The sequence below is a fragment of the Nelusetta ayraudi genome, unplaced genomic scaffold (assembly GCF_046127955.1).
Source record: "Nelusetta ayraudi isolate G7.1 ecotype Tasmania unplaced genomic scaffold, CSIRO-AGI_Nayr_v1 ptg000169l, whole genome shotgun sequence".
Taxonomy (NCBI): domain Eukaryota; kingdom Metazoa; phylum Chordata; class Actinopteri; order Tetraodontiformes; family Monacanthidae; genus Nelusetta; species Nelusetta ayraudi.
The window spans coordinates 787,501-900,594 of record NW_027466219.1 but is presented as its reverse complement, the minus strand read 5'-3'; the positions used below and the strand labels follow the sequence as shown (position 1 = coordinate 900,594).

The 113,094-nt window shown below is 46.5% G+C and overlaps 5 protein-coding genes across 23 annotated transcripts; 2 read left to right on the top strand and 3 right to left on the bottom strand.

The window, feature by feature from the left end:
* The first annotated feature begins 342 nt into the window (after positions 1 to 342).
* kpna3 (karyopherin alpha 3 (importin alpha 4)) lies at positions 343 to 16,363 on the top strand. The gene is made up of 17 exons (XM_076014615.1): positions 343 to 676; positions 2,832 to 2,876; positions 4,992 to 5,081; positions 5,826 to 5,855; positions 5,940 to 5,992; positions 6,085 to 6,180; positions 8,665 to 8,750; positions 9,475 to 9,561; positions 9,653 to 9,822; positions 9,955 to 9,999; positions 10,497 to 10,628; positions 10,706 to 10,834; positions 10,986 to 11,090; positions 11,265 to 11,336; positions 11,522 to 11,684; positions 12,094 to 12,188; positions 12,273 to 16,363. The coding sequence occupies exons 1-17, from the start codon at positions 608 to 610 to the stop codon at positions 12,369 to 12,371; spliced, it is 1,566 nt and encodes a 521-aa protein (XP_075870730.1). The 5' UTR covers positions 343 to 607; the 3' UTR covers positions 12,372 to 16,363.
* Positions 16,364 to 17,255: 892 nt separating this feature from the next.
* Positions 17,256 to 24,400, top strand: LOC142880645 (RCC1 and BTB domain-containing protein 1-like). Its single transcript, XM_076014614.1, has 12 exons — positions 17,256 to 17,432; positions 18,397 to 18,619; positions 19,183 to 19,333; positions 19,422 to 19,588; positions 20,094 to 20,252; positions 20,329 to 20,436; positions 20,528 to 20,670; positions 20,756 to 20,946; positions 22,357 to 22,483; positions 22,551 to 22,702; positions 22,791 to 22,921; positions 23,397 to 24,400. Exons 2-12 carry the CDS (start codon positions 18,494 to 18,496, stop codon positions 23,535 to 23,537), a joined length of 1,596 nt encoding a protein of 531 aa, XP_075870729.1. The 5' UTR covers positions 17,256 to 17,432; positions 18,397 to 18,493; the 3' UTR covers positions 23,538 to 24,400.
* Positions 24,401 to 24,417: 17 nt separating this feature from the next.
* On the bottom strand, positions 24,418 to 31,022 carry phf11 (PHD finger protein 11). Of its 3 annotated transcripts, XM_076014613.1 has the most exons (18): positions 30,804 to 31,020; positions 28,550 to 28,654; positions 28,323 to 28,456; positions 28,179 to 28,216; positions 28,015 to 28,097; positions 27,699 to 27,769; positions 27,546 to 27,595; positions 27,412 to 27,467; positions 27,292 to 27,314; positions 27,147 to 27,217; positions 27,011 to 27,069; positions 26,802 to 26,872; positions 26,563 to 26,597; positions 26,432 to 26,481; positions 26,106 to 26,250; positions 25,429 to 25,923; positions 25,251 to 25,322; positions 24,418 to 24,818 (listed from the first exon to the last, which is right to left on the bottom strand). In XM_076014613.1, exons 1-18 carry the CDS (start codon positions 30,912 to 30,914, stop codon positions 24,742 to 24,744), a joined length of 1,746 nt encoding a protein of 581 aa, XP_075870728.1. In that variant the 5' UTR covers positions 30,915 to 31,020; the 3' UTR covers positions 24,418 to 24,741. The 3 variants fall into 3 exon arrangements, with proteins under 3 accessions (XP_075870728.1, XP_075870726.1, XP_075870727.1); XM_076014611.1 differs by having other exon boundaries at positions 27,412 to 27,595; positions 30,804 to 31,022; XM_076014612.1 differs by having other exon boundaries at positions 26,856 to 26,872; positions 27,412 to 27,595; positions 30,804 to 31,022.
* A 743-nt stretch (positions 31,023 to 31,765) lies between these two features.
* mcf2lb (mcf.2 cell line derived transforming sequence-like b) lies at positions 31,766 to 63,309 on the bottom strand. 12 transcript variants are annotated; one of them, XM_076014583.1, is made up of 34 exons: positions 62,747 to 63,309; positions 48,876 to 48,959; positions 47,852 to 47,966; positions 45,642 to 45,732; positions 42,736 to 42,855; positions 42,505 to 42,621; positions 42,261 to 42,410; positions 42,054 to 42,178; positions 41,287 to 41,401; positions 41,085 to 41,204; positions 40,770 to 40,961; positions 40,484 to 40,675; positions 40,239 to 40,398; positions 39,872 to 39,933; positions 39,694 to 39,779; positions 39,451 to 39,517; positions 39,247 to 39,362; positions 38,395 to 38,464; positions 38,210 to 38,302; positions 37,849 to 37,941; positions 37,647 to 37,772; positions 36,600 to 36,821; positions 36,411 to 36,503; positions 36,263 to 36,341; positions 36,112 to 36,184; positions 35,903 to 35,994; positions 35,608 to 35,694; positions 35,051 to 35,110; positions 34,640 to 34,705; positions 33,989 to 34,066; positions 33,459 to 33,568; positions 33,025 to 33,137; positions 32,815 to 32,918; positions 31,766 to 32,684 (listed from the first exon to the last, which is right to left on the bottom strand). In XM_076014583.1, the coding sequence occupies exons 1-34, from the start codon at positions 62,823 to 62,825 to the stop codon at positions 32,605 to 32,607; spliced, it is 3,630 nt and encodes a 1,209-aa protein (XP_075870698.1). In that variant the 5' UTR covers positions 62,826 to 63,309; the 3' UTR covers positions 31,766 to 32,604. The 12 variants fall into 12 exon arrangements, with proteins under 12 accessions (XP_075870698.1, XP_075870695.1, XP_075870696.1 ...); XM_076014580.1 differs by lacking the exon at positions 62,747 to 63,309 and adding an exon at positions 58,062 to 58,609; XM_076014581.1 differs by lacking the exon at positions 62,747 to 63,309 and adding an exon at positions 56,166 to 56,425.
* Positions 63,310 to 66,850: 3,541 nt separating this feature from the next.
* On the bottom strand, positions 66,851 to 103,054 carry LOC142880630 (phospholipid-transporting ATPase IH-like). 6 transcript variants are annotated; one of them, XM_076014590.1, is made up of 31 exons: positions 102,441 to 103,054; positions 89,969 to 90,091; positions 89,764 to 89,853; positions 88,545 to 88,625; positions 87,630 to 87,737; positions 84,668 to 84,796; positions 83,835 to 83,938; positions 83,688 to 83,738; positions 83,512 to 83,576; positions 83,343 to 83,424; positions 83,115 to 83,265; positions 82,171 to 82,368; positions 81,922 to 82,095; positions 81,119 to 81,285; positions 80,288 to 80,359; positions 79,678 to 79,751; positions 79,475 to 79,578; positions 78,590 to 78,771; positions 77,957 to 78,190; positions 77,029 to 77,206; positions 76,332 to 76,434; positions 76,058 to 76,203; positions 75,608 to 75,667; positions 75,146 to 75,273; positions 74,310 to 74,445; positions 73,872 to 73,895; positions 71,866 to 71,931; positions 71,540 to 71,643; positions 71,142 to 71,307; positions 68,274 to 68,471; positions 67,001 to 67,135 (listed from the first exon to the last, which is right to left on the bottom strand). In XM_076014590.1, the coding sequence occupies exons 1-30, from the start codon at positions 102,477 to 102,479 to the stop codon at positions 68,304 to 68,306; spliced, it is 3,507 nt and encodes a 1,168-aa protein (XP_075870705.1). In that variant the 5' UTR covers positions 102,480 to 103,054; the 3' UTR covers positions 67,001 to 67,135; positions 68,274 to 68,303. The 6 variants fall into 6 exon arrangements, with proteins under 6 accessions (XP_075870701.1, XP_075870703.1, XP_075870702.1 ...); XM_076014591.1 differs by lacking the exon at positions 68,274 to 68,471 and adding an exon at positions 69,928 to 70,046 and having other exon boundaries at positions 102,441 to 103,052; XM_076014586.1 differs by lacking the exon at positions 68,274 to 68,471 and having other exon boundaries at positions 66,851 to 67,135; positions 102,441 to 103,052.
* Between the last annotated feature and the right edge of the window lie 10,040 nt (positions 103,055 to 113,094).

Genomic DNA, 113,094 nt, shown 5'->3' with positions numbered 1-113,094 from the left:
ATGAATGCACTCCTAGTATAGAATGAGCTCTGTGAACAGTCAGAAGGGCACAAAACAACCAACCAGACATTAAAATTCTCACCATAAAGTGTCACAAAAGTGAATTGGAAAAAAATGATTCACACCCTGGCGCGAACCCCCCACCCCTTAGGGTTCAGTTATAGGTGCTTCTGAAACACTAGTGACTAAGTATTGTGAAAGTCAGTGTGTTCATTTTCCAGTGACTGACAGAGAATTGACCGATACGTATTAAAACGGTGCGCGCTCCCGCGACGTGCACGCCGTTCTCGGCAGGTATGCAGAACTTGGCGTGACACCGACGCAGCTCGGCGCTCCACACAAAGGCAGCGACGGTCAACTTGGTTTAACCTAAACATAAAAAAGCGGTAAAAGTGGGCTAAAGCAGCTCCGTAGTGGCAGCCACCCCGGGCCGTGCGTGAATCCTCCGCTGACTCCGCCCCTCTGCGTCCCGTAACGTCGCCGTGCTCCCCCGCCCCCCTCGCTCCTCCCCTCCCGGAGCCCAGCTGCAGCGCAGGAGCTGCCGTGCTTCGTCTTCACACGGAGGATATCCCCAAAGCCGGAGCTAAAGCAAAACCCCCGTAGAGCCATGGCAGAAAACGCCGGCTTAGAAAACCACCGCATCAAGAGCTTTAAAAACAAGGGACGCGATGTCGAGGTGAGATTACACACGGGCGCGGGCACAGGTGGCCCAATCTGAGGTAGATTAATGCGGGGAAAAGACGGTAGTCTCGGGCCTCGTTGGTGAATCTTGGCCCCGGCAGTAGCGACGAGCTAGGCGGCTAGCGAGCTAGCCACCGCCAGCTGCTGTGACGAGTTTGCCGTCTAAAGTGCTTATTTTCGCCCTGTTTAACCTGTCCTTTTGAGTGGTTTGCTGTTGAGTTGGGGCTTAATAATGATAATTAATTCGGAGTTTGTGTGTGTGAAGAGCGCGAACACCATAATCATCACAGAGGAATTAGGCTCTGGCGATTTAGCTCACAGCGGCTAGCTCGGTGAACATACGCCGGTTGCGAGCGAGGTTGGGCCTGCCCTGGTCGGCACCATAATCTCGACAATAGGTATCTCCCACCGGCAAGCGGTTTGAAGAACCAGCACCTCCGTCTCGCTAACATCACAAAACCACGTCGTTATGTGGAAAAACATCCACTTTGTCGGCATTTGAATCTCACGCTTGGTACAGATCCACCCTAACCAAACACTACCCCTCCTTGTTAGCCTGCTAGCGGTGTGAGGCAGGCAAGTGCTTAGCATAGAACGCCAGGTGAGCCAGCTAAACCGGGCTCCTCGCTCAACCACATAACAGTGCTACTACAAATGATGCCGCTTTCAACCAACATGGGTAATGTATAGTTAGTATTGTATAGCTTTTAAACGTGTGATATTTTGGGTGTATGTGCGCGCGCGCGCGCGTGTGTTTTTTTTTAATGACATTCCAGGCCTGGGAAGTACAGTGATATCAGCTTTTTGTATTTCCTCGCATTTTATATTTAATGAAATGATTCTTACGATTGAACATTTCCAGAGGTGTTCTGCGTGACGTGTTAACTGCCGAGATTTGACAGACGAGTAAACGTCAAGAAGCAACCATCTGTATTCCAAGAGGCCCCTGCTATTGCAGAATCTCTCGGCGAACGAGTCTAATTATAAATCTGCGTGACAGCATTTGCCTATAACGCTTCTTGACCCAGTGGCCAAACAATTTTGAATGAGGTACAGCCAACACCATGGGCTCGAGGGGCTGTGCTCGCTAGAAGGGGACGATCTGCTCCCCCTCCCCCCCAAAAAAAGCACAGATTGGTGCCCCGTAGGTGGTTGTTTTGAATGCAGTACCCGGTATGACAAGCACATGGCTACTATGACAGACAGCCTGCGCCAAGTGCATTCCTCATGCTATTTCAGGCGTCTTGAATGTCCGACTCCTCTTGCGGAGCCTCTGTATGAATCCCAGTTTTGCTACATGGATGACTCAGATGGCTGCAGGAGAAAATATCAGTTTGGGTTTTATGTAGGTCAGGCCCCGGCCTTCCTGATTGTTTTGTGTTTTTTTTTAAACATGTATGTGGCACGCATGGGAGCCACTTGCACACCTAGACACCCCTTTGCTTCTGGATGTGATTTGTATGAACTCAAAAGTTTGGATTGATTGTGATCGTTCATCTTGAAAACATTTGTCTTTCAAGCACACGCCCCGTCTTTATGGAGTCGATTATGGCAATTTAATTTAAGCGTGGTCAAACAATTTAACGCTCCGTCCCTGTCAGTCACACTGGACTACTGTACTTCCCACTGGAGGGACATTATTTTATTTTATTTTTTGTCCCTGTCAGTGCGACATTGTTTGTTTGTTTTTTGCGGCGTTTTTTTGAGACACCTCTCTGCTCTTGCGGTCTCCTGAGTTACGACCGTCCCAGATTACGCAAGAGGCTATTTGGGAAGGCAACATGAACCTCCTGAAACAGTCACAAGATCTTAGTGCATCTCCAACTGTTCAGGATGAGCTTGGAACTATCGGAAACTCCGCTACAGAAAATGAGTTTGAGTTGAATACATGTTTCCCTTGAACTGTTGCTGAGTTACACTGAAATACATAATGTCACCTACATGTCTTAGGGTGTAAAAGTGCTGTTATTATAATTCAATTGTAAGTTGCCAGTTGTAAATCATCATTAAAAAAAGCGTTTGCCAATCCTTAGTAAAGTTTCTGAAGTAAACAGTTCTATTTATTCAAGGGTCTAACATATTAAAAATATTTCAGGAAATAAAAAAAAGACATTGATTTACTGAAAGTGACTTTCATTTCCTTTTTGCAGACTATGAGAAGACATCGAAATGAGGTGACAGTTGAGCTGAGAAAGGTAAGAAAAAACTCAGAGCTAACGTCAACACATTTGTCTGTCAGCACCCGATGACTTTCATTCCATGGATGCCTCGTAAATTCTGATCGGCTCTGTTGTCAGAGTCTGCGTTTTCTTCGTTAAGAATGTTTCTTTTGTTGATGACAAACTCCCTTCTGAGGAAAATATTAAATTTTGTGGAAAACGATGCAGGTCTCTTCAAACAAAGCGGATAGCTTTAATACTAATCAGTGTTGTATGATTGCATTTGCTTTGAATAAGAAACAGCAACACATCTGAAGGTAAGGAGTAGCAGTCTGGTATGGCTGCGACTCCTCTATTAGAAATAGCATCTTCACATATTTTGGTGGATGACACAACGCAATGGATTGTTTCCTGAATGAATCAACTTCTCAGGGTGTTTTCTGACATGGGAGACATTTTTTGATGTGGTGTGTTTTCCGTCTGGCGGTTTGGCCTAATTTTGCTTTTGATGGCCATTTCCACCAAGAGGCTTAAACAAAAACAAAGACTGCAACAGGATTAGGTTGCCGTGTTTCAGGGGTCGACGCCTTCACAACTGCGCGGCAGCTCTGAGTTCACCCTACTTTTCCGAGTGCGTGTGGATGCTATTGTGTCAATAAAAACCGACACCTTCTCTCAGGGCCCTGAAGCGCGCTCGGGTAGATTCCAGTTGAGGCGTTTGCTAAGCGTTTGGCACTGCAGTGCTGCACATGTGGAGAAAATGCCCCTTTTCCAGCGTGAGATCACCCCTGGTTCCTGGTCCACCGAGGGTGTCTTGAGGAAGGATTAGTTGCATCTTCTAGGCCAACAGGTGGCAGCTTGTCAAAGCCTTATTTCGGCAGACACGGGAGGCAGAGGCCTCAGACGAGCAGATGTGACTTAAGCCGTTCTTTCACACCTTGGTTCTGCTGATACGACAGGCAAGGGCAAACCATGTCGGACCTGTAAATAAGTATACTCTGAACACATTTAAATGGATACAGTGCAAGTTAATCACCGCAGGCGTGATAAGCAGCACCGTTGCTGAATACCGTTGACCATGTTCCACCTTTCTTTTAAATAAAGAGTCTGGGGTGGAGAGAGCACGACTTTTCTACCTGGAAATGTCTCTCCTCTGGATTAGTTGAGGCAGAACAAGCATGTTGTTAGCAGAAGGGTGATGTAGAGTGTGGGAACACAGTTTTATACCAGCTAAAATTGTTTGGGAGGTGATCGGCTGCACCTTCTGTCGCACCGAATCCTATTGGTCTGAGCAGAAATGCTATCGCGCCGCAGGATTGCACCTCAGATGAACGTGTAAGCGCGTCGTCAGGTGACAGTTTGGCTTTGCCTTAATGTCAAAGCGACATCCACATGTGATTAAACAGCTGTGGAGCTTCCTGATCCCTCGCCTCCAGGGAAGGAAGGCTGATTGTTTATGGAATCCGTGACGTATCCGCCGGGCCTGAAAGCGTTGCTTTATTGACGCGCGGCCAGACGTGGAGTCTGAGCCGTCCAGCTGCCGCCGCAGGAAAGTTAACCCGCCGTTCAAAACCCAGCGCCGTTGCCAAGGACGGCGCCTCATTAGGGCGGCGCGCCGAGGACGGAGGGGCGAGAACACGCAGCAGGTCGCGGCCGTTCTCTCAGGTTCAGAATGTCTCGGGGCCCAGAGCTGCAGGAACCACAGCGCTGGCTGATTAGTCATCAGTGACGCACATCAGCGTGGCGCGCAGGAATCTAGGGCAGGGGAATCTCCTCCTACCACTGACTCACATGGCCCGCAAGCTGACGGGATGTGTGGGTTCCTCTGCTGTCTCTCGATACACACACACACACACACTTCTGCATCTCTCCATGGTGTAGGTGTGAGTGTGCAGGGGTAGGTAGGCAGGTCACACATTATGTCACACGGTGAAAGTTCACGTTTCTCCGCAGGACGGCTCTTTTTCCTAACAGCCACAATTTGACCCGACTCTAAAAGTGAAAGTTTTTGGGATGGGAGGAATATCTTCTGAGGGAGGCTGCGTGGTGTCCGACTTAAAAAGAATTTCTGAACGCTTTAACAAACACTTTCATCCTCGCCCCTGATTTCTCTTTTTTTCCCCACCCCCTCCCTCCCTGACTCCTTGTCAGAACAAACGAGACGAGCATCTTCTGAAGAAGAGGAACGTCCCACTGGAGGAGGTTCTGGAGGACTCTGATGTCGACTCAGACTTCAAAGGGGTGAGCATGGGTGTCTGCCTGTGTGTCTCAGATAGGCCGGATTGTCTGCATAGCACCAGGGTTCAGTCGAGGAGGACAAAATCAGAAGCGGATCTGTGTGGATCAGCTGAAAACTGCTGGCTAATTTTATACTAAAGTGGGAAAGATGCTCAGTCTGAATGAATTTACCTTCTTATTTTTCACAGCGTGGGTACATGCATTTTAATGTTATTGTTAAAATGTAATAATAATGTTTTATGTCTGTAGGGTGTCGTAATGCTCTCAGCCATTTGTATATTCATTAAACACCGAAGAATAGCAGAGGAGTCTTAATTTGCGCTGACTACAACTATAGTTAATGCGAAAAAAGTACCGGCAAAGTTGTGCAGGACGTCCACCTTGAATTCTCTGCATTCACATGAAATGTTAGGAAAGGATGAGAGAACACTGAATACAAAATCAACGTAGTTTGTTATCAAGCATCATTTTCAGATTTTTAAACCAGTCAACTAACACAGACGGGTCATGCCAAAAGTGTGAGTGTGCAAATATTTTTTGCGAAGTTAAGTGAGGGGTAATTCAGTGACTCTGTAAGTAAACATGCCATTTGTCTCAGTCAGCATTCTGCCATGTGTCATATATGCATTTCATTTAGAGTAAAAAAAAACAAGTTTGTGTAGTTTATTTAAAAAAAAAAAAAACCCTGAGAAAACTTTAACGGACCAAATCATTAGAAAGTGAATGACCTTATTTCTCTCTGTGCAGCAAAATGACACGCTCGAAGCAATCGTTAAGGTGAGAACCAACGTCTCTCGAGCACAGCAGCGGATCTGCGAGCTCGCTGCGCCCCTCTAACTTTACTTCCTGGTTTTCTCGCAGAACGCCAACAGTGATAATCCGGTCGTCCAGCTCAGTGCTGTACAGGCGGCCAGGTGAGAGGACACAGAACGCACTCACTCACTCACACACAAGTTGGATGTACATCGTTGACGATGTCCTCACTCTTGTTTCCCTCCTCTTCCAGAAAACTGCTCTCGAGCGACAGAAACCCCCCCATCGACGACTTGATAAAGTCCGGTATCCTGCCCACTTTAGTCAAATGCCTGGAGAAGAACGACAAGTACGTACGAGCGCTCTGGACTAGCGATGCACATTAGCGATTAATTCATTAATCATTAGTCGATTGACGTTATCGATCAATTAACCATAAATTGATAAGCTGCGATTTTTCCTGAGAACCTAAATTTCACAATGAAACACATTATTTAAGCCTTAAATAATGTTGAGGGTCCAATGTGACCCATTTTTACATTAGAGAACAGTAAAAACATCTTAAATATTTATCCTCTGATTTTAAGTTGACTTCTAATGGGTCACATTTCAACTTTTTTTTTTTAATAAATAAAACGTTTAAAAGTAACTTGTTCTAGGTATATTGTGACCATCACAGTATCTTCAGGTGAATTGCCTTTTCCTGCCACTACACTGTTGTAATGATATTAGCTGCCCGTGTAAAAAGATTCATTGCAACCAATTTAATTTAATCGATTAAATTCTTAGTCAACAATTAATCAATAATCGATGAATTGTTAGCGTCCCTTAGGCCTGGGCGATAAAACGATTACGATAATAATCGCGATTAAAAACTCCACGATAACGATGATAAATGCATGAGCTGTTATTTCGATAACCCAACCAATCCCACAGGAGAGAAACAAGCGCGTGCTAAATGAACAGCCAATCCCAGCAGAGAAACAACGGCGTGCTTCCTTCCCTCCACCTGCCTCCTCTCGCTCACAACAACTCAGATGGGAGACACACACATCCGTCCGCTAAATCTAGTTATAGGAACATGGAAAAATGAGTAGCGAGGAGCAATCAGAAGTCGAGGGAAGTGAAGAAACTGTCCAAAATGTGCCTGAGAACTGTACCCCTGACACCGAGGGTGAGGAGGAATCTGAAAATGTCCAGCAGGATGAAATAGTGGCGAAGGAAGGCAATACCAGTTCAGTGATTTGGAATTGGTTCGGCTACCTCAGGTCCGACAAAGTACAGGCTAACGCTAAGTGCAAATTACGTTGGAGAACAGTCCCAAGCAAAACGGGAAACACCACAAACCTCTTTCAACATCTCAAGAAGTACCATGATAAAGAATGATATGAAAGCCAGAGTTTACGTTTTCATGCTAGCCTCCCCGCAGGTAATGCTAAAAACAACGCACTGCTGGGAGTGTGCCACATGATACTCCCGCTAGTAGTAGTAGCCTAGCTAGCGACAGTGCTAAGCAAACAGTTGCTCGTCAAACAACAATACAGTCAGCCTTTAATGCAGCTACCCCGTACAAGAAAAAAATCGACGCGGTACAGAAACATAACCAGAGCAGTGACGTGCAATATTGTACTGTCTGTCTGTACCTCTTTTTATTTTTGTTTTTATTTTATTTAATCAGTTCAGTACACTACCTCTAAAATGTTTGAGAGATGTTAAAAACAAGGCATATAATCCTCAACATTTAAGTTATTTTATTTCAGTATATCTAAGATGTAAAAAAAATAATACAAACGTCTTGGTTCTGTCGGGTTGTTGTTGAATGTTTTGTATTGTTATACATTCTAACAATAAATATATAAAAATAATCCTTCTGGTTTCTTTGCGGTCCAAGGAGAATACTAATATTAAAACTATTATTGATTTAAAAAAAAAATCATATCGTGATAATTATCGACATCGAGCAACATAAGAAAACATATCGTGATAAAAAAATTTGCCATATAGCCCAGGCCTAGCGTCCCTACTCTGGACGCATCGAGGCGGCGCGGGGTGGCAGAGGCCTTGTCTAAACAAGAGTTTGTGTGTGTGTGCGCGATTACTCCCTCACGTGAATGTTTGTGGGGGTGGGGTGCGATGGGGGGAGGGGGGGGGGGGGCTAGTGGCGGCAGTTGGTTCCTCTTCCACTCCAGACGATGCCAAATATAACAGCATTCCTGTCCCTCCGAGCTCCACCATTCCCAGGACCTTGTGTTCACTCGGGGGAGGTGGGGGAGGGGCCGGTGGAGGGCAGCAGTCTGGAAGCTGTGGAGGGTGGGGGTGGGTGGGTGAAAGTTTAAAGGGATTTCGTCATGGCAACAGATTATCACATGATGATACGGCGGCGCTTTATCCCCCCCCGCGCATGTCTGGCTTTTTTTTTTTTTATGATGAGGCGGCGCAGATCGAACGGAGTTGGGCTGCGGGGAGCGTCGGCCTCTCGGTGCGTTCGAAGGGGTACGCAGGCGCGGCGGAGGCCGCCAGTTGGCTGGTGGGAGGTGTGAGGACCACTCGTACATGTGTGAGCACAGATAGCGATTCTTTTTTGTTGGGTTTCTTCATGTGTCTTATGCGAGCCGGAGGCGCTTGGTTGTAATGGGTTTAAGGTGAATGGATCAGTCTGGGCTAAAACGGGGCCGTGTGGGGAGAAATGCAGACAAGTCACAAATTTGTTTGGATTACTCCTCCCTCCTCTGCCGCTCCAGATTGGAGGCTTAAACAGCTTCATTATGGCTCGCAGTCACTGTTGTTGTTGTTTGCTTTTCCATTCTAAAGTGTGTTTTGTTTTCGCTCGCAGCCCATCGCTCCAGTTCGAGGCGGCCTGGGCCCTGACCAACATCGCCTCCGGGACGTCGGCACAGACTCAGGCCGTGGTCAAGTCCAGTGAGTTGACCCCACTCTGCCCGCCCCATCTCACTCCCTCTCTCACCCCTCACAGTCTGTGTTTGTGTCCCGTCTGCAAAAGCGCCACCCCCCACCCCCTCCCCCTCCAAACACCCAGAGGACACAATGGCGCTGTCCGTCTTTTTCGGGATTATGTTTTTATTAGATAACGCTGCGCTCTTACTTTGAAACAGCCGGGAGTCATGTGACTCACAGAACAGAATCACATCGGAGTGGAACTTTGGGCTGATTCATTCTCAGAAATATGAAATGGAATCGGGACAAAAAACTCACAAATCCGACGATGGTTACACCCTGTTTGAAATGAAATTGATTGATTTTTAGTGTTCAGCTTTCGAACGGTCAAATTGAATTGATTGGCAGATCCCTCAGACGCAGCTGACCGCTGATTCTGGGGGATGTTTTACGTCACTGGTTTGTTTTAATGCACTGTGCTACCAAGTGCAGAGTGTTTGGTAAATTCTAGTCTTTTTCACGCATGAAGGAAAAAGAAAAGATCAAAGCCGACTTCATCCATTCTACATTAAAAATAGAAAAGCTTTTTTTTTTTTACGCAGGTTTGCCAGTTCCAAAGTAGTTTAGAATTACATTTAGGTTTAGCAGTTAGCAGTTAATCATTGCATGAATGATAATGAATAAAAACAGGACCTAGTGCCACGGGGCCCTGCTCATGTTTCTAAGCCAGTATTTCTTCTGTCTTCAGATGCGGTGCCCCTCTTCCTGCAGCTGCTGCACTCTCCCATCCAGAATGTTTGCGAACAGGCCGTCTGGGCCCTAGGAAACATTATCGGTGAGCGACAACCGTCTTCGGTGTCAGATTCGTTTTCACGGCGCAGCCCTGTTGACCCCGCCCCTCTCGCTGCCCCGCCCCCCACCCGCAGGTGACGGCCCGCAGTGCCGGGACTACGTCATCGCCATGGGCGTGGTCCAGCCCCTGCTGACCTTCATCAACCCGACCATCCCCATCACCTTCCTGCGCAACGTCACCTGGGTCATCGTCAACCTGTGCCGCAACAAGGACCCGCCGCCGCCCATGGAGACGGTGCTAGAGGTGCGAGAGTGTCTGCGGCGTCCCCACCACGCCTCTGATCATCCAATGACTCTGTGATCCCAAGTCCTGCCTTTGCCTGACAGCTTCATCCTTCCGCCCACTCGCACTCACCCACTCTGTCTCTCCCCACAGATTTTGCCCGCCCTCTGCGTGTTAATATATCACACTGACACAAATGTGAGTATCTTGCATTTCGGCTGCTGCAGTGACTGCAGCTGCGTTTCCATTACAGTTTTTTCGAAAATTAAAAGACATATTTCTAAAATTTCGACATTTGTAAAAAAATATTCTGTTCCTCCTCCTCCGTCCAATCATAACGCTGCATTTTCACTTGAAGTAAACTGGTCACGTGACCCCGCACATCACGTCCAGTGATGTAAACGCGGAAAAATTTCCATGACACTTTTCAATATACCTCTATATTGATCCGTTTGAAAAACCACCTCATGAGAGCGTCAAAACTTTTGTGATATTTGATAGAATTTGAAGTGTTTCCATGACCAGTTTTGCCAGTGTGAACGCTCGCACCCTCAAATAAACCAACAAAGAAGAAGGTGGACGAGGTATCAAGTTTGGGTGTGCAGGCCACCGTAGTTCACGGTGTAACGGAGGGAGGATGAAAGACGCACTTAACCTTGGTTCGGGTCTCACATGTTTTCTGTGTGCGCGCTCAGATCCTTGTAGACACAGTGTGGGCTCTGTCGTATCTGACCGACGGGGGCAACGAGCAGATCCAGATGGTCATCGACTCCGGAGTCGTCCCCCTCCTCGTGCCACTGCTCAGCCACAAGGAGGTCAAAGTTCAGGTCGGTTGCCACACTCTGGGTCCGCGGCTCGGCTCGGCTCGGCAGAGGGGTGAACTCCATCTCTGTCTCCGTTGCAGACGGCGGCTCTGAGGGCGGTGGGCAACATCGTGACGGGGACGGACGAGCAGACGCAGGTGGTCCTCAACTGCGACGTCCTCTCGCACTTCCCCAACCTGCTGACACACCCGAAGGAGAAGATCAACAAGGTTTGACCGCTGCGTCTCTCAAAGCAAAGTTTTTTTCTAACGTTCGCAAAATAATGTCCAGATGGGATGTTGAAGGGATTTGGTTTCAGTTGTTTAGATGTTTGCTGAATATCTGGGTGTTAAACGTTATTCCTGCCTGGTTTGTGTACAGGAAGCAGTCTGGTTCTTGTCCAACATCACAGCAGGGAATCAGCAGCAGGTCCAGGCTGTGATCGATGCTGGACTCATCCCAATGATCATTCAACAACTAGCCAAGGTGGGTGTGTGTGTGTGTCTGGGTGTTGTGTGCGTTGGATAAATGGGTTACAGGGACGCACACTGACCCCTTTTCTGAATTGAGCCGCGGAGGCAGAAGTGGCTTCCATGTTTCTGCTATTTTGCCACTGTGTTGCTATGTGGAACATCTCAGTGACAGCCTGTTTCCCTCCAGGGCGACTTTGGCACTCAGAAGGAGGCAGCTTGGGCCATCAGCAACCTCACCATCAGTGGGAGGAAAGAGCAGGTGAGCTGGGCTTTGGACAAATCTGCTGCTTCTTCTCATTGATGGACTTTGATATGATGCGTCTCTGTCGTTGTCTCTTATACAAGGATGAATATGTTGACGATGCTGCAGATTACCACACTTGTAACCTTGTTCCTCTGTTGTAATTAAGTATGGATGTGGTGTGTATGTGTGGGTTTGTGTAGGTGGAGTTCCTGGTCACTGAGAATGTCATCCCGCCCTTCTGCGACCTGCTGTCGGTGAAGGACTCCCAGGTGGTGCAGGTGGTGCTGGACGGCCTGAAGAACATCCTCATCATGACGGGAGACGAGGCCAGCACCATCGCCGAGATCATCGAGGAGTGTGGAGGTCTGTCTCGCTGGACGGGAAGCCGCTCTGCTTTTCAAACCACGTCCTGCTGCTTTCGCCTGTGCTTGCTGCTGTTTCTGTGGCACAAGTTCAACTAAAATTTTGCAGAAGATCTCTACAAATTATTTATGAATGGAACACTAATGAACTGTTTTCTAGAAATTCCAAAACTTTTGTTTTCTTCTATTGTGTTTTATGTATTTCTTAGAGAATAAGTAGTACATAGCAGTTCTGCTGGAAACGTAGAAAAGTTAGATGTTCCCAAAAATAATTGTTATAGAAAGTTTTCTCCATTCCCAGGTTTTTATATTTTTGTCTTTTACCTCTCTGCTTTTGATGTTTTGACTTGTTTTGCTCTTAATGATCAGAAGCTGACTTACATTTTTTTTACCCTCTTCTTCTTCTTCAGGCTTGGAAAAGATTGAAAATCTGCAGCAGCACGAGAACGAGGACATCTACAAACTAGCCTTCGAGATCATCGATCAGTACTTTTCAGGAGACGACGTAAGTTCTCCCCTGCCTTTCCTCTCGCGTGGCCTCCTTGCTCTGCCCCGATCTCACGTCTCGTGTCTCGTCCACACCCTCCAGATTGACGAAGATCCCAGCCTGATCCCCGAAACCACTCAAGGAGGAACGTTCAGCTTCGACTCGGCTTCCAACATGCAAACAAAGGAGTTCAATTTCTGAGGAGCCGCGGATTGTACACTTCAACCAGCTGCACGGGTACTGTGATTTCGGCCCCTCTGCCCCCCTAAACAACCCCCCTCCCCCCCCGAGACATTCATCCACCTTCTCCTCCATCCCGGCAACCTGGTACCGAAGGATTTGATCAGCATCACCTTAACACTGAAGGATCTACCCGGCCCTCCGTGTCGCCGCACGCCAGGGGGGCCTTTTCTTTCATTTCTCTTCTTCACTTCTTCAACCTCCAACTTCCAAAACAAGAGTTCTGGTCATTTCAACAGCACCACATCACCCCACGTGGCAACCCGTCGCCACTTTTCCCCTGACAGCGCTTCAAAAACATCACTCAAAAAACGACAACTGGACAGAAGAGAGAGAGGAGCTTCGGTGGCAAGGTTTCGTTGCCAAGCGTCATCGGGGAAAAAGAAAAGACACAAAATACGCACGCACACACACACACACACAAAGACAGGAGCACACTCTCAGACACACAAACACACTTTTGACACTTAGAATTTGTGTGCATACTTCTGTTAGAAGCCATCATATCATATTTTTTCGTGGGGAAGAAAAAATACTGCTGTTCGTTTGTGGGTTTTATTTTTCGTGCTTTTTTTTTTCTCCCTCCCCCGGATTGTTCACTGGTGTTACTTCACCTGCACGCAAATACACTAATGTGCACACACACACACACACAGAGACACACGCACACACAAGAGCATCGGCACACGTAGGCACTCGGATCCGGGATGGCCGGGCACCCCTGTAACCCTCTCACCCAGTTTTGAAGAGTTAATCCAAGTTTAAGCCATGATTAACTACGGACCCCCGCCGCCCCTCCCAGGAGCTTCCCAGAGGGGAGAGTGGGGGAGGTGGTGGGGGAGGAAAAGGGCTCTAAGGCGCCAAACTTCCTGATGGGACTTCAGAGTCAATGACGTCACTTTTTTTTTCTTTCCTCGCACTATTTTGTTTAAAACAAGAAAAACCCAACCTTTTTTTTTTTTTTGAATCATCACGCAGCATTTTTTTCATTTTTTTTTTTTTTGAAAAAGAATCATCGAAAATGTGAATAGATATAGTGATTTTTTTTTTTTCTTGTCAGTACGTTGGAGAGTGAGAAGCGTCGACCCGCCTGCGTCCGTATCCGCAGAGCCGCAGCCTTTTCTTCTTCTTTTTTTTTTCTTTCTTTTTACGTTTTTTGTCGCGGACGTGACTCCCAGACGCAGGAGTGGGAAGCACCTTTTCAGGTGGAATCAGACTCAAGAGACGAGGAATGTGTCAGCTGTAGCGTTTTTACCCAACACCACCAACCCCCAACCCCTCTCCAATCCCACCATCCCAACAGGGCGCCACCTTCTTTCTGCAGCAGGAGCTCGGTCACTTCCTGCGAGCGAGCGAGCGGACTTGTTCGTCCAGGACCCCCCCCTGTAATGTGAACCTTGGATCGAGTGGGTTTTGACAAAAACTACACAAAAAACATGTAAAGAAAAATGACCCTAAAAAACAAAACAAAAAACCTTAGGCTTATTTTAATTCTTTTACGATTTTTTTCTTTCTTTCTTTTTTATAGATATTTTGAGTTGCTTTTTCAGCTTCTGGTCGAGTCGGCGCTTCCATTCATTACCATTTTTTTTTTCTTTTTTGATTTTTTTTTTCCCGTCAGTCTTATGCACACGTCTGAAGGACACGTGGGTGTCTACCTGCGGAAAGGGACCTACACTCACGGGAGATGAGACTTAGAAAACGAGTCCAGGTCCCGACCTTTTAAAATCCTCTCCTGTTCCTGTTTTTTTTTTTTTTCTTCCTGGACAAAGAGGTCACATGTCATTGGTCAAATTTGAATAATTGTAAAAAAGAAAAGAAAAAAAGCAGAAAAAAAACAAATGTGATGTGTATCGCTCCTTGCCGTCTAATGAATATATGAATATATTTACATAAAGCCTGTACAAAGCTGCTGCAGCTGACAGTCATTGGATGGACAATAACCTTACTGTCAGAAGATGGCTGGGGAGGGTCTTTTTTTCTCTTTTTTTTGGAAGCAATATTTCATTTTTTTTTTTTTCCCTTCTTCTTTGACTCGCATACGTATTGTGATGACATGCAGATTGCAAATTTTGGGACTGACTGTTTTTAAGTTTTTTTCCCCTCTCTGCGCCGAGGTGACGGGACGTTGAAACATGTGCCGTCCCACGTCCTGGTTGGTGTTGCAGAGGGTTCAGGTTCAGAGTGTCAAAACGGGAAGCCCGACCCCCAGCCCTGGTCTTGGGAGACTTTATGATCCTCTGGTTGGCTGCTAACTACTGAGAGGGGATCCCAGCATGGGGTGGGTGTTGTAGGGGAGGGTCACACAAGGGTTTTAAATAATGGATGGGCTGCAATGTGCATCCCAGGATTGATTTGTTTTTTTGTTTTTTTTTTTGTTTTTTTTTGTCGTTCTGTTTTTTGGGGAGTGGGGACTAGCTGTTTAATGACTGAACAAAACTATCCAGAGGGTGTACAGTTGAGAACTAGCGGACTAGACCGAGCCACTTTAAAGATTTACAATTTTGTTGCCTTGTATCCAAATCGGATACAAGCTTATGTTTGTTGCAAGATTTTTACTTGCTAAGATGAAAAGTTGTTTTAAATAAAATAATAATAATAATAATAATAATAATAATAGGAGAAAAGCAGACAAACAGACAGCGTTTTGGCCTCTGATTGTTTATATCTTTTTATAAATTTTAGATTGACTTCCTCTCTTTAAGGTGGCTCATTGATGCTTTCAACTCTTGTGCATATTAAAGACAAGAATGAGTTGGAAAATCATTGTGCCTTTTGTTTTTTCATTTCAATCAAAAGTGGGTTTGGTTCAACACAATGCGACTCTTTCAGTGACTGGAGGGTTTGTTATGGGAGCGGTGGTCTCCCGCCGCTTGTCTGCCACTGGTTCTGCTCAGTGCTGCTTGCCAGGACTCTGAGCGAGTCCCGAAGCAAAAGAAAATAATAAAAAATGAGGTGCTCATGTGCAAAATAGCAGGCTGAACCAGGCTGACAGGGCAAACTGCATGAGAAGTTTTTAAACATCTGCACTCTGGGATGGACAGCTGGCTATGGCACTATTGTCGTGAGAAACTTAACGCTGCATCTGCTTTTCTATCTGCTCCACTTCTTTAAGGGACAGGTTGCACGTGATTGGACGCAATTTTTATTTATTGGTCAAACACCTGTTTTCCTGTTTCCTTAATCATTACCGGCTTAAACTGAATCATTTTTATTTTCTATTTAGCCCACAAAGGGCTGATTTTTTTTTAAACCAATTATTTGATGAGCTTTTCTCCATTCCGACAGGCTAAAGACAAACACTGTTTTCACTTTATTTTGAAGTTAATTTTGCCGACTATGCCAACTGTTTTAACACCATTCTGCGCTAGTAAACTGATTCTCCAAATTCTGATATTGGAGCATCAGGAGTTCCTAGTGTGAATTAAATTCAGGGAACGAACTGGGCTGCACCAACATAAACTTTAGACTTTTACTGTCCCGAGAGGGAAATCTGGTTCCGTTGGCTGTGCAAGTACATGCAGGAGAGCCATCGCATACATCACCGAACGCACAGAGTATACAAAAGAGCACATTGCACGTGAGCAGGCCTATTGAAACACAGTGATAGGCGAAAATTCAGTCAAAATCCTGCTGACGCGGCTTGACTTAGTGGTGTTGTAGCCAGCTGGCTGTCCGAGATGGCAGATTTTTTTATTTGTGCGTGTATGCACACCTCATATATCAAGCAGAGACTCACACAGTGTCTTGGCATTTTGGTGGCTTCTGGTCTCATTCACCAAGCATTGTAACGCACCATGACTCCCGCTCATTTGCCCTCCTCTTCAAAATCACAGCATACCATGATTGCCATACTTTCAGTCAGGGGACTTTGATCTCATCTCACCCTCAGGACATGATCTGTGTTTCTGATCCTAACCAAAATAAACTTGCTGTTAAGCCGTTGGATTCTCTGTGCTTGCAATTGTTTTGATTCACACATTCAATAGGACACCGGTGAAAGAGGCTTTAAAAAGGGAAGTGCTCTGGTGTTCTGAAGGACCAGTGTTAGTGGGTCCTCTGATGTATATGTTTTTTTTAAATAAGGGTAATGTAAACAGGAATGACTCTTGTACAATAGCCAATTATAGAAGAAGGTGAAATAGTGTAAAGTCTAAGGATGTCCCAAATTTGACCCCAAAAAGTCATACTTGGGTACTTGGGTTTTGTTTTTTAAATAGGGGTCATGATGATTTGGCTGAACCTCACAGGGATGACTGTTCTATGCCAGCCTATAATGGAGAAAGATAAAAAAAGAGTTTGAAATTAAAGAGTCTAAATTGTGATGAGAAAAATGAATACTGTCCAATTTGGTGTGTTTTCTTTTCTGTTTGAAAGTAGTGGTAACAACTCTGAAATAGAACAGAAATTACTTCTAAAAAAATGTAGGACTCAGATTTTAGCTATTTTTCAATTTTACTTTTTCGCTTTAACCTTTTTCCTTGACTCTTAAAGCAAACGTTGTCAAAGAGGGTCTGAATCATCAACCTGATTATATTGTCAGACTGTAGTAGTTTACTTCGTCTTTTAAGGTTGGCCTCAAAATAGTTTTATGTAGTTACAAACTACTTAAACCATGCAGTAATGTCACTGTTGTTTTTCCTATGAAAGAAAAGAAACAAAAAAAAAAAATGAGCGATTACATATTTGATATTTTAATAGATGGCGCAACTCTTCTGTAGGTGAATTTAGAGCCGTTTCCTATCATTTTCTTCGCCCTTATCGCTGCACCAACGCAGAATAAAAAACAAAAACAAACACTCGCGCCTCTATACACGCCGTTGAAATCATCACAGCAGTCGCCGTCACTGCATGGATCGCTTGTTGTGTACACGGCGACGTCACTAGGCGAGTGTGTGCGCGTACACTGTGCACAGCAGCTGCACAAGAAAGCGAAGGAGAGCCGCGACATACAGAGCTGCCCGGCCGCCAAAACGTCGGACAGAACCGCGGGACGACACCGGAAACGGGTTCGTTCGGCAGGTGGGTCTCAATTTTCTCCCCACTTTTCTCCCGGCCTTGTTTGTCAAAAAGCAGCCACAGCGAGTTGCCGAAGTTAGCATGCTAGCGGAAGTGAGCGGATCAGTCTAGCACACACTCCGTTGACTTCACCGTGTTGTGTTCATTTTGCTGAATAATGCGTTTGGAGCGACAATAGGCGCCGCTTAGCAGCGGGCTCGGCGGCTCACACGGTTTCTGTGGCTTTTTTTTGTTTCCACCGACTGTCGCAGTTGTCCCACCGAAGTGCTTGTATGTTCGTGTTGAGTTGCATGTTTAATGTCGCACGTCGAGGCTGGCTGACGTTTAGCAACACTCGAAAACATGATTACTGAGTCGGACCTGTTAGCGCACCATATCCTCAGGAATTCTTAAGCTGCTAAGCTGATTTTCCACCAAAAATGTCCCCGTGTGACACAAACAATCTGGGGTAATCACTGCTGTTAAACTTCCAGCTATTATGTCTTATGTCTGTAGAACTAATTTAGTCAAATAGATCCATAAGCTGCCTGTTTAAGATGATTTTTAAAAAATTGTTATGAAAAATCATATAAATGTATGTATGTATGTATATATATATATATATATATATATATATATATATATATATACATATGTATGTATATATATATATATATATATATATATATATATATATATATATATATATGTATGTATAATTTTTGTATATATTTTTCAGTTCTTAGTTTTGCAAATAAGCAAAGAGCTGCTAGATTTTACAGTTTTGGAGGGCCAGTTTTTGAAACTCTTGAGGGATGAAATGCAACAGAGGTGAAGCTCACCAGTATTTGTACACAGCTGTCCTGTAAACCATTACTATGTTTGACTTTCCTGTATGATGCGTTTGTGTGTCAACTTCTAGCGCTAAGTCAAGAAATACATCAGCCAGGTTGAACAATATCTTTGACCCTTTTCCCGCCTCCATCAGCATGCCGTCATCAGCCACCATGCCTTCGCACTGAGGGGGGTTTCGCTGCTCCCGGCTCGTCGTCACCGCCGTCGCCAGCGTTGGCAGCAAGGGCACCATGGCGGACGTCACCAAATGGCCCCTCTTCAGTCTGATGAGCCCCCAGGAGCTCTCAAGTATACGGAAAGCGTTTGTGTTTGGCATGTCTGCCAACGAGGCCATCTACATCACCAACGATGACGAGGTCAGAGGTCACTGCTGTCTTCAATTTCAGCCACAGTTTCTAGTTAGTTTTTCTAGTATGAAATAATTTAATTTTACTTGTCTAATCTAAAACTACCTTTTCATTTTTATTTATTTTATTCTGCTACTCAGCTCCACTAACTTCAAACCTACTTAATTTAATGGATAATTTGGCCTGTTCTTCTTCTGACTCAATTCACCCACTTGAGAGAAATATTTCAATAGATTTAGTTGTTGATGTTGGTGCAAAAAACATCCAAAAACATGAAGCTACATTTATTTTTATCTTTTTAAAATGTGTAAGAAAAGTCATTAGTATTTTAGAAGGAGCAAATGGTAAAATCTCCATCCCTAATTAGAATTTTTATTTATTTTTTTATTTTTTTTAATTTGATGAAGCAAAAATGACTGGAAGCATGAGGAGACTGACTAGAGTTTGTCTTTCTGCAATGCAACCTGTTACCTTCTGGCCTTCCCGTGACCAAACCTGCTGAGCTCTGCTTATCACTGATTCCTGCTAGATGTTTCCCTTCCTCACTCCTTCTTCTCCTCCTCCTCGACCAGGTGTTTGCATTTGGACTCAACTGTAGCAACTGTCTGGGAACGGCAGAGAGCCAGAGCACCATCGTGCCCAAAAAGCTGGACTTCTTCAGCGGGAGGAAGGTGGTCAGCCTGAGCTGCGGCAGTGGACCCAATGTCCTGCTGGCCACTGAAGGTTGGTGCGCAAACTCCCTTTTACCCGTCCCTTCGTGCTCTGAGTGAAATGAATCTGGGCTGAGACTAATAGTGTCTTTGTGGCTCAGATGGAGCAGTTTTTGCCTGGGGTCATAACGGTTACAGCCAACTGGGAATCGGGACAACCAATCAGGAGATGGCCCCGGTGCTGGTGTCTGCCAACCTGCTGAATAAGGTCGTCACTGAGGTGGCCTGCGGCTCGCACCACTCCATGGCTCTGACCAACACGGGAGAAGTGAGTGTTGTGGGGAGAGGATTTAATTTTTTTGTTTTTTTTGGTGCTCCACACCTAAAACTTGAAGCAGATTCAATTTTAGGGTCTTGCATTTGTGGTCAGTTAAAACTTCTTAAAGGCCACATAGAAAGTGTTTGGAAAGGGGAGGCAAGAACTTGTTGCCGATGTTTATTGGGCAAATTGCTCAAGCTCATTAATCAGCTCTGTTACTTAGCAACATTAGCCTTATGTTGCTTCTATGCAGCGCTACATTCAATGTAACTCTGTTATGTTATGAGTTCTTTAGTGTCTATATATATATACAGTATATATATATATATATATATGTATATATTAAAGATTTACTGACATAAAAGTGTGTGTATGTCAAATCCAAGTTAATCGTGGCATTACTGTCATGTCTTGAGGAGTGGCCTGTAAAACCTCGACCCGCTTGATTTCCCAAATGTCCCAATGACACTTAATGCATTTGCTTGATTTCTTTCTTTCTTCCCCCTCCGTGAAGGTGTACGCATGGGGCTACAACAACTGTGGTCAGGTGGGCTCGGGCTCCACGGCGAACCAGCCCACACCCCGACGGGTGTCTAGCTGCCTGCAGAACAAAGTGGCCGTGAGCATCGTCTGCGGTCAGACTTCGTCTCTGGCCGTCGCGGACAACGGAGAGGTGAGCCGTGAGGCGCGCATGTTGTTTGTCCGCAGCTGCCGGCAAAACTAACTACCCTCCCCTCGTGGCTGTGCAGGTGTACGGGTGGGGCTATAACGGTAACGGGCAGCTGGGACTGGGAAACAACGGCAACCAGCTCACCCCCTGCCGCCTTGTGGCTCTGCAGGGTTTAATCATTCAACAGGTATGAGGTCACCACAGTCAGTTCTAATAGGAATGTTCTTAAATTTTCCAAAATAAAAGTCCAATGTATTTGGATGCTTTGTCACCTGCAGATTGTGTCGGGCTACGCTCACTCCCTGGCTCTGACGGACGAAGGCTTGGTCTACGCCTGGGGGGCCAACACCTACGGCCAACTGGGCATCGGCAACAAGAGCAACCAGCTGAGCCCGGTGCAGATCATGACGGGCAAAGAGAGGTGGGAGACGTGCCGTGTGATGCTGCCTGCTTTTCTCCTCACTCCATCTGAAAGAAACTGATCCCCCCCCCCCTGGTGTCCACAGGGTCGTGGAGATTGCCTCCTGTCACTCCACGCACACGTCGGCTGCAAAGACCCAGAGCGGCCAGGTGTACGTGTGGGGCCAGTGCAGGGGCCAGTGCATTTTGCTGCCCCACCTCACACACTTCTCCTGCACCGACTACGTCTTCGCCTGCTTCGCCACGCCCTCCGTCATGTGGAGGCTCCTGTCCATGGGTGATTACCAAGCTCTTTGTTTAGGACAGGAGTGATCACTCAGTGCGTTTACATGGCACTAGAGAAATTCGAATTATTGCCTTAGTCCGATTATGATCGGAGAACTCACGTGCATGTAAACACCTTACTCCGATTATGATGAGTTTGAGAACTCCGATTGGAATCGGAGAACTCCGATTGAGACACCCAGATAATGCGATTGGAATTCGAATTTCTCTGCCATGTATACGCCTTAATCGGACTATTAACTGGACAATGCGAGTGCGCACGCGCCACGCCTCGCTCTCGCGACTCATGACCGCACAACGACGTCGTCTAACAAAACAGACGGAGCGAAACAACCTGGCAAACGCGAATAAGAATGTTGACATTTGGAGAGAGGATGAGACCGGGGTGATGCTTTCTCTTCTAAAAGAGATGGACATATTAAAATAACGCGCAACGGAGACCTTTTTAAAAAGGTAGCGCAGCAAATGCAGGGCTCCGGCTTTGCGCACCCCTGAACAAATACGTATTCGTTCGTATTTATATTTCTACCTTTTCGTTCACATTTTTTGTAAGTTAGAAGAATTTTAACTTTGTAAATAAAAGCACACCAAAAGATGTTTTTCTGATTTGTTTTTATTTTGGTAATTTCGCTGTTATTCTGCTGGAAACGGCGTGCAGCAGCACAAGCTTCCTCCACGGTCGGCACTTTAATGAGCGTGTGTATAACTGAAGACACCGTTCCTTCGCAAAACCTGTACACAAACTCTCCCACCAGTCTGCTCCGAACCCAACAAGAATGAGAGTTTCGGGTCCGTAGCGACGGCACAAAGCGTAGCATCGAAGACATTGTGTAGCCCTCCAACAGCAAACGACGTTCTTGTCTGCCTTTTAAAATAACCATGAGCACAAGAAATAGGGTACACCTTATCTGCAAAGCAAGTAACACGTACATTATGAACTATCGTTCCATATCGTAATGATTTAATATGTCAATGTGTTAATGTTAATATGGTCAAAGCAGCTGACCAGCTGAAAAGACTCACTCCACCCCCTAGTGTTGGGAGGATGACACGTTCCCGTCAATAATTTGAATTTCTCAGCTGCATGTATACGGGACCAAGGTGAGAACTCCGATTGGACGAGAAAACCAAATTATTGCTTAGTCCGATTAAGCTCTGCGTGTAAACGCACTGATTCTGTCGAGCACTGAGACTCCTGAAAAGATGCGAAAAAGACTAAAATCATCCTTCCTCTTGTAGTTAAAAAAAGAACAAGAAACAAATGTTTCTAGGGCTGTGTTTTGACTTGTGCATTCACACTTTTCCAGCTCAGTGGTTTAGTGTTCGCCCTGAGACTGGTAAATTGTGATGTGACAATCACTGGGACTGTAACTTTTAACTTTAACTTTCATCCCACCTGCAGAGCACCACGACTTCCTGACCGTGGCCCAGTCCCTGAAGAAAGAGTTTGACAACCCCGAGACGGCCGACCTCAAGTTCTGCGTTGAGGGCAAATACATCTACGTCCACAAGGCCGTTCTGAAGATCAGGTCCGTGGGCTCTTTCCCACTTGGTGGCACGGAGGTCTGGATTTTTTTTTAAAGAGTTTCTGTGCAGGTGCGAGCACTTCAGGTGCATGTTCCAGTCCCACTGGAACGAGGATGACAAGGAGGTGATCGAGATCGACCAGTTCTCCTACCCGGTGTACCGCTCCTTCCTGGAGTTCCTCTACACCGACCACGTGGACCTACCACCGGAGGACGCCATTGGTGAGGACCTCACAAACTCCGCCTTCCCCTCCCACACTGTAGCCAGCTCTCGCTTAGCTGTGTTTGCCCTGTCTCTGTGCTTTGACAGGGCTACTGGATCTGGCCACGTCCTACTGCGAGAACCACCTGAAGCGCCTGTGCCAACACATTATCAAGAGGGGGATCACGGTGGAGAACGCCTTCTCTCTGCTGTCTGCCGCCGTGCGCTACGATGCTGAGGTCAGTCCGGGTGTACAGTTAGCCAGCAGTTGGGTCTGGAGAGGCGAGATTGGTTAAAAGCATTTCACCAATTGCAAGCAAATGAACTCAACCTTCAGGATGCTTCCAGACAATGACCGTGGCCAAGTTCGGCAGCAGTGAGCCATTGTTAGAGGCCTTTGCTTTGATTGGTTGTGCAGATTTTTACTCTCTTAAAACTATGGTCTTAAAATTTTAATTTAAATACAGTTAACAGTTAATCAATAATCTATTGCTCCTAATTCTTGTCATTTTCCTCCGCTTTGTTCAAGAGTGTAGCACTGCATCGGTTCTCTCTACACTTCTTTAGCATTTGCTCCCTTTTCCAGAAAAAGAAGGGCGCGAGATAATTCAAAGAAAAAATGTTGCCAAGTAACAACATGTTTTCTTACCTTGAAGAACATTAGGATACTGTCTTTAACTGTTACCTTCTCTCTCTTCGCCTCTCCTGCCACAGGACCTGGAGCAGTTCTGCTTCAAATTCTGCGTCAATCACCTGACTGGGGTGACACAGACGGCCGCTTTCTGGCAGGTGGACGGGAACCTGCTGAAGGATTTCTTCTGCCGAGCCAGCCGCTGCGGAGCCTTCAAAAACTGACCAGGACCCAGACGCAGAAGCTGACGCAGCTTCCTAAAAGGGCTCGACTGCTCCCAGCCAGTGGGGTTTCCCTTTAGCCGGGAGCTCAGACGACTTCTGTCCAATCAGATTGTCTTGTTTCGAACCAGTGTCCGCTGTATGACAGGAAGCACGGTCCTAACATGGCCAGGACAACTGCATCTTAATGAGGCTGCTTGTTTCCATGTGTATCTGGTTACCATATATTGCTTTATTTTTCTATTGACCAAGTTCTTAAATATTTGCACTCATGAAACATTTTTTTAAACGCGTCCATTCCCTTTTGAGTACACTGCATTTTAGTTTGGTTGTAATATTTAGAGTTTGGATTTTTTTTGTTGTTGATATTTTTGAGGCTTTTTGCACAATGAAAAAATCCTGGAAGATATTGAACAAAATCGACTAAAGAGGAGCTTCCTGTCATGAGTTTGACTTGCACTGCTTAAAACGCAAACAGAGGAACTCAGGTTACAGACGATCTTCACAGGATGTGAAAACAAAAACGATCATCTGCAAGTTGTTGATTCTGCTGGTCCCAAGTATGACCAACAGCATCTGTGGCTGCGCGGATGATAAAAGGCTTCTTGAGTCTCTTGTAAGTGCACTAAGCACTGCTGAAGAGCCAGAGCCAATGGAAAAGTTTACAGTGATAACTCGAGTCTTGCTGCACCTCCGGTATGGATTTAGATATATATCCACACAACCACTACATGTTAATGACAGATGTTGAAGTTGCTGAAGATCAAGTGAGTTGTGAGAAAAAATCTGAAAAACTGCTGTGGGCATTTACATAATCATTTGTTTTGCCGATTTCAATACCAAATTTATTAAATAATACATCTGAATGAGGGGGGAAAAAGTCTTCCAATTCAGCTCTTTTCCAGTTTATTTTGATGTCATTTCATATTTATAATTCATTCATAAGTATAAAAAAATAGGTAGATTTGTGTTTTAAGGTAATTGTACACAATCAGTCCCATAGCTCCCACATATTTTTAAAGTGACAAACTAAGAATAAAAATGTAAAAAAAAGATCCATTCAAATTGTGTGCTACAATCAATAAAAGTAATAAATTTTTTTATGAAATCTTATGAAAGACAACATTAAAAAGGCATTACAACCCATCATACAACATAAAACAAGAGATACACACTAGTTTTCACATACAGTTACTTCTGACTTGTATCATCTCCTCAGTAGTGAGAAAGCCTTCAGCATCGATGCTGCAGCCTCCTGCAGCTGCATTTGTTTCTTTTCCAACTCTGCAAAAACATTAACAATTAAAACTAAAAATCAAAACAATTAAACTATCATCTTAAAAACAAGGTCTTGATTTGAAAAAGCCAATAGGAAGACTTGTTTTATCCGGGCCAATAGGAAGCCTTGATTTAAAAGAGCCAATAGGTAACCACAACTTGTAAAAGCCAATAGGACGCCTCAGTTTATACGAGCCAATAAGAAGCCTCGATTTATACACGCCAATAGGAAGCCTCATTTGAAAGAGCCAATAGGAAGCCTTGTTTTATCCGGGCCATTAAGAAGCCACAATTTAAAAGAGCAAATAGGATGCCTCAATTTATATGAGCCAATAAGAAGCCTTGATTTATACAAGCCAATAGGATGCCTCCTGGGATTCCCGAAAAAATGCCTCTACTCAGCCTCTACTGTAGTGGATGATTAAATCATAGACTCACCTTTCTGCTGCTGCATCACAAACCCTTCCAGTTTCCCCGAAGCCTTCATGACTGCGAGTGCCAGATCATAATCTGTTGGGACAAGAGAGGCTCCTTCAATTTCCCCAGTTTTAAAAAAAGTTGTGAGATACGGTGGAATGTAGGCACCGTGGTGCAAAAAAACACATCCTGCACCCACCCTCCTGACTGGCCTCCTCCGATATGATTCTGCTGGAGACGCTGCTCATCTCCCCGATGAAGTCCCTGAAGATGGCCTGCGTGCATTCCGCAGTGTTGCAGTTCCGCCAGAACTCGGCCGCGTCCACGCTGGGCTCCGGGTCTGACGGTAGAGTGGCGGGGCCAGGGGTGGCAGAGGGAGGAGCAGGAGGAGGAGTAACAGCAGGGGGAGGAGAATGAAAAAGAGAAGAAGGAGTGGGAGAAACAGCAGGAGAAATAGTTGGATGAACAGCGTGAGGAGGATCAGGAGGAATAGTGGAAGGAACAGGAGAGGGAGCAGGAGAAATAGGAAAATGAGGAGGAGGAGAAACTGCAGGAGGAGGAGGAGAAACTGCAGGAGGAGTAATGGCAGACAGTGAGGTGGCGTCACTGCTGGGCAGGTCTGAGGAACGAGGAGGGTTCTGGCTTGGGACGGGGAGCTCAGCGGGAGGTGGACCCAGTCTCAGCTCACTGGAGTCTGAGGGAGGAGATGAGTCAGAGCGTCAGTGCCAGGCACGTCGAAGTGAGGTTGCACTTGAACGTGACGAGAGGGAGGAGCCAAAGCTCAGTGTTCCACCTGGGCATCAGACAGCAAACACCTCACCCAAACGAGACCACACCTGGTAGGTGGATGATGGTGGTGTAAGGGAAAAACATTACCGGAGCAGTCGATGAAGACCAGCTCCGCCTCCTTCTTCAGTTCCAGTATGAGACCTGGCAATTCTGTTTGAACGGACGCTTGATTCGTGCTCACGGGAGACTCGGATGTGGCAGCTGTCTGCAGCAGGCTCTGCGACTCAGCATCCTGGCAGCAACACACACGGCGTGTCAGAGCACGGAGGAGCATCGAGAGAGCAAGCAAACGATACATACGGTGCAGCCTTTTACAATGGAGACTATTTGAAAAAAGAAAATGATGTCGTAAAATGTTGTTTCAAGTGTTCAAATGTTAACGTAAAGTTGCTTGACGTAAAAGAAAAGCCAACCGTTTCCTCGCCACTGTCATCGTCATGTCCCGCAGTCTGGGGCTGATTTTCTACAGGAGACAATTTTGAACATCAGCATCTCTCCATAAACACGCACGCACGTACACACACACTGCCCAATCACAGCCTACCTTTGGGTGCCACTGCTGGGCTCTCGCGGGTTTTTCTGCAACAAAAAACAAAAGACATTACATTACCACAATGCCATAAAAATACTTGATTGACTGACTAGACAGATTATACATGATGTTTTAACCTGTCTATTGTATTCATGGCTTTTATTGACATTTCTTTGCGATGTTCATCAATGTTCTCACAGTGGTCACTGTCTTTCATTATCATCGTTTTCTCTCTCTCTCTCTTAACTCACATCTTTTCCACTATAAAATCCTTCAGTTTATAAATCACAGAGCACTGATCGTACCCGTCATCCACGTCTTCCTGATGTAAAGTGGAGGCAATTGGGAACAAAAAAAAAAAAAAACAAGAAAGAAAGAAAAAAAGAAAAGAAATTAAAGGTTATGTGAATTTCCAGCCTCTGCTAATATCAGTGAGGGGTCCTTTAAACATCGGACTCACTTGAAGCTCCCCCTCTGATTCTATGGGGGGAATGCCTTCCATGTCTGTAACGGACTCATCTGTTGAAGGAGAGAAATCAATCATCAAGTCTGGCGCGAGCGCGAAAGACGACATCATCGCCGTCAGGTCGGCTCACCTGAATCTGAGGAATCACACACTATTCTGTTCCAACGTGTAGGCGTGTGTTTAGCGGGCGGCCCACCTGACCTGTGTGTTAGGGTTAGACGATAAGAGGAGGAAGTGCCTGACATACGGAAACTCAAGATGATATTGGCACTCACTCGCTGTCGTAGGAAAGGAGGTTCTGTGTTTGAGAAAAGAACCAAAACGCAAAATTGCAGAGTAGTTTGAGCAAATATAATTACAGATTAATATTAAGCGTCAACGAATGGTCGGCCTACCCTGGCGGACTTTCTGCTCGGGGGTGAGCTTGAGCCACTGGCTGAGGCCAAGTTACCTGTCGGGACAAATATGGTTGTGAGTGTGTGAGACAGAGAGACACAGTGACACGCAGTGTTTCCTGAGCAGCGCTCACAACTGGCGTTCCGCTTGCGTGACAGCGGGGCGTGTCTGTCGCAGAACGGCCTGAGTGGGGAAAAAATAAACAAAACAGAGCAGAGCAGCTTGTTACGACACGGTCATCTCAAAGTCGCTTTGGAGCGAGTGACTCTGGTTTTTTCCTACTTACAGAGAAACGTTGTCAGAAATGCTGTCCAGGTTAATATTCCCTTCGGTCTTCTCACAGGTGAGGCAGGACTGCTAGTGATAAAAGAATGCTGTCATTTCCCAAATGTTGTCCTGTCTTCATACATCCCCAAATAAGTAGAAAGTTATGTAAAGTATTTTTTTAATTGTATCTTTATTTGGAGCGGACAGGCAAATTGCACAGTGCAGCAGAATTAAAGGTAATACTGATAAAAGTTTTTGTTTGAGTTCTGGTATCCTGCACTCCTAGGAAGGCAACAAACGTAAGCATGTACCAGTTAAATATATTAGATACAAACCTTTAATGGTCCATGTTCCCTGGGATTTATGGAAGAGTGGGCTTGAGAGGTGGAAGGAAATTGATCTGGAGGGAAGCCGTTCTCTGGAAATAAACAATTAAAAAATATATCAGAATAACACACCAACAAACTTGTCAGGAGGCGCTCTGAGATCTCCACCTTACCTGCGGTTCTTGGTTGCCAGTGTTGAGAACAGTACAGGCTGCATGAAGAATGTGACAAATTTGATTCGAAGCGGGTTCAGTGGCAGCGTGGGCGACCGGTTCTTCGACAAATAAATTAAATATAAAGCGTTACGCTGCATTCACCTGTATGTCCCTTCGGCTTCATTCTCAACAGAATGCGCCCCGCCCCTGATGGCACACGGGTAGTGGAAGGACTTCTTGCAGCGTCCCTTTTCACAGCCGGCGGTGGCCCCTCTTCCCTTACATTCGCTGCATTTCTAGCGGAGAATGTGGCCAAAGTGCAAGTTTTTTTATTTTGTGTGTCATTTTGTGTGTCATTTGGTCTGTGTGGAAGTGTCGCTCTGGTTTACCAGTTTGCTTCCCCGCTTCACCTCCGTTAACACATCCGTCACGGAGAAACCAAACAGGTCGTCAAACTCCGGAGAACTTTGGCAAAAAATGCCTGAAGCATATAACTGAGAAACAGAGAGATGAGAAAAAAAAACGTTATTAAAAGTAGGGGTGTAAGAAAATATCGATACAGTAAAATATTTTACTGTATCGATATACAGTTGATATATTGAGCCCTGTGTTGCCGCTCCTACTGGAACTGTTGAAACTGATGCTGCGTGGGACGTTCCACATGTTTGGAAGGATGACAAGGAGGATACAAGGTGGGAGCACTTTGGTCAGGCTGACACAAAGCAACACACCTCCACAGTAACAGAAAAAAAAAATCAGGTTCCGTGTCGAGTGCACTGCCGAAACCAGAGGCATCCGTTTTGAAGACCAGAAACACAACACGGCAATCAGTTGACCAGAGCAGATCTGAGGAGAGGCTTTTGCTGCTGTCGGAAGGGAGCAGCAATTGCGACTGAAGATCATCACGGGGACAGCAACAGAACAATAACTGGCTACAAACAGAATCCAAGCCCAGCTGCTGCATTCGACCCCTCCCTCCCTCCCTCCCTCCCCGTGATTAGCCGAGAACTTTCTCATCATGTTTGAAAGCAAAAGCAGTAAGTTTGAGACTGTATCCTATAGCACCTTCCACACACTGTCAACACAGACAAGTGAGGCAGCTGATGCATCGGTACCAGGTCAAGCAGGATGCTGCTCACCATCAACAGTGTGGTAGCTGGTCCAAATGATCCCAGGAGTCCAGGACGAATGCCAACTCACTTCTCTCTCCACTATCTTCACTGAAATATTTGACAGGCCGCCGAAGGACCTTCATCCCTGTGCTGAAGCACTCTGCAGTCACCTGCGCCAATGATTATAGAACCGTATCACAGATCCAGCCCTGCTGACCTGGACCTATACCAGCTTGCCTATTAAACCAACAGAAACCTAATAAATAAACAAATAAACCAGGTTTCCAGCTGTACATCTGAGGAGGGGTGGGGCCTTCACGGGATGACCATGCAATAGTTGTTTTTTTTTTTTTTAAATTGTGTAATTTACTTGTGTAATTGTGTTTGCGTCTTTGGAGTATTCAATATTGCAAGTCAATTATTTATTTATTTGAGAGATCCCTGCAAAACACAGTATTTCTCTACTGTCCCTCAGAGTAAACCACTGCGATCAAGCCAACCGACAGTTCGAAAAAAACGGTCGAGCAAGCAGGCACTCGCTTTTTGCTTGCTCCGTGTACACCAGGTATTACGGTAGTCATTGTACTGAAGTGGAATGATGGAGCGACAATTAGGAATTCTCGAAAAAATGTCATCTGAAATCAAGAATAATAAACATAAAAAAATGCACATTTTTGGATGAGCTTTATTCTGAAACGCTACATCAGCATTTCCTGAAATTCGGTGAGGGTGTTCCTGGGGTGGTGCACTAGCACCCTGGAGTGGAATACTGGAGTGACAATTAGGAATTCTCCAAATATTTTCATCTGAAATCAAGAATAGTAAACATAAAAAATGTACATTTTTGGATGAGCTTTATTCTGAATCGCTCCATCAGAAATTTGTGAAATTCAGTGAGGGTGTTCCTGGGGTGGTTCCCTAGCACCCTGAAGTGGAATGATGGCGTGACAATTAGGAATTCTCCAATAATGTTAATCTGAAACCAAGTACAGAGAAAAGCGATTCGATATCGTTTCCCCATTAAGTACAATGACTACCGTAATACCTGGTGTACACGGAGCAAGCAAAAAGGGAGTGCCTGCTGGCTCGACCGCTTTTTTTCGAACTGTCGGTTGGCTTGACCGCAGTCATAAACCACAAGAAAAACGTTGTCAACAAGCACCGTGAGCAGCCCGTAAGAATCCACCTTAAATGAAGCAAATGGGCAGTAGGTGCGTTCAAACCGACCATAAAGAACCGAACATTTCTTCCATCTCCTACACATCAGCGACAGTTCTGCACCACTCCACCGCCATCGACTTCCGCGCGATCTTCACGTCCTGCTTCCCTCGCACCACAGGAAGAAGTTCCTGTCCAATAAAAAGCCCTCGAGAGGAAACCGCACTGATGATAGCGTATCGCCACGAAACCTATACGAAACAGTCGATAAAGAGGTTCCACTAACGCCCCCCGGCCAGGGCACGCTCAGGGAAGACTTCACCCCACCCAGGTGACGGAGACACTTGAATGAAAAAGTGTTGCGAGCAGTTACCAGACAGTTCTGGTGGGCCGTCACGTGCTCCTTCGTCGACAGCGCGCCGGTGACTTTGGTCTCGTCCGGAATTTTGCAGAGAACACAGGACACGCGGGTGTCGGTATTCATTGCATTACCGACGGACCGTCCACCGGAAGAAACTGAGTTTGAAGCTCCCAGTGAAACGCTTCTTCGTGGGCGGTTGCCAGGTTCTGGCCAAACCTCCCTCTCTCCCCCCCACCCGTCGATCGTCCTCACATTCGAATTCGAATGCGAAGGATTCGCTCGCAGTCATGACTTTGCGTCTTGCAATCTGAATTGAAAAGTTGCTTGCGATGTTGTCGTAAGAAGTCAGAGTTGCTGCGCTCCACTTTAATAAAACAGCGTAGTGGCAAAGAGCAGCAAAGCTCATTCTTTTCAAACAGCCTCTGCAAATTGAACCATTACAACTCCACCTACTGGTAGGACACGGCACTGCGTCGTTCATGTCTCTAATGGGGATTCATCGTTGTATAAACGAGTGCACAGTTTTTATCTGTTGTAGGCAGCCCTGTACATTGAAACCACAACTTTATCTTTTTTTATTGTTGCTGTGAGCAGTGACTGTGACAGTGTGAACTACTGCAGTGCGACGCCTTGTTTTTTTTCCCAACCAAATCTTTGCAGCTTTTCTACAGACTTCAGATAATTATGTTTGGATTTTTTTTTAAATAGCCGCCATGTGTACTTTACACATTACCGGAATGGAAAACGGCCATAATTAGAATATTTTTTTAGTGATTATTTGAAAGATGTGAAGCTAAAAGTAGAAATCGGAGGTTCTCCACAAACCTGGCAACCGACTTTATATTTTCAGTTTCGTATTCCCAGTTTATAAGCAACCGCCGCCACAGGAAGTCAAATGGTTCAACAAATGCACAGTACACACATTCACAGGTCTGACTTGTTTGATTGAAGAACCACGCCAGGAAAGAAAGGGATGAATGAATAATTATATCTTATTTATGTAAAAAAAAAAAAAAAAAAAATCTGACAAGTCACAAAGTAGTGACATCACCATACTTCATGTACAATATAGCATCTCAGATAGCAAATGCATTATTTCAGGACAGACGATATTAATGATCAATATCTACACTGGATCCCTACATGGGGAATAAATTAGCACTATACAGTCATATCTCATTATTCACATGAAGAAACCTTGAAGTTGTTGTTGTACATTAAATCCACAAAGCTTTAAGTGTGCAGCTTGACACAACTCCCAACCTCATAGCAGCTGATTCACAGAGAGACAAGAACAGACAGGAAGAGAGCGCGGAGGGACGATAACAACTAAATAGGTGTCAGCTTCCGTGTTACACGCAAATAAATAAACACAAGGAGAAGGAAGACAGCAGACAGAGTGGAGAAGATTGTGTTCAGGCGTAAACCATCCCTTCATGTTACACCTGTGGGTTTCCGTCGCGTAAAAGGAAGTGCAGAGAATGATCTTTAAAGAGGTGTTGCGTGATGTTAACTCAAGTAGATGCATCGACTCAGATCAGTCCTGCTGGCCCATTCATACATCTACCGCGTTATATCCCTAAATGATATACAGAGCAGAGAGGTGCGCCAGGAAGTGTTCTATGCATCCAGCGTCTGTACAGCAGCACTACAGTGAAATATGCAAGGTGTGCACAGTTGCGTCACTCTGTGAATGCGTTTTAACAACGGACGAAAAAAAAGAAAGAAAAAAGAACACTGCTATGAAGTGCGACAAAGACGGTACAGCACGGAGAGCCACGTGACGCTAGTTCTCGTGAGAGTGCCGGGGAGCTCAGGGCTTGATGTCGGAGAAGCTGGTGTAGGTGTCGCTGCAGCTGGACGACGTGCTGAGGTTCCCCGAGCCGCTGCCTTCTGTCAGGGGGCAGACACACACACACACACACACACACACACACACACACACAGTGAGACATCTCTGACCAACAGAAATGTTGGTCACAGAGATTTTTGTATCTCCGTGTATATTCTCCTGTCTGGGTACCTGAGCTGGTGAGAGACTGGCAGGACTTGGACTTTCCGATGAGCAGGACGAGGTTGGCGGCCGCGATCACGCCCTCTTTGGACGTGCTCAGATTTCGCACAAACCTGCGGGGGGACACACGCACAAAGCGCAAAACAATGTAAGTTCCGGGAGAGTGCTGCAGCCGCGGTTCTTCTCTCCCCTGAGTGGAGGTCGGCGTTGTTTTCTCACCACTGTCCGTCGTCTCCCTGCTTCACCAGCTGCACCCTGTCGCCGCTTTTCACCGCCAGCTCCTGGCCGCCACCTGTCTCTAAGTCGGCCTTTACTGTGTATTTACCAGCACACTGCAAAACAAAAAAACAAAAATAAATATGCTAGAAATACGATATTATACAAATGCATACTAAAATAAACTGACTCGCTAGATAATAGAGTTGCAAATATAACTGCTATAAATGAAAAAACAAAACAAAACCCAGATATTACTGATTTTGATTTATTATAATTAAATGTTGATGTTTTGATGTTAGAGATCACAAAAGCCCCACATGTTAGAAAATATGTGCGTGACTTTGAAATCTCTTGAAAAGTCAATACTGGCAAGGCCAGCATCTTAATGTTGATCATGTTCACGATTTCCAGTTATCGCGGCGACTGTTCCTCACCAGCGTCTTGCCGTTGTCGTCCTCTGCATCAGAGTTGATTGGATCCTCGGTGCTGGAGTAGCCGTCGTGCTCCTCCGACGCGTCCAGCGACAGTGAGGTCTTGCTCCAGCCTGAACGGAGACAACTGCAGTTTCAATTTACCGTCCTGTTACGCTTTGGGAAAGGGTGAAATGTGTCAGTGAGCCCAAGGGTGAGGAGTGGAAGGGTGAAAGAGGGAGGACCAAACCCCTCGAAAAGCAAGAAGGTAACCCAGAACGTCTGAGGAATCCCAGTGTAACACAATCAGTGGGTCAGGAGGTATTATTGGTGTATTAAAACTAACATGCACTGTCATATTTTAAACAGATGAAAAGTGGCAATAGAACATTTCCAGTGTGTGTTTCAAAGATTTTCTACAGCACTGAAAAAGAAAAAGGAAAACCCATAGATGCGGGACAGCAGGCCAAATATCACGACAAGTGGAAAGTTATTGAGACAGCGGTGCCAAACAAACTGTTAGTTTTTTTTTCCCCCAGCGGGTGCCAGTGTACCTTTCCACTTTGTCTGTAAGAGACTAGTGGTGCTGAACCACCTGGCCCTGCTCAGGTGGAGAGGGGGAGGACCCGGGTCTGGGGGAGGAGGAAGTGACACAAACACAGCTTGTCACCCGCCCTGAGACAAACATCGGAGGCAGCGCCTGTGCTCAGGTATCATCAGGCAGTGACCCAAAAATGTCACATTTCTGTAGAAAATGCAGTTTGAGTGCAGGATTTCTTTATTTTCTTCATGCGGAGATTTTTTTTTAATTCAAAAATTAAGCCTGTAACAAGGGAGACTCAACACAAGCCGTTTTGCTGAAGTAGCAGCAGTTGTGAAATGTTGTTAGCCTGCTAGCAGCTAACAGCTACGATAGCATATCTTATGGTATGCATTTGTTGTGTGTATGATAAGATGTCGCTTTCAATTTCCTTGTCTGTTTGCAAGTTGTAGTTGGAAAATAGTTGGAGGTAAAATAAAAAAAAAAAAAGAAAAAGAAAAGGAGAAGAAGCCTTGTCACTTCAAGCAAGTGCAAAATGGCAGTGTCTGATCTGGGACGGCACCACCCATGCTGAGATGGTGCACATCACAGTGACTTTATTAAGGTGTAATACTACAGAGTGAGATGTCTCTCGTGTATTCATTGCCGAACAGGAAGTTGCTACCTTTGAAGCCAAACGGCGTGGGATCACTCTGCCGCTTGGTCTTGTGATCAGGACTGGTGGGAGAGCCTGCGGTCAAAAAGAGGAGAGATGGTTCGAAGGTGCAGAACAATGAAATAATCAAAATGCTCGCAGTCAAACCCATTCTGACGAGGAAAGGACAAAAAAAAGAACACAAGTACACCAACAAAAAACAAAGAGAGACGAGGAAAGGAGATCTATTACACAGACATAAAACAAAGTCTACTAATTGAAGCATCTGCAGGATGGGGCTTAATTTTGTGGTGTTTTATGAATGGCAACAAGGAAGCAATGTGACACCTTTTTAACAAAAGCCATCAGAAGAGGAGCAAATGGGGAGAAGATTCAGGAAGCCTATGTTGCCAATAAAGCTGCTGGGGTCTAATGTGATACCTGGTGATAGGAGGATGGTCAAGGGTAAAGTGAAACTTTTATCATCAGTGGCTGAGGACTCTGCGAAGGAAAGCGTGCAGTAATGAACAACTAACCAACTTCAGGTACTTATTAATCAGGTTTGTAGTGTTTGGACACCAGCTCGGAGAAATCCATGAAGTCAACATGGACCGACGATTAGATTCTTAAAAGGACCAATCAGTGAGCCGACACCAGAGATGCCATATTATTCAAAATTCACTTCAGCTAGCGTCTCTGTTCAGTTGACAAACCTGATAAAGGTGTGTCCTTTACTACTGTACTACTACATTTGGCCTGAAATGTGCCGTTTGTGACGTCACAAAAAGCACTGATACCCATCTTCGTGGAAACGGGTCCTTTATAAAATCCAAACAAACATTTTTTGCTCATAAAGCATCAGGCTAAATATGCTGTTTTCTAGTGGTCTATCAAGTGTTTATGGACAATTGATCATGTAAGGTTGAACTGGATGTAAAGTGATATCTTTTTTTTTGGGGGGGGGGGGGGGGGGGTAAGAGACTGTGGCCTGCAGTTACCTTTCTGAGCTTTGATGCTACTGAAGCCCTGTAAAGTAAAGCGCTTTTTAGCCACAGCAGCTCTGTCTGAGGTTGGGCTTGTCTCATCTGACTCAGAGGGACAGAGGGTAGACCAGCAAGCACATAAAAAAAAGGGAAGGACAAGATGAGTTATACATTAGGAGAGACAGAGACAGACAAGAAAGAAAGACAAAAGAAAGAGGAGGGGCTGACGTTACGATACGGTGCAAACGGCAGATGTGTCAAACAACAACGGCTGTGCGGCAGAGACGCCCTGGTGTCCGTCCAGTCTCACCTTTCCCTGCTGGTTTGGGTGAGGAGGAGGAGTCGGACTCGGCCTTCTTCTCCTCTCCTTTCTTAAAGCTCTTCTGACTGGATCTGAACGGACTGCAAGCGCCCAAAAAGACACGTGTGAGAACGTTCAAAGGTTCCTGGAAGAATTTCTGCCGTTTGTCCGTATTTTATTGTGAAACGTAAATTGTAAGTTGGCGTTAACACTCCCACCTGAGACTTGCTGCTGCAGAGGACACAGGAGGGAACTGGAACACGGTGTCTGTTGCCCTCTGCTGGCTGGCCTCTGAATAACAGCAATATTTTTCACTGTGATGGCCCCCAAACGACCCCCCCCCCCTTTATAATGCCCAAATATCTTTACCTCTGCAGGCTTGCAGTTGGGTGGTCAAAACCTTTCTGATCTCATTCACCCAGGTGGTTTTCACATCTGCAGTTGGTGCCTGAAAATGAAAAGAAAACACTGTAGGGTGGAAAATATTAAAATCAACCCGCAAACCAACTTTGCATACCTGCACAATATAAACCTCCTCCCGAGAGTTGCACCAGATCTCAAACTTCTTGTTGTCTCCCTTTGCGTTCTCCGTGATGCCCACAGCGCTCATCTGGAAAGTGACGATGAGAGTGAATTTTTTTTTTTTTTTTTTTTTAATGCAAAGCACAGCAGTGTAACGCAGGTGGGGAACAGTGTCGGTCCTCACGCTCAGAGAGTGTTTGAAGCTGTAGGAGGGTGCCTTCTCGTAGCCCTCGCCGTTCTCCTCCCGCCTCTTGCAGAACAGCAGGGCCTTCTCGTGGAGGAACAGGTGCCTCTGCATGGGCTTGAAGCGGGCCAGGTCCTTCACCTTGGCGTGGCCCTTCTTGTGCTCCGTCCACACGCTGAAGGAGCCCTGCATCAGAAGCTTGCCCAGCTCACTCATGTTACCCTGGAAAAGAGAGAGAAAATGGAGTTATGGGGCTTTACAATACATTTTATATTTCACCACTAGATGTCGTAGTTCTGCGCTGCTCGCACACCAAAACAAACTGACTGCCTGGACATCCTCAGCAGCCTCCAGGTGATCAAGCAGTGAAGCGACACCAATGGTGTTTTAAGGGCACAGTCAAGTGATGAAGTAAGAACATAACACTGCACTGTCTTTTTATTCTTTGGTTTTGTTTTCTTGTGAATTACAAACCAGGCTATTTCAGCAGGCTATGCTATCGTTAGCATTGAGGGATGTTTGCTATTTGCTGTGTAGCTGAATTACTTTTGCCACTTTGTTCCAAAGTCCAGGAGTCTGGGAGATTCACATTCATTAACATGACCACGCAACCAGAATACAGAATGCAGATCTACGAGAAGTGCTGTCACAACAAGCCTCGCTCGGAAAGCCTGTGGAGGCAGTGCTCAGACTGTGCCTTCCTTCAGGTGAACGGTCGACTCCAGCTCTTAAGAGAATCGTAGAATAATAATATGAAAAAAAATTTCTTAACGCTGTAATTTCACTTTTTAACTCGAGATGACAGGTTGTCACTTGTTCTTTCTGCATCTGCCTGCCCTAAAGTCGGCTCACCTGAATATCACGTAACTACTACTACTTAAGTAACTACTACTACTATTTTAGTAGTAGTTGTTACTAGTTACTACTACTACTTCTTTAGTAGTAATAGTTTTTTTTTTTTTTTTTTTTCACTAAGTAGCTTTTTAAGCTACTTTAAAAGCTTCTCTAAAACAGAACAGCATCCGACTCTGACATTGAACGCCTCACCTCATATCCCGTGATGGCGATCAGGTGCATGGAGTCGTTGACAGCCTTCAAGATGCCCAGGATGGAGGAGAGCGCCTCCTGCAGGTCGTCAGTCCCCTCGCAGCCTTTACTGTACTTCAGCATCTCCTGCGGTCAGACACGGCAGAGACATGAGCCGAGCGGCGAGAGTGCGGTCACCGACACGCAGCGGCCGACACCGAACCTTGAGAAGCAGCTGGTATTTGGTGATCCTCTGAACGGGCTTCAGCAGGTAGGAATCCAGGCCCAGTTTGTGCTCCAGCTTTTTCTGACATTCCTGGTGGAAGAAAAAGAAAGAAAGAAAGAGGTTTTTAGCTTTACAGCTACTTGATTTTGTGTACTGGCTTGAATTCACCAATGCCTGGCTGACTTCTGGCTTACAGGATGGATGATGGAGAATCAATTAAACTCATTTATAAAAAAAAAAGAAGGGCCAGCTAATTCTTGAAACTTAACAGCCGTATTTGTTTCTGGCTTGTTGGGTTAAGAAGTTTTTTTTTCCCCATATTATTATTCTACGATAAGAGCTGGAGTCGACCGTTCACCTGAAAAAAGGCACAGTCTGAGCACTGCCTCCACAGGCTTTCCGAGCGAGGCTTGTTGTGACAGTACTTCTCGTAGATCTGCAGGTCCGTCATCTGGAGGAGGACAGCACAGAAAGACGTTGTTTACACGAGACAACCTCTTCAACTTTCTTCCCTTCGTGAAAGAGAATTGAAGATTCTCTCACCCTCTGCAGAAAACACCTGCCAACCAGCTCTGGGCAGTCTGTGTACTGCTCCAACTCCCGAAGGAAGGTCCTAAAAAAAAGAAGACATCTTTGAATCTGTCGTCATGTATGATTCAGTTCCACAATTATATTTATCTCCCAAATATGAGAAAAATCCACCCTGTACTCATTTTGCTTGCTCCACCAGTTAGAAAGTGACTGCTAAAGCACATAAATCCTCAAATGATCCCTTTATGAGGTCACAAAAGGCACTGATACCACTCGTAGATTAGCCACAGCACAACACATTCCTCTTCCTCTCCACCTACTGCCGCCTTGTTTTCGTCCCCCTTCCGAATGTGGGAGGTAAAACAAATATTTGTTTTTGGATTTTTTTTTTTTAGCTTGTGTTGATAGTGAGGCAGCCAAGAGGAAAAACTAAGATTAACACGATCAAGTCTGTTGAGCTCTTGGTGAAAACACATTGAGTGGAGCATAATATCTTGTGAGAAATGTGTTGAGCTACTGAACAGGAACGAGCAGAGCAACTTTTTTTTCTTTTTCTTTTTTTCCGTAAAGATGAAAGATTCTGGTGGTTACAGGTAAATATAAGTCCACATACCTTGTAATGACCATTTCAATCTAGTATTAATGGTGTAAAAACAGGGACTGTGTGCACGTTTATTGTTCTTTTTGTCTTTAAATACTCAGTGCAGATGCTAAATTCCTTCAAGTCTGACAGGACTGGACTGTACAATATTCTCAGGCAAATCTAAAAATAGCTTTTATGAGACCAAAGATAAGTCATGGGACGATCAGCATGTACGACGAGGCTGCATTATCATCAGCCACAGGCAGGTGGCGCCCCCTCACCTCCGATGGAAGTGGTAGATTTCTGGCATGTTGCCAAACAGGACCTCCTTCTTGTTCTGCAGGGGAGCAGGTATGAGCGGGACCATGGCTGGATTGTCCATCTCAGAGGCGTAGCCCTGTTCACACAGCCGGGTCAAAAGTGAGTCGGGGGCAAAAATGAGAAACATGGGAAAGCAACACTGCACACAGGGGGAGGATACACACCTGCAGTACACAGAGCAGCTCCTCCACGTAGGCCCTCTCGGTCTCCAGCAGCTCGTTCATCACGTGCCTGCAGCCAGAGAGAAGGCAAAGGCAAAAAAAATAGACAGATCTGATGAGTGATTACGGCCTGGAGTTAAAAAAAAAAAAAAAAAGAGCAACGCACTGCCCTGCAGATGAAGGGAGAACTCAGTTCACGGCCCATCTGCCGTGTAATTTGATTACAGATGAAAGGCCGTCCCTCACCTCCTGAGCACGGCCAGGTTCTCCTCCTCCTCCGACAGCGACGCATGTCTGCTGTTGCCCTCTCCGTTCTGCACTTGTCCGTTCTGCTGGAGGGGGAGGAATGAAATATGGATCAGCTTACAAAGATCAAAAACAAAACTCGTGCTAACCAGACGTCTGACTGGTGTTTCATCTTTACCTTGTCACAGTTGCTCCCGGAGTCTGTTTCTGAGGAGACTCTCTCCAGCTGAACTTTGTGGGCTGCAGGTGAAAAGAAAGAGGAGCGAAGAGTAAAAACAGGTTGCATTCATACAAGAAGTCAGTGTAGGTATTGTTTTTTTTTGCTTTTTTTTTCAAAACGGCTTTGAGGCCCGATGCTAAACCACTAAAACTGAGGTTTGCATTCACTGCTTATGCGAAGTGAAGACTAATATTGCAAAATAGGGCTGTTTAGTCTCTATTTACAGCTGACAAAATCCACAGCAGACCTTCAACAGCTCCACATACTGAAAGTTTCATTATGTTGTGCAAACAATACAGTGCTTCATCCAGTGTGGCCCACTAACCAGGTGAACTGAGAGGGGATTTGATGAAGGCTTCAGGTCTGGGAGCGACCGGCTGCACCGGCCGCGTCTGTTTGGCTGCCAGCTTCTTCAGACTGACCCTCCTCTTGTCGAACATGTCCTGCATGGACGTCTGCTTCTGCAGCACCTTCTCCACCTGGTCCTGATGCACGACACGTACAGATGTTAGTTTTTCTCATGTTCAAAATTGTTTCTTTGAGCAAAAACATTGATTTTCTGGCTCCTACCTTGAACTGCTGGTTGAGCACGGCCTCAAATTCTCTGGTGATGGTGTCGAGGTCAGTTAGCTGGTTTTGGCTAGCGCTGTCCAGGTAGCGCTCCAGCTCCTGCAGGGCTAACTCAGCTCCGTCTTGGGATAAACACTTGTCCACTGGTTGGGACGCCAGCAGGTAAATACCATCGTCAACCCACTTGGATGCCTGAAGGTGGCAGGAGACAAGAGGAGAACAGTTGAATGAACAGGAAACAAGTCTTGAAGAAAACACTTGTAGAGTGTGAGCATTATCTTCTTACCCTCTCCAAACAGCGGTAAAGCTCCATGGCTTTGAGGAGGTGCTCCTTCTGGGCCTCCAGGCTGCTCCGCACCTTCTCGCTAACGGCTCTCACCTCGCTGCATTTGGGCTGAATCGAGTCCTCAGCGTAGTGGGAAGTCTGGATAAGACTATCGCCCTCATTGGCCAAAGTCAAGGCTTTGTCCAGCACCTCCTGTGGACCAACGTGGAAAGACAGATGGTAAACTGCAAAGTCCAACCTTTGTGGCGTTTTTAAATCTTTCGGATCATTTCAGTTGGCTGGCACTCTGTTGAAGCGTCTGTGGCCGTTACTTACGCAGACTTTGGCCTCATAGGTAGTGAGCTCGCAGAAGATGTGGTCAGCGTGGGCTGGGCTGATCCCCACCTCGGAGAAGCTTGCAAGTTTCTCGGCCACCTGATCCAGCAGTGCCCTCACCTGCAGCAGGAAGGCGTCTGTCAGAGTGTTCATGTAGGGACGTGAGAAATCTGTGAGCAGGGAGGACCTGAAACCAGCTCACCTCTCTGTAGTTGTGCTCAAAGTGGCGCAGTTGGAGGCACTGCTCCAGTTTGGTCTGATGCCTCACCCAGAACTCATCGAAAGCCCTCTCTGTCTCGTCCAGCTGAGACAGGAGCCTGGGGGAAAGGACAGTGAAGCATGAAGATTGACATTTTTTAAAAAAGGGATGCCAATAAAAGAGCAGGCAGGGAGTGTTTTTGTCACAGGAGCAGGTACTGCTTCCTGCTGCCCTTAAATCCCCAAAAGACAATGAGCAAAAAACACAGGAAGTGACTGCAAACCTAGCTAATGCTAAGGAGATTAGCGTGCATGCTGCAGTAGAGAGAGTTCTCTCAGAATGGGATATCATTTTCACATTAAAAGAACTAAAAACAACTGAGTTTTTCCTCAGTGGAAAAGGTGTTCATTCCAGCTTCAAGGGCCTTTGGAACGAGTTCATATATTAAAAATTAAAAAGTATTGTATTGTATTGTTGTTCCAATGGCTTGTGATACCTTTTATTCTATTTCAAAAGCCAGATGAAAAGTCATATCAAGTCTCTTTGTAACTCATTTCTAATGGCCATGGGGAAGAGGTAAAAATGAATATGACAAACATTACTGAGCCTACTACTAACACTGTGGCTAATGTAGCCTGTTGCACTAATAGGGATGGACAGAAGGTTTGTCCAACCTTTTGCCTCCGCTTTTAAAACTCTTTCGATTCTCAGTATCAAACTGACGCGTGAGATAAATTGAAAAGACACTCCATCCGCTCGGCTGTTCTGACCTTTGCACTGTCGCCAGATTCTCCATCTCATCCTGGTTCATGTTGTGGTCGGGGTCCCTCGCTATGGGCTCGTTGATGCTCTCCAGCAGCCTGCCGCCCTGACTGAGAGCCACCAGCATGTCCTCCTGTACACACACAGGAGGAAAATCATCTGCATGTGCATATAAAAAAATGATCACACAGGATGAACAGTAGTGCCTCGTTTACCTTCATTTTGTTTTTCTTGTCTGTGTGTGTGCTCAGCAGGATGGTGGTGGCCTGGATCTCGTTGGGGAGTTCGGTCTCGGCCAGCTCGGTGCCAAAGGACTGCAGCATCTGCGCCGTTTTCTTCACCATCAGTGCAAAGCCTTCGATCGCCTGGCGCATGGAGGGCAATTTGAACCGTCGACATGTCACTCATTGGACAACCCGCTCTACCAACTGTTGTTAAAACGCGCAGTGCAGTACGTACGGTGCGGTGAGAGATCCACTTCTCGTGGCAGTACTCCTGCGTTCCCCCGAGCTCCTGCGTCAGCTGGGTGCGGTCGATGTACGAGTGCAGCTCGGTTATTGAGCTCAGCATGATCACCTGCGACAGTTCACATTTCCATTGTTATTATCCAAGGAGGACGCTGCGAAAACAATAAATCACTGGAGGAAACCAAGCAGTATTGTTGTTGGGTTTTTTCAGAGGGTTACGCACCGGCACCTTCATCTTGAACTCATCCTTGTTGAACTTGAAGAGGATGTCAGAGAGCGTCCGCTGCAGGAGGGTGGTGGGCCTCAGAACCAGAACCAGCTGGAGGTTGCCTGGGAAGGAGCCCTGAGAGGAGACAGTAGAGGAGACTCTTAATAAAACATAGGAGCAGGTTCTCCTCTGCAGCACATCACACGGCGTTCTGTTCTTCCTGCTGCCACCTACGACAGCTAGTGAGTTGGTCTCACTGGCACAAACACTTACAGGGAGGATGGCTCAGCCAGAGAGAGAGTGGGGAACTTGTGGGAAGGTTGACTGCTGTCTCTCAGAGGACTCATTAATCTCCTCTCTGACGGCTATGCAATGCATAACAAGACGTGTGGAGATCTGCCACTGGTACAAATGCTGAGAATTTACTTCACTTTGTTGGCGTCGCCGAGATGTGCGTCAGCGTAGAAAAGCACTATAGAACCACTAACACTGACACTAAAAGGTCCTGTTTACAGCCGCTGACGGCTGCTGATGGTGGAGACGGAACGATCCTCCTGAAGCGACGCCATCGTTAACGCAGCTCTAATTAACTAATGACCTAAACGGGCTCCTCTCCACGGAGTCTCACGGAATCAGTGAGGTCAATAAACACATTGTTTATTGGTGGAGAAATGCTTTGGGGCGGCAGCGGTAATGGAATTCATAAATCAATTTAGTTTTGCAGATTTGATAAAAGCAATAGGGGGCGCTGTAAGAAGGCACTTCATGTTGAGGAGATTAAGACAAGCATGGGATGAAATGGTAACAAATGGGCAGAATGGGAAAAAAACCTCAGAGTTGCCCCTTGTACCATCCGTGATGTCACAAAGGGTCCTAAGCCTCTGGTCCCACCTCCTGAGACACCTTGATTTTGTCTGTTTTTCTCCTTTTGTACCTTTCTCCAGTATTTTTAGGTAAACCTTTAGGTTTAGGTTTAAATGTAACTTACAAATTCAACATTACTTCATTGGCCTGTTGCCAACATAAAAGCACTCAGCATTCAATGTAATTGTTGTGTATCGTTTGCTTTATTCAGCTTTTGCTTGGAAATGCTTTGCTTAATTATGGAATACAAAAGTCTTGACTTCAGCATGGCTTACCAGCTCCTACCTAAATATTTTTGGAAGTGTTGAGCCAATATTACACCAAGTTCTTCGGTGGTGTTTGAGCTTCTGAGGTCAGTGACGGCACAAAGAAAACACACGTTGTTAATGCGGTCGGCAGATTGGCCCAGAGATTCTTATTAGTTTCCCAGCCAACTCATTTGAATGCAAATATTACAGCTGAATAGAAAACATTGGCTTTCATTTTGCATCTTTCTAAAACTCTATGGATATACACATATAATTTCTTTCAAATTGTGGTTATTAAATGAGCTTTGGTGACAAACACATTATTGAACAGTGTTCAGCCAAAACCTTTAGGTGTGTACTGCAGCTTGTACTGGTTCAGCTCTGCGGCTGGGATCTTTCTCTGGCAGTCATGGTCTGCTGGTCCTTTGTTCTTTATCAGTGGTTAAATGTGCATGTGTGTGTGTACACACACACACACACACACACACACACACACACACGCACACGCACACGCACACGCACACGCGCACACGCACACGCACAGTCTTGTGCCAGACAAACGGCTGGGGTTTGTGCTAAGAGACTGAATCTGCAGACTGACAGACTCAACTGCGAGTCCATAAAACACACAAACTCAGAGAGTGCGTCGTGTGCTGACACACAGTAACAACGAGATGGGAAGGGGAAGTATAATTCAGCAGCGCGGACGTGTCCAGTCCTCACCTATTCTCTCTGTCTCACCCAGTCCCGCCCCCCTCGCACTCGCACACTTTGGAGTGAACGAGGCCGCTGAGTGACTGTGGGCCCTGAATGAAATCAGATTCAGCCAGTTGCTGCCACCAATAATCGGCAACAGCTTGAACAGAGGCAGCTTTCAACGTGCTTCCATTAGTGGCCCTGGCTGAGCTGCCCCCAAACAGGACATCGGTGCGGTAAAAGCCCCCCTGTTACCAGCCTGTCAGCCTGTTAAAGACAACCCCCGCCTTATGGGACCAATAAAGCTTGATTTAATTTGAGATGAGAGATGCGGCCTCCCAGGAGACCCTGGGTGCTGATAATCATCTCTCTTTCACTTATTAACCATCTCTGCCTCAGGCCAGTGAAATGCTGCAACTTGAAATTATTATTTGAATAATTTGATGCTGGTGGTATAAAAAATATGGTTCCTACACACTTAATTTTTAGTATCAACCAGCAAGAAAAAAATCATATAAAAAGAGTTTTGCATTTTTTTCAATAACAAAACAAAATAATTGACCGAAGCACAGACAAGCTCAGTATTTAAATCAAGTATTAGCTATTTACATTAAAAGAGGCTTTTGGTCTCTGAGCGACGATGACGAAAAATCAAATACAAGGAAAATAATTGGGGTAAAACTGCTGAGCCTCCCGCTGAGGCAGTATCAGCTCCATAATAATATCTTGAAAACAGTTAATTGTGTTTTTGTTGTACAAAAACGATCAGAAATCCATAAGTAAATAATAATTAGTTGCGTTTCATTTTGACCAGAGCACGGTAAAAAGATTGTATCTATAAGCAAATAAAGCTGACAGCTAAACCTCGTGTGAGACAGCTTATTTGTCCCAGTCACTATGGAAACACATGGCAGTAGCGGGACAGAGGATGAGGTCAGGTTGGCTCATACACTATAGACCTCCCCGGGGGGGACGGTGGTGATATTGGTGAGAGGAGCTGTGAGAGGGACTGATGTTCTCCTCTCGTCTCGTCTCGCCTGGCAGAGCAGACGCAGAGCAGACAACAACAACAACAACAACGACAACAACAGGAAGCGCTGAACGCAAACTCACGGCGATGCGAAGCAGGGTCCCCTTGACGGCCGCCCATCGATCCTGCCGGCGATCGATGACCAGGATGAACCCCACGTCGGTGGAGGACAAGCTGGGGAAACAAGAGGGAAATTGCGTCAACTTCCCTCAAACGCAGAAATATCTGAATATCTGAGGGAGGTTGGAATAGAGTCCTTAAAGAAGCAGGATAAAAACAAACATGTTTCAAATTGTTGACGGCAAAGCTGCAGTAGAAACGACTCCCAGCAGCTATTCACATCCTCAGACGGTGGCAGGTGCAACTGTGAAAGGGTTCCATCCATACCCTCATCCCCCACTCACATCGTCCCACAAAGGGAGGCACACACACCTATAGCTGCGGGGCACAGCAGCTCAGTCCACTCTGAGAGCCTCTCATGCACAGGTAGGTCCAGGTACAGAATAGAAATCCCTCATGTTCCAGCCTCAGTGTCCTCAGACGCTCCCCACACAAAGAGAAGCATCCTGGTGGAGCCCCGGAGTTAAAACCCCGGCACGCTGCTGTTTGAAGGAGGGGGGGTTTGGTTGGCTGGGGGGCGGCACGTGCCAAATGTTTGAGAGCATCCCAGCATCCAGCCCCTCCCCCACCTCAAAATGAATGCAGGCACCCCCCCATTGGTACGGACCAATCACAGCGAGGCTGCAGGGTGACAGGCGGCTCCGGCAGCCAGTGAGTAGATGGGATGAGACGGTTGGGGGAGGGGTGACGGTTTCATTCATTTGGAAAATGTGTGTTTATCCACATAGGGTTCAAACACTTCAGCCCATTTTTCTCCTCTATTCCATTTTAGCTAATCACGCGTCACCGCTAGCGTGGCTCTGATGACACAGACCTCTGACGGAGGAGGAGGAGGTGTAGAAGGTGAAGGTGGGCGGGAGCTTTGACGGCCTGTTTAACCATTTCACGGCAGCTGGGAAGATGAGGAAACATCACCTGAGGCTGAGACCAGACGACCAGGAGAGACGAAGCGAGACGAAGCTCGGGATGAACACACACTGGGGGCAAATTTAGCCTGTTTATTCATTGAGTTCTCTATGACGCGGTACCTCTCAGTAAGTCGATGGAACCTTTGAAGATGCCCTTGCTCATATTCATAAAGCGCTTCACCCCTCTTTAGATATTCATGGAATTGGTCAGTGGCATATTAAATTTGAGATGGATTAAAGAAGGGGGCATCTGCTTAACATATAACCAGTTTTCATGCACGTGTTGGAAAACTGAAAAAATATAAATTTGAAAGGAGCAAAGATGAGACCTAACCTAAAATAAATCTGCATGTTGATCAAGAATGGTTGTTATATTTTCACGTCCATGACATGTAAATAAGAAAAAGTGTTTCCATGACACTTTTGCAATATACTTCTTTATCAGTACGTCTGGAAAAACCACCTCATGGGAGCGTCAAAACCTTTTAGTGATAAGGTTTTGTTTAAGTGTTTCTATTACCAGTTTTTTATTGCGATATTTAGGTTTTGCGCAATTCTAGGGGTAATGGAAACACAGCCAATGACAACAAGAGTAACATGCACTGATGCTTTTGTGCCTACTTTCTCATTATTATTCACAGCAGTAATCAATCGCACTGTTTATTTTTAAATCGCAGCAACCGCTGAAGGTTTTCGAAGCTGCAGAACATTTGCCAGTACGGCGCCCCCTCAGGTGGCTCCAGCCATCTGCCGCTTCCCGAACGACTCTTTAAACCACGGACTGCTCTACGCAACTCGTCCCCTATCCATAATTCAGACTCTAACTTCTGCAATGACTGCACTTTCTATTTATACACTCTCGGTGAGAGCCGCCCAGCCTACCCAGGGGCAGGGTGAACCAACCTGAGGAAGAGCTGGAATAAAATTAAATCAAAACCTTGACAAGGTTTCACACTGACCGGCCCGAGGGGATAAAATGACGAGCACAAAGGGACAGGTGCTGTTTTTGTGGATGGATATCACTAGATTTCCTCTCCCCACTCGTGTCACATTAGGCACCCATGTATTCAAAGACTACCTGCATGAATGAATTGGCTATGACAATGATAAAAGAATCACCCTCCCCCACCTCTGCAGCCTTCATCCTAACCCAGAGCTGCTTTTACTGCCACCTACTGGCAGCATCCGAAGGACAAACAATGCGGCGGCATCATAAACATGCAGTATAATGAGAATGGGACACCCTCTTGGGATCGCGACGTTACCTGGGGACGCTGGTCAGGTAGGTCAGCACGTTGTGAAACTCCCTGTCTGTGATCTCTCCGAACGTGGGGAACTCTGGGAAGATGATGATGGGGCTGCCGTTGTCTCCTCTACCTCCTGGAGAACAGACAGTAAGCATCAGCGCGAATTAGGTTAACAAAACGGTTTTAGCGAAATCTCTTATTCTGGCAAGTGTGTAGGCGAGTTCAATGGGGAGCTTTGGAAAACAAAAATTAGAACAAGGCCAGAAAGCAGCGAGGATGAAGAGCCGCACAACCAATCTGATTGCAGAAACCTTTGTGATATATTTGTGTACAGGAGCAGATTAGGCCCCCCCCCACACACACACACACACACACACACACACACACACACACACACACACACACACACACACACACACACACACACACACACACACACACACACACACGCTCCCATGCATGCAGAGAGTGGAGCAGCTGCTCCGTCAGCACGTCTGTGCCCGGAATATCCGTGCTTTCTGCCTTTTCTGCTCCCGTCGCTATAGCAACACTAAATGCACTGTCATGATTTCAGCGTCTGCTCTGATCTTAGTCTGCAAGATGGTTCCCGACTCTGCTTGCATCCGCCGCAAGGTGGCCTCACACAGGGACAGTCTGCAGTTGACTGAGTGGTTAACAGAGGGCGGGACGGACGGATGGACAGACAGACAGACAGACAGACAGAGACTACAGGGATTAAAAAAAAAAGTTAAAATAGCAGATTCTCATTTTAAAGAGTGATGAAAAATCAAGCTTTGATCCCTAAACGCCCCCCCCCCCCCCCCCACACACACACACACACACAGTGACAGTAGCTGTAGCATAAACACATTGGCGAGGGAATAAAGGACAGCAGGCATTTCAGAAGGATTCTAATCTTCCTTTGCCCTCGCTGAGCGCCGTCGGCTCCGTTTGCTGGTTTCTTACGACACTTCACAAGAGGTACAACAACGTTTGGCCAGCAGAGGAAGTGGGTTTGACAGCAGCCGGACTGAAGACTCACCTGAGAGGAAGGCAAACTGCCTCTTGAGGTCAGGTGTGATGTCGGCAGCACAGAGGGGGCTGCTGTCCAGCTGCATGATCTCATCTGCACCAGAGACACACAAAGGGAACCGTTAGCAACTCTCAAGCTGCTGGACTGGAGCTCAACTCTTTCAGCTGAGTCATTTTAATGGCAACGATTAAATATTTGTCCATGATAACGACTGAAGCAGGTCAAACAAAAAAACAAAAAACAAAACGCACCAGATAAGGTGACCTCTAGTGGGAACTCCAGTTAGCGGCTCTGAGTCTTTGTTGTGCAATGTTACATGATGCTGGAATGTTGTGAAAACATGGAATTGCAGCATGTTTCCCTCTTGGTTCAAGGAGTGAGAAAAAGTGCAAGTCCAACAATCACAATGGTTCTATCACCAACTTCACAACTCTAATGTATTACTATTGCCTCTGCAATAGTATCTTACTAAATGTTAATAGAAGAAAATGAAAAATTCTTATATGCTACATTTTTTCACTGACTTATGGTTGCATGCAATATGTTTTAAATGCACCATGACTTGAATATAGTGCCAATAAAGGCTTCTTTTATTTAATTCCAACAGGTCACTGTGCCTGCCAGCCTGCCAGTATCTCACGCACTGCACTGGAAATAAAGAGCCTCCCTTAGACAAACAAGCAGCTCCCTCACTAATCCTTTTTAAAGAGACACTTGTTGACTTAAAAACTGTCCACAGTTCGATTTGAAAAACGATCCGAGCTAAAACAGATCAATGCAGGAGCGCTGGCAGGGTGCACTTCCTCCGCTGCGGGACTGTAACGTTATCCTGCAGGGGCTTAAAATGCACACAGTCGATTATTTTTTACGTGATAAAAGTCTGAGGAGGGGATAGAGTTCACCCCGATATCAGCTGAATCCCCGGCGCTACAGGTTTTCATTCTTCAAACGTCAAGTAAACGTGAACATCAGTCGGACAACACAAACAGTCATCTTACGGCGCTGCATCACCGATGTGAGCCGCAACTGCAAGGCTCTTCATTACCAGGCGGAGATGGTCCATCGAGGCGTGAGGTGAAGTTATTTTCAGCAGATACGCTTGGGGCATTTCTGTGCACTGGCACAAACAGCTCCTCCTGAGAAGATGACTCCACCGACTGACATTGAATCATCCTCCATCAAACAAGGGTTAAGAAAGACTGGCTCAAACTTTTTGGTTTTCTCAGAGCTCCGTCTTGAGGCTTCTGAATTCCGCACAAGAAAGTGCCCACAAAAGTGTTCAAAGCTAACGTTCTTAAATTATAATCCATAATAGAAAACTGTTGCACTGGCAAAGAGCACAAAGAATGAGAAACGCACATGTGGGAATGGAATGGAAAAACAGGGAGGCTTTGAAAAAAAGAACTTGACATTTAACGCATCATAGGGCGGGAACATTGTGAAGTGGCACTTTAGCGTTTTAGTTTTCAATATCAGTGATATGATTGTATATTCCGGTGCCAAGCCCGCACACTGCAAAGAGAATTTGAAATTGAAATTTGAAAGCAGATGCTATTAATTGCCGTCGAATCCTGACGAAAAAAAAAAACCCCAAAACATTTCAACCTTCACCAAATAGTGAAACTGTACGTGGCAGCCTACCAGACATGGGCCATGCCCACATGCATCACCACCTGGTCCGCTCTCATAGTTGACAGCGTGATGACGGATAATTCCTGCGCTGTCTGCTGCGTGCGACGCGGACTGTTGGGCGTCTCTGCAGCCACGTCCCCTTCCCTTTGACTCTTTCCCAGACTGCAGTTTACACAAACCAACCCGGCTCGCTGTTACCTTGTGTTTGTAGAGGAGGCCTATCGGGTGACTTGGCCCGAGGTGATATCCACTGCTTGTTTTCCTGCCTCTCTCTCTCTCTCTCTCTCTCTCTCTCTCTCTCTCTCTCTCTCTCTCTCTCTCTCTCTCTCTCTCTCTCTCTCTCTCTCTCTCTCTCTCTCTCTCTCTCTCTCTCTCTCTCTCTCTCTCTCTCTCTCTCTCTCTCTCACACACACACACTAAAAACAAACACTAAAACAAAGTGTTCAGGGGACTGGAGTCATTCAAGTGTGTCAGCTCGTCAGGGGCATTTTCAGCAGCTGAGACATTTTCACTCTGCTGCTGAAAGCTCATGTCATCTGCTGATTCCCACATCTTCCGAAACAAGCGGATAACCAACTGGTTTTTATCTTGGATTATGTTCAAGAACATTTCAAATTCTCAAATTTCAAATTTTAAATTACGTTTTCTCAGTCTGTTTACAGCCTCCAGGAAAAATACACAGAGTGAACTTCCTAAGAGAGGCAGCGGTGCCCATTGTGACGTCACAAAGGGATTCCAGGATATTTTAGCACACGCTTGATGTATGATGAACATATTCAATTTTTTGAATGTTTGATATTTTTCAATTGCCAATGTTAACATTTTTAAAATTTTCAACTTTCAGTTTTTAAATTTGAAATTCACTACAGAAGCGACACTTGATGCGACTTCACTGCAAAATGTTTAGCATCACTCATGATGTCACTATCAGAATGGTGCCCTCTTCAGGTAATCTTCAAAAACTGATCAGTAACATCGGCAACATTTTTTGGTAACTGGTGATTTTCTCTTTGTTTGCGTGTTGCTTCCTTTTCTTCTTCTCTTTCCAAACTTAACCCCATGCAAGGCTAATAAGTGTCCTCTCACGTCCAAAAGTCCTGATGAATGATGACGTGCGTTGTGCTTGTAACCCGGTAAAGCAGCGTGTCCACGCCGCTTGGCAGCCCGAGGGCACTCCGGCCACTGACAATAAAAAAAAAAAAAACGTTCCCGCCATCTGCAGAGCGCCGCTGACACAGGCGCCTCTGTCCGTTCCCACTGTCCGACCGGGCATCAGTCACTCTGCAGCCACGCCTCGCCCCCAGCAACTCCCACACGTATCACATCCTCAGTGGACCCCCACACCCGCCCAGCACAGCAGCGGTGGGTTCGGAAGCCCGGCTATAGTGTTACTGAAAAATCCCCAACTAGAAGAATTCAGTTTCTGTTACTTCAGGGCCAACCTTCCCCTTGTTTTCTCTTTGGGATTTTCACAGCGAAATGTCCTCAGCGTATCATACGAGCGTTAACAGACCCTGTAGCCATTCTAATGGGAGAGGATGAGACAGTTTCACATGTAACTGCAGTTGACACAGAACAGAGGAGTGAAACCACTCTTTAGTCACTTTTTGCTGATTCAGCACCAAGTATCAGTGATGACACAAGGATCTTACATAAGACAACAGTAAATAAGACAACCAGCCCTGTGGAAAACAGCTAATTTAGCCATTTGTTTACAACCTGCAAAACAGGTATTTTTTTTAATCTTGCATTTTTCCCATGTTCGGAAGAGGCACCCATGAGGTGCCTCTCTGTGACATCACAAAGGGTTGATTCCGAGAGCCAAACATTTTAACCCACACTTTCAGAAAAATTGGAGAAAGCTAAAGAAGTTACAGCAAGAAAAGTGGACTCTTCTAGCTTTGCGGCAGATTTAATGACATCCCTGAAACATAAGTTCCTAAGAGAACACAGATTATGTGAATTTTGCATTTGGCATCCCTGAGCGGAGGAGAAGTAGTGATAAACAATAGGCCGGTGAATTCTGCATACCATGGGACATGGTAAATAAAAAAAGATGACATTTTACTTGAAAAAAAGGATTTTAGGGGGACTATTTTACTAATAGATACCGAAACACTGGAGTAAATCAACTAATCAATTGTACAGCCTTAAAAAAAAAACACATCACGCTGTTTAATTATTCCCCACACGCATGCATGCACACACACCACCTGCTAGCTGAGTAGCTAATGTTCTTTGAAAGGCTTAACGATGTGGGAGGATTAGTGTCCACTCGCGCTCACGTTTGCGGGTGATGAGTCAAACGTTACTGGGTCAGATTCACACACACCTGGACCGCCTGCCACTACTGACACAGATTAAGCGGGTAGAGAGCAGAGAGCCTGAACCCAGGTTTCACCTGGATCACAGGAGCAAAACAAATCAGCCTGAAGTTAAACCAGCTTGCAATGAAGAAATTAGTCAACAGCTTTAGTCACTCCCTTTTTATCTCACAGAAAAAAGGAATCCCCCCCCCCCCCCCAGAATAATGATAATTTGGCAGTAGAAGTGTTTTACAAATCAGTGTCTTTGAGAGTCTATGGGGAAAGGTGCAAAGTTAGACGGGTGTCCAGAAGGGGATAAGGGGCTTACAGTCGTGGTCACGGAGGAGGAGGAGGAGCGTCAGAGACGGAGCACTAATAACCACTAAGCAGTGACAGGTGAGGCCATATTATTTTGAAGGGTGACCGGGTTCAGCAGAAGGTTAAAAAGGGGGGAAACCAATGTTGTTTGTTTTGGTGAACAGAAACAAGTATGCCTGAATTGTATACCCATACAAGAGTATTTTCAGTATGTTTATACAGTACATGACAAATGAACCAGCATTTGGATCAGTATGAACTACTCTTTGACTGTGTATTGGCACATCAACCAAATCAACTAAAAAGTGTCCTTTTTTTAAAAAAACAAAAAAAAAACAACAACAACAGGACACATAGCTTGAATTTATTGAAGGAATTTACAATGTTTTTCCTCATCTGTATAACAGGGATAAAAAAAAAAAATGTCCTCCAGCGTTCTCCTACAAGCATCGTGCTGCACTTGCAGCTGTACAATTTATTTAAAAAGCGACGTTTAGGTCTTTGAGACCTTTTCGGGTTTGCTATGAAAAACAAATGCAGGGTTTAATGATCGCACACAGCGATTTCCCGCTCATCACTGGATGAGCAGGTGTGAGACGTGGCACCGAGACACCAAAACGTCAGCAGAACCAAAAACTTAGGTAAATCTTTCATTTGCATAAGTACTTCTATACATCTAGATACCTCTTTCGAAGTTCGATCAAATTACAATAACACTCTGCACTGTTGTCCAAAGTTTCCCCAACCGATGGAGTTACCCTCATGAGTGTAGCATCAACAAGTGTTGAGGTTACAAACGTTACCCAAGCAGTAGTTTGCCATACACATATATGTCTGGAAGCCAATGGCCACCACTTTGAGCACCTCTATTTATAGAGGCCAAAGGAACTCTGTATTAATCTCGTGATATCAGATTAAATTTGGTATTAAAATATTTATGCAAGTTTTTTTTTCCTGATGTGTGCATACAATACTTTGGCTGACTCTGTCTATACGAAAGATTGATGCAAAAGCTGTGGCGAGGAACAACTTTGCGACGGATGGTCCGATGGCCCGGCGGCACCTTACCACACAGCCAGCGGCAGCGGCGGCAGAACCTGGAGTACCTCTCCGCCTCCTCCAGGGAGATCCGCACCGGAGCTCTGCTTTCCTCCAGCGGCCCCAGGCACACGTCCAGCTCAGCGCAGCCCCGCTCGGCCCACCTCTCCTCGGGTTCTCCTCTCTCTGCCCAGCCTAACACCGCCGCCTCCGTCTCACCTCCATCACCAGTCAACGCTGGATCTCCAGTTCCTGCTATCTCCCACTCTTCCTCCTCCGCTGTAATCAGCTCCGTTTCTATTAAAAAACCTCCGTCTAAGTCCACTTCCTCCTCTACCAAACCCGACTCGGCCGCCTCCTCTCCTCCCATGGTGCCGCGTCGCTCTGTTTCCCCTTCGCCGTCACTGCTCCCATGCAGCCCCGCAGGAAAAAAACCTTTTGGCCAAACGATTTCCCCTTCTGCTTCAGACTCCACCTTTCAGCGCACTTCCCCTTCTCAGGTGCGGGGCAGTGCAGGTGCCCTACAGCCTGCAGGACTTCCCATTGTAACCTCAGGTTACCCCCCCCACCCCTTCCCTGTAGACAAAAGCTACACTGTAGCCCTTTTCTGCTCCACCCTTTTGCTTCGCCCCATCTGAGGAACAACAGAACAGAAAAGCCTTTAACCTGCTAATGGTCCCACCTTTAAGGGCTGGAGTGGGGGGTCTTATCTGTGTGGAGCTGGTGGGAAACCGGTAGAAGGTGCACACGGTGTCGAGTTATGTCACGCAAGTCGCAGACTCCGAGACTGTTTGCCCGCCATTGATTTACCTACGCCAACAGCGGTCTGTCTGCTTCATCTCGGGACATGTGGGGCCCTAAAGTACAAAGCCTCCATTCTGAGCAGCGCAGCATCTGCCCTCACCCACCAGCACGTTTAAGCATTCACACAATCCAAGCCCCTGTTCTCGTTAAAATACTCCCAAAAAGAGCCCATTCTCGCACACTGACTGAGAGTTCTAACAGCAGGAGAAAGACTCTGTTTCTCAGCAGAGCATCTCCGCCTCAGCTGCTTACGTCGAAGGTTAAAACTCAGCCAACTGTCCGCGTTCAGACGCTACAGAAGTTTGGGTGTCTTAAAATGTTTGACCAAGTGATGTGAATGTGAATCTGTGTGTGTGCGTTGTGCATGGGAGCGGCATTTTAACACGTGTTTGCTCTCCAGCTGAGGGTTATCAGAGTCGTAAACCTTGAGAGGTAAACACCAGCGCTATTAGGTTGCAGAGGTGCGCAGTTCAAAGGGAACCAGAGGGTCAAACAGGGTCGGATTTAGAGTCACTGATTTATTTGGTTTTCGCACAGGACCAATGAGAAACACAAAAGCAGCTGCGCACACCGAATATCTTTTATCTATCGCAAACAGGTTGTGGACACAAGGAGTCGAGGCTGGTGCAAAGCTAATCCACTGCGATATGGGTTGTGAAATTGTATGCAATTATATGTTTGAGTAAGAAAATCTAAAAATCTTATGTAATACGATCTGAATACACGAGAGGAAAAGTCTCCTTGCTCTAGCAGATCAAGGCTACATTAGCCGCAGCTAGCACAAAGCCCCCTGAGTCTTCAAATGGGAGACTGGCAACTGAGTGGATCATGCATCAGTGGATTTTGACACAGTAGAAAAAAAAAGAAAAACTTCAAAAGAGAGGAAGTGAATCCTCCTCAACTTCCTTCCCTCGAACGAGTGCTAAATCTATTAGCACCTCATGACCTCAGATGATGACCTCGAACATCTTGCACACAAAGGAAACAGACCGGGGAAAAATACTCCTCGCACACAAACACTAACACAACCTGCATCCCTGGAGAGATGCTACGCGACTGTGTCCTCGCCAGGTGATGCACTGCCACAGAACTGGAGCTTACGCACGCATATTTGGACACAAAGTCAGCATTTTTCCAAAGATAGAAACACAGACGCGCCCAGAACAGACCAGAAATACCGTCCGTGCGTCTCCCCACTCACGTGTTTTGAGCGGAATCATGGCCATCCCGCTGTCCCATTGAGGAGAGCCCCTCCTGGAGGTCCTCGCCGTGCTCTGTCCCTGCCTGCCGTGCAGGGAAAGTCCTTTTCTAAGCAACGGCATGTGACCGGAGGTTTGAGAGAGAGAGAAAGAGAGAGAGAGACGCAGTTCTTTGGCGAGGACGACACCTTGAAAACTCAGCAGCTTAAATCAGCGACTTGCTTCCCGCTCGGGGCAGGATGCTGCATTTCTGCAGTGCAACGCATCAGCTCGGGATTCTGCTGCAGAGGGCTGTCAGCGCCGCAGCTGCAGAGATGCGACTGTGTGCTGCAAAACCAAAGTGGCTGTTTAAGCTGCACAGTCACGTACTCGCACTGACACAGAACTATTTAACACCCTAAGATACAAAAACAGCCCCAGTGGGGAGCAAAGGGAAGCCCACAGGAAATCTGTGTGCAAGGCTCTGGGCAGTCTGCCCTGCACGTCTGTGTCTCAGTGAGGACTTCCATTGGATTTCCATTCCTTTGAATAGGCCAACCCCTCAGTCTAAACCACTGTATACCTTAACAGTGGTTTAGCTGCTTGCCTCTAAAATTCTGGATTCTGGAAAAATATCCACAGCTTGAAGGAATGTGGAATAGTCGTCACAGTTAAAGCAGCTCTAGGTAACTCGAGCTTTCTACGAGTTTGCTACGACAATAACGTCGTAGCAAACGTTCAACACTTTTATTACTTCGTCTTTCGTCGAGGTTACTTATTGGGTTCCATTCCGTTATTTTACAATCTTATGTATTTGTAATAGTAGCATGTAAGACTGCCACTAAATAAACGTGTGACGTTGCCGTAAAGTGGTTCGTCCGGCTTGTCGGGTCACGTTTTTAAGTTACGCAGTGCAGTTACAGCTGGCACAAACCCCCCTCTCGCTGCCGAGGCGGCACCACTGATCCTATTAATCGGTTATGTACCGTTTTACTGAGTTTCCCGCTCATAATTTTTTGGTCGAAAAGTTACCTAGAGCTGCTTTAAATGTTAAGAAATACACTCAAACTTACATTGACTTACATATTTCTGCTGTGGATAGGCACTCAAACTCTCACCCCATCACACGCCTTAACCATGATATAGCTAACTTTAACTCTGACATGTCATGTCATCTCTAGAATGAAACCTGAATCCTGAAATTGAAAATGCAAGGTCTCGATTGGTTAAAAATGTTCAGACTGCCCACCAAAATCCGGATGGCTCTTTTATAGTCTGAACACTCACAAATCACATGAAATCCGATTTCTGCAAAATGGATTGAAACCACTTTTGGGAGGTAGTTTCAGATGCGTCTCAGTGTGAACAGCTCCAAACAGACGATCGGTTTTGACTGTCCGTGACGTCACTCTACGCAAAAGCCAATGCGCCAGACCAGAGAGCGACTTTCCAGGAGCGGCGCTGTAACGTAATAAAGCAGAAGAAGTAGAAAACAGCAGCACCTGGACAGAGGAGGAAACTCATTGCCTCATCAGTGTGTGGGGAAATAGCTCCATTCAAGCCAAGCTCCAGGGCATGCAAGTGCCGCAGTCACAATTATGTGACGTCACACACTACACACAATGTTGGATGACGCCTCCACTCCGGCGTCGTTGCTGCAGCAACCTGTCAGATGGGCCAATAATGTGGCCCAGTCTGAACAGAGCCAGATCCCATTTGGACACCTGCTAAAAACAGTGTGGACAGTCAGCCCCAAAAATCCGATTTGAGAAGGAATCTGATTTAAATCAGATTCGCCTGCAGTCTTAACTTAGGGTCCTCTCAAAGAAAAGAAAACAAAGAAAACACATGCACACACTAACGCATGTGCGCGTGCACACACACACACGCACACAGTACCTCCTGTATTTTGGCCTTACCGTCCCAGTCCCTCCAAGAGTTCTTGCGGCTGTTGGGCCCAAAGGAGAAGGTGGATCCGGAGATGTCCAGGTTCTGGATCAGATGGCTGAGCCGGTTCATGATCCGGTAGGACGCCTCCCCGCCCTCCCGCAGAAACTCATGCAGAGACATGAGCGCCGGCTGTCGGAGTCACACACTCGGACCTACTGTCAACCCAGCCGGCGAGGGGAGAGACAGAACCCTCAGTCCCTTTGATGCTGCTGCTGCTGCTGCTGCACGTTAGGACACAACTCCTAACCTCTAGGCACAAACATGGGCCTTGCTCCCCTGCACCTCCTGTGCGGAGATGTCTGCATCAGCTGCAAGCCCTTGGAGGTCCTCTGCAGAGCCGCATGGAGGGCGAGAGGCGACGGCAGAGTGGCAAAACATGAGCAAAAATAACCAATAAAATATAAAAAATATAAAGCAGCAGAGTTTGTGAGCAGGCCAAGTCTGTCCAAACTCAAAGTTGCAAGGCTTGTTGCAGGAGCAGCTCTGAGCGGTGCAGGTCTTCAAGGAGGAATGAGAGGGGAGGAAGGTGGAGAGGGTGCAGGTGGAGAAGGAGGGGGGAGCAGAGGGCAGCCGGTAGAGCATAAATCCCCTTCTGCTCCTCGGGCTAATTATATTCCTCCACTCCACAACTAATCTGCCTTTTATTCCCCCTCTTTTCTGTCCACACAGATTCCGTCCTCGCTTTCAGCCCTCAAAGCGGTGAAGACGGCCGGGGCATAAACAGTTCAGGGTGCGTCGCTGCTCAGGCGGCGAGGAAGACGATTCGAACCGGGCCCTGATTTTCAGGGAGTGTGTGGAGGAGCAGGGAGGGTGTGTATGTGTGTGAATTTGGTGAACTGGAAGACAAACTGCACGGTCACACATACTGATGAGGCAAACACCACCCGCGCTGAGCCTCCAGCTCTGTGTCTCTGACCCCCCCCAGCACCCCCACCACCTCCAGCACCCCCAGCCCTCGACTGTTAATCAGGTCTGATCCCTCCGTTTAATCATCACCCACCTCCTCGATGTTATTCCATCCACAGGCAGGCAGCCCTTCATGACTGTTTACACTTGTCATGGCTTATCCAACCTGGCGCCTGCCAGCATGCACACAAACAACAGAAGCCTCATGCACCCTTGCTAGCACTGCTGCCATTACAGATTATGTTATATTTGTATCATTAGCATATTATTTTCATTATTTTTATCATTATTACTTATTAGAATCAGGACATTAAAGGTCACATTGCATTATTTGTAATACGACTCTCCTGAGCTCTCCAGAAACGAAACAAACCTCCACGCTTCGAGTTGTTTTGCATGCTCTACTTTACGTGTGCTAGAAAAAATACAGTTCTGGTGATCTACCCACTGTGATGTCAGAAAGGGTACAGATGCCTAATTAGAAATCAAGGACCATCCTTTTATGACTCGATAGTGACTTTGCCTAATTTTGTTCACTGACAAGCTTGTGGAAGGTATAATAAAGCATCAGTTTTAGGAGGAAGCAAAAACTGTAGACGGCATCAAACAGAGGGCTAAATATGCTATTTGTGGGTGATTCATTTGGTCTTTGATGTCTGGAATGAAAAATAAAGATATGAAAATATATACAATATTGCACTTTTAATCGTCACCAAAAAGCTTGAATGCTTTATTATGCTAATGCTAACAATAGTGTGCAATGGCAAATAGAAACTGCAAATGATAAAAAAAAAAAAAATCTTCTGATCTGTCTGCTTAAACTGGGCAGTTTGGCTGCAAACAACAAGTTTAACAAGGATAATTTGAATAATAGTCAAGCCAGGATGAAAATGGGAACCATAAAGGATCTCGAAATACAACAATTATTAAATAAAAATTCATCTCTAGACCATAACACAACAGAGCTAATGCACCACGGACCAGACAAATAGTCATTCCAATTGGCTTAGAGTGAATGAATGTCCTCCCGCTGAAGCTCCGCATGTACTTCATCACCACAGGCAATACCGAGCAAACCCGTTTCCGCATTGTTGATACTGAGGAATAAATGTGCAGCAAATGTAAAGACAATATTTGAGAATACTAGAATAAGAATATGAATATTTGAGAGCATTTATGCACTGCTCTTCATTCTGTTATGTGAACTAGCTAGTTTGCCAGAAGACATGAGAAGCCTCTATGTAATGAGAGTTGGACTCTGCTGCCGCCTCTGTCTTCCTGCAACGGCGTCTCTCACTGACCAGAGCTGGAGAAAAGCGTCCTGCTGCATCCATCTGGCCACACACCTGCTCGGCACCCGGCTTACCTTCGTGAGCTAAGCGACTCTGACGTTTGCGCCATAACAGTCGATTCTTTGGGTTCATGGTATCACTGCGATGCCTTCACTGTCGTGGCATCCATCCAGAGCAGCAGTGTCTGACTGACTGAGATGAGGCGCCAATCTCGGAACGCAACACCTGACCGTCTCCCTCGCACACCCACGCACCACAGAAGGGTGTCAATAGGCGCCACAAATTCTCACTGCCGTCCTCCACCCTTGATGTTTGAGGAATAAATTGACACCATGAGCATCGGCAGATGCCTTCCTGCAGGAGAGGCTGAGACCCGCGACTCGGTGAACTGGATGTGTCCCTGCAAATCAGCTGGAAGTAGGTCAAGCTCCCAGTTAGAGTGCGCCTACGAGGCTGGATAGAAGATAGCTGCAAGTAACAATTATTATAGTAGCGGATAATAGCAGAAAATACAAGTACAGTTGTCTGTATACTTTTTGTTTGTGGATATTTGTGGTCAGCTGAGGGTCAAGGTCACTGACGGTGGGGATAATCCCCCAGACAACGATTAAGTGTTTCCAGGATGAGTGACAAAACCTTCAAATAAGCAAAATCCTAAACATTCACGGCCCCCAGATGATGCGTCCTGACGGGCTGGATGACTTTCTGACGTCTCCAAAACAGTCTTGTGTCTACTGTGTCTACTGGACTGGCCAGGAACAGGAACATTTCATCTTTTGCTTCCTTTGCTTGCCCCATGCCAAAACACAGAGTTCTGGAAATCATCCCTGTATGATGTCACAAAGGGCACTGACGTGTGACAGGTTATGGACATGTGTGAGCCACAACAAAGCATCAGTTTTAGCAGGAGGGTCAATTTTTACAGGGGGCTGTAAACAGAGGGCTAAATTTAGGACTGTAAGGAGGGTTTTTTTTAGACAGTTAACAGCACCTCTAAAGGTCTGGGAGGAAAAAATGAAGATCTTAAAATGGATAGAGCATGAAAGCACTTAACTGAAGGCAAACTGGGACACACAAATCATAATTACTCTTCTGTCTTATTGGCTCAACGATAAAAACTGAGAACATCCTGTATTTCGACTGAAGAGAGATTTACAGCTCCGCCCACCCACTGCTGACCAGACTGGTGAACTGTTCAGTGGATGTAGGCCGTACGAAACAAACAGTAACACACAGGGGAGTGTGAATAAAAAAAATGTTGTGATGTTTGCATGAGATCACCACAGCTAGAGATGAGACGCTGCTGACAAGTCGGCCTACCGGGGAAGGAAAGTGGAAAACTTCCCGTTTGTCTCACACGCACACGCCACTTCCTGAACTCTCCCGTCAGCCCAGACGACACTGAATCCTTTTTCATCCCCGGTTAACTTTGTTTCCGTGCTCCTCTCGTTCCCTCACTCTCCCTTCCTCTCAGCTGTCAGCTGCGATCAGCGTTAGCGTCTCCCCCCTGAGCCGATTACTGCTGTTGTCCTCCCGCTGAAGCACTGTCGCGCCTCATGAGCGCACAAGCAGAGTAGCTGCGAGTGCATGAAAACATCAGACATGTGCGACGTTTTCTCTTTATTCAAATATAGATTTTTGAGTTAGTGATGCCATTCTGAATCTTCTCTCCGATACGTAGGCTTGGAAACGGCTGTGACCCCCCTCCACCGCCCTCGCACAAGTCCACCCACTCACTACATCCAACATCTCCAGCAGGGGAATGCAGAGTCCAACACCAAGTGAAAAACTGCAGCTGGGCTGCCATGTTCGTTTAAAAATTCAAAGAGTGGAGCTAAATTTAAAGCACAAGCGTGTTTACATGCGAGTGTGTTCCTTCAGTGCACAGCGGCCTTCATTCTTGCGGCCTGTGAGCAGACAAAATGGAAAATATGACATGAAAACTGGACTGTTACATGACAGAATGAGCCCTGACCTCCGGTGAAACAACATGAACACACGACGGTGTCCTGTGCAAGGTTACCACAGCGGCTGAGTGGACACAGGGAGAATTCTATAAATGGATCAAGAGGCCAGACATGATATTGGTTTCATCAAGGTGAGTGAGGGTTGAGATCTGTGTTTCTGAACTGAATCTGTTCTCATGGCTACAAGACAAGCTTTTGAAAATGACAGAATCTGACACACAATCAGAGTCAGATGATTCCTGTGACACACTGAGCAGCGTCGCACGGAGCAAATAAAGCAGCGATCGATTTCTCTGAGGCCGAAACAGCAGCCAATAACAAACCTTATTGTGATTTTCCCTGCTCGCTGCCATGCCATAAACCCATGCCTGGCGCCCTGTAATCTCATCGCGCCGATTGCAGAGATGCTGAAAATGCAATTTGTCATATGTTCCGCGTTCGACGCGGACACACGCACGGCCCCTTCGGCAGTGTGCTGCGGTCACCCACCTATGCTCCGAGTGACCGTCCTCAGCCTCTCCAGCAGCTCGCCGAGGGCCATCTCCTCCGTCTTCATCCACAAGATCATCCTCCAGAGGGACAGCGGGAGACCAGCCGCCCAGCCCACGGACACTCTGGCGGGGAGAAGAGACAGCTTGCCTGCTGGTTGCTGGACGGCTTTGTCGGAGATGACAGCTGAGCAGGCTTGGGGTGGGAGGAGGGGAGGAGGGAGCGAAGGACAGCGGCGATGGCGAGCCCAGCTGAGCGGGAGAATAAATCAGCTGATGACTGGTTCCAAGCTGGATGCTGGAGGCTGGAGAGGAGACCTTGGGGGGAGATGCTCGGAAAGGATGCAGCGGATGCTGCACTGGCCGATGCAGGGAATGAGGATGAGGATGAGGATGATGATGAGGATGAGACGGCGGCGGCGGCGACAGGGGGGGGGGGAGTCGGCTGAGATGGAGAGCGACTCCTCTGCAGAGGGACGCGGAGCTCTGGAAGCGGAGGACGGAGGATGGAGGAGGATCAGGAGGAGGAGGAGGAGGAGCAGAGCGCCGCCTCATCTGCACGCATGATGCTGCGAACCTGTGCAGGACGTGGCTGTGTGGAGAGGGACGGGAGCAGTTAGAGTCGATCTCATAGCGACACCCAGTGGCCATCTAAGGAATAACAACTGCGTCACAACTGAAAGGAAAGTCACACCTGAAGTCACTAATGACACGGCTGGTCTTGCGCCATTGATAATGGTGCGTTAGCACGAGTTGAAAAACTAGCAAGAAAAATAGACATTTTTAGTGAATGGAGTTCACAATTAAAATCGTTTGATATAATTCAATTTAAAACTTTATTAATTAAAATATTTAAATTACAATTAGTTGGTTTTCAGTAAATTGTGTAGACGTCCCTTTAGCTGTACGATTGTCTCCTTTTACATTGACAAAACTAGGTAGCAACATTGTTTCAGCAAAGGTATTTTACAGCCATCTAAATAAAAGCACTTTCATTTTTGCCTTTTATTTTTAATTGAGCAGGAACGCTCATTGATATGTCATTATATACATAATGACGACCATTTGATTCATTTAAGATTTTCTTTTAGTTGCACCGCTGTGACAGGCAAGTTATTTAACGTAACAAAAGGCAGAGCAGGAAAATATAATCTGAGGTTTCCACGATAATGGGGAAACAAATCTGCATCAGATACAGAAACAGAATGTTGGAGATCTGAAGTGCCGGAATGAGACTTAATTTGATGTGAATTCCAAACAAACCTTGACAGGCGACTCCACCGTTTCCATTCTTTCTTTATTACAAGCCGAATGACAATACAGTGCTTTGACCTCATTTGCTACAGACAGGCTGGCAGAAAAGTCAAGGAGAACTTTTTTTTTTTTTGTTTATCTTTAAAATCTTTATAAAAAAATGAAGAATGAAACGAGGAGAGAAGATTCTCAAAAAACCTGTTCAGTAGTACAAACAAGTGTCTCACTGAATGTTATGATATGGAGCGTGCTGCCCGGAGCACACGAGTCGACTTTCCAGACCTTTGCCAAGCTCGGGGATGACGGGAGGAGCAGCCGCTGCTCTGCCGACAGACTTTCAGGGAAGCAGCGAGACATTCTGTAGAAGGCTGGTGCGAGAAACCCATTCGAGACCGAGGCTGCCACCTACTGGCAGTCCCATTCCTAGTCGAGTTATTTGGTCACTTTTTTTTTTTTTTTTTTTTTTAAGTTTGTCCGTTTTTTTGCCTCGTCCACTTACAGTATTATAAAAATAACTTGTGAGGAGGAGTGAACACTTGGAAACCTCAGAGGGCAGACAGTAGACCTTGCTTCGGGAGATGAAACGGTCGCTTGTAGAACAAAGTGCAGTGTGAATAGACCTATTGATAAAACTTCTAGTGAATCTTATCATGTACATGTTGCTCTCATTTTGGTTACAAACGTGAACGTACATTCTAACAGTTAAAATATAGTTTTTCTCTCTGGGATACAAAAGTAGCAAAAGAAATATTCTGGAAAGAAAACCCTAAAAAAAAAAAAAAAAGGAAAGAAACAACAACAACAAAAAACCCAAACAAATGACCGCGGAGGCTAATAAACTGTTTCTGAAGAACGGCTACAAGACTTCTCTGTTATATCCTTGAATAAAAATAGACCTTATCTTGTTGTGGTAGGATGTGACACGTGTCTAGATACAGTGTGGCAACAGCACAGTGAGCTGGGACGCAGCAAGCACCAAGGCTCTATCAGAAATCTACACGTTTTGGATGCTGGAAGTTTGCAAATCTGAACACTCGGACGACTGACAGTGGGAACAATACCGTCAGTCAAACCGCCAGAGTCCCTCCACAACATGGAAATAAAACAGACTGGGATGTGTACGAAAATAAACTATGCAAATGCAAACAAAAAAAAAAAAAACAATGCTGGAGAATCGGACATTCGACTTTCAGAGTCAGTCACTGTCGCTGCGCAGCGTGACAACAGAAAAGCTTTGGACAGAAAATGTGAAGAGACGCAGGTTCATCCACAGTGAGCTACAATCTTCAGCCGGAGGACACCAGGGACAAAATCAGTTGGAACATTCTCGTGGTTTGATTGTGACATCGCTGCTTCAAGTCTCCCTCCTAACTTTAAAACAGACTATATATACACATATATATTTATATACATAAGAGTTTACAGGATACATCCAGACAGTGGATATAAAATAGAGGATAATCGCCCTAAAGAAAAAAAATAATAAACGTGACGCGACGTTAGCATTCGTGCGTACAATTCTTTTTTGCATAACATGGAGCATGGCAAGCAAGCACACAAGCGAGGGACAGCAAGTCATTTAGGACATCCAATAGATTAAAAAAAAAAATGCATGAAATAAAAATGATTATCAGTTGTGTTGGGACACAGCAGCTGTTGCCAAACATAGCCACAAGGAGGCAGGAATGAGCACAGTGAGCTCTGACTTGAAACTGTGTGCACACCAAATTCGATTCTGTCCTCGGAAAGGTATTTCCCCATTTGTTGCGAGCAACACGCCCTCTAGTGGTACAGTGTCGTGTCACAGACACGCCCCCTGCTGCACGACAACGCAGCTTAAAGGGGGGGTGGGGTGGGGGGTGGGTGGGAATGGGCACCATGATGTGGAATGACGACAGGAAAGAGGAGAAACCAGCAGATAAAAAATACCAACAAAAATAAACCTTGCAACTATAGTGAGTGAAACACTGTACCAGACATGTATAGAACACACTTTTTCAAAACCGTATAAATATAATCCACAAAAAAAAGAAATAAATCTATGACTTAAGGCAGGGTGGCAAAAATACTGCACATCCCTCTTCAGACGCCCCCCAACTCCTGTTTCTCCTCTTCAGCTGAAAGGTGTGTGTGAGTGTAAGGCTTTGTAAAAACACCACCGCTGCCGCTGCCGCTTCTTCTTCTTATTCTCTGGTTACAAAACCCAAAAAGGATCTTTCTCCTTTGGCTCCGAGCCGGCTGCTGCTGTTGCTGCTGCTGCTGCTGTTGTGTGGTTTACCAGTAAGGCAGAGGTGTGTCACATACAAACAGTACAGATAACAGGCAAATTCATGCACGCACTCGCGCTCATGCACGCACACTCACACGCACATCTGAAGGGCGGAGGAGCCCCTGGACTTGGCCAGACGACGGAGTGGACGTAAAAGTTTCCCACAAACGTTTACAAATAAGAGAGACAGGTAGAAAAGAAAAATACACGAGGACGAGGAATAAAAAAATAATCAAAATATGAGGACAGGTTGGAACAGGACAGTTCCAGAAGCGTCTCCTCCCCAGCTGGTTCCTTTATCTTTGTTCGGTTTCAAGTTTGACGGGAGGGACGAAGACGGGGACGACACAGAAAACCGAAATTGATGGGACCAAAAAGTATGAAAGAAACGAGACTGCTGTACCTAAAGGGTCGTCCACTCAGGCTGCAGGCCCTGGAAATGCACACGGTGAACTTGGCGAGGAGGAGGTGAATTGTTTGTCTCCTGCTCGTAAAAGAAAAAAAAAAAAAAAAAAAAAATCAAATCAAATCAAATCAAAAAAATCCTCCGTCCTCGAGACGTAAGGTCGTTGGATCCGACGCTCACACCGAGGTCTCCGGCCCCGGAGCGTAGTAGGCGAAGCCAGCCCCCGACAGCCGCAGCATGCAGGGGCTGAGCGAGCGCAAGTCGCCGCCTCCCGCCTCGGCCAGGTGGGCCAGGAGTTTGTGTGGGAGGGGGTCGGACCTGCCGAGCGACAGCATCTCCACGGCGCCCAGGTGGAGGTGGGAGGAGTCGGCGCTCGTCCCTTTGTAGGACAGGCCGCCACCGCCGCCGCCGCCAGGGGAGAGCGGAGGCAACTCGGCCACGCCGTCCAGCGACTCCACCTCCTGCCGAGAGACGGTTGGGACAGTCAAGGCACCGGTACGGCAGAGTCATCACAGAGGACATGAGGCAGTCGGGTCAGAGACACACAGGGAGGTGGCATGCAAGAGACGACTTTCACAAGAGGGTTGGATTGTAATACCTAGGCCGCATTGTATTTTATCTGCTTCCAGTCTATCCTGGAACTTCCAAGTCATTAGAAAAGTAGAGCATTTTCCCTTTGGCTTCGTTTTTTCAGAATCTGTGTGCTGAAAAACACAGTTCTGGAAATCCCCACCCCCTTGTGATGTCACAAAGGGCCCTGAGATCACTTCGAAGTTTGTGCCAACTTTGTCTGCTTCCAAAAATTTGCAGTGAGATTTTTCAATTTCACTCTCTGCATGACTCTGCATCATTTTATGTGTATACACATATATATGCACACACTCATATATATATATATATATGGACATAAAATAAATTAATTCAAAATTGTAAACTGTCTGAAAATTGTCGACTCATTGCAAAGCAGGAACCCCCTGAAAAATCCCTCAGGTGTTGAAGGTCCAGTGTGTAAAATTTGGCTTGGTTGAAGATTTTTATATAAGAAGAATATACCAATGGCAAGGCTCTTGCTCCTAATTAGCTGCCATTTTTAAGGAAGGCCGCCTGACAGTGGCCTAATTTCAAAACGCACTATTGGGCTGCCTTAAAAACAGTACACACTGGACCTTTAACAGACACTTTAAATTGAAAAACAAAATCCACACATGCTGTTCCCCCTTCCAACAGCAGGGGTCACAGGAACACAGGAACAAAATGACACTGCCCCTGTGGGCCCTTTTCTCCTGATGCCAGAGACACTGAAACGTATCAGGTGGCCTCACACGATGGCAAATCAACCAATCTGAAGTAGTCTGGGCTTCGAATGAATGGCTTTGCACCCTGATCGAGAGAATTCTCTTCCCGCCTGACAAGCACAGCACACATTAGCAGGAGCTCAGCAGAGGTTTTCAAATGATTTTCAACTGATTCCAGAAATAAAGATTTCCCTAAACGGAAATTTGCCCTTAGATCCTTCAGAGGAGGAGCCATGCAGAGCAGAGCAGAGGCAGCGAGAATCACAGCAGCAGCATCAAGAGCTCGACTCCAGTGCAGCGTTACCATGCTGACTCCAGGACCAGCTAGGGGGCGCTACTGTTGAGCGGCGAGGCTGTGTGACATCATGAGGTCATAAGTTCTGAGCGCCGGCAGCTCCCCGTCCCCCTCGCGGTTATTATCAGGGTGGAGCGGGTCCGTCTCATCCCTCCCACCAATAGGAGGAGCCTCAGGGCTGTCAGGGGCCCCGGAAGCCCCGCCCCTCTGTGGAGGACGTTCAAGGAAAGGAGGTGATAACACAGACACTGATGGAAAAGCTTCATTTCTTGTCATGACTGATTACAGTTGAACCTGGTTCATCTTCGTTGCTCACAGTCGACCTGCTTTCTTCAGCGCATGTCAGTGTTTTATCATTTCACCGTCTCACCAAAGACTGTTTATCTTGTGAAAGGATGTTAATTAAAGCAATTTTGCCACAGACCACGCCCTAATCCCCTTCTCATGTTCACCCCCTCCTCCCTTTAGCTCTTGGCACGGAGTCAGGGTACCGTCGGAAACCTCACCCAACAAAATGGGACGCTCCTTCAAAGAGCACGTCATGAATAAATAAACAGCCTTTGATTTGAGACTAGAAGTGTGTTTTTTTTTTTTTACCCCGTGCCATCCTAAACAGCTAACGAGGCTTCAGTATAACAGCTGTTATTCATCCCATGTAAATAACAGGAGACTAATCCACTGGAATGACATGAAACTAACGTCGCTGTACTGTACTGTGTTTTTGTATTTGAGCGATGCGGCCAGTGGTTCGGGATCAAAGACAATACGTGGGGGAAATATCATATAGGCCTCTATTTGTAGCAGGCATGCTTCTGGAAAACCTTTGTTACAACACTGAGTTGGAGTCAGTGGTGACACGGTTCACTTCCTATATCAGGGGTGGGCAAACTATGGGCCAAATGCGTCCAGTTAAGCTTTTTAATCCAGCCTGGATTAAAAAAGAAAATTGTATTAATAGTAAGTAATAAAATAGCTGTATTTCATCCATTTTTCCAGTTTTTTTTTTTTTTTAATTTCAATTCACATTTAATTTAATGTTTAAACTGAATTTCAATAAAGAGCCAAATACCGTGGGACAGATATTTTGTTGCAATCCTTCTGTTCATTTTCAATTGACATTAAAGCACATGTTTTCTACATATCTCATGTTCTGATTTTTTTCTCCCATGAGGTGGGTCACCAGAACAGTCCGTCCATCTGCTCCTGCTCGGGCCCCTCTGTCAAAGTTTGCCCACCCCTGGTCTACATGGTATTTATCTTATCTGGTAGCTGAACGTGATGCTTTGTTTCATTTGGTTCATTCAAACCGACAGAGTATTTCAATTCTCAGGAAGGCTTAGACCTCTCTTTGCCCCATATGATTTCAATCACCTTACATATCTTTTGATGCCACAAACACACTTACTGATGCTTCCCCGAATGAAAGCGTGGGCCTGTGCCACAGATTAACACTAACGATAACGCTAGCAGGCAGACTTCTCAGGTGGGAAGAGAAAAGCAGAAGCCAAAGTGTGCAGCTGTTGTTACCACTGACAGCAGCAGCCATGAAGAGCGACGCTAGCGGTTAGTGTCACACCCAGCCGCCTGCAGCAGGACATGCCGGCATGCATGCAGGAAAAGGAAAAGGAAAAAAAAAGGAAAAGAAAAGAAAAGAGAGAGTCACCTCCTCTTCCCGCTCCTCTCTCCTCTGTGTCTCACGGCCAATCAGAAACTCATTCTGCTGGAGGATTGAGAAAGCATGAAGATGGTGGACGGCTCCACAGTAAGGCACGGGCGAGTGGACTGGCGGGTTCACCCCCAGCGAGTGAGGGAGGGTGAGGGGGTGATGAGAGTGAGGGTGGGGGTGGGAGGATGGTGCACAGTGACAGGACGGGGCGGCACACGCAGGAGCAGGTGGAGGTGAAGGAGGTGAGAAAGAGAGAGAGAAAGGAGGAGGGGAGGGGGAGGAGAAGATGGAGGGAGGACGGTGTGAATTTGTCCAGTAGGGTGCAGCGAAGAGGGGGGAGGAGGGGGGAGGAGGAGAGAAGAAAAGAGCATAGCAGGGAGAAATCTGTCAGACCTTACACTCATTTTTCCTTTCACGGTTAAGCTCCCTGTCACGCAGAGGTGAGGCTAAGCCACAGGGAACAGGAAGTCATTTTCCACAGGAAAAAGAAATACACACACACACACACACACACACACACACACACACACACTGAAGCCCGCAAGCTATTAGGGCGCCTAATGGCCTTCTCTGGGTGATTAATAGAGTAGAATCGACTTAGCGGCGACTCTTTTATGATTTCACACTCGCAAAAAAACATTAAGAAGGCGCCAAGTTTTGAGGGAATTTACGCCGCAGCATCGGGCCGCGTCGAGCTGCCGGCTGAAACGAGCGCCGGCTAAAGGCGCTAAAATCTATTTTTCACTTGTTTTTTTGGGGAAAAACGTGTTAATAAGTTGGTTGGTTGGTTGGTTAAAGGTTTTAGCAAAGGCTCAGCTTTGAAGGTCCCATATTATCTGCAACACGTGTCTTCAGTCAATTCTTGAACTGTGTTTGAAGTAAATGTGCGTTATGGCACACAGCCCTTTATGATGTCACAAGGGGCAGTAGTAACCGTCCTAGGTTAGTGAAACCATGTGCAAGGGAGGACAAAGCCTCAGTTACAACAGGAAGTTAAAACCTGGTGCAGGGCTATGAACAGAGGGCTAAACCAACTTTTTTGGTTGGAAAAAAAAAAAAAAAAAAAAATATGGGACCTTCATTTTTTTTTATTGAATGCAATAATATAATGTGGGAGCTTTAAAAAAAAAAAAAAAAGACAATTTGCACACACAGCTCTAAGGTTGTGAGTTAGGCCCCAGCTGCTGCTGCTGCTGCTGCTGGGATCTCACCTGTGCACGTTCAGTGGCTGTGGGACAGACGGCCCTGCAGAGGACCTTCTTGATGACATCGGGCAGCAGGCTAATGGTGATGAGCAGGATGATGCTGAGCCAGGCCGGACCGCTGGACAGCATCTGCATGAAGACGTAGTACATCCTCTGGTAGTTGAGGAAGGGCCTGAAGCAGCAGCAGAAGAAGAAGAAGAAGGAGAAGAAGAAGAAGGAGAAGGAGAAGGAGAAGGAGAAGAAGAAGAAGAAGAAGAAGAAGAAGAAGAAGAAGGAGGAGAAGGAGAAGGAGAAGGAGAAGGAGAAGAAGAAGAAGAAGAAGAAGAAGAAGATCTCTTTAGTAAACAGAATATTCGGATGTGAACATTATGTAAAAACGAGCAGAACGTGAGGAAGGTGTTTACCAGATGATGCCTCCCCAGAGGAGGGAGAAAATAACGTAGAAAAGCAGGGAGCCCCAGATGACAAAGTGATTGATCCAGGTCCAGTGGTTTGTGTCCAAGGCGAGCTGCGACAAACACATTATGTACACAGTCAGCGGCCGGCCCGTCAGCTCGATCAATGCCTTCACCTTCGGGCTCTCGCACGGTGAGCGGCTGCGGCATTTACGGAACGCCGACATGCCGCTTAGCGCCAGAGCGGCGAGCGCAGGTACATTCAGGGACAAGGCCAGCGTCGGATTCCAGCAAACCACAAGAACCACAGGAGTTGAGTGACCTCACACACACACCTTGAGTGTTACTGTGAACACCAGCACAGTGAAGATGAGAGTCCCGAAGGTCCAGTTCCCAAACATCTGCAAGAGGAGAGCAGAGCAGGGTCAGAGCTGCCAGTGAGACACACACACACACACACACACATACATACACATACACACACACACACACACACACACACACACACACACACACACACACACACACACACACACACACACACACACACACACACACACACACACACACACACACTCACCCTCTTATTAGTGAACACATCTACGCTGCTGTGTCAGTGTATTAGGACTGTGTTGACCTATTGCATTATATGCTGAAAGGAATTCAATAAAAGCAATTGGCGACAGATGTTGATGCTTACGCTGCATTACATTGAAATATTTCAATGATTACATTTCAGTTATTAATTATTGAATTATATTTCAGTCTAGAAGCTCAGCGTTCTTATCCAGGACACATTTTTCTAATTTTTTTACCAAGTAAAGAGTGACTATTTTTCTTTATTGCTGTTTGGGTGGTGGTTTTATGTCAGCAGCATTCAATCATGGTGCATAGGGACTATCATGGAGCTAGAAATCAATGGAATTTTTAGGGAATCTTGCTGGCGTCTGAGCACAATTGAAAAAATAAAGAAAGAAAGCATCTTTGATCACGTGAGAGTCGATCTGGGATTCTGTTTTCGGGCTCGCGGGGGCGGGCCAGTTGTGGTGAGCTGCTGTTCAGACCTCCACCTGCCCGCATTCTACACTCTAAACCCGGCGGAAATCCTTGGAAAGGTTGCGCCAACATCAGGGGAGAACAGATGGCGAGAGAGTCGGGAGCGAGACGACGACGACGTGCGGAAGATGTGAGAGAGGGAGATCAAAACCTCGAAGCTGTTTACGTAACAACCACAGCTGGTTGTTGCCATCTTTTCTCTTCATCCCCGACTCCAGTGGAGTCATCGTTCATTATTCAAAAAGTGAATTTTGAATGAGTGGAGGGTGACTTGTTTACGGAAGAATTTGGAAAAATGCTAATTTTTTTTACTCAAAGAGCCGTGTAGAAAGTACAGCGACTGCCATTGCGACTGGCCAGACCATAAATATTTACTGCTCGAAAAACAAAGTCGAGAGTACGAGTTATAAATATTCCGGCTGACCAGAGTTAATTAAAGGCAGGCACAACAACAGAGGCCAGCGTCACTTCCAATACAAACCTGGAAAAGTGTGTTGCTGAGACTCTTACTAGCCATTATAATCTTGAACTTATGAACGCACTTCATTTCGTCCATGTTACTGAACGCAGCATTAGCTTCGTGCTAAAACTTGTTTTAAAACATGTTTGGAAACTGATAAAAACACGGTGAAAACAAACACTTGACAGCAGCTGATTTTACTATCCTGGGAGAGGCATCAAAGCCCTTTGTGACATCATCATCACATTTAAAGTAAAGGATTGAGTTTTCTCCTGTTCCCGGGGACTTCAGTGTGACAGTTACAAAGTCTGTTTGCTAAAACATTGGACTTTCATACCTGCATTGCAGAAAAACATATGCATGTGTAACAAAACAGCGCCACCACAATTACATGGACACACAAGTACGTACAGAAAGATGCACAAACACACTAGACAGAACGACAAACAGATGTTGGATCTACGTCTAAAGCTGTGACTTGGCAAAAAAAACAAAAAAAAACACTCACTATTAACTATCACAACAGAACACAGAGATAATGCCAGGGAGAGTCTAAGGTTTCTACTATGTCAGTGGAGTTTGTTAGGGACCCGGGGGGGAGGATGGAGCACTGGGGGACTAGACACTGAAATGGAAGTGCACCATGGATGACGTGGTGTGGTGTGGTGTGGTGTGGTGTGGTGTGAGATGAAAACTGTCCAGGCGGAAAAACCATGAAACGTTACGACAGGGACGTTAAAAAAACAAACAAACCGACAAAACAAAAAAAAACAAAGAGGAGGCATGAGAGACAGAGAGAGCAGACAGGGAGGGAGACAGGCTTACCATCTGTGTGTTGGTGGTCATAAGCTGAGAAAGAGTAAAGAGGAAGAGGAGGAGAAGAAAGGGCGCAAAATAAATAGAGAGGAAGCAGAGAGGGGGAGGAAGGGGGAGGAGAAAAGAGAATCAGGACAAAAATGAATCTCAGGATGTTCCAACTTAAAAAACAGGACCAAAGGCAATCGAAAAACAGTCGACATGGTACAAATCAACGGCACAGAGAAAAGATGCTATTGCGTTGTCGATATGGATGGAGATCCCATGTTGCGGACCGAGGTGGTGGGGGGGGGCCCGGGACAGAAACCTTAATGTTGACCTTCCCACAACAACAACAACGATCACGACGACGATGACGACTCCCGGCGTGACTCCGGCGAGGACGGACAAAGAACCGCCCGCTTACGCCAAGGCGCGGCCGCCACCGCTACCCGCGTGGAGGCTCACCTGGCCGTTGCTGGTGAAGGTGGTGTTGTCAAACAGGAAGTAGGCACCGAAGAAGAAGATGACGGCGTCGAACACACCCAGGCACGTCCAGTAGAGGAAGACGGGCCAGCGGAGGAGGGAGTTCTTTGCTATGTCTCTGCGGCGGGAAAAGTGCAGCTTTAGCTTTGAGACAATCGTACAGATAAGAATTAGCGCAGCGGGTGGACTTAAATTCTGAAATCTTAAAATTTTAGTTTATCCGACACAAAAGAGTACCAAAGTATTTGGAAAGGGGAAACAAAACTCTGAAGTCCAACATAATTAAACTGGCAAACATTAGTAACGTGTGATATTAGCCGCTGCTAGCATGCTATAAGGTTAGCCGCAGTCCACCAGTCCATCCAAGAGACGGATATCACCTTTTTGTGAGCAGCACTGAGCAGCTGGATTTCATTGTTTGAAATTTTCGAGTTCAATGCAATGTCAAGACCCTGCATGGACTCTCTCTCTCTCTCTCTCTCTCTCTCTCTCTCTCTCTCTCCATATATATATATATACATATATGTATATATACATACACACATATATATATGTATGTATATGTATATATATATGTGTATACATATATATATACATATATATACATATATATATATATATATATATATATATATATATATATATATATATATACATATACATATACATATATATACATATATATATATATATATATACATATATATATATATATACATATACATATACATATATATATATATATATATATATATATATATATATATATATATATACATATATACATATATATATGAATGTATTGTAGCCCCCCCCACCTGTAGAGGGAGGGATCCCTCTTCAGCGTTTCTATGGTGACGTGCTGCTCGACCAGGCTGTAGAGGAGGATGGGCAGTGAGGTGAAGCTGATGTTGTACAGCGTCAGATAGGCAGTGTCGTACAGAGGCTGCGGGACGGACAAAGACAAAGACCACAAAGGCAGCATCAGACATCTGGACACCAAACAGTGTTAGGAAAAAATAATAATAATGATGGCAATGACAAAAGAAAGTCTAACACACAAGCAGATTTCAAGTGCGCTGGTATTTTCTATTGAGTATCAAAAGCAGGGATAAAATTGCAGATTACTCCCATAATATCATTATGATTAATGGCAAAAAAATAATGACAATATTATTCGGGACTTTTATTGTTATACTATTAATGAACAAATATATGTATTTATATATATATGTGTATTTATATACATATATAGCTCATAGAATGACTCAAGCTCCTACCTGCTGGGAGAAGCCGCAGAAGAACTGATAGAGGAACTGAGGGAAGATGAAGCAGACATTCTGGCAAAGCATGAAGAGAGAGAAAGAAAAAAAAAAGGAAAACAGAAACACCGTGAGTGAAGGTCTGTGACAAGTGCGTGTAAAGAGATTTGCAGAGTCTAAAAATGCTGCGATCCACACATTTCACGCGCAGATATTGAGCTTTAAGAGAGGAGTGGGCTGCGCCGAGCTGGCCTGCCAAAAGAATGAGGGGAAAAAAGAGAAGGCGAGAATCAGTTGGCAGGGCGCTGCTCGCCGAGGGAGCCGCCCACGCTGATCGTCGCGGCCGTGAATCCGGGAGAGGATGTTGCGCCGGTCGGATTCACCAATCCAGTAATCTATCTCCCCAGCTGTAGCGTCTCGCTGGGAATGACGCTAAAGTGATTAGAATGTGCGCGTCGGTGCCCCTACCTTGTAGAAGAAGTACTGCACCAGCTCGGCGATGCGGATGTAGTAGTAGTGGCCGTGGACCAGCAGCATCTTCTTCAGGTGCTTGAACTTGGGGATGGCGTAGTCGCTGTTCCTCGCCGCCTGGCGGCCCTCCTTACCCATGATGCCTTGGGAGAGGAAGAAAGGAATCATTGGCGATGCGGCCCAGTGTAGGATGCGGCGGGAAATCCCGGGCACCAACTGAAGAATATGAGTAATGTTAGCTTTTTTTTTTAATTTATTAAACTGAGCTCACCGATGCCCACGTGTGCTTCCAAGATCATGCTAACGTCGTTAGCGCCATCGCCCACAGCGAGGGTGATGGGATGCTCCTTGGACGCTTTTATCAGCTTCACAATCTGCAGAGAGAAAAGGAAGTTCATTTGGTACCACTGTTTGCTACACCACCACCACCACTACCACTACTGATACTACTACTGATACTACTACTACTGATACTGATACTACTACTACTACTACTACTACTTCTGATACTAGTACTACTACTACTACTAATACTAACAATAATAATAATAATGATTTAATTAATAATAACAATGCATGCGTGCAATAACATGGTGGTGCAATAGTTAACGCTGCCGCCTCACAGAAAGAAGGTTGAGGGTTCGATTCTCTTTCTGAATGGAGTTTGCATGTTCTCCCTGTGTCTGCGTGGGTTCTCTCCGGGTTCTCCGGCTTCCTCCCACAGTCCAAAAACATGCATGTGAGGTGAATTGGAAACTCTAAATTGTCCATAGGTGTGTTTGTGAATGATTGTCTGTCTTTGTTTGTCTCTATGTGGCTCTGCGATGATCTGGCTACTTGTCCAAGGTGTCACCCTGCCTTCGCCCTATGACAGCTGGCAGAGGCTGCAGCAACCCTGGGGTTCAGGAAGTAGCAGGTATTGAAAATGGATGGATGGATAATAATAATAATGAGCGCCGTCCTCCCACCTGAGCTTTCTGCAGCGGTGCCATGCGGCAGCACAGCACGGCGCTACAGTTGCGGCAGATATCCAGGAAGATGTCTTTGTAGTTTCCGGGCCCCGCCCCCTCCTGGCTGGGCTTCAGTACTGCGGACAGTGTGGCCCCGTCGATGATGAGGCCGAAATCCAGGCAGTCGACTGACAAGCTGCGACAAAGACGTAACTGATCAGCTCACGGCGATTAAAGCATCAGCCTCCTGCAAGGAGCTTCCCGCTAAAAACTGACGCTAGCTCACTGGAACTGATTCCTGAGCCCTTTGTGACATCACACAGGGCTGGTTTCCAGAACAGATCAGGTTTTGCAGTCTAGGAAAAAAAAAAATGTCTCTACTGGTGTTCACTGACAGGCTTGGAGATACTGTACGTTGTTGTTTAGAGAATTCTGATTATTATGGGATGTTCAGCATGTGTTAAGTTTTTCATTACTCAGGAGACCAATAAGTGGCATCTGAAAGTGCTTTATGTGCAAAACACGTACCATACTAAAGTATATTTTTGAGGTATGTTGCCTAAGTATTTTTAAAGTTAAGAACAATGTTCCTCAAACCAGCCTAGTCCACTAAATGTTGTGTCAAAACCCCTTTCGTACATCAGAGATGTACGTTTTTTTTTGTTTGTTTTTTTGACAATGAGAATTTTTCATTTTCATTGCAGAGACCAAAAGACTTTCAATAGTTTCCCCCTAACTTGTTTTAAGAGAATTAATGAATTCAAGCAACCATTAGAATTACATATACAAATGAAATATTCATTATTACCAATACATGAGTAGTAATTTCAATAACAATTTCAACCCATTTTTCCTCGACATTGAATTCATCGTTAAACCAGCAGGGTTTGGTTACTGGAGCCCTGCGACGACCGGTAGACTGGACCGCTGCTCTGCTGCGTCCTACCCCGATATGGAGCGCTGCCTGATGACGGTCCTGTTGAGCTCGAACAGCACGTCGTGCAGGCTCTGCTCCTCCGTGCGCTTCTTGGTCAGCTCCAGGATCTGCGTACTGCGGCGGAACAGCTTGCTGGCGTAGCAGGTGGCCGCCGCCGTCTCCATCTTGTCGCCCGTCAGGACCCAAACCTTGATGCCGGCCTTGTGCAGCGACTCGATGGTGTCGGCCGCTTTCTCCTGCAGCCTGCCGGGTCGATAGGTCGCGGGGTCAATAAGCGCATCGGCCTCCCAGCAGGTGAGGGCATCCGTCACGACTGTAATTAATCAATTACCGACTGGTGATGAGTTATCAGCGCCGTCACCAGTTTATCTACCGGCTGAGTTAAACTGTCGCGGCTGCCGGATCGATGGGTCAAGAAAAACTAGCGGTTTTGCAGGTCGATGCTTGAATCTTGATGAAGGCAAACGCATCTCATCTTCTAGCAGAGCGGAAAATTAACAGAGGAAACCGTCTGACGTGCGGCCGAGAGAGTCGGTTATTAGCCGGAAGCCTGACTCCCAAACCCACGACTTCGCAGCTCACTGATCCCCATCAGTCCATCAGCTGCCGGATTTATCGATTTAATTCTGCGCCCGGACCCACCTGTCCTCCACCGCCGTAGCTCCCAGGAGAACAAACTCCCTCTCGATGACGTCATAGGCCTGCGCCAGCCGCTGCTCCCTGTCCTGCAGGGCCAGCTTGGCTTCGGTCAGGTGGTGACACGCCTCCTCGTACTCGGAGTGGGAGAGCCTGCGGTAGGCCACGCACAGCGTCCGCAGCCCCTCCTGCACCACAGGGGAGAGGGAAGTTTTTATCAAGTCGCGTGGAATCTATGTCGGCTGAACGATCCTGCAGCAAATTGTCCCAGGTTTCTGGAGTTGAACGGACAAAGACTTTTCTCAAAGTCCTGACTGAACGGTTTGGCTCTTTAAGGTGCTGACTGCCCCACTTTGCCTCGGCGGCCGTCGCTAAATTTGTCCCGCACTTGGTGCCGGGCCAAAACGGAACCGTTGTGGCCCATAAAGCCGAAGCAATGAGCTGCAGGGACGAGCTGAGAACTGCAGAGTTGTGTTATAATTATCTACGCATTAAAAAAGCAAAAAAAAACAAAAAACCAATCGACCTCTTTGGCATCAGTCAGCCAGCTATTAGGAGAGAGAACGGCAGCGAGGTTGGACTCGCCGTCTGAATCTCCGCTCGGTGCGGCTTCAAGTGTAAAGTTTATTCTTGGCAAAGAGCATCGTGGGTCAGCAAACCTTTTATTTTTATTTGGTCTGTAAAACTCTTGGAGTTGATGACATGGATTAAATGTAAAAGCTACCCAAGCACAGTTTGAAAATAAATAAATAATAATTATAAATGAATAAATAAATAAATAATAAAAATAAATGAATGAATGAATGAATGAATGAATGAATGAATGAATACATACATACATACATACATACAAAGTCAACAGAAATGAATCTACTTTGTCTCCACACTCACCACAGCGTTCTGCTCCACCCGGGCCTTCACCTGCTCCACCTTCCCAGACACCACCCGGGGGAAGATGGACGAGTCGGCCCCCTTACAGAACAGCAGGTAGTCTCCTGAGCGAAGACAAAACAGACAAACAAAACCCCCCGTCAGACTGATCCAGTGACTTTGGTTGGATGTGACAGTGCGTGTTGCACGTTCACCCATCACACCTGCACTGGACCTGACGATGACACTCATTCTCCTGCGGACGGAGTCAAAGTTCAGCACGTGGAGCAGCTCGAACCTGCGGGAGAGACAGTCATGGTTGTCAACGCTGATTGAAGATTGAGTGTTGGAATATTTGCATGTGTTAAAGGTGAGTTTAATGGCTTCTGCATGCTGTTTTTTTTTGTTTTTTTTACGCCAATTTGTTTCTTGCTCTCCAGCAAGGCATCGCCATTTTTTCTGGACTGTAGTTCAAATTTCTCTCTCCTCAGCCTCACTGTGGCAAAAATGTACAACTTTGCCGGATTGGTTTTATGCTGCTTTTTCATTTAGATTTAAAAAGTGTGATCCTGTTCGTGGCTTCTTCAGTCTTGGCCCCTCCCCTCTCTCCTCACGCTTCTTTAAATAGCTCACTATTGACAGGCTGCTGCTGAGAATGATGAACAGAGTGTTCGCTTCCACGAAGGCTTCCTCCAGACTGCAGCTTTAGCTCGGTTGCCCGCCAAAAAAACACATCCTCAGATATAATCAGTATTTCAGATCCCACATCCATTCCTCAAACCTTTTCATAGCGTTTTGAAACAGAAAAATCGTCGAGTCGTCGCAACAACCAACCTCTCGATCTCGTCGTCCTTGTTGAGGATCTCCATGTGGTTGTCTTTCAGCCTCAGGTAGGTGTAACCCAACCTGGTGAGGGGAAGGAAAGAGGGATTCATCAACACCTGAGGTGTTTCTATGCACCTGCAGGTGTGACCTGGGAGCTGCGTCTCACATCTGGAAGAGCGATGTGTGAGATCTTGAACCACTACAATAATGTACAATGTGACTTTATCTTATCCTGTCCTGAAAAGATTCTGTGCTGCATCTCTTCAGAATATGTTTTTTTAAAGGGATTCTTTCAGAAATTCAGTGAGTCCATTCTGGGAAAGATCCCACGGAAAACACTTCAAGTTGGAAACATGTTGCACCTGTGACTTTTCTATTTTTCGCTTTCTGAACACAGACTGGTTTGCAGATGTTAATTAGACTGGATGATTTTTAAGATCTCAGGAATGAAACTCACTAATGAGTTTTTTTCATTTTATTTAAACTGAAAACCTCTTGTATTTGCTCTTTATGAGTACCAGACACATTAAATATTGAGCAGAATCTTAATGATACAGTGGGCTTAATCTTAGCACACTGCCTTCTAATGCTGAACAGAGCACATCTGGACCACAGCATCATCTGTCTGAGTACATTCAGCATGAAGATGAGAAAGAAATTGAATTTTTTTTTCTTTAATTCTCACTGGTACAAGCCTTTGCCAGTCTGGCTGTAATGAGAATCTGCGAGCAGGAGCGGACACGACAGCGGTGGAATACGCCGACCCTCTCGTGTGAACAGACCTTCAACCCTTCACAAGTTAAACATAATGAGCTGCGGCGTGAGAGCCAGCGTATTCACCTCTTCATCCCCTCCACTAGCGCCACCTCATCCGGCGAGGAGGAGATGTAGAAGGAGGTGGGCCGGCCCTGGTGGATGCCCCTCTTGATGCCGTCCACCGTCTCCTCCTCCTTCACCTGCACCGTGTGGCAGAGGCACAGTGCCCGGAAGAACAGATCCTCGTGCTCCTGCGCAAACGCCAAGATTGGTGAAAAATAAGATAAAAGAAAAGAAAAAGAGAAAAAAAAAAATACAAATTCCACAAGATTTTTGGCACAAGGACGTCATTTCCCGCTGCTGTCCGGTCCACTGCTGCAGCACTTTTTGAAGTGCAGCTCCCAGAATAAAGCAGCAGTAACCCGAAAGTTTCATGCACATTAACTTTCTGGCGAGCGGCGCCCCCGCCCCCCACTCACCACCCCTCCCACCACCACCACCAGCAGCGCTCAACGCTGACTACACACTTTTACGTCTATTAATCTAAACAAATCACTGTTGCCGCCGCCAGAAGAGCGTGGCTCATCACTTTTCTGGGTGCCAGAGGACTCTCCCTCTCTCTCTCTCTCTCTCTCCATCTCTCACACACTCTCTCCCGAGCGAATGCGTAGGAGTTGCGCAAGAAAAATGAGGAAAATGAGGCGGGAATTTGTTTGCAGACGTTAAAAAGTCATCCTGGCCGAGAGCGCTGCGCGTTTAATCCGCGAGCGTGGCTCAGCCGGAGCTCCGCTTCTCTATTCACCCTGGCAGCAGCAGTTTGGGGAGCCAAGAGTCTATTCAGACCGGATTTGGGAACGGGGTTTACACGCACACACGCGCGCGCTTACTCTTCTGTATCCTCCAGGTGAGGAATCAATCATGTCGATACTGGAGGCGGCGCTGAGGATTTGGCCGTTGCAGATGGCGTGCGGGATGTAGACGTTGCCGTCCACGCAGCACTCGATAAACTCCATGTTGTTCTCCGTCAGCGTGCCGGTCTTATCTGTGAACACGTACTCCACCTGGAAGGTAGGAGGGAGAGGAGGGTGAGGACGCGTCCAAAGGCTGGTTGAATTGCGCGCGCAGGCGCCTCTAACCTGGCCCAGCTCCTCGTTCAGGTCGGAGGTGTTGACCTGAGCGCCCTCCCCCAGCTCCTCGTCGAACATCTCCTCGTCCCACATGATGAAATAGGAGCCGAGGAACTTCTGCATCTCCACCGTCACGTACATGGACACTGGGATGATGTAGTTGAACAAGACCATGAAGGCCAAGAAGTCGGTGAACGCTCGGATCACCTGCGGGAGGAGCGGAGGTGGAAGAGGAGGAGGAGGAGGAGAAGGAGGTGGAGGAGGAGCACAGAGCATAAAACTTGGGGGAGTTTCTCAGGAGTTCATCAAGGTTGTGTCTGCTAAATGTCCCATGTAATGGCCGCACTCATCCTGGATGCCGGTGGAGCCGTCGCAATTGATTAGTCATCTGAAAAGAGTATATTGAGCCCGCTGTTTTTAGCAGGTAGAAAACTGACAGGACCTACGACTGACGTCTCGCCGGAGCTTTTAGATGTTTGGAAGGGAACAAAGACCAGGTGAAAAGGTCGTTGCAGAGGGTTGAGCAAACACTGTTCATACTTTTGCTCCATTTTTTTTCTTTTATATAAAAGGCAACACAGTCAACGGACCTTCTCCCATCTCCCTCAGAGATACCAGGATAATCATCCTGGTGTGAAGAAGCCAGAAGAATGTCCGTTGAAACTGTCAGGTATTTAAAAAAACAACAACATATATTTATTTCCTCATGAAAAAGTAAATGGAGAAAAGTATTGAGAACATAAAATGTAAGTTTAACCTCCATGCTATAAATACTGTATGTGGCCATGGGTTGTGTCATCAGTGCCCTTTGTGGCATCACAATGGGACAATTGCTAAAAGCAAAAAAAGAGGTGAAGGATGGAAGGTTTGAGACATCGATTTTTCTGATTATTGTTCAACAAAGGGACTTTTTTCCTAACATGACCTTTAAAATCAAGGGTTCGTTCACTGACCACGTGGCGCTGGCGCTCGTTCTCCGTCCTGTGGTTGTACCAGGGCTCGTCCCGGTCCGGCGACCACTGCCAGGCGTACTTGAGGACGGTGTTGATCACGGCTTTGCTGATCAGGATGCACAGATACACAATGAGGAAGGCGTTCATGGACCTGCAGGGGAAGCGGCGAGGTGAGGATGAAGCGTCCTGGTTCACAAGTTCATGAAAATGCTGTGAGAGTCATCGTACTTCTCCACAGCAGAGCGCTTCTGAGATTTGGACTGATAATTTAGAGCCATCTTGGTCTCCATGCCGGTGTAGACCGCGACAGCTGAAGGGAAGGAGCGAGACGGAAAGGGTCACCAAGAGGTTCTAAAGCAAAACAAAACCAAACTGGGTGGCTCCACACTGTTCCTACCATAAATATGTTGCGTGTTCTTCAGCGTGGCTCCTCTGAGGAGCAAGTTCTCCGCCCCGAGCGGCCTGCCAGGACGAAACAGGAGACTTTAAAACCACCTTTTAAGACGTTCCACCCAATTTGATCCAACTACATTTAAAAGTAAAAAAAAAAAAAAAAAAGAGACGTGCACCCACCGAGCCACCGGCTCTTCGTTGTCCTTGTAAATGTTAATACGTCCGACGAATCTGCGGCGGGGAGAAGGAGAGGTGACGTGGAGGATTAATTCAGGAGGGGGCGAGATACAGATATGTATGCATCAGTGGCGGCGGCGCCGCGCTCACTTGTAGAGGTCAGGCTGAGGTTGTTCACATTCAATGGTGGCGTGTAGCGAGTCCACCTCCTGCTCCGTTCGAAAGGCCATGGTATCTGGTACAGCATAATAGGTCTGGGAAGAGGAGGGCGAAGAAGAGGGGGGGACAAAGTGAGGAAAATGTCACTGCCGGCCGGTAATGAGAGCCAAGCCTCGTCTGACGGCACCGCCGCCGCCTCCCCGCTGACTGTTTGAAGGAGCGAGAGAGCAGACGGCATGCTGGGAAGGCGAGCACGTCGGGTGGTCACCTCGGAGACTGTGTGTGTGTGTGAGATTCTTCCTGTGTGTGTGGATCTTAATAAACTAAGCTGTGTTGTAATAATGTGTCATAATAATAATGATAATAATAATAATAATAATAATAATAATAATAATAATTATTATTATTATTATTATTATGCAAGGACCCTGTGTGTTACATTTAGTGCACCTAGTGGGAAAAAAGCATCATGTTGATTCAGTTTTTCATTCACATCTTTCCTCTAATGACAAAACTTCCATCTTCTAAGCTGATGAATGTTCTGGATGACCTCCACACCAATGGACTTCCTCATTATGTGAAGATAAGCACTAATAAAAGTGAACGCTAATGTGGTTACTGTTTTTAGTCAGGTGTCATTGGAATTAGTAAATATTTATTGGCTTTATTTGCTAATTATGGGAAAAGGTCATTTCGTTTTGCCAACATTTGATAATATGCTGATGATTCACTGGTAAATTTAGTGAACCAAGATGATCTATAGTTTCTGTTTTAATCAACCTTTGCCATCCCTGAACCGAGAAGTGAGAGCGTCTAAAAGAAACCTTGTGGCTGGACTCCCCGTCCAGGCTGGTGGTGGTGACGTAGCAGGTCCCGTCGGAGCGGCTGGAGGAGAGCAGGATGAGGTCACATGGGAAGGTCTCGTCCTCCCTCACCACCACGATATCCCCCACCTGGCAGCAGACGGAGGGGGGACGGAAGACACACACGCACAGACAAAGACACACAAACATCAATAATTCACAGTGGGCGTTTCCCATGAGTAAGGAGACAAAGGGATGCTCGGCCCCTCGCCGTCCTGCCTCCACCAAACCCAACCAAACCCAAACCCCCACCTCCTCCTCCGCCGCAGCCACCTATTTTTTTTCAAGGGATTGAGAAGTTGCATAACAGATTATGCGAGCGGAGAGAGGCTTAAGCTCCGATAAATCCCATCTCCACGGTGACCGTACACATGACACACGGCCTCTGATTTCGCATGATTAATATATTCATCATTATTCCTGTTCCCACTCTAATCCCCCCCGTTTGATCTGCGGCTGCGAGAGCCTAACCTCAGCTGGCAGAGCGCTCCGAGACACACTCACACCCAGGCGGAGCCAGGGAGCGAAGGGAGGGGAGGTGGCGAGGAGGGAGAGGAGGAAGGAGGGAGAGGTGGAGGAAGAGTCGCTGTGAGGACAGGAGGAGAGTTTTGCCTGCGTGCGAGTGGAAAATACGCACTTGACACCGTCTGCAGAACTCTTGGCCGCGTAGACGCAGCTCAACAATTCTGAGGAGACTCTTGATGCTTCACACCATCTCTTGACGGGAGCGGCAGACAACAGAGAGCAGATGTACCTGCATCCATGATGAGCTGGACGCGTTTCTGCTGTCAGAACACCAGCTACTAAATTATTATCTTTTTGTTTATTTTTTTTGTTTTATTTACTTCATCCTTGCACAAATTCTGCCTTTAATCAAAATAACTGCGAGACAACACGCAGTTTTCAGACTTAACAGTTTTGTTTTTTTTTGTAATTTAGTAATTTTTTAATACCATGTCATGTGGATTCCAACCAGTCCTAAATAACACTGCAACACTGGACAACTATGACAAACTGAGGCCAGATTTACATGTTTTCTCTTTGTATTAACATTTTTCTGAAAACCTGAGCTGCCGACAGTTTAGAGTTTACATAACAGGAGAGATTAAAAAAGATTAAAAGAATCTTCCAGTCCCTCAAATGGATAATATTGTTTTAGTCTGTGTATACAGAGCTTTGATGCCTTGGCACTTGCACCCGGCTTTTTTTTTTTTTTGTCTGTTTGCAGTCACGTTTCATTTTGAATTCTAAAACCTTCAGCGGCATCAAACAACATCACAGGCAACAGACCTCAAACGAGTCCAAAACACAACAATGGACTGATTTTGACAAATGCTGTCTGCAGCAGTTTCAGAGTGCGTTGCAAACCATGGACCTGCGGAGCGCTGGCAGAAGACACATCGTGCTCAGTAACACAATGGCAAAAGGTTCAGACGGATGGTTAGCAGCTTTGAAGAAAAAGTTTAAATATTTGACACATTTTAGTGCTTCGTTCTTTGTTTGGCAGGTGAGAATCCAACAAGTTTACTTTTCAGGCCTGGTCCAAAGAATCAAACAAAGCAGCACTGTTGAATAAGACAACTTGTAAGGATTGTAATTAATGTATGTGCGTATTTGGTTTCTTACATTAAAATAGAAACAACACACTTTGGCTAATTAAGCGCTAAACAGGGACAAGGAAATGTTTGCACAATTTAGAATTTTAACCAATTACAAACGGATGGTAAACAGAGCACAGACCTTTGTTTTGAGACGACATAAAACACAACACATAGTTAATCTACATGTGTTGCTGTAACTGGGAGCCTGCTAGCATATGCTAAAATAAGATAGCACACTTATGCCCCAATATGGTGTTGAGGTGTCACATCACTATTAAATTAAGTTTTGGACTATTTAGAGTCATTCTTGGGCTGCGTTCAGACTGCAGGCGAATCTGATTCAAATCAGATTCCTTCTCAAATCTGATTTCTAGGGCTGACTGTCCACACTGTTTTTAACAAGTGTCCAAATGGGATCTGGCTCTGTTCAGACTGGGCCACATTATTGACCCATCTGCAATGCCACTCTCTGGTCTGGCGCATTGTGTCTTGCGTTGCGTAGAGTGACGTCACGGACAGTCAAAACCGATTGCTGTGTTTGGAGCTGTTCGGACTGAGATGCATCTGACCAAATGCGATGTGAAACTACCTCCCAAAAGTGGCTTCAATCCGTTTTGCAAAAATCTAATTTGATGTGATTTGTCACTTTTCAGACTACGAAAGAGCCATCCGCTTTCAATCTGGATTGGCTAAAAATAGGATTTTGGCTGGCAGTCTGAACAAACTGGTGCACTCAAAATACATATTCAAACACACGAAAAACACATAAGATCACACTTAAGATTCAGATTGGAATATGGCCATCAGAAAGTTTTTCCACTACCTACACCAGACGTACAGCAGCCAAAATTTTGTCAACTAATGATAAATTTTTGCAGCAAAAAGTAGCGCAAATCTAATTAGCTATGACTCACAACCCAGAGTCAAACTTCAACTGAAGGTGGCAACACTTTGTATACCTGCATGTCTGTCCCTAGTTATCAGCAAAAGAGACAAATAAATCATCTCGTGCTTCTACTGAGGAACAGAACAGTGACCCACGGTTGCATCAGAATGAGATAAGAGAACATCAAGCGACTGGTGATGACAGGAACAACCCCACTTACGAAACACATCATACACGCTTATTTTCCCAAGGAGGCGGCGGTGGGGCTTTGGCTTCTGAGGATAGAATAATTGGCGGGGATGGAAACTGGAGCGGCCAGCGAAAGGGAGCGGGAAGGAAAAAAAGTTTTGGCTGAGGCGGGCGCAGCGCGGCGCGGCAGGGCAGCGGCGGCAGGGGGGCCTCAGGTGCTGCGCAGCGCTAATGAGGCCGTTCTTACCCGTAGCTTGTGACTCTGCGTCCTCGCCACCTTCCCCTGCTGCACCACGTCCACCGGACACTCATTTATGGAGCAGTCGGCCTTGTGTCGCAGCCAGTCCTCGTAGCCCTGGAGGAGGAGGAGGAAGGGGAGGAGGAGGAGGAGGAGGAGGAGGAGGAAGAGCAGCAGGTGAAGAAGATCACACACGGCGAGGAAGGTAGAGACAGATTATAGATTGTTCTGCAGAGAGAATCGAGGCCACGGTTCAATATGGTGGGAGTGCGCGCGCGCGTATGTATGTGTGTGTGTGTTTGTTTGGGGGGGGCTGAAAGTCACGCGCTGTAATTAATTAGCATCACGCTCCCTGAGCTCGGTGACCCGCTTCCCGCATCTCCAAGTCACGCTTTAGATTGATGTCCCCCGGGCGAAGCCGCGGCTTCCTCGGCCACACCGGGCTCCATCCATCATGGACAGCGCCCCCCATCGCTCGGCCGCAGCGCCCTCCCGGGGGGAGGGGTCCCGGCGGAGGAGCCACGGTGCCAGTGATTAACAGAGGAGCCCATTCATTATCATATTTCTCACATCAGCAGACATATTCAATAGTGTGTGCCTTCGCTGGGAGAGGAATGTGTACGTATGCGCGAGGGCGGCCTGATTGGCGGAGGGGCCGGCGCTGTCGCAGTGCAACGCTTTCCCAGGAGAGCGCTTAGAAAGCTAATATTTTTTGCCCCCACTACTTTTTTAGGCCTTCGCATAATTTCATTTCTGATGTTTTAGTCTCATTTGTGCCCCAGCATAACCTCGCTGTTTTTCATTTTCAATGATTTTTAATGCTCTTAATCCGCTGTTAAGCACTTTGAAGTCATTTATTTGATGTAAAGCGCTCTATAAATAAAATCTATTATTATTATTATTACTATTATTATCAAGTCCTACCTGTTTTATGGCAGTGACGGTGATCACGAAGAAGAGAGGCAGGCCGCTGGTGACCGGGCTGGTGGGGGTGTCGATGATGAGCTGCGAAGCCAGGATGGGGAGGGGGAAGAAAGAGGAACAGGGGAGGGGAGGAGGCAGGGCAGCAGGAGGAAGAGAAGAAGAAGAAGAAGAAGGTGGAGGAGAGGATGCCAAGTAACGCAACGCATAGTTAGGAAAGTGCAGCAGGCAGAGGAAAAGCATCAGTATTGAGGAGTCAGGCAGCAGCCAGGCCACCATCTGGGAGAAATGCATTCTGGGAAACAAAAACAAACTGCATCGTTTGCACGAAATCTTTTTGGAGCCCCTTGTTGTTGTTTTTCTTTGCTTTTGCAGTTTATCCGTTCCCCTGGTTTTTTCAGAGCGCTCGCTGAAGTCTCTGCTGGAGCTGCGTGACACGTTCAGCCTCTTCCTGTGAAGCGGGTGCAGAATTTCACACCGGCTGGATGAAGCAGCATTAAGCCCCAACGCTCGGCACAGCAGCTGTGTTGCATTCTGGTCTAGTGGAGCAAACGGAGCCAAAAACCCTCTAATTTTAAGCATGAGTTGCACGATTATTTAGTGTTTGGTGCAACGTAGTGGCTCAAGAAGAAGAAAAAACCCAGACAAATCAAACGCTGCTGCTCCGCGACTCGAATTCAGACTGATAAACAAGCAAACAACCCGTCCACACTCAGAATCTCCACTTCGGCGTCAAATTTAAATTATGGTAATCTTCATCCACGTCCTCGTCACACACAGGTGAGGATTAGACGCTTAATCTCAGGTGATTAAACTTAATTTGAAGCCAAGACTGGCGGAGGTTTAAACTGTCAAACAAGAAATTGTGAAGATGTGCTTTTTACTGGTAGAGGGTTTGATTTTATTATTTATTACACATTGTGATTCCAGTAAAAAAAAAAATACATTATTAATTTTCCGATTATTAATCATGTAATTCATTTTGCTACAAAACACAATAAATATCATGGGAAATCTCTCTAGCTGCCCTGAAAGGCTCATGATGCAAAGCCGTGTGCTAGAAAAATCAAACTGGGCCACTTCAGAAAAGGTAAAAAAAAAAAAAAAAAAAAAGCACAAAAAATGATCAGGGGATTAATTTGGAACTGTCGCACTGTTTGCACTGAGCGCACAGGTGCTGGATTATTCATCCAAAGCTCGACGGCCGTGTTCCACATCTCACCTGCACCAGAAAAATGACCAGGAAGTAGAAGTTGGCGATTCTCCTGAACTGCTCAAACAGATTCTTGGGGATGAAGTTCCAGAACGTGTACTGCGGGTCAAAGAGGGAAGAGCGGCATGATAACGGTCCCCACAACCCGGCGGTCGAAACGTGGAAAGGCAATGTTTCATCATCAAAATAAATAAATGAGGGCGCGGCGGTTCACCTTGGAGGAGACGATGCGATTGTCGGGGTAACGCTGAGGGATGTAGGCCTCAGCTCCCGGCGGAGGTTCTTTATGGCCGATGTAGACCGTCCTGCTGTCCACCCAGATCTCCTCCCCCACACACTGACACACACACACACACAAAGAGAGCTATTAATAGAAACATAGGTGGTGAGGAAGGAAAAGGAGAACTGCAGGTTCAGTCACGGAGTTCAGTCCTGGTTCTGATTCAAATGAAAATTGACCGGCTCAAATATTTGATGAATTTTTTTTTCCCCAGTGTTTAATATTGCACACAGCATGATGCCGCTGATGTTTGTGTGAACAGCTTCTGTAAATCCATACTCATCTCCCGCCTCCTGTATTTCTTCATGTGTAAAAATCTTGGTTTTATCATTTTTCTTTCTCTTATAGAAAATTTCCCCATCGTGGGCTTAATAAAGGTGTTCTATTCTATCCTGTTGTGTTTTTTCAACTGCTGTCACTAACATGCTTCCACGACAACTAAGTGATGCTGATGAGCTCCTCATTACTAAGACATTTATCATGCCGTTTTTTTTCATTTCATTTATTCTTTATTTCATTCCTTATAAAAGAAAAGAAAAACAATTTGATATTAATACAAACGTTGTCTGGTCTCGAATGACAGGGAGCAGAACGAAGACTTTTTTTCAATTTTGCAGACAGAATGATTGACACTTATAGGTGCAGGAGGAACCAGCGTGTGAACATTAGGCCTTTTTCCCATTTCTAGCAGCACCAACAGTAAAAAAAAAAAAAAGAAAGACAGAAAAGAATCAATAAGTCAGTCCGACTGGCAGCTGACAATAGACTATTGGCTTGTCCCACCAATCATTAGTAACTCCATGGAAATTCATTACGTTATTGGTTTAAAGGATTTTTGTGACTGTGTTAAAGTGAATACATTGATTTGAAATGATAAAAAAGACAATCTTAACAATTCTTAAACCTGTGAAAATGTAAAATGAACAATGCATAAAAGCTTCTTAAAATGCCCCAGATTTAACTGAAGGCTACATTACGGTTCTGCACCATTTCGGTTTCTCTCTCACACACACACACACACACACACACACACACACACACACACACACACACACACACACACACACACACACACACACACATCCAGCTCATCAAACACAGGAGTGGAGTGGAGTGTGTGCTCGCCGGTGTGTGTAGGAGGGATCAACTGACTCACACACGTGTGGGTTTGTCATTTATCTTCAAACCTCTCCGCTGTAGGACGGCGACTGGCGTCAAGCCTTCCTGCACGCGCCTAAATCAACCGCAGCCTTAATGCCAGAATAATGGCGACTGTGCGCGCACACACAACACACACACACACAAACACGCACACACACACACACACTCACAAGCACCTACAGCTCCGTCTCAGTTTTCGTCTCCCATCCATATTACACATAAGTAGCTCCCTGGGGAGAAACAGAGTGCATTCTGGGAGTTTAATACAGCACATATATTATCTCCAAGGTGTCCTTTATTGCACGCTGCTGTGGGGAGAAGAAAATGAGAGAGAACCCGCAGCACCACAAGAGTGAGGGAGGCCCGCCGCAGTCAGCTGTTTGTTTTCCATCTGGCCGCCTGAGTGGGCGGAGCTAGCGCAGCCGGCCCGGCGGTGCGGAGCGGGGTGGGCGACCATTAGCGAAGGTGGGGTTCTGGGAGCGGCACTTCAGCGGAAACAGCCATTCAACTGCCCCGAATTGTCCCCAAGTGTTTTTTGGCATCGCCGCCGCCACTGACATCACGTTACCTTCCGATGTTCGGATGAAAGTTTGCGACGTTTCAATCTTAAATCCCCGCGACTGCAGCTGCGTTTCCATTACAGTTTTTCGCAAAAAAAAAAAAGCGATATTTCTAGAATTTCAACAAAGTACAATTGCAATTTGCAGGTGTTTCCATTAAATGCTGTGAACCCATAAACCATAATTCTTGTAAAATCTCATCCCACGAGATTTACGAGAATTACGTTTGCTTTTGTTTGTTTCCATTTCCAAGTCCGCTGATGTGTTAATGCGAAAGGTGTTTCCATGGCACTTTTGCGATATATCGATACGTCTGAGAAACCACCTCATGAGAGCGTAAAAACCTGTTAGCGATACTTGAGAGGTTTTTCCCAAGTATGGGTCTTTCCATTACCAGTTATTTTATTGCGATATTTAGGTTTTGCGCAATTCTAGGGGTAATGGAAACTGACGAGCAGCATCGCACCAAACCTGGAACAACGTGTTCCTAAAGGGAGAATCTGTGTGGAAGCGGCGGCGGCAGCACAGGCCGGGACTTCTGAAGTTATGCACAGTGATCAACAGGCACTCGGCAGCGGGATGGAAATAGACACTGAGCCCAGCAGAGTCGGCCAACTGGAGGCTCCTACGAAAACATTCGGGGAGGGGAGCAGGCAACATGACCCTGAGATACAGAATGGAAAAACATAGAGAGAGAGGGAGAGAGAGGGGAGAGAGAGGCAGGAAAAGAGCAGGAGGGCTTGAAGGGGCGGTGGGACTCAGAGAAGATAGAGAGCTAAAAAAGAAATGAGGGCCTCAGTGATAAGAGAAAAAAACTTCAGAGTCTCGTAATTTATCAAATGTTACAGAACAGAACAGCTGACCCCCCCCCCCCACACACACACACATTACACTCCCAACCCTGACTGCAGGAGCAGAAGCGGGTATAGAAGATGGATGGATGGCTATTACAGAGTCGTTGAATTGTGTCATAATACCGGCATAATGGAGCTAAACGTGAGAAAAGAAAAGAGGTACAACACATCAGAAGAGTGATGCTCCTCAATTTTATATCATATCTTCCACCGATCACAGAGACACAGAATGTTAGTGTGAATCACTGCATGGTGTTACCATGACGATGGAGGTCAAGCGTGTACTGTACTGTACTGTGATGTGATGTATTTTTTGGTGCTATGATGCTGATGTTTCCTTCTTCAGCCTTGCAACATCATTTTTCATCTTGGATGCAGTAGCTTTCCAAAAAACAACAACAAAAAACAGTCTATCCAGACTGGTGCCAGAACCTGGGCCAAGTTAAGTGCGAGTAGAAAAGCCAACACAGCATATGCGAGGCTATAAATAACAACTGTTGCCGCACAATAACGAGGGATTGGGACAAACGTGCGAGTTGTGTGACAAAGTGTCATGGTGCTTAGATTTGGTTTTGCTTGCTTTGTTTTTTTTTTTACTGTAAATGACATTACATCAGAGTGGCGAGTGGTAATCTGAGCAAGTACTTTGTTCTGCGCACTCAGTCACTTCGAGTTGTTACTACATTCGTATTTGGCGTCATTCCAATTCTGACAGTGCCCCCCCCCACCCCGTCTCTGACCAACCAAAGTCATCCTCATCCCTCGGTCTTCCCGACCGTCTCCCAGCGTCGCACTCTCGGCACCGTGACAGCGGCGCAGCGGAGCCGAGGGGAGGCACAAAGAGATTGTATTGTGGTTTTGTAGTTATCCGGCCATTAATCCTCAGTGATCCATGTCAACCCGGAGGCCCGCTGCTCTCTCCCCACTCCAGCGCTACCGTCAGACAAAGTGGCCGGCTGCTTGATTGGTTGCTTGGTCGGTCGGTCGGTTGGTTGGAGTAGCGGGACTAAAAGAACAGAAAGGAAAAAAAGCCCATCCAGCCGACGCGCTGCTCTTACATCACCATCACTCATCATCATCCGATGACGGGATGGATTTGATAAGGTGGGTGGAGGTGGGTGCGGGGGATAGTACACCACTGCAACCTTCTCCTCTTGTGCTTCAAACTGTGCGGCGGTGAATTCTTCCGGACAGACGCTTCCGAACTTCTAAAGGTCCAGTGTGTCAAATTTGGCTTGATTTATGATTTTTATATTGGTAAAAGCGTAATATACAGCCCATAAATACATTAATAAAATACTGTCTTTTAGTGTTCTCCAGAGTACATTAAAAAGTAATACTTGCAGTACAATAAAAGTTATTTGGTTTTCCTTTCCTTCCTTAGAACGGTTCTCATGTATATAAGAATATACACAGACACTGCCATCTTGCACCATCTTATTTCTAAGGAAGCCCTTTGTGGACAATCCATCCGCCTGACAGTGCGTTTCCTATTTAGGCTGAATGCTGCTCACGTCCTCATTTGAACCAACAAAGTGCACGTAGGCCATCGTAGTTCACTGGCATGCTCGGGAGAGGGAGGGTAAGCAAAGGAGCGCTGCAATCTAAAATGTAGCCACTTGAAGTCACCGTTTCCTCTCGAAAACTCCAAATATTACAAACCAAACCTTTGACGTAGGAATTTTACGGAGAAACGCAGCGGAAAAGGCAGTCTAAGCCTCCGGGTTTTCCCAGGTAGCTCTCCTCCACCGCAGAGGTGCGATAAAAAGACGCACGCCATTAACCGTCCCGATGGGACGGTGTCTCGACTGCTCCGCAGCCGCGTCGCGTTAGAGAGGCAGCGCCGCATGACAATTTCCCTCATTAATTCGCAGATCAAATCTCAGGGACACGGCTACTTCATTACTGAGGAGCTCACGGCGAATAGCAAGAGGACTGGGACGCACGTACTAAAACACGCCACACATGACGGGTTTTCGCGCAAGTCGTGCAGCGACGGTTTAATGATGGACGATAAAAATAAATGCTATGCTCTGCAGAAATTTGGAGAAAAAACCCCGAATGTAACATGTTGTCCCATTGAAGTGGAAAATTAGTGGTTCTGTATAGCAATTAATAGCAATGCATAATGTCGTTCGCACACCAGTTGAGAATAAATCCCACTTTTACACTAAATTATAAGAGATAGAGTTCAGCAGATTGAGCATTCAAATAAGGGGCTTAAGTGCAGCGGCAACAACACCCATTACAAAAATCTTGCTAAACTATTTGCAAATTCAAACTAACAGGATCTGGGATATGAAGAGCTTGAGACCCCGATCACAGTAAATGAAAGTGCGCCCCCGCTCCACTCATGCTTCATTAATAACCGCTGCATTATGCAGGCAGCTCAGTCAGGATCAGGACCAAACACTCCATTTTCTCATTAAATGAATTGGATGAAACTGGATTATACAACAGATGATAAAATGTGGCGGGGGGGGGGGGGGGGGGGGATGGAAGGAAGGGTGTTTCTCTTACGGATGGTATCTTTGATTTTTTTTCTTTTCTGCCTACATTTGACTCAAGCAGGACTTCTGAGTCAGAGCGCTCTGTGATGGGAAGAAGGCAAAAATCTAACCAATAAAAAATGACAAAGCAGCCTAATGAAATAAGAGGAGAAGAGTTGGTTTAGGACAGTGGTTCTCAAACTTTCTCTGTCGCGCCCCACCTTGGAGGAAGAAGGTTTTTCATGCCCACCCCCCAAATTTGGAGCAAGAAGCCCCAAATTTGACGTGGCTTTGTTCCATCCACCATCCTGGCTTCCCTGTGAAACCACACAGCTTTATGTTGTGCTCCCATCTCCTCACAAAGTGCAGAGAATAGCCGCGCTTTCAGGGGTCTTGCTTTGATGAAATAGACCACATCAACAACATCAGTCATGCGACAACATCACATTTTCTACCTGCCACACGGGATGACGTTGAGCGTTGCGTGCGCTAAATCATAATATCGCGCCAGTCGCGGCGTAGATCACGTCCTGGTGCAAAGGTGTTTGATTACCTTCTATCAGCGCTGGAAAACTGTTCATTGTCCTCTGGCTTTTTCGACACCGTCGTTCCGCAGCTACTCGCAGAACGATTCTACAGCCAAAAGTGCCCAACAACAAAGAACACTGGCCACCGCCGGACTCCTGAATTCTTTTTGTCCCTGTCAAATATTTGTCCATCCTGTGCACCTGAGCAGCGTTTTTCTTAGCTACAACCTACTGAACACTTTTTGTTAATTGTTCCACCGTGGAAACATTAGTTCCCCCGGGCGCCCCGTCTCCCTCCTGCCCGGTGTTTGGCCCCCCCCCCAGACTTGACTCTGCGCCCCCCACTTTGAGAAACACTGGTTTAGGAGAACAAAAAATTGACATGTGCTTTTATAGAGTCTTCCAGAAACTGTTGAGAAAGCCGTTTACGATACAGAAAACTACCCAATCGCCAGAGTAGCATGGGTTAAATAAGAGCTGCCAACAGTTTATGATCTGGTCATAAACTCGAATAATATTATTACAGTGCAGAATGGTTGATACGATTGTCTCCTCTTTAATATTCAAAGCTAACGTGGGTTTAGAGAAAAGCCACCCAAGCAAGAAATTGGGAAGAGTTGGTGCCAAATTTGCGTGACAAGATCAAGAAAGCATCCAGGTGTTATTGGTTCTTGGTTAAAACAGAATAAGATTTTATATGAGCAGGTGAGTGCCCAACCTTAGACCTCAGCAAGTGGTAAAAAAAAAAAAAAAGTCTGAAACAGAACATGAACAAAATGCATGTCATGTTTTTGGGACATAGTTTTCGAATTAATCAAACTGTTGACCATTAGGGGAAAGAATCTATTAGCACCAACCCTGCTATGACATAGCATGGCCACCAAAAGCTGCTGACCACTCCACTGACAGTTCAGCGAAGCACCAAAACAAGCGCTACTGTTGTCAGTAGGTCTGGTTTGTTCAGTGTGCAATGCGTCAGCCTGTTGTAAAGGCAAAGGCTCCGATCCCCTCCTGACACAGGCGTTTGACGGTGCCAGTTTGTACAGACAAAGCTCAACGCGTCACACGCTGAGCACGCCAAGCCAAACAGGCAAAACCAAGTGCTGAAATGCACAGTGCTTCTAGATCTTTCCACATCCATCTGGTTTACAAAAAAAAACCAAACACAAAACAACAATCAGATGGTGGTGGACGGACAGAAGCAAGTTTGCAGACAAAACCCGACTTGCTAGCCCCCACGGTAGCAGTTGTGCTTCATTTCTTCCATTTTCCTGACAAATCAGGGAATATGTTTGAACTATTAGACGCCTCCCAGATACGGGGAAGACCTGACATAACTTAGGCCCAGATCGGAACCTGAAACCTTCTCGCAGTGAGGCGACAGTGCTAAGTATTTGTTTGTTCATTGCTCGCCAAGTAGCCGTGGTATTTATGGCCTGGACTGACACGCTACACATCTGACACACAGCCCCATTAACCACGAAGAGGAGGCATAACATTTCCTGAACCGCATATCAGAAAGTCAGGTGAAGGGGTGTGAAGGCCAGGGCTAAAACAGACACAGGCGTGCTGGCACGGTCGGAACACCTCGATCTCCAACAGGTGTTGCGGCACCTGCTGCTGCTGCACTGAATAAACCTGTTAGCTTTGCACATTTGACAGCATCCACTTGCAGTAATTTTCTTTTTTTTTTTTCCCATCCGCTGCTACACAAGGTCCACCAGGGTGGCTTTTTTTCTCTCCCTGCCCAAGGCTGCTTGTCCATCACTCCCGATCTGCTTATTAGCTTTGCCGAGCGTCACCGCCGGCCCAGTGCGGCCAGTAGTAATTAGGCGACAGACAGTGAATGACAATCGCACACACCCACGTTACGATACTACGGGCTGTATTGATTCGTCCGTCGCACGATCCAACAGGAGAAGCTTGTCGGGCCGGTTCTGTTGCAAAATTAATAAAAACTACATTAGGGATGGGCCCTCTGGGACAGTGGCCGCTCTGCCAGATGGCCGGTCCACCCCTGCTGTTTGAGGACCCCCCCCCAAAAAAACATGTGTGTAAAATTTGGCCTGATTTATGAATTTCATATTGGTAAAAGTTGAATAAACAGTCCGTAAATATATTAGTAAAGCATATACTCACAGTACAATAAAAGCAATTTGGTTTTCCTACCCCATAAAATGGTTCTTATTGATATATAGGAGAATATACATACAGCAAGGGTCTTGCCCCCAGTTAGTTGCCAGGTTTGTGCTCGCAGGCCACTGCAGTTGAAGGACAGATGAGCGAATAAGCGCTGCAATCTAAAATCTGACCCACAGATGGCAGAATTTTACACACTGTACCTTTAACAAACTGCAATTCAACATTCCTTTACTGGCATGAAAAGGTTCCGGTTTCAGAAACATTATGTTGTGTTTTCATTTGATGGCAAGCATTTGCCAAGACAGGACAAAAACACAGCTTGTGAAAGAAAGACGTGAGATCGAGAGACATCGGAAGACAAAGACTGAAAATTACATTTTTTTTTTGCAAATTCAAACCGAAGTGGCCTGCTTTCTGTCGCTCCATCTGATTAAAACGTACCACTACATACACCCAGCTATGCTGACGGCGCGGTGGCTGAGCCCCGCAGGATAAACAGACATGTGCGTCTGTTTGCGAAACGCCTCGTGCCACGAGACGCCTGCTAAATGTCACACGCTGGGCCGGTGAGACGATGTGCCAGCGCGGTGAGACGACTGCTGCCTCGGCCTCGGCTCCTGCTTGATTCTCTGCAATCCGACCGTTACGTAAGTCTTTAATCCAGATGTGCTACTTCTGCGCCCTACCCCTTCCCCTCTCCCGCCCGACTCTCCTTCTCTCCCGCCGCCATAATCTGAATTCAAGGGAAAGAAGTGGGAAAAAAACAACCTTTTGTCTGCATTTGCAACAATATCAATCCGGGGAGCGTCTCACAAACGAAACCTGTGTCTCCGGGGAACGCTGTGGGAGACAAAACCCGTGTCTGTGAGCCAGAGCGCTAGCGCGCTGCTGTTTTCTCTGATATACAAACGAGCCAGCGCAAAAAAAAAAGAAAGGCAGAAAGAAAGAAAAGAAAAACCCTGCCTGAACACAAACCTTGTGTTCTGTTTTGTGTTTTTTTGCCTGTGTGCGTCTGCCAGCGCCTCATCTCCAAGTTGGCTCTTCCCATTCCAGCCACCAACAGGAATAGAACTGCCCTTATCTGTTGGAGGGAAGCGAGACATCCAATGTGGCAACTGGTAATCTAGCAGGTTGACTCGAGCTTTTCAACGCCGGCGCCCCCCCAAGAGGACCCAGAGGGCTGTGAAGTCGCTACAGACCTTTGGTAAAGCCGCTCGGCACGCGGAGACCTCGGGATGAAAGGGAGGACCTCTCGCCCTCTGCCCGCCGAGGGTTTAGCGAGGTCTCGGCCAGAGCAACGCAAATTGAATTGAAAAAAAGAGGAAAAGGCGCGTGGTGCCATAGTGGCAATACAAATTCTGCGCGTGCGAAATTCTTAAAATCCAGATCACGAGACATCATAGCAACCGCCAGTAGGGTCATATCTTGTGACTAAAATAAGCATCAAAGACAGACAAGTGGATGCACACACACAAAAAAAACACAAGTGTCACACGTTTATACCAATGTCTTGTTGCGTGTAGGCTTAGCCGTTGGTTTATCCCAACAGAGTAAGAGAAGTCCAACAGATTTAGGTTGTTACGCAACAAAATGTCCCATTTAAAGCACCACGCACCGCCAAACACAATGGCATTGCTTTTTGATTTGCGCGCAAAAAAAAAAAAAAAAAAAAGACAATTTGCCCACTGTGACTGTTCAATTTACCAGCAAATGTTTTTCTCCACAGCGAAACGACTTTTCGGGGGGAAAACTAAGAGCAGGAAATTAAATATGACGGTGCTGGTAAATAGGTCGGTAAACACTTTCACCGATAGATATTAACGGGGCGTATCAGACGACATTTTTTGCACTCGTATCAAAGAAACAGCTACAAGACATAAACAAAGTTATCTAAGCTGAAATGTTTTTACAGGAAATGTCCCGTTCGATTCACATTGGAATTAAATCTAAATAAGTGCAAGAACTCATCATCATCAAAGTTGCATTTTAAGAAGAGATTGCAAAATGTTTAGAGAAAATGATGCAGAATCATTAACTACGAGCTTCTGAAAGCTGAGACAGAACATACGACCGTATGGTCGAAAAGAACATGAAGTAATGCAAGAAATCTGTCGTATTGCGCGGAAACGCCTCAGTGTTCCAAGAGGGAATTCACGAGATACCCCACACCGCGCGCAAGGCCGTGGGCGTTTCTAATTACTGACCCAGAATAAGAACACCGTTACAAATGCTGGATCAAACGTAACAAAGTCGTCGATAAATCAAAAGGAAAAACAAGCTGACTAGCGGAGCGCTCAATGAGGAGCACCTAGGAGGCGGCAACACGTGGGGTAAAAAAAAAGCTCACGACCTGCCCCGAGGACTAACCTGCCATGGCTGAGGAGGCTTCAGCCCTCTGCTTTCCACTTTAATTGCAAATTAAACGTGCACGAGGCTGCGACCTTCACGGCGGTTCGCGTCTCTCTCTCTCTCCGTCCGAAAGGAAAAAAAGGCCGGGACGCGCTCCCCGTCACATGCTAATTGCCTGGCATGATGTAATGTTTGTTCTTCTACGTCGCCTCATTAGGGGAGCATCTGTTCGGAATATGGCGGGGTTAACGGAGGGTGATGCCGATGCTAACAGAGGCCCAGTTAGACACTCAGTGGCCACCTCCGATTCTTAATCGATACCCGAATGGCTTCATTTAGAATTAGCGCCGCGGCTAGCTCAGTTTGCGTGGCGGAATGCGGACGCTAGGGCAAGAAGCTATTCAGCGCAGCTAGTAGAGTAGCTTTGCTTTCCTTGGTGCAAGATTTTTTTTTTCCTGTTGCTGCAAAGTCTCTCACTTCTACCTCAAGTGCGCCACCCTCAGTGGCTGAAGGGTAGTCATTTTGATTATCCGCACTATACGCGCTATAATAGGCAACAGTTTACTTTAAACACTATGTAGCCCCTGGGGATAACATAAAGCACAGCTCCAGACCCATTTCTTCACTAAGGTTTTTAACTTTCAGTGCTGTTCTTCATGTCCGCACTGTCTTTAAAGTGTTTCGTTCAAATAGTGATGTTTTAAATCTTTTTATTGTTTGATGTTTTTACTTTTCATTTCTGCTTTGTTAATCATTAGCACGGCATGAGAACCACTACAAGTTCCAAGTTACTGTTCCGACACGAATCAAATTAAAGCTCACAATGTCCCACTTGTCAGTGGGGAAAGCAGGATGGAAGCCTCCATTATTGCTGTTAGCACAGTTAGCCAACAGCAGCTAGTGGTGGAGCCAATAAGAAAGACTTTTTAACTGCTTTCACCCAATGCTACTAAACACCAGTTGTTGTTGAGATTCCTTTAACTTTACGGCTGAAAAAGCTCTTTTGAGCATCTGTTGTTTTCAACTGTGAGATATAGTCAAATATAAGTTAAGTGCAGCATCTGACGCATTCCATCTCCATCCACGTGAAGCTGAATTCATTGAAGGAGAAGGAAAACAGCCATACCGATAAACTAAAACGTGCCACCAGGTCTATTAACTCTTTAGCCCTTAATAATGCTGGTAATTTAAACGAAGCAAAAAAAATTAAAAAAATTCCATCACTTGCTGGAAATCCATTGACCCCGTTGCAACCCCGGCCTGGTCAATGAACCCATCCCTCACTTTTCCTTTACGCCTCGGTTGCAGATCTAATTTCCCCTGATAATAGTGCGGCTGGAGCATCCATCAAGAGCCCTACACACTGTCACCAGCAGGAACACACACACACACACACCACACAGACACACACACTCATTGCTATGACTCTAGCCAACCCATGGACAAACGCCACATATAAAAAGGGCCCACCAAAAGTGTGACACACGCTCACACTGGTTAACTTCACACCACCTGAGCGGCTGAGAGGGTCAGGTGACGAACAGCAGACCTGCCAGCACTGGTCCCTTCCTGTAACCCAGACACCCGGCAGCCAGCTGCTTCCTGCTCTGGACGATCAGCGCTGACGGAACCAGGGAGGGAGGAGACGGGATGGAGCGAGGTCCGCGTCTGGACAAGACCAGAGCAACCAGTTAAAGTGATTACAGCTCTATCATCACCAGGAAGGTTCCTGGGAGAGCGGAAATGATGACATTGTGACTTTGGCCTCCGGGACTTCACCCGTGTAGCATAGGTAGGTCTTGATGAGCACCTCTTGAGTGGGACAAGTTGGGAGGAACAGGAGACGGCCTCAGCGTGCCAGCATACTACAAAAACACACACACTAAGGAAGACGTAAGAAGTGGGCCAGCCAAGTTCATTCCTATTCCACACGATCACCCCAGCCGTCGGTGCATCTGCAGCCACCAGCTCCCCATCATCACCTCCACCTCCACCACCACCACCACCACCATTCACCTCCAACCAGGGACCCCTCATCAGGCAGCCAGGCGGCCTCCCACAGCGGCTGTGTTGATCTTTTTGCAGAGAGGCGAAGTGATTCCAACCTCAGATCAGTGCAGCTTCCCCCAGACCTGCACTGCACGGCAGAGGGTCTGCAAATCTACAATACATATAGAAATATGCATGTCGCTGCAACCCCCCCTCCACACACACACACACACACACACACACACACACACACACACACACACACACACACACACACACACACACTTTGCAGACTATAGAGTTGTGACAGAGAAGAGGGGGGTGTAAGGACTTACGTATCTGCTGATGATATTCCGGAGCAGGCTGAAATCCATCTTGGAGTCGCGGCTCCTTCGACGTTCGCTCTCTCCGCAAACCGCTACCTGCTGCTGCTGCTGCTGCTGCTGCGGGTCCTCGCGGCAGCTTCCATCGCCCCGCCGCCGCCCCCCCGACCACGACCCTTCACTCCGTCACCGCGGGCGGGCCGCCCCGACGTGTCCCGTACTCGCGGTGTCTCAGTCGGCGGCGGTGGTTTTCATGGCCACCGAGGCGCTCCCGACAACCGCACTTTGCGCCGCCGATGCCGGGGCTACATTTCCGTCGCAGCAGGGCTCGCTGGGGGGATGGTGGTGGTGGTGGTGCACGGTGGTGCACGGTGCTGCCAAGTCTGTGCTTGCTGTCGCGTTGTTGTTGTTTTTGCTGCTGCTGTTGCTGCTGTTGCTGCTGTTTCCGGTCACTCCTGATGCCGCTTTAATCCGTGCAGGAGACGCTCCCTCATGGAGGCGGCAGCCTGTGTCCCGCTCTCTGGCCCTCGGCTCGGCGTAGCAGCGGCGGCAGCGGCGGCGGCGGCGGCAGCTCAGTCGTCAGATGACTGTGACGCGCATGCGTACCACTCACCCCTCACCCTCCCCTTCATTAAGCTGTATGAGGGGACACTGTGGCGATGTACACGTTTGTGTCACGTTTGTAGAAGCTTTAGTATCTGAACTTTGGGGGTTATTGCGGTTCAGGAGGATTCCCCCTGGCGGCGGATTGAAAAATTCAAGTAAAAAAAACAAAAACAAAAACAAAACAAAACAAAAAACACTGATAACGTTGTTAAAGGTCCAACATTAGGAAATTAATTTCAGGAGTATTTTTGTCTCAATATTGTCAGTGAAAGAAAACGCTTCAATTCTCAGGAAACGTGCTGGAAAAAAAAGCTCAGTTCTGGCAATCAGCCCTCTGTGATGTCACAAATTTAGTCTTTTTCCAGGATGGTGAGAGTGTCCAGATCCAGAGAGACCAACTTGTTGTTTGTCTGCTTCCAAACATGTAGAAGGTCCAACAATGCAGTCAGTTTCAGCAGGCTGACATCGCCAGGGGTTGTTGACTGTAAATTATAAAGGACTAAATGACAGGAGGGGAATTCTGAAAATGTAACATTGGAAGTTATACAAACAAATGAAAATGCCAAAACTGTCTAAAAATGTTCCACTGACATACAGTTGGCAATAATGATATTTCTGATTTATTTGATTTTAATTTGATTTATTTCAGACAAGATGTGCTCTAACTTAAATCAGTGTTTGAGGATGATTATATTGTATTTCATTATTGTAGATTATATGTGTTTGAACATTTAACCTCCCTTTAACGTTTCAATGTTGACAACATTAGTTTCTCAATGTTTACCTTCAAGAACATTTGTCCAGTTAACAAATCAGTAACCAACTTTATTTGGTTTCCTGCAGCAGTCACATGATCTGAACAATACAAAAATAGGGAAGCGGACGGAAAGATAATTCAAAATAAATTTTCTAGATTCTGCCACTTCACAACAGCAGTCATTCTTCTTCTACATCTTAGTTTCTCGCACAGTCCATCTTGCTAAAATCCCGGCAGGATTTAAGAGCAAATCTAAAATTAGCTCCATGTCCATGTAGGGGGAAGCCTGTGGCTGCAGGGCGGCAAGCCTACGATGATGCCTGCCCCAGACATTTCATTATGACTTTCAATTAGCACAGACACTATTAATAATGCACGACTCTGACCTACTAATGCCTGACGCCACTGTTTACCTCCCTCAAGACACACCCCCCCCTGCAGCCCCGCCCCCCTGCTGTGCACTTAGTGTCTGATGAAGAGTGCGCCTCAGTGGACAGATTACAACATGTCCTTTTGTTTATGGCACGTCCCAATTACACACATGTAGTGCTCTATGTCGTTTCCACGCCAGACTGGTTCCCCACCACCTTAAATACACTGTGTAGTATTGGATGGCTTCTCCAGCACCTCATCAGCAGACGCCAAAATACCAAACTGTGCTCCGCAGCGGGCAGAGCAGAACTGCTGGCTCTTCAGAATAAATGCAGCGATAAACGCAGCATCAGATCGTGTGGCTCCCCTTGCAGAAGTGTTAAGTCTTATTTTAAAAACAAAATTGCACTCATCAGCAAATCTGGCCTTTTTTTTTTTTTTTTTTTACCTTGCGAGCAGCTGGCCTTGATTTCCACATGAGCTCAAATTGTTGCTCACTTCACAACACGCCGTGATTATCACTTAGCTGACCGCCTGTACGTCCATCCGTGTGGAGGAACTGGGTCACTGTTTATTCTTCCCTTCTGGCTTCATGCGTGGGCACGAGGCAGCAACATATGGGCCAGTGGGCTACTCTCCTTATGCCACCGTCGGTGCTGTGCAAGAGGGAATGTGCACTCTGAAGATCTGGAGACGGCGTCCGATAATAAACGCTTGTGCAGAGATGATGAATGATACATTTGCAGTTTACACTTCAAAGTGATTTAGTGCTTGTGTTCTGCGCAGATAGGGGGTGCACTATATTTACACCCCCCCCACACACACACAAGCACCCCCCCCCCTTTCCTCTTTACCGTTGCACATCTTCTTGTTGAAGAGCTGACTCTGCACCGCTGACTCTGGCACAAACAGTGGCTCTCATTACGCTGTAGTTATGAGTTATTCCTGCAAGAAATGCCGTCCTGCGGAAAATAGACTTCAGAGGCATGAGAGCAAGTTTGTGATTATCACATTACAGCAGGGCACAAGATCTGTGATATCTGTGGGTTTCATTTGGACAGGAGACAGATAAGTGTCAACAGTTCATCTTTAAATTTCTCACACTTGACAATCAAAAGCAAGGGGAAATTTTGAGCAAAAATATAGATAAATAAATGAATATTTACATAGATAGATAGATAGATAGATAGATAGATAGCCCTTTGATTTGTTATGAGGCAGACTTGGCACATGTTTGTTTGATACAAAACAGAGAGAAAAAGAATAACCCTACTAAAAAAAAATACATATCACACCTATTTGTGCACTGTTTTGGTGACGCACGACCCCCTAGAGGAGGAGGAGGGTAAAATCCTGTTGTTTTACACCTTCCTTTTTTCCAAATTCTGAAAAATTCTAATTTATTGCCACAGTGTCACACGACGAGCAGGAGGAGAATTTCGAGCGTTTCCCATATTGCACTAATATCAGTGCTTTGGCGCCATCTAGTGGTCAGAAAGCAGAAGCACGGGCCCAAGTGCCACACGCTGCTCTGCCGCAAACGCGAGGCTGCCGGTGCGGACGCGTGTAACCGGGCGGCTAATTAATTGTTCTGATTAGGTGTAATTGGAGTATGGTTTACCCCGAGCCGCGGGGCGACAAATGAAGTGTTTTGTGCGGCGTAATTGATGCGCCTGATTTGTTGTTACACTTGGCTGAACGAGTTTGCGTCGCGGCTGCTGCTGATTGCTGCGGCTGATGAACGGGCGGACCCGTATCTCGCGCTTTGATGGGAGAACAGCTTGGCGCGTGGCCTCCGCGGGCACACCTCGGAACTCGAGGAGGTTGCAGCTTGTTTATGAAGTCACACCACCGCAGGGGGGGCCCCCATGCAGAGTTGGTCTCCATGCACCGATAAATTATAATAGGTGTGTTTGGTCGTCGCTGTTGTTGTCGTCGTCGCTGCCGCTGCTTGTTTTCCAGCCGGTGCTGGTGCTGGTGCTGGTGCCGGGCCTGCTGATGTGTGTCACATGCCTCCCTCTCTCCATGCCCGGTCCGGGTGCCAAGAGAGGGGCTTAAACCTGCGTCTGGAGATGGGAGCAGTGGAGATCCCAGGGAGCGGATGCTTGGCACCGTGAAATAGGATTTTGGGAGGACCGAAGCAATGAAGCGAGAGGGAGGAGAGCCACTGCCAAGTCTTCTCTGCGGATTTGATGGCCCCCTCCTCACCCCTTTAAACACATTCAGCTCCCGCGTGCGACACGACTGCGGCGCGGGGAGGGGTGGAGTGAGGTGGTGGTGGTGGTGGTGATGGTGGTGGGGGGCGGGGGGGGACGGAAAAAGCAAAGCGGTGTATAATAAAGAAGGAAGAGCAGGGTTTGGAGACAGGCGACCTGAACATGTGTTCGGCACCGTAACCAACTCGAGCAAACTCCGCTAATCCCGCCACAGCTGTTAACAGGTGCCTCCTCCTGCAACCCCACCTGCACCACCCCACCCCAACCCAACCCCCCGCCTGCCTGCCTGCCTGCCTGAGTAAGTAAGTGCTTGCGCTGTGTCAGTCACGCGTGCACTCGTGAATTGCTATGTTGCGTTGTTCTTGCAATCCCGCAGGTGAGAGGGAGAGGTTGACTGGGAACGGAGGAGGTGGAGGAGAAAGGTGTGTGTGTGTGTGGGGGGGGGGGGGGTAAAACAGGATGGAGGAGAGGACGAAGAAGAGGCGGAGCTCCCCGAGCGGCTGTCAGAGCGGGTGATTGATTTTACGCCCCTGTTATCAAGCCTCGCAGCCACGAGGACCCCTAATACCTCCCCTGACTCTCCCTCTCCCTCTCTCTCTCTGTCTCTCTCACACACACACACACACACACACACACACACACACACACACACACACACAGCAGCAGCAGCAGCAGCAGCTCTATCATGTGTCATCTGCCTCTACTTAAAGCCACCATATTATGCAGAACTCATGAGTTTGAGTTTTGTGCCAATACGTCTGAATTTACAGAGAACTCCTATGAAATGGGCGTCTATCCTTGACTGCTTCAGTTTTCACCGAGACATGCAATACTGGGAATCTGCCATTTGTGATGTCACAAAGGGGTGCCGACAACCAACAGAAAAACCTGATGACAAGACCCCTTCCGATATGTTGCAGCCGCTTTGTTTTAATCACCTTGTAAAAACGTGGAAAAAGCATCACAGGATTAGTCTTTTTGCAGGAGGCTATAAACAGAGGGCTAAATGCGCTCCTTTCTGGGGGCGAGTATTTTTGGAGAGGTAGACGTTCAAGGGCGCTCCGGATGGAAAAAACAAAGATCAAAAATTGGGTAAAACACAGGACCTTTAATGTCTAATCATCACAGCCGGCTGGCAGGAGGGGGAAGAATAAAGTGGGACGGCGAGAGTGAGTGAGTTAGCCGACGGCGCACATGAAAGGAGCAGCAAGCAAATCAGTCGGGAACTCCAGCAGAGCGGAGATGTCTCAGATGGATGTATCTGAGCCGCAGCTTCCCACATCTCTGCTGATCATCTCAAAAAAAAAAAAAAAAACTAGTGCGCCGAGCATTCGCCCGAGGGGGGAGTTCGCTCTCCAGCTCAAGATCGAGAGAGCAGGCGAGAAGACGCAAAACATTTGTTTTAATTTTTCGAAGCGTGGTCAGAAATAAATACAGGAAAATTAATTTCACCATGCAGAACTGGTGTTACTGCCGGTGGCCGGGGACTAAGCCGTGGCCGGGTTCCTCAGGAGTAATTGGAAACTGCAAGTGCAAGAGGGCCATTAGCGAAGCCTCAAACGCAATCAGCAGCCCAGAAAAATACGTACATCACAGTGATGATGCACGCTGAGATCAGTCGTTGCGCTGCGGAACCCTGCAGTTTCTGAGCTGGTGAATCTATTTCCGGAGGGCTCGGCCTGTGTTTAGTGGGTGTACCTGAGAGGGAGCAGAGCACAAAGAAATGCTCTTGATTTGGTCTATTAATGCAAAGCAAATGCACGAGTATATACTGTACTTTTTTCAGGCATTCAGAAGTTGAGGTTCAAATGCAGCAAACAGTGTCAGTTTTAATTTGACTTGCGCAATATTCAGTTATTAAAAGTTTACTCTGTGACGGCTTTGGCATGATTTTGCTTTTGCCTTCCAGTTTTTGAAGTTAAGAAACAACTTCAAAAACTGTTTACTCCTCATGGAAAATCGCACAGAACATTTTGTAACAAGCAGCAGAGTGACACTGGCCGACCTCGTGAGCAGAAAGACTGTTGGATTTTCAAGCACTGTATTGAAATAGTAAAAACAAATGTGTCACTTTCCCAAAATTTAAAATTCAAAATGCAAAACAAAACAGGAAAACCAGTTTCTTTTCCAGGGAGATGAAAAGGCAGGGTTCACCCTGCACACATGCACGCCCGGACGCACGCACGCACACACACACGCACGGGCGCGCAAACACACGCACGCACGCACAGCCTTTCTTTGTCCCACAGGTTTTGCAAACTACAGTTTAGCTTTGGTTGTAGGATTAAAATGAGAGAAAGGAAACAGATAGGATGCGCAAAAATGACACAAAAATGACCCTTAACTACATTACACATATAAGGATAGAAAATAACATTTGGGTAGTCTGGGTAAAAAATTAAAAAAAAATTTGAAAGAAAAGCTTGAGTGTGCGTTCCCTTGCGGGAGGTCACTGCTGGGCTGCGAGAGATCATCTCGGAATTAGAACCTCGTCGGCTGGCGTGAAAATCTCCGATAAACGTCCCCGTCTTCCGATGTGGAAGTTCTAAAAAGTTGAGTGCGTCTGCGGGTGTGTCACAGTGTGTCTCGGTGAAAGACACAAAGACGGAGAGAAAGAGGTGGGAGTTTGTGGGGGAGGTGGGGCGGCTCACCTAGCAGACAGGTGAATTTATGTTTTATGGAAATAAAAACGTGGCCTCCAGCCTCCCCCCCCCCACCTCTCCTCTTCTCCTCTTCTCTCCCCTCACTGCCTGCCTGCCTGCCTGCCTGCCTCCAGATGGTCCCTGTGGAGGGAGGCTGATTATCTGGCCCATCTGAGGCCGGGAACCTGAGAGCGTTGATGTTGGGTGGGCAGTGTGGTGCCACGCCAAGCCTCCTGTCCCCAGGAGCCCGAACATGATCCACTCTCAACCCCCCCACCCCCCCACCCCCTCCCACCTCTGCCTCCCCCTCACCCCCCTCTCCCTTTCTCTGCCTCCGCCCCGGGGGTAGACTTTCCTTCACCTGACGAGGAAATGCAGCGGCACGGCCGGACAGGTGAGCGTTTGGTAGGAGGAAGGTGTCAAGTGCAATGCACGGAGCCGGGAGACGGTGGAGGACAGACAGACAGCGGGGAAATGGTGGAAGACAGACAGACAGCAGTAGGACAGTGGAGGACAGACAGACAGACAGCAGTGGGATGGTGGAGGACAGAAAGATAGCAGTAGGACAGTGGAGGACAGACAGACAGACAGCAGTGGGATGGTGGAGGACAGAAAGATAGCAGTAGGACAGTGGAGGACAGACAGACAGACAGCATGGGGATGTGGGAGGACATACATACAGACAGGCAGGCAGACAGCAGTGGGATGGTGGAGGACAGACAGACAGCAGGGGGATGGTGGAGGACAGACAGACAGCAGGGAGACAATGGAGGACAGACAGACAGGTAGACAGACAGGTAGACATGGAGGTGGAGGTGCGTTTGAAAGGTTCCCCTGGCAGGGCGTTCTGTTCCTCTTTAGCAACCTTATGAATAAATAACCGCAGAGCTCTCGATAAACTCTTTCTCGTTTTGATTTTCAGTCCACCCCACCCTCCTCCTCCTCCTCTTCCTCCTATCGAGCTCCATCTTCCTCAACACGCCTGCTAATTAGGCCCCGTCTTTGGTTTCCCACGGCCGCCCTCCTTCGCCTCTCACGCGGGACAGCAGTTTATCGGAGCGGCCCGTCGGGCAGCAGCGGTCCGAGAGATTGACCCAGGCTGCAGACTGAGCCTCATTATCAGACACCACTGATCCGACCTGCGGCGCTGCCAAGAGGAGCGCCGAGACTCCAAGGGTTCCTCGTGATGGTTCATCACGCAGCGTCTCGACGACCCTGCAGCAGGTGTCTGACCAGAGGGGAAACCGAAGCCACGTTTTCGCGACAACGGCTGTAACTTGCTAACTTGAAAATACCGTAATTTTTTGTTTTCCATTGTTCATTTCAACCAGGGGTGGGTAAACTTTTTGACTCGCCACCATGGGTTCTAAAATGAGCAGATGGATGGAGTGTTTTGGTGAGCCACCTCATAGGAGAAGAAAAATATCATGGAATATGTAGAAAACATGTTGCTTTTATGTCAATTTGAAAATGAACAAAAGCTTTACAAAAAATATGTCTTTGAAACCACACGCTATTTAGCTCTTTATTGAAGTGACTCTTCAAATACTGAACAAAAATTGATGAAATGCAGCAGTTTATTTTATTATTTACTTCGGCAGGCCGGATTAAAAAGCTTAATGGGCCGTAGTTTGCCAAAGAATGATTTAGCCGGTAAATTTCGTGGAGCGCATCACTTTCACTCGGGTTCATTTTTGTGGGGCAGTCGCTACTTAAAGCCTCACGCGAGAAGCGGCGCTAACCACGCTAGATTAGGCAAAACAGGAAGTGACCCAAATGTACGTTGCCGAGGCAGCGTGTTTGTTCTGGTTCACATTGTTCCGCTCACCGAGCGCCACGGAGCTCGGTTAATGCTGCAGATTATATGTGCATTTTGATGGTGCTTATTTTGCGTCTACCAACGCATGTGTTCATCCAATAACGTGGGTCAAACAACAGAATGGCACGAACCTGGAACGCGGAACGGCGGGGAACAGATGGCGTCACTTCCTACTTCGCTGTACCTTGTGTACAGAGAAAATACTACCCGGCCAAAATATTGCAAAAAATTTTCCAGGCATCTCTTGCCAAAAATGTCAACTTTTTATTACATCAGCGACCTTTTCTACATGTGCAGAACATTTCAAATGCCTGTAAATTGCCTGATTCTATTTGCTAATTGAAGGTAAGTAACGGGGCTTAAGTGGTGATTGGTGCTTTGTTGACGGGATGCCGCATCAAAGGAAACCAACCAACAAAAAAAAAAACAACACACAGACTTCAACCAGCAGAGTGTTCCGTCAAGCACCTTCCGCAGTGAAGGACCACCGATACGAGTCTTCCCGTCAACTTCAGGATTCACCGTGTTGCATCGCGTTGAATGTTTTGTTTCCTTTTTGTGCGTTGGTATTTGGTGAAATAAAAAGCCCCTGTGTCACACAAATGGTTTTTGTTGAAGTCAAAGACCCAGAGGAGAGCCTGAGAGACTGATCGTGACTTGAACTTTCCTTCTTTATTTCCCGAAAATAAAACAAGGTTCTTATTTTCTTTGTTTCAGAAAGATTTTGACTGAATACACAGTGGAAAAGTTGTCCTTTCTGAAAGGAAATATAAAATATAGCTTGTTTTTTTTCCACGCTTTTTTTTTCTTGTGTTGACAGTGTTAGAAGTTCAGAATAAATAAATTCCCAAAATCAGCCTTATGGTTTCAATTAAAAAGGTCGAGCCTGTGGCCCAAAAATGAATTGAAAGAATCCTTAATAAAGATGTAATCATTTAAATTATCACATGCACCAAGAATATACATTACATTTTTCAGAACTGCCAGTAAAACATACTAAATATATGAGGCCTGTCGAGTGTTGGACTGAAAGAAAATTTAGATTTAAAAATAAAATAAAATCTACTTTTTAGTTTAATAGTAATATTGGCACTGAGCTCATGATGCCAGAACGGTTCTTTTTTTTTTTTTATGGGAAAAGCAAATCATTTTCATTTGACAAAAAATACTAAATTCATATTTCCAGCAGCTGCTTAATACCTTATTTACAGTGGAACGACACAAAACAACTAATGCGATAGACTCTCAAATTTTAATTTAAGCTGTTAAAAATTACATTGCAGCATTTCGGCTCTCACACGCGCACCGATCGTCACACGTTGGATTTCTGCTCCGCTGCTGCATCTGCGTCTGTGTGCCGCGCGTTTCCATCTTTGTCGGTGGGAAGAGCTGCAGTGCATTCAAAAGAGGGCAGTGTAACCACACCAGCAGGCTTCGGCTTGAATCTGCTCTGCAATGAAACATTTCTCTGTGTGAGTGTGTGTGTGTCTTGCTCTCTCAAACAAACACGCATGAAAAACTTCCAGCAGCGACTTCATGTATTTTCTGCGCTCGAGCCGCATTTAAGAAAATTGCTCGGCGGTCGGTGTATTATTTCCTCCGACGGCGGCGGGGAGGTCGTCCCAGTCGGGCCCTGGGTGGCATCATTAACACAGCCTGGAGGAGCCTGGCGTTTAAATCAGATGGCATTGTCACAGGTGCAAGTGCCGGCTGTTCATGCATGTGATTACTGTCCTCTTTTCTGATTAATTTCCTACGTTGAGTGAGGGGCCGCGTGCGTTTGTGATTAATGAGCCGGCAGTCTAATATAATGTAATGATTAGTTGGGAGCATATTCAACCCCGGCGCGTGTTTTGTGCGCTGCGAGCCGCTCCGTGGATGTCAGCTCGGGTTACGGGTCGCAAGTCAAATGTCAGGCCGGAGGAAATCACCACATGACACTTGGACTCCGCCCCCCGGCCATGGTGTCATGATACAGGGCAGCAGAGACGGTTTCCCCTGTTGCGCAAAATCTATTAGACAGGCGGGCGGTGACGCAGCGATTGCGCGCAAAACAAGTGAGAAAACGTTACACTTACCGTGTTTAAACTCAAGTAATAATTCATCAAGCTGTGTGTTGTTTGTTCTGTGTACTCGCTTCCATCAAACAACAATCCCACAGAGGTTTTATTCTTGTCGAGTGGAAAATAGCAGTGTTCTGTCTAGCTAGCTGTGCTAGGCGTTCAGCTACAAGGGCTATCAATGTTCCACACAA

Bases quoted from the DNA above. Each gene is read 5' to 3' on its own strand.
- mcf2lb (XM_076014573.1), bottom strand. From the start codon at position 54,530: ATGGGAGGAGAGGAGGCGGCCGAGTCGGGTTTGGTAGAGGAGGAAGTG. The intron at 42,179-42,260 runs GTAAACGAGGCA...GTGTGTGTACAG, and splicing joins ACAAGAAAAACAAAATGAAG to GAGGACATGCTGGTGGCTCT. The intron at 36,504-36,599 runs GTGAGGACCGAC...GTCACTTTCCAG, and splicing joins GCTTCAAACACTCTCTGAGC to ATGAGCGCTGTGGGCATCAC.
- LOC142880645 (XM_076014614.1), top strand. From the start codon at position 18,494: ATGGCGGACGTCACCAAATGGCCCCTCTTCAGTCTGATGAGCCCCCAG. The intron at 18,620-19,182 runs GTCAGAGGTCAC...CTCCTCGACCAG, and splicing joins ACATCACCAACGATGACGAG to GTGTTTGCATTTGGACTCAA. The intron at 20,947-22,356 runs GTGATTACCAAG...TCCCACCTGCAG, and splicing joins GTGGAGGCTCCTGTCCATGG to AGCACCACGACTTCCTGACC.
- LOC142880630 (XM_076014586.1), bottom strand. From the start codon at position 102,479: ATGGATTTCAGCCTGCTCCGGAATATCATCAGCAGATAC. The intron at 88,626-89,763 runs GTGAGATGTGGA...CTGGCTTCGCAG, and splicing joins TGGTCATTTTTCTGGTGCAG to CTCATCATCGACACCCCCAC. The intron at 78,772-79,474 runs GTGAGTGTGGAG...CCTGTGGTGCAG, and splicing joins GGGTGGAGCAGAACGCTGTG to GAGGGGCTGCGGACGCTGTG.
- phf11 (XM_076014611.1), bottom strand. From the start codon at position 30,914: ATGAATACCGACACCCGCGTGTCCTGTGTTCTCTGCAAAATTCCGGAC. The intron at 28,457-28,549 runs GTAAACCAGAGC...ATTCTCCGCTAG, and splicing joins TGAAGCGGGGAAGCAAACTG to AAATGCAGCGAATGTAAGGG. The intron at 28,217-28,322 runs GTGAATGCAGCG...TTCTTCATGCAG, and splicing joins GAAGCCGAAGGGACATACAG to CCTGTACTGTTCTCAACACT.
- kpna3 (XM_076014615.1), top strand. From the start codon at position 608: ATGGCAGAAAACGCCGGCTTAGAAAACCACCGCATCAAGAGCTTTAAA. The intron at 5,856-5,939 runs GTGAGAACCAAC...GTTTTCTCGCAG, and splicing joins CGCTCGAAGCAATCGTTAAG to AACGCCAACAGTGATAATCC. The intron at 9,823-9,954 runs GTGCGAGAGTGT...CTCTCCCCACAG, and splicing joins CCATGGAGACGGTGCTAGAG to ATTTTGCCCGCCCTCTGCGT.